Consider the following 101,528-nt stretch of genomic DNA (forward strand, 5'->3'; position numbering starts at 1 on the left):
GTTTTGCCTACAAAATATACAGTCAATTCACTTTACAGTATATTCTGTGAAGCGCTAAGAGACGTCTCGAAGATGTGATGAGGCGCTATATCAAATCCATGGATTATTATAATAAAAATAATATCAAGTGTGCCTCCAGTGAAATGTACGTAAATGTCAGATTTTGCTTTGAAAAAACCAGCAAAAATTGATTGCTCTCACAACTTTCAGTCTACTCTGCATTACAATGATCACAATTCCAAAAGTTTTTGAACATTGCAGCTCAGCAGTGTTGAGAGGAATTGAAACCAAAAGATTGAAACTTCAGACCTCAAACCACTGCATTTGATATTTTGGTACTTTATTGTCATCCGGATGCTTTTCGCAAACGAGAGTCTTAAAATGAACAGTCCCTAGCAAAACTACATAAGAATGTAGAGTGGCCATGATAGAAAGGGACCACCCAGCATCTGTCCACCCTAATAATCCTTGCATTTGATGTAGCGCCTTATCACCTCTTCGAGAAGTTTCAAATTGCTTCACAGAATATACTGTAAAGTAAATTGACTGTACATTTTGTGGGCGAAGCTTGGCAGCCAATTGCGCACAACAGTGTCCCACAAACAGTGGTGGATTGAGTGACCAAATGATTATTTTTTTAAATTTATTTATCTATCCGAAGGGAGGATAAAATTGTTACCTTGAAAGTACTCCCACTCTCCCCTCCTCGCCCCAGTACTATAAAAATAGAGAATTGATTGCCCACTTATCAGTATCATGAGCAATTGTGTGGCTATATTATCAAAGAGAATTTTGATAATATAGCCACCCAATTGTGCTAAGAACCAAATTACAACTTAATATTTAACTTAGAGGAGTGGATAGATCTTAAGGATTGCACTTTTGTGCAACAGTAGAAGTCTGTTAAAGTCTGTGTCTACGTTTTTCAGTATTATGTTCTATCTGTCGTGGATCTTCTTGGCATTGTGGAGTCCTGGAGTGTAGTGGTTAGAGCATTCACCTCACAAGCAAGAGGATTATTGGGTTTGATTCCTGGGCGAGGTGAAACCTTAGGCAAGATTCCTTACTCTACACGGCTGTTTACCGAGCAGTAAGTAGGAACCAGTTTGTTAGTCGATTGGCAGATCGCTTTCTGGGGGGTAATAAATCCTCCCCCCCCCCTCCCCCAATAAAGTTTGGTCACTGAATTTACGACTGTTTGTGTGTAATTAGCTGCTGCATTTCGCCCACAAAATTGACAAAATCAATTAACAGTATATTCTGTGAAGTGCTTTGAGACATCTCAACAACATGACAAGGCGCTGTATCCAATGCAAGGATTATTATTATTATTAAGGTGCTTTGAGTTGGTCATCCTATGTCAAAAACACTATATAAGTGCAAGTTGTTACTCTTAAGTCTCTTTGAATGATAGCACACTCCTTAGAACATCCAACTCTTCTGTTGACGATTTCATTCTATATTCAGTAACATCTTCACTCCCTTAGAGCACGCAACCTTAATAATAATAATTTGGTCACTTAATCCATGAATGTTTGTGGGACAATGCTGTGTGCAATTGGCTGCCACATTTCGCCTACAATATATATCCTAAGATATATAAATCAATATATCAATTCACCTTGAGGGAGGGTGAAGAGAGGAAGAACTATAATACATTGCACGTTCTGTTGTTGCTGCAAAAAATAAAAAAATAAATAAAAGCTTCCATTGGAACTTACTAAGTGGGCATATTTACTATTAAAACTGCAAGAGCTGTAAACACACAGACTTAGTTTCACAAAATACACAAGTGTTTTGCGAAGCGTTTTGAAACGTCTCGAAAACGCACTATATCAAATGCAAGGATTATTATTGTTATTATTTCCCTTTAAAAACATCTCGATGGAGATCGTTACCAAATTGCAAGTCAGAGTCCAAAACCAAATATCTGCTCAACTCTTTCCATTCCTGCTTCTGAAACTGGGCAATGGACTATATTTTACTCTGGTTATTTGTCCTGCGCGGACGCCAGCTCTCTCCGAGATAGTTCTCCGCAAAAACACAAGAAACTGCCGTATACGTGGGGATAAGTACATGGGCCCCAGGAAAATTATGCTTCGATCTTTCAATGGGTTAATAGTGCAGCCAGGACCAGCGAGGGCCGCGGTGAGTGAAGGGTAGATTTTATGAATCTGTCTCGGGGCAAAGTCTGATGAGGACAGGATTTTATCAGCGTGCTTAGAGGTGCCGGGAACATACTATCTCACCTAGAGGTGCCTGGAACACACTATCTGACCTAACCGCAACCATGTGATTTACAAAGAATTTCAGTACTGTACATCAGGGATTACAGTAAAATAGGCATTAGTGAAAGGAAATTGGTGGCAGAATTTCTGATTTTGTCTGATGATGGCTGATTTTATTTTACTCTATGGTTATAGTGCACCTTGCGCATATTGTTTAAACTGAACACAGAATTCCCCTGAAATCAATTCAGAAGTCCCGTACCTCGATTCCCCACCTATAATAATATAACAACAATCCTTGCAATTGATATTTGTGGAGTCCTGTAGCTCAGTGGTTAGAGCACTTGACCCGCAAGCGAGAGACCCGGGTTCGATTCCCGGTAGGGTGAAACATTGGGCAAGTTTCCTTCCTCCACACGCCTCTGTTTACCTAGCAGTAAGTAGGAACCCGGTTGTTAGTCGATTGGCGGATCACTCTTTCTGGGGTAATAATTCCTGCAAAAACAAAATAATAATAAATTAGTCAGTCAATCCACGACTGTTTGTTGGGACACTACTGTGCGCAATTGGCTGCTCACAAAATATAAAGTCAATTCACTTTACAGTATATTCTGTGAAGCGCTTTGAGACGTCTAAACGATAAGATAAAGTGCTATATCGAATGCCAGGTTTATTAGTATTTAAACACCTGCAGTATAAGTAGTTGCAATCTGAAAATGCAGCCTAGGATTATTATTGTTATTATTATATAGCACTTTATCATGTCTTCACAGAGGGAGTGGACAGGTTTAGGATTAGCAGGTCCATAGGTAGGAAGGAGCAAGGTCGTGGAGGGCCATGAAGGCGAGAGATTAGCAAGAGTAGATCATTGTGGAGAACAGTCGGTTTACCTGACCTGAGCGAGTGTCCGCGAAGTACAAGAGTTGCCACCAATTTCCTTAAATCTTCAAATAAAATGTTTATTAAATTCATCTCTGTTTGCAGCACCACTTTCCAACTAACACTGTAAAGTTACACCTCTATATTACTGTACTTTCAAGTGAGAATTTTCGCGGCTTTTCACAATTGTACAGGTGCCCGACAAACTGAAAACAAAATCCATATCCCGCTCTTAAATTAAGCAATACATTACCCAGACATAAATTAATTAATTATCCATCTGGACTGGTCCAAGTCAAATGATTTCATCAAACCAGCAAGCAAGTTTAACCGCAATCTCAATGGTGATTGCAAACGTAGAATGTCCCTGAATTATGTTTGACCTGGTGAAGGGAATGGTGTGTGGCTTCTTCACACATCGTTCTGATGTACTCCTGCTACAGAGGGTAGGTAGCCTGGCGCTCTCTGTCACCCTTTCCTCAGTCCTTCCTGATGTGGTACATAATCCCCTGGAGCACTTCTTTAGAATTCGTCTCAGGATCCACAGGTTTCCCTGGTGTTAGATGCTCTGAAGGCTCTTCTCCATCCGCGTGGTGGTTTCAGGGTGGACTTGACCTTTTACTCTCAAATTGCGGAACAATCCCGACTTCCTCTTCCCTTCCAGGATTCCTGTCTCCTTGCCCTTCCCTCAAACTATCTTCTCCGAGCTGGGAAAGGTATCTCTGCAATAAGAGCACAATTCGCCGCTGTTAAGTATGAGCTAGGATTGAACACAAAGCAATACTCTCTCACAATACTGTTTACCTAGCAGTAAATAGGAACCCAGTTGTTAGTCGATTAGCGGATCACTTTTCCTGGGGTAATAATCCTTTCAAAAAAAAAAAAAAAAAAATGTGGTCACCCAATCCACGGCTGTTTGTGGGACACTGCTGTGCGTAATTGGCAACCGCGTTTCGCCCACAAAATACACAGTCACTGTACTTTACAGTGTATTCTGTGAAGCGCTTTGAGACATCTCAAAGACATGATAAGGCGCCATATCAAATGCAGGGATTATTATTATTATTAACTGTATCTCAACGAATATTTGGAAACTAAAATGGGAGTGGATCGATTGCCGAGAGTTGATTATTGTTTAATGGCTCAATTATTAAAATTAACACCCTAGTCATCACATAGATTTCACATATACTGTATACCTGAAGTGTTATTGTTAAATTCACAGTCCCTCTCAAATTACTATTCACTAATCTTGTCGGCGATGGCCTTGCATTACTTGCTCAATTTGTTACATCTGCCAGTAAAATAATCCTTTGGAATAAACTTGAGCCATGTTTGTTTAGTATTTGGTGCAAATTGAGATACAGATGGCCAGGTTTTTGCTTAGTGGGTAATCAACGACTAGAACAGGTCTCTAGGAAATATGGTAGAGGCCAGGACACTGGGATTTGATGCTGCGATTGGGTGGTGGGGGGAGAGTAGAGTGGGTGCTCTAGAAGAATGAGATCGGATGGGCTGAAGGGCCTTCTTCATCCAAGCCAACCTTGTGGTCTTGTGAGGACCCACACTTCTGACCCAGAGGCTGGAAGAGTTACCTCTCTGCCATGCTGATGAACTAAACAAAACTGAGTGCGCTAATATAGCCCTGGGGTTCCAAACAGCTGCCTCCTCTTTTGGAGTCAAGTGGATGCACTTCTAGATGTGCTGGATTGTCTTCATTAAGGCACCTTTAACACATCCAAATTTGACCAACATATGGTCAAACCCAGTGTTGTTTAGCATTCTCCTGGAGTCCAGCAACTGGAGGAGATGTTACAGTCAGCATTCCTCCCTCTCCTGCAGTCCTTTGCTCTCAGTGGACTTCAGCACTTCATCCGACCCATTGCTTATGTTAGCGTAAAGCCTTTGGGAGCTAACCAGCGAGATATTCAATACGACACACACACCAACTGGTTTAATACTTTGTCTACTGGACGGTTCCCAAATAAATGTCAGCTAGTTACCCATCTATGTGAAAATTGGAATTCTGTCAGCTATTTTCTATGGCCTGACCATAACTAACACATTCCCAATTTAATGAGGAAACCTATACCTCTTCAATCATTTCAAAGTGCTCTGCTGTTTCATTTAGAGTCTGGATGTATTAGCTCGCCAGGGATTTGCAGAGACTGGAACCAGTGCCTGCCGGAGTGCCAATTGCATTACGAAACGAGCTGAATATTCCAAACCCTCTGAAAACTTAGCTCGGTGTCTCAGACTCGAAGAACATTCAATGGCCTTGAATTTCTCTCGTGTCTCAAGTGTAAGACCACCTATGTTCACCTATTCAAGTGCTCTGGGACGCTACCCTACGTGAGGGGCGCTATATGAATGCAAGTTGTCGTTGTTGTTTTAATACCTCCCCAGTTATTCAGCATCTTGTCACATCACCAATAATAATAATCCTTGCGTTTGATACAGCGCCTTATCACGTCTTCGAGACGTCTCAAAGCGCTTCACAGAATATACTATAAAGTGAATTGAGTGTATATTTTGTGCACGAATAGTGGCAGCCTATTGCACACAGCAGCGTCTGTGCCGGTGGCCCATTCATAACGTTCCTTAACGGCCTCCCGCTGGACTGTAAACTCTCCTTGATTCTTTAAGTTGAGCATGGATGGATAATGAACGCTTTAGCACGTCATCATCACGATTATTATTATTTGATCATCAGTACCATCAGATCTGAATCAAGCTCTGGCCTCATCCAATGCCCACAGGTGAGCAATTCCAGGAAGGACCAATGGACAACCCTTCGAGGAGAGGCGAATGCTCTGACCACTAAGCTACAGGACTCCATATCTGGAAGGGAGCCAGACAGCTAAGTACTTGTGTTACCCAGTCATGCTCTCATTTGCTTTCCTTTGCTAAAACGGGTTGCAGTTACATGCGCGAGCATCTTCCCCTGTCAGCTAACGGTCTGAGATTACAAAACCTGCTTGCTGCTGATCTCATGGGTCCCTGATCAATAATAACCACTCCAGCCGACGGCTTTGCTGCTTGACATTTGAGCATCTGCTGAACATCTACAACTGAAACTCAAGCCGCTTTGACTCATGCCGCACTTTCGGGAGACGTGTGCCTGTTTTTAAAAATGCTTTCATGTCCAGTTACACCGGCAGGAATTAATAATCCAATAATTATCCTTGCATTTGATACGCTATCTTATCACATCTTCGGGAAGTCTCAAAGCGCTTCACGGAATATACCAAAAAACTGAATCGACTGTATCATTTGTGGGCAAAACGCGGCAACACAATTTGACAAACGGTGTTTTGAGAAACGTCTTTACAGACCGATCAAAAGATTCTGGTGTTTGTCTGAGTTAAATAGAAAGAAGGTGTGAAGTATCTCTCTCTCCACTGCGCGTTCAAATCTCGGAGACTAAACATGTACACAATATCCAATATAACAACAGCAAATTACATTTGTATAGCGCTTTCACGTCGGGTGGAGGTTCCAAGGTGCAGGCCGGTCAGGAATTTGGACCCGAACAGGGGCTTGGGATCGAGAGGGGTGGAGGGCAGGGAGGGAAGGGGTAGGAGGCTGGCCGAAGGCGTAGTCGGAGAGGAGTGTCTTGAGACAAGCCTTGAAGGAGGCAAGAGGGTGAGGCGACAAACAGTTGTGGATTAAGTGACTAAATTATTTTTTATTATTACCCGCGGAAAGCGATTTGCCAATCAGCTAACCTAGCAGTAAATTCCTACGAGGTAAACAGAGGCATGTGGAGTAAGGAAACTTGACAAAGGTTTGGCCCTGTTGGAAATCAAACCAGGGACCTCTTGCTAGCGAGGCGAGCTCGCTAACCACCACCCTAACAGACTCCATGGGACTTCAATAGAAAAGGACTTCATCCCTCATTTCCAACCTCCATAGTAACAGAACCAGCATTAGGCATTGATAAGCAAACCACTACCCACATGTGATTCAAGATAACCTTTTCTTTAGACTATGAATCAAGCACATGAATTCAACCTTGAGAACAACACAACTGGAATTCCACCCCCTCTGGCACATTGCCCATGTAAACTATCTGAGCCAAAATATACATAGCTATCTCATTCAGCATGAACATAGGAAACTAGAACAGGACTTTAGCTCATTGAGCCTATTTTACCAGTTAATATATCTTGGCAGATCTTTTAATTCCAATGCCCTACCCTTTAACCATACCACCTTAATACAACAACGAATTACATTTCTTTAGTGCCTTGCACATTGGGAGGATAGTTAGGGATTTGGACGCGGGCTGGGGGTTGGGATTAGGAGGGGTGGAGGGCAGGGAGGGTTGGAGTAAGAGTGTGGCCGAAGGTGCGGTCGAAGAGGAGGATCTTGAGACTTGCCTTGAAGGAGGCAAGGGAGGGAGTGAGGTGAAGGGACTGGGGGATGGAGTTCCAAAGGGTTTGAAGCAGAGAGGCTGAAGGCCCAACCCTATCACACAAATGTTTGGCTACCTCTCTTTTACATACAGTATCTCTGTTGATTCCACCTCTACAGCTTTCTGCAGAGCATTTGACAACTTCACAGCCCTCTGAGTGAAGAAATAGGTTCACGTTTCTAACTCTTGGTTCTGATTTTAAGTCTACCCCGCTTTGTAATGGATCCTCTAACAGAGGGAAGAGTTGTCACAATCCAATTTGTCAACTTTTTTCATTCTTTTAAACACCTCAATCAAGTAACCCAGTAACCTCCTTTAACCTCCTCCAAATAAGGTATGAGCAGCCCTCTGTAAAAACTGTCACCTCCTTGCTTTTACATTCCATTATATAATGGCTTACAATCAAAGAAATTATATCCCCCACTTTAAATCTTAGACACAAAACTGTCTGCTTCACTTGTAAGCGCTTCACTGGGTATTTGTCCCAAGAATTTATTTTCTTTGAAGCTTATTCTTTGAACTGCAGAACTGAAATGCCCCAAAGACTTTCCTTTGTACCATGTGTTGTTTCTTAGTTTCATTGGTGAAGATTTGATACTGCATAAAGCTGTCCATTAATCTTGTCCAATTTTCTCTGATGTAATCTGGTGTTGGTGGCAATCCAAGAGACTAATGGAAGGGTTATCACAGCACTGAGAAAAGCATTTCAAAGTGCATGGAATGAGACAGGAGCTTATAAACTATTATTGGAGAGGATTTCCCCACATTAAGGACTATTCACAATGTTGGAAGCAGTGAACTGGGATTTGTATTAATGCTTCTTTCATTATGTCCTGAGGAGGAATGTTCTGTCATGCTTGAAAACCTCTTAAACGTTCCCTGATGTCTTTGCAGAAACAGCCCCACAATGTCCAGTTTACAGGAAAACGGTTTGAAGATAAGCAACTTGCATTTACAACAACAACAAAATTATATTTGCAAAGGGCCTTTCACTTGAATTTATCTAGCACCCTTCACAAAAGGTTAGTGTCCTGGAGCACTTGAAAATGGTGGAGTCTGATGCCGAGCCAGGGGGAGAGGGAGGAGGGAGGTGACCGTAAACACAATCAAAAGGAAAGGTCTTCAAGTGGGATTTGAAGGCGGAGGGATTGAGGGAGAGAGTTCCAGAGCTTTGGGGCGTAGTGGTCAAAGGCAGGGTCACCGATGGTGGAGCAGAGGGGACGAGGAGACTGGAGCCAGCCGAGCAGAGGCAGCAGGGAGTTGGGTGTAAGCAGGTTGTAGAGGTAGGGAGGTGCAAGGGCATGAAGGGATTTGAAAACGAGTGAGAGGATCCTCTCTATTGAGAAAAATATTCTCTATTTTCGCTATTAAGAAAATAGAGAGAGAACGTCTGAGGATTGCAAGGAGCTCACTCACCTGTAGATTCTTATAGTGTATGGTACTTCTGCAATGGCTGGTCTTTGCTGCCTCCTCAGTGATGTAAAAGATGCCACAAAGCTTGCAATAGAATCCTGTTCTCGGCTCCACAAATTCTACACCTGAAAAGTGAGAGGAGTTGGGAATAAAATTATGTGATAGTAATCCTTGCATTTGTTATAGCGCCTCATCACGTCTTCGAATATACTGTAAAGTGAATCGACTGTATAGTTGGTGAGCAAATTGCGGCAGCCAATTGCGTACAGCAGTGTCCCACAAATAGTCGTGGATTGAGTGACCAAAATTTCTTTTCCCCTCTGTTGCCAAAATTCTGACACATATACTTTCCCTGCATACCTGAGTGCTGCCTTCTCAACTCTCCCTATCTCAGATAAGTCACTGTAAAGCTCCCCGGGACATTACTCTGTGTGAAAGCGGTTTATATGTACCCAAGTTGTTGTTGTTGTTGTTGTTGAGTAAAAGGAACTTGGACGATGATCACAGAAAAAATTGTGCGTCAAAATGTTAACGCAGGAAAATTCAGTGCAAGTCTCTGGCAGTATCAAACTGAAGGAAGGGAATGGCCTGGTCGATAAGGTTTGAGTAGGTCAGAAAGATAGGATGGGGAAAGGGTGGGCAATGGGGGAAAAAAAAGGTATCTCAATACATTTCCTCCAGGGAACCTCAATACAGTCGGAAGGAATTTCACAGTAAGAAATAGAGAATCCAATTAAAAATCTTGTATTCTGGAGACCATGTTGTGTAAACGTTTAAAGACTATTAGGAACCCTTTACATCATAACACTGCTGAGCAAAGACTAAGATAAATACCACTTCAGTAAGACTTATAAAACTGTGCGTTCTAATGTTACACTCAGATATTTTTACGACTCTATAAAACCCTTTCTCTAAAACATGTGCTTCACTCTATAAAGATGTCACTTTTTATGATATGTTTTTAATCAAGCTCCAAAATGGTTTTATGGAGAGGGTGCTTGCTTAGCCACAGGTTTCTCCAGCACTGCAGTAAGTTGCGGGTAACTGTAAATAACTCAAGAAGTGTATTTTGATCTGAGCACGATTGTAATAAAAGATTGAACGTTAAATGTGATGGAGAGGGTGAGGTGTTGTGACATAACTTACCAAGAGGGATACTAAGGTTACAGAAGACGTTATCTTGTTCTCGTGGCAATGGGGATTGCTGTGGTTGAGAGACTTGTTCATTATTTCCAGGGAGCTCGAGTATAGGTTGACTTGAATTTTCTGGGGGTTAGCACAAAACGGAACTAAGACATTTTTACCAATTTCTGCTTAACCGCAAATAATCCTTGCATGTTGTTACTAAAACACTAAACAGCAAAACATACAGGGATTCCATCACTACGGAAACAACATTTATTTTTAACTTGTGAGTAGATTTTTGTGGTAGTTATGTACCTTAAGTCGGCTTCAGGGAGCACGTTCAACATTCATCAAATATTCAGGCATCGTTGTCGCATTTTAGTATAGACGGGTAAAAATCATCCTGGCGTGATGATGTTTCAGTGAAACATTAATATCATATAAATAGTTAAATGTTTGGGAAAACAGGAATATGATGTTTTCCCAAATGTATTATTATTTCTTGGCACCTCCCTACCTCTCCGTCCCGCTTACACCCATGCAACCTATTCCCCTTTGTTCAGCCGGCTCGGGCTTTCTACACATCCCTCGATCCCTCCGCTCCACCATCGCCAGCTACGCTTTCAGCCACTGTGTCCCAACCCTCTAGAATACCCTGTCTCAATCCCTCCGCCTTGCTCCGTCTTTTGCCCATCTTCAGATCCCTTCTGAAGACTTTCCTCTTTGACCGTATCTACTGTCACCTCCCCTTTCTCCCCAGATTTCTGCCAAACTACACCAATGGTGGGCTGGCCTTCAATCACTCTGCCCCCACCCTCTGGAACTGCATCCCGCTGTCCCTCCACCTCGCCCCCTCCCTTGCCTCCTTCAAGGCCCGTCTCAAGACCTTCCTCTTCGACCATGCCTTCGATCACCCTCCTTCCCCCCTGCCCTCCACTCTCCCCGACCTTGGGTCTGAAACACTGATTGTCCAGCACCTTGGGACATCCTCCTGACATGAAAAGCACTATACAAATATAATTTTGTTGTTGTTAAGTGCTACAAGACACTACCACGAGTGAAGGGCTCTATATAAATGTAAGTTTTTCTTCTTCCCTTGACATGCTAGGGCGGCCTGATAGACATTAGACAACAAGGCATGTGCAGAGTCAGTTTGTTTGTGACTGAACCATTTCTGGTTAATTAGGAACATAGGTACAGGAGGAGATCATTCAGCCCATCAAGCCAGCTCTGCCAGTTTATTGGATCAATAAACTTTTTTCAATCCCATTTTGCTGCATTTTCTCCATTTCTCTTAATACCCTTATTTCCCAAGTTTCTATCTGACCCTCATTTAATACCTTCATTGAAATATCCTTGGCCCATTGGGTCAAATCTTCTCTATCCTAAGAAAGTTCAATCATGAGTTCACACAGCTGACAGTAAGACCTACCGAGATCAGTACAGCATAATTTCACTAACATTTTGAACAACCATTCTCTAAATTAGGAGCATTGAATTTAACATACACTAAAAACGTTCAATGTCCAATATCACGTAGCAGCTTTCGAGGAGTTAGCGAATTCGAAATGAAGAATTTTGCTTTAATATAATAATAATCCTTGCATTTGATATAGTGCCTTATCATGTCTTTGAGATATCTCAAAGCGGTTCACAGAATATACCGTAAAGTGAATTGACGGTGTATTTTGTGGGCAAAACGCAGCAGCCAATTGTCATGGATTGAGTGAACAAATCATTATTACATTTATTTTAGGGAATTAGGGACTAACAGTCAGGTTCCTACTCACTGCTAGGTAAACATAGGCGTGTGGAGTAAGAACACTTGCCTAGCATTTTGCCCTGCCTGGGAATGAAACCCAGGTTGTTTCCCTTGCGAGGCGAGTGCTCCAACCAATACCCTACAGGACTCCTGCTTTGATTTTAGTAACAGATTGATAGATGCATGAAAGTGTCGTGTACCTTTACTCAGTGCTTCTGGTGGCACTTTGTGGAGCTCATCTTTGTGGAGCTCAACCACGTCTTGGCTAGTTCCATCCATTGCTTGGTCAGTTCCCTGTATTTCGGGCACTTCCACTGAACTGTGTTCCGGTTCATGTAGTCTGAGTGCAGTGTCACAATCCTCGTTGTGCTTGCACTGGCTCTCTGCTGTCTCTAAATGTCCACTGGATTCACCATCACTCAACCCTTTGTCAATCTCAGGATGTACCTGTTGTTCGGCCTCAGTACTCAGAGTCTGTGCATGTATCCTAATAGAATCAGACGTGACTTGGGAGTAACTCACAGACTCCATGCTAATCCGGTCACTGCCTATAGTTGGAGTTGGACTCATTGGCCTGGAACCATCCGATGAAACCCTACAGTGATCTTCACTGTTTTTTTCCCAATCAGAGACCATGTCCTTTGTCACCAAGGCTTCAGGGCTCATCTGCATCCTTCTGTCGTTGGGTTCAACACAGTCACTCTCCTTGATCTCCAATTTCTCAGCCTCTACTTCCATCGAGTGCTCTTCCTCTCCCCCCACCTCGTCTACTGTTACGAACTCTTCCATCCTGCATTGATACCATCCTTCTCCCTCCGCCTCACTTCCACTTTCCCACGTGGGACTCTATGTCGGAAGAAGATATCATTCAAAAAAATAAGATGTCCTTTGATATCATTATTGTACAATTATAACTATAAACAGATCTCTGTTGGTCAGTTCCAATTAGGAAACTGCCCAGTGTGTTGTTATTTACAGCAAGATTTGTTTTTATGATAGAGGGATAAGATTTGCTCTTTTGCAAATTGAATAGATATACAGGGTCCTGGACAGTGTGCTATAATAATATTAATAATAATAATCCTTGCATTTGATATAGCACTTATTACATCCTTGAGACATTTCAAAGCACTTCACAGAATGTATTGTAAAGTGAATTAACTGTATATTTTGTGGGCGAAACTCAGCAGCTAATTGCGCACAGCAGTGTCCCACAAACAGTCGTGGATTGAGTGACCAAATTATTATTATTATTTTTGATTTGCTTATTTGAACGAAGGGATCGTGAAAGGCGCTGTACAAATGTAATTTTGTTGTTGTTATTACACCCAGAAAATGATCTGCCAATCGACTAACAAGAGGGTTCCTACTTACTGCAAAGTGAACAGAGGCGTGTGGAGTAAAGAAACTTGCCCTGCCCCAGGAAATAGTTTGATTCATTTGACTTATTGGATGGTATCAGAGTGTCCTGGAATCATCGTTCCAGTAAGCATTTAATCACTTACTTGCTGGTTTGTGTTTTGCTCCAATATTAGTTCATGTGATCCTCTTTGGCTGAGAGGCGATGAGAAGGACTCTTTGCTACAGCACCTGTTCCCAGCCTCCTCCTCCGCCTGCAAGTACAGTGGCTTTGTTCAATAAAAATAAAATAAATAAAATACACAGCAAAACAGTGCTTTGCTTGAAAATACAAACAGTCACAAAAAACAGCATCACAAGTACGGTTCAGATAAAGAAAGGCCGTTTCAGCCCAACTGATCTCATCCTTCCAGAACACCTACCCTATCGTTTTCCTACCACAGCATCGAGGTGTGTTTTTTTTTTAAATGAGTCCAGTGTCTTCCTGGTAACCTCGTCCCTCCCAAATTCAACAGTCGGACACAATGTGAATGGTGCTATATAAATGCAATTATATAACAACAATAACAACAACTTGCATTTATATAGCGCCCTCCATGGAGGGTAGCGTCTCAGAGCGCTTAACAGTGGCGGAGCCTGACTCTGAGCTGGGTGGGGGGGGATGGTCATAAGCACAGTTGAAGAGGAAAGTTTTCAGGTGAGACTTGAAAGAGGGTGAGAGAGGGGAGGGATTGAGGAACAGTGTTCCAGAGTTTCGGGGCGTAGTGGCTGAAAGCGCGACCTCCGATGGTGGGGCAGAGGGTGAGAGGGACGAGCAGGAGGCCGGCGCCAGTCAACCGGAGTCGCAGACTGGTGGATTGGGGAGTGAGGAGGTCGGAGAGGGAGGGAGGTGCCAGAGAGTCAAGGGATTTGAACATGAGTGTGAGGATCTTGAAGTCAATCCATGAGGTGATGGGGAGCCAGTGGAGCCTGGCCAGATGGTGAGACGTGGGTACGGAGTTTGGTCCAGGTAAGTATGAGATTATAATATATGATCCTTGTATTTGATACAGCGCCTTATCATGTCTTCGAGATGTTTCAAAGCACTTCACAGAATAAACTGTAAAGTGAATTGACTGTATATTTTGTGGGCGAAACGCAGCAGCCAATTGCGTACAGCAGCGTCCCACAAACAGTCGTGGATGAAGTGACAAAATAGTTATTATTATTATTTGGAGGGATTATTATCCCCAGAAATACGATCCGTCAATCGATTAACAACCGGGTTCCTATTTACTGCTAAGTTAACAGAGGCGTGTGGAGTAAGAAAACTTGGCCAACGTTTTGCCCTGCCTGGGAATCGAAACCAGGTCCCCTGGCTTGCGAGGCGAGTGCTCTAACCACTATGCTACAGGACTCCACAGGAATTAGTTGTTGCTGTTGTAGTTGTTGCAATAACCCATTTCAGTCGTTAATTAACCTCTGAGTAAAGAGATACTTACAGGTGCCTGTGCTGTAATTGCCCTTTGCAAACTCTAAACCAATGCCTTGGTGCATCAGAAAGCAGTCGTTTCAATAGCAGAGAATAATTATAGAAGTAAAAATTGGTCTCAGCGCTTAGAACCTTTACATTAATGTAGGAAATGGTGAATAAAGGACCGAACCCTCAAAGGGCTTCTAACACCAGAAGGAAATTTGCTGTTGAGTATTTCGCCGCACCAAACCAACATGCAGTTTGGAACAACAATCCTCATTGTTGCAAGTCAAACAATTTCACAAGAACATGAGAAAATATTGAGAAAGAAAAGACTGTTAATTACTCGTAGCTGTCACAGTGCAGGAGGCCACAGAACCTTAGTTCAACCTTAAATACAGGCTTCCTCAAATCATTAGTTCCTTAAATCGGTCACCCCCCCGCCCCACCCCCCCCCTCTTCCCCTCCCTTCTCCGCCCCCCCTGACCCCAGCTCCGGTCTGAAATGCTATACACTGTCCAGCGCCTTGGGACGTCCTCCCGACGTGAAAGGCGCTATACAAATGTAATCTTGTTGTTGTTGTTGCTGTTCCTTGCCCTGGGAAACCTTAGGCCGTCGGTCTATCGCTCTTCCAACAGAGCTGTTGTGAACAATCCCATTCATTCCACAGGATCCCGTTCAGTTTTGCCCCACTTTCAGATCCTCTTTATATTAACAGGCTCTTAAAACTGTCCTGACCTTGAAGGAGGAACAGCAGCAGATCAATCTACCGCTCCATTCTGCAGAGCTCAACACGGTAATTGCATTCCACACATGACTCTCACATTGCCCCGAGCTTTGTTCAGAGGGCACACCGCACTTCAATGCCACACACAGCTCGATTTAACCCCTTCAGAGATTCGCATCGTCCGACAAAAATGACATTTTTAATACATAATAATAATCCTTGCATTTGATATAGCGCCTAATCACATCGTCGAGAGGTCTCAAAGCTGAATCGACTGTTTTATTTTATGGACGAAACACGGCAGCCAATTGCGCACAGCAATGACCCACTGTGAACAGAGGTGTGTGGAGGAAGGAAACTTGCCTATGGTTAAAAAAATATTCCCTTTAAGAGATTTCACACGATCACAGGCAACAGCGTTAACATCCTAGGGGTTGCCAGAGCTGGGTTTGGTCACCTGAAAAAGACAAGGAATTGCAAACGGACATGAAGAATGTCTTTCTTACCTCACTGCCGGACATTCCCCCTTCACCTTTGAATTGTCTGTGTCTGTCGCATGCTCTCCCTTCGTCCTTTTCAATGCTTCTACGCAGTCTGTTTGCGTGAACTGGGGATCTATGGCTATCGTGTTCACTCCTGTTCTCAGTTTGATCCTGGCTCGTTGAAGTTCCCCTGTTGCCTGATCGCAGCGGAAACTCACTCTCTTTCCCTTTGGACCTCGGCGAATGCTGGCTCCTCGTTGATTTAAGCTTGTGTTCCTTCCTGTAATCCTCTTCATTCCGGGTCTTGTACTTGGCTTGAAATGGAACTGGACTGGACTTGACATGTTTATCCTTCTGCCTGTGGGCTGCGTCCCCTCTATCCTCCAGTGACTTCGGACTCAATCTTGCACTGGATTTCGAATGCTGTTTCCTGTCATGTCCCCACTTGTCAGTTCTGTCTCTGCTCTCCTCTCCGTAACTCCTTGATATCGAGTCCTCCTTTTCCTCCTCCCTCCTACCAGTGTGAGCGAGATATTCCCATGACCCTCTTTGTTCCGTCCCGTTGTTGCGCTCCCCTCTGCTGGTTGCCTTGGGGCTCTGATTAGTCCGGCGGGGGCTGATCGAGGAACGCTGGGAGGAACTGCAGGAAGCGAAACTTGGGCTGTGGGATTCCATCCAAGGGCTTGATGAACGGGCGAGGGGGCTGCGGGATCTGGTCCGTTCTTCTGGAAATCTGTAGCAGGGAATGAGTGTGAGAGACGATGCAATTTGAAACGAGCATCCACAAAATCATTCGCCATCATATTGACCCAGGTTCCCTTTGAATTCTACCCAAACTGATGTAATAAATACAGCGTCCTTTCTTTATCGTCTGCATTTTTAGCGCTCTGAGACACTGCAATATAGGGTACAATATAGAACCAAGAGGAATCACATAGCATAGTGGTTAGGTCGCTTGCCTTGCAAGCGAAAGGACCCTGGTTCGATTCCCGGGCAGGGAGAGACCTTAGTCAACTTCTCACTCCACTGCCTCTGTTTATCCAGCATTAAGTAGGAACCCATCTGTTAGTTGATTGGCGGATCTCTTTCCTGGGGCATTAATCCCTCAAAAAAGAATCCTTCACGTGTTTGTGGGACACTGCTGTTCAGTCAATATTCAGTCAATCCACTTTACAATATATTCTGTGAAGCACTATTGAGATGTCTCAACGATGTGATAAGGTGCTGTATCAAAGCAAAGATTAATACTATTATAAGTTATTGTTGTTTTTAACAGAGTTAAGGGTGAAATGAGTTTGTTTCCAGTGCCTTGGGACGTCCTCCCGACGTGAAATGTGCTGTACAAATGTAATTTTGTTGTTATTGTTGTCTCAAGTCAGTTCCTCCTGCTATAATTTCTCCCGAGGTTGAATTAATTCAGTTGCTTCTCTCAAGGGGGGTGATCATTATTTGAGGCCAACACTCTTGAAATTTGGTTGCAAAGAGGTGTCAGATTGTCTCAGTAGGTAGGCCTCTCGCCTCTGGGTCATGAAGGTTTAGCATGACATTATTTGAACACAGAAGAGATTTTCCCTCGGTGCCATTGCCCAATATTATTCCAGAAAACAATTGGTCATTCGTTTAGGAACATAGGATTTGCTAGACAAGAAAAAACCAAGGTCCATCGAGTCCGCCCTCTACCATCCCGGTAGTTGAATGCCACAATAATGGAGATGTTGATAGCAATTAATTCTGTATGGATTAGTCTGTATGGTTTAGACCAGCCACTTCATGCGTGTTTATGAGTACACACATTATTAGTCGACAAATACTCAATGTAGGTCAAAGCTGCAGCAAATTTGCACACAGAACACTTTACAGAAATTCCTTTCCAAGTGCTTTTTGTCGTTATAGGTATGGTATGAAGCACAAGGCCTGTTATTATTTAGAGACTTTTGAATGCACTGTGAACGTGTCTACTTTTTTTGGAAGTGATTAATCTACAAAAGTGAGTCAAGAATATTCTGAGCAACATAAAGAGATGAATCTAATGGTTAAAAAAAAGGCACTGCAAATGCAACACACGATTAAAATCCAAGGAAGAGACAATGCTGAGAAGCTCCTGGCCTTGGATAAGCTTTGCCAGAATTAAGAGCAGAGAAACCCAGTCATGTGAAAACCAACAAAACAAGCACACCAGTAGCTGCAGCTTGAATGTGATCACAGTCCAGAGCATGTGTGAAATGTGTCTAATTGAAAAGCAGAATGGAGTTCCCTATAACTCAACGTCATGTGCTTGAAGGAGCTCAGTCATCCCATTCATTGTTGAGCATTTACGTTAGGAAATGGCGCAAATTAGGACAATTCCAGAAGATGAGGAGAGGCAGTCAACGTCTCTGCAACCCCTTCCAACCTTCATCAACGTCGAGGTATCTCAATGACGAGGAGTCCTGTAGCGTAATCTTTAGAGCGCTCGCCTTGCAAGCGAGAGGAGCTGGGTTCAATGCCCAGGCAGGGTGGAAACTTTGGGCAAGTTTCCTTACTTCACATGCCTCTATTTACTGAGCAGTAAGTAGGACCGGTTGTTAGGCGGTTCTTAAGCAATGTTTTGCCCTGCCCAGGAATCTAACCCAAGTTCTCACGTTTGTGAGGCTAGTCCCCTAACCACTAAGCTGTAGGAATCATCGTAAATTCCATTGTAACCTTAGCCACACTTGGCTGCAAGCAAACAACCGGACTCATTAACAGTGTGCCACAATTAAAGTGATTTTGAATTACGTCTCTGCTCAGGTATTGTTCAATGGAAGCGTTTTACCTGTCCAAGTCTTTGTATACTTCCCTCTCCCTTTGCGAATTAATGTCGTTGATGATTGATTCGACATTCTTTCCCGGTTTCTAAGAAATAATTAAAGGATACAGATTGAAAATGGCGATGTTATGGCAAACGATATTTGCAATTCATGGTGAAAACATTAAATCCTGTTTTATAAATGCAAATATTATTATATTATGTGCTGTCACTTCTATTCCTGCCTTCCTTTTAGCTCATCAAAAACACTGTCTCTTCTCCGCCACCTTGTGGCACATAAAGCACACTTTTTGTCATCCAAGTTGAGGTTTGCCTTCAATGCATGAGATATCCTTCTGATTCTAGTCTGCTGCTCCTGTCTCCTCTCCTCGGTCTCTCTATCAGTGGCCGAGCACCCTGGCTCCCAGAACTCCTCTGCTTACCTTCAGCCTCTCTGCCCCAACCCTTTGGAACTCCATCCCACGGTCCCCTTCGCCTCGCTCCCTCCCTCCCTTGCCTCCTTCAAGGCCCATCTCAAGACCCTCCTCTTCGACCGTGTGCCTTTGGACACCCTCCGACCCCTACCCTCCCCGACATGAAAGGCGCTGTGTAAATATAATTTGTTGTTGTTGTTTCACTTTCTCTTTCAAGACCCTCCCAAGAACATTGTATTGACCAAGCACGTTTGGTCAACATCCCAAATTCTTCCCTCTCACCTGCAACGGTGCTCCCTGTCATGATTTCTTGAGCGCTTTGAGACGTTCATTCTAGATGAAATGGTTGTGTAAGTGCCAGTTGTTCTGATTGTCAGCTGGTAGTTTTGCCTATTGCCAATGCGAGGCACAAGCTCTAGATTGTGGCAAAGTGTTTGACATGGTGTCCACCGGTCTCGGTAGGAAGAGGAGAATCATAGAGTCCTACATCACAGAAGGAAGCCATTCGGTCCATCGTTCGTACCTGTGACAGCTTTTTGTGCCTGTGCCGGCTCTAGCCATCCATCCAAGTACGCTCCCCCACCCTCCACCCCAACCCCGCTCTTTCCCCATAGCCTTGCACTTTTTTTTTCTTTCCAACTCTATATGCAATTCCCTTTTGAAAGTTGTTATCAAATCTGCTTCCACCACCCTTTCAGGAAGAGCAATCCAGATCATAACAACTCACTTCATTAAATTATGTTCCCTCATCTCCCCTCTGGTTCTTTCACCAGTTATTTTGAAATCGGTTTGCATGGGGAATGGGCGTGCAGTGGTGGAGAATTAGAGATTTTCCTCCGGATGGAGCTTCAAAAACACCTTCTGTCTAAACTAATTCTATAATGCTATTAGCAAGATTCTCAAAATCTATAGCCAGGCTGTCCCAAACCCCCCACCTCACTGACCTCAGATTCATTTGAGCTTTTTAGCATTTCCTTCTCTCTTTCTCTCTCTCTCTTCTGTGCCTCTCCCCTCTCACTGAAAACTATATTCATAATTACAAAAGTCTGTATTAAATGCCCCCTTAATCTTCTCATCTCTGTCAAAAACAGCAGCAACTTGTCAAATCTCCGTTTGAATATTGTATATAAACCCTCAGATGTTTTCAGTGGTAGGCACTACATTTTTGCTCTCGCTCTTTGTGGCAATTGAACGTCGTTCTGGTCAACAATCTCCCAGTAAACAAACAGAAAAAGGCCCATTGGGCTTCCTTACCTTTAACTTCAGCTCCTTGTACTGCTTGGACATTCGGACAAGTAGCTGTTGCTCGCTGAAGACCGGGGGCTTCTGCTGGTAGAACTGCACCATTGCTTGTGCTGCCTCAGGGTAAGCCATCTCCAAGAAGGCCTGTGACAGAGACAACTGGATCAGCTTCAGATTCGGCTCCCCCTGTGCCATCACCAGTGGCCGAGCCTTCAACCCGTACTTACCCCCACACCCCCAACTCTTTGGAACTCTTCCGTGTGATTCAGCCCGTCTCAGTTGGCAGCGCTCTCACCTCTGAGTCAGATGGTGTGGGTTTAAGCCTATGTCAGGACTTGAAACCCATACAATCTAAGCTGATGTTACAATGCGGGGCTGGACGCATGAACGGAGAATGTGGATGTTAAAGATCCCACGGTACGGTTCAAAAAGGGATCTTTCTCTGCCTGCTTTCAAACCCTCTGAAAAGCTTCTTTCACCACTCCTTCAGTCAACACCCACATACTCCCCCCACACCTCCTTTCCCCTCTGCTCTGTGATCCCCATCGTCTTTGTGAAGTTCTTCGTAGAAGGTGCCAACACGTGAGTGGAACATGATAATAACAACAACAAATGACATTTACACAGAGCCTTTCACGTCGGGAGGATGTCCCAAGGTGCTGGACAGTCAGGGATTTGGACCCGAGTTGGGGGTTGAGATCAGGGGGATGGACAGGGAGGATAGGAAGGTGCCCGAAGGCATGGTCGAAGAGGAGGGTCTTCTAATATATAAGGCTCTACATCAAATGCAAGGATTATTATTATTATTATTATTATTAAGTTGTTGCTGTTGTTTGCACACCTGACTTGTGGCCCTCATGAGGATGTAGTTGGTGACTTTGCCGAAGGGAAGGCCCAGATTGATGACGTCACTCTCGGTACAGCTTCCTTCAGGGATGTTGCAGATGTGAACAACCCGACTGGGACCAGATTTCCTCTGTGGAAACTGAGCAAACAAAGGAATAACTGTAGAGGAAAGTGGGACTTCTTCATATGTCTTGTGGAGTCCTGTAGCGTAGTGGTTAGCGCACTCGCCTCGCAAGCGAATCCCGGGCAGCAGGGCGAAACGTTAGGCAAATTTCTTTACTCCACCCTCCTTTGTTTACCGAGCAGTTAGCAGGAACCCGGCTGTTAGTCGATTGGCAGATCGCTTTCCGGGGGTAATAATCCCTCCCTAAAAAAAATTAATAATAATTTGTTCACTCAATCCAAGACTGTTTGCGGGACACAGCTGTGTGCAATTGGCTGCCGCGTTTTGCCCACAAAATAGCCAGTCAATTCACTTCACAATATATTGTGCAAACGTCTCAACGACGTGATAAGGCACCATATCAAATGCAAGTATTATTATTATTATTATCTGCACTGGTGAAAATATCTGAGAGGTCATTGTACCCCACCTACAGGTGGAAATTCCCATGTAGAAAGCCATCACCATGCTTACAAGTATCCAAACCAGACTGAGCCATGTTCCATGTATGTATGCAACCTACGCATGGAAATTTCCCAGTGTCTGGAATAAAATGCACACCCTCTCCCTGGAGGGACACACTCTGCTTACCTAACTCTGGAGAGTATTAGGTGTAGGTTGGCGAGAGCCATGGCTTAGAGACCCCAGAGTATGCATTGGGGTAACAGCTGGATTCTAACCAGCTAAAACCACATAGTTTGCCATTGACATCACTGTCTGGCAAGCTTTCCCGCTGCTTGTCTAGCGAGGACCACCCTAGCCATCAGGGCTTTGGCTTGAAGGGTTAATAGGAGTCAAATGGGAAGAATCTCTGCCCCCAGTGGCTTGTCTGCCCTTCCAGCCAGTCAGCCAATGAGCTAGACTGTACTTCCCCCTATTCCAACAACAACAACAAAATTACATTTGTAAAGCGCCTTTCACAGTAGGAGGATGTCCCAAGGCACTGAACAGTCAGGGATCAGGACCCCAGCCTTGGGGGGGAGGGTTGAGATGAGGGAGGGCAGAGGGTGTAGGAGGGCGGCAAGAGAGGGAGCGAGGCAAAGGAATTGTGGGATAAAGTTCCAAAGAGTGGGGGCGGAGAGGCTGAAAGCCTGGCCGCCGATGGAAGGGCGGGTCGGGCGGGAGACCTGGAGCAGGCAGGAGGCTGCTGAATGGAAGGAGAGGACAGGTTGATAGGGGATCAGCAAGTCAGCAGGAGGGAGCAAGGCTGTGGAGGGCCTTGAAATTGATGATGAGGATTTTGAATTCTATCCTCTGAGGGATGGGGAGCCAGTGGAGTCGGGCGAGGGTGGGGTAATGGGGTCATGGAGCCTGGTGCGGGAGAGGACACGAGCTGCAGCGTTCTGGATGATCTGCAGCTTATGAAGGGAAGAGGTGGGGAGGTTGACAAGGAGGGATTTTCCGTAGTCGAGCCTTGAGGTGACAAATGCATGTATGAGGGTTTCGGCGGCCTGAGGAGTGAGGCAATGGCGGAGTCGGACAACGTTGCGGAGGCAGGGGAAGGCAGAGTGGGTCATGGCATGGATGGTGTGAGCAGCACGGAAACCCGATTGGAGGGGCTCATGAAGGGAGTGGTAGAAAAGGAATGAGTGAAGCTGGGAAACAACGACGTTTTCAAGGACCTTTGAGAGAAAAGAGAAATTGGCGATGGGCCGCTAATTAGAAGGCAGGGGTGGGTCCAGGGAAGGTTTTTTCAGGACGGGGGTGATTGTAGCTGTTTTTAGGGGGTTGGGAACAGCGCCAGATGAAAGGGAAAGATTGATAGTGTCAGAGAGTAGAGGGGTGAGGAGGTGGAGCTGGGAGGTAAGGAGAGTTTGAATCTTTCGAACTCTCTCCTCTGATTCCTCCGCCTTACCCCCTCCTTTTGCCTCTTTTAGATCACAACTGAAGACCTTCCTCTTTGACCGTGCTTACGATCACCTCCTCCCTCCCCCTGACTCGGTGTCAGGCTCCGCCACTTTTAAACGCTCCTAGACGCTGCCCTGAGTGAGGGGCGCTCTATGTTATTGTAGCAAATTTACCGAGGCCATTACTGTACTGAATTTCGTCCACAAAACACACACATTGCCACCACTCGACCGCACATCCTGCGAAGCATTTTGATGACATAATAAGGCGCTATGTCATATGCAAGTGTTAATTATAGGATTATTATTACTCAGAGAACCCCCTTTTTTGGGTGAAACATACTTGCCACCTATTTATTACTCTATCGATCAGGCTTGCACTACTCCAGGACGTTCATTGCTGCAACATTAGATATCATCAGATCTCTCTGATGCTACAACAGTGTATGCTGATCCATTTCTTTCTTGCTCAGAAAGAAAGTCTCAGCAACATGAGGACAGCTTAGCTTCAGCAAGGCTGGCTTGCTTGGACATGGCAGGGTGCCACCAAGCACGGCCTGTGGCAATAGCTCGGCCAAGTGAGTGGTAAGGACGCACATAGCAAATGGTGAGTTTCCAGCAGCAACAACAACAGCTTGCATTTATATAGCTCGCACCACCCACCCAGGCATCGTCCCACTCCAATCAAGTGGAGTGGAGTGGTGAGGGAGAGAGAAGGCATGGGGGAGTGAGGCATCCATTGCCCATCAAATAACACAGTCATTACAACTTTACAGTAAATCTTGTGAAGCGCTTTGAGAAAGGCAAGTGTTGTAAAAGGCACTGTATCAATAATAATAATAATCCTTGCATTTGATAGAGCGCCTTAACACGTTGTCGAAACATCTCAAAGCGCTTCACAGGATACACCGTAAAGTAAAGTGACTGTATATTTTGTGGGGAAAACAGAGCAGAGTCCCAAAACAGTCATGGATTGAAGTGACCAATTTATTTATTTGTTTATCTAAAGGGATTATCACTCATGGAAAATCATCAATCCGCCAATCGACTTACGGCTGGGATCCTACTTATTGCTGGGTAAACAGAGGCGTGTGGAGAAAGGAAACTTGCCTGAGGTTTCATCCCTTTTAAAAATTGAAAGGATTTATTCCTCATCCTCGCCAAGCTTAGACTGTGAGAAAGCCTTGTCTGCAAATAAATTCTCAATAAGGAGTCAGCATTCTTTAAAAAAAATTCCAAGCGCTAAATAAGAACTTAATGCAGCCTCAGCAAACGCAATGAGCAACTTCACTGCAAAAATCCAGCTAAAGAACATATGTTGGAAATCCCAGTGGGTTTAATCTGTCCACTTGTCAACTAGCTGGCATGAAACAAGGGGGCCTCTTGTGTAACAATGTTTACACAAGTCGACATTCTCGCTCGCACGCAGGGTAATAGATGACATCTGTGCTCTTTGAGAGAGTATTTTCTTTTTAGCACATTTGAAACTTTGACCGCCATGGAAAATCACAAAGTGCCCGAAGTGGAAGGACGAGTAACAATAATAGCTGTTGGATTTGATGCAGCGCCTTATCACGTTCTTCGAGACGTCTCAAAATGATTCACAGTGTGTACTGTAAAATGAATTGACGGTATATTTTGTTGGCGAATCGCGGAAGCCAATTGCGCACCGCAGCGTCCCACAAACACTCGTGGGTTGAGTGATCAAATTATTATTTTTTTTAAAAAATGTTTTGGAAGGGATTATTATTCCCTGAAAAGCGATCCGCTAATCGACTAACAATCGTGCTCCTACTTACTGCTCGGTAAACAGAGGCATACGGAGTAAGGAAACCTCCCTAACGTTTCGACCTGCCCGGGAATGGAACCCAGGTCCTCTCGCTTGCGAGGCAAGTGCTATAACCACTACACTACAGGGCTCCATCTTTTATGTAATGTGTGCTGGAGAGGTCACAAGTCTTTGGTTTCAATTCCCACCTTGGAGGAAAACATCATCATTTTTGGAAACAAGGTACATGTCGTCTTTCAGCCAGTAATCATTCAGTCAGTCAGTCAGTCAGTCAATCAATCGGTCTCCCAGAAACCTGAGCTCTTTGCTGACTAACTTTCCATTTACCAGACATCAGACCTCACCTCTCTGTTTCCCCTCATCTCCCCATTGGTTCAATTGAATGGCACATACCAAATTGTTCAGTTGCACGAGGCCAAGTGAAGACAGATCCAATACATTTACTTGAATCAGTCCTTAAAGAGCACTCGTTGGTCTTCCACATTATGTATGATGGAGTGGGTGGGAGGGTGAGTGAGTGGGTGGGTGGATAGATAGAATGGAAGGAACAGACGGTTCCCAAGCCCTGAGCAGTAACACGAGAGGGTGTTGTGCTGACTTTAGAGTTGTTTCACAGTCTGTGTGGCAGCTGCTCGCAGCTTTACATCCATTGATGGTGTTTGCAGAACTGGAGGGAAGAGTGTCACACTCCAGCGGCTGCTGAGGCCTGTAGTAAAATCTGATCTACAGACACATGCAGAAAAAAAAACATTTCCACAGAAGACTGAGCCAACGCTCGCCCGTGCTATTTGCGATGGTGTCAAAGACAATTCTGTCTGTCGGTCAATATGTGAAGCTCTCATTTTATTTGTGAGCGCTGGGCCCACAATAGCGCTGAGAAATGTCTCTCTTAAATCCTAAGAGTGACAGCGGTTCCAGTATTTACATGCTTCGTGGCCTGGCTAACTTTATGTTTTTTTTGAGTTATCAGCAGATGTTTTGTGACACAGAAACACGAGGCTAAAGTTCTTCAGATGTGCAGAATAGTTGTGTTACTGCTATGCTGATGTGTTTTACTAAAATAAACCCTTAAAAGCTATCTACGAAGTTTTATACCATATGTTCTTTTTAACTGCACGTTGACCAATCCTTGCATTTGATATTGCGCCTTATCACATCTTCGAGACGTCTCAAAGCGCTTCATAGAATATACTATAAAGTGAATCGACTGTAGATTTTCTGGTGAAATACGGCAGCCAATTGCGTTCGGAAGCATCCCACAAGCAGCCGTAGATTGAGTGACCAAATTTATTTGGTAAGTGGGGTTCCTACTTACTGCAAGGTAAACAGAGGCATGTGCGGTAAGGAAACCAGGATTTCCTCATTAAAGAATCCTGTTAAAAGTAGATTGCATCTGAACACAGTTGGCAAAATGGACACCCCGTAACTGGGGAGCTTCTCTCACTGTGAAGACCTGTAGCTTAGTGGTTAGAGCACTTGCCTCGCAAGCAAGCGGACTGGGGTTCGATTCCTGGCAGGGTGAAACGTTGGGCAAGTTTCCTTTTTAAAAACAATTTGGTCGCTCATTGCACAATTGTTTGCGGGACGCTGCTGTGCACAATTGGCTGCCGCGTTTCGCCCACAAAATATACAGTCACTCCACTTTGCAGTATATTCTGGGAAGCGCTTTGACATGATAAAGCGCAATATCAAATGCAAAGATTATTATTATTATCAGATAATTAATGATTTTAGGACTTGGGAAAGCACCGTGTGAAGGAGATCAACTCTCGTTTTTCAGGGGTTAGAGTTAAAGGGACCTTTTCTGTAGTCGATCAGATAAAATATCTTCAACGTTTCGGAGTGAACTGAAGGCCGTCCTCAGCTGGCGTATAAGCACTGAACGAATTTGCAGTCATTAGGGGTTTTTTTTAAAACAAAAAAACAACGCTTTCTGTTTGATTCTGTGGAATGATAAAGCGCTATATCAAATGCGCTCTGTGCAATTGGCTGTCGCGTTTCACCCTCAAAATATATGCAGTCAATTCACTTTACAGTATATTCTGTGAAGCGCTTTGAGACGTCTAGAAGACGTGATAAGGCACTGTATCAAATGCAAGGTTTATTGTTATTGTTGTCCTGAACAACTTTCCTCCAGATAAATCACAGTTCACAGAGTAATTGCAGCGACTGTGTGTTTGGTGGACAAACAAACACCACAGCCAATTTGGCCACAGCCACGGTTATCCCACAAACAACTAAAATAATAATAATAATCCTTGCATTTGATATAGCGCTTTTCATGTCGGGAGGACGTCCCAAAGCGCTTCACAGAATACACTGTAAAGTGAATTGACTGTATATTTGTGGGCAAACGCAGCAGCCAATTGCGCACAGCAATGTCCCACAAACAGTCGTAGATTGAAAATGACCAATTTATTATTGTTTTGTTTTTGGAGGGATTATTATTAGGTGTGTGGAGTAAGGAAACTTGCCCAAGGTTTCGCCCTCTGCCTGGAATTGAACTCAGGTCTCTCGCTTGCAAAGCGAGTGCTCTAACCACTGAGCCACAGGACTATGAAGTGAACGGACAGTTTTATGTGGAGGGTGGTTGGTCAGGACACCAGGAGAGAGAGAGAGAGACTCCCTTTTCTTTTCAATTCATCCCACGGGATCTTTAATGCCCACCTAAACAGACAGACATTTTAACATCCCTTGCGAAGGGCTGTATCCATTCCAGATGCAGGGAAATTCCCACGTATAGATGTCACACATTTTTGGGTGATCAGTCTGGATTTGGATACCTTAAAGCACAGCAATGAGTTTCTGCATGTATCAGGCTGACCAAGAACACGTCGATCCAAAGGTCAAGGCTTTGGAATGTATTTACTGTAATGCACTTTGAGATGATGTTTTGATGTAATGAGGTGCGATAAAAAATCCAGGTTCTTTCTCTCCCACTTTCAGGAAACTTAAGGCATAGCTGGCGGGAGCAACGTGGAACAGCTTAGCTTTTCTGCCCTTGGAAAAGCGAGTGTGAAAAAGTACGGTACTTAAGTTCACTGCCAAAGCGTTGTAAAAACATGAGCACCATACTCAAACTATTACAGGATCCAAGGGAGTCATATCTCTATCGAACATGATCAAGTTATAAATAGCATATCTCTCTCTGTAGTTGTTTAACGCCATGCCATAAAAAGATACAGCTGATCATAAAAACGGCTTGGAAACACCGACTCACTCTTTGCAATGGATAACAGCTCATGTGATATTTTGACCTAAACAGCATGGCGATGCATTTCTAACGTCGTAAAGCTCCTTTCTTTCATTAAAAAAGGGGGGGAAAAATAAAGCATTGAAACCTGTAGACATTTGCAGCACAGAACGAGGCAAGTCAGCTCATTGTGCCTGTGCTGTGTTGTCTCTCTGAAAGTGCTGTCTATTTAGTACACTTGCCTTTACCCCATACTCTTTTATCTTTCAGATATTTATCTGACTCCTTCTTAAACGTGAATATGTATTCTGCCTCAATCATTGTTCTGGGTGAGGGAATTCTGATATGAAAGGCGCTACAAGTTCTTCTTGTTGTTCCAACCTCTGAACCTCTCTCTTTGCTCTTTTGACAATTACGTAACTCAATGCCCTCTACATTTGAGGCTGCTAAGGAACTGTTGAGAAAGTGGATCTTATTTGCAAACCAATGGGCACTGTGTGTTTACACACTCAATGTTGAAGCGGGAGGACCTGGGTTTGATTCCCAGACAGGGCGAAACGTTGGGCAAGTCTCCTTATTACACACGCCTTTGTTTACCAAGTAGGAACCCGGTTGTTAGTCGATTGGTGGATGGCTTTTCCGGGTGTAATAATCCCTTCAAAACAATAAATACATTTTTAAAAATAATAATAATTTGGTCACTTCAATCCACGACTGTTTGTGGGACACTGCTGTGCGCTATTGGCTGCCGTGTTTCGCCCACAAAATATACATAAATTCACTTTACAGTCTATTCTGTGAAGCGCTTTGAGATGTCTAGAAGACATGATAAGGCGCTATATCAAATGTAAGGATTATTATTATTATTATTAAGCGCTTGAGATCTCTTGGCCTCCTGTTTCCGTCCTTAACAGGACAATAATGAGTTTCGTTCTTCTTTCTGTCACGGGAATCATTTCCTTTGAGAAAAGTGTAAATATATATTCCATCTCTAAATAAATATACATTTTGTTTTTTTTAAAAAAATACAAATTTACATTTCTAAAGCGCCTTTCACATTGGGAGGACATCCCAGGATAGGATGTCCCCTCTAAGATGCTGTAAGAGCCTCTTTGGTTGGCCAACAAAATAATCATTGAAAAAACAAAACAACATAGATTTATGCCGGGCACAAATCAAAGGGTAGTCAATCAAGAAAAAATTATTTTGTTGGCTAATCAAAGAGGTTGGGCACCACTTGTTGTTGAGGAAAGGAAGGATTTGGAGCTGGGGAAAGGGTGACTCGCGGTCATGCAATAAGGTCACTGTCTCGTGATCCACACCTACCTTTAACCCAGAGGGTACTGAGGAGAAGCTGGTACCCGATTGGAGGAATGTCCTTGTAGACGGACAAGTCGGGTGAGATTGAACGATGTCTGATGGAAGATCTGAAAGATACGAACACCCTATAGTGAGATGACATGAGGGAAGCTTTCTTCAAAGCATCAGTATTGCATATAATAATATTCCTTGCATTTGATACAGTGCCTTATCACGTCTTCTAGACGTCTCAAAGCGCTTTACAGGATATACCGTAAAGTGAGTTGACTGTATATTTTGTGGGTGAAACGCGACAGCCAATGGCACACAGCAGCGTCCCACAAACAGTCAAGGATTGAGTGACCACATTTCTTTTAAAAGAGATTATTACCGCTGGCAAGCGATCCGCCAATCGACTAACAATCAGGTTCCTGCTTACTGCTAGGTAAACAGAGGCGTGTGGACTAAGGAAACTTGCCCAACATTTCGCCCCTCCCAGGAATCAAACCCAGGTCCTCTCGCTTGTGAGGAGAGTGCTCTATCCACGAAACTACAGCTCTCATTCATGTTCAACACTGAGTGAGAACAGCAAAGTGTAGAGTTAGTTCTAACCACTAAGCTACGGGAGTTGCTTAGTGGTGGGGTGGAGTGAGTTTTTGGGGAGTGGGAGGTCACAGAGATAGATGGCTTGCCTTTAATATCAATTTTCTTCATATAAAACACCAAAATATTCAGTAAAAACAGCAACAACTTGCATTTATATAGCGCCTTTCACACGGGGTAGCGTCCCGGAGTGGTTGACGGTGGCGGAGTCTAACCCTGAGCCAGTAGGAGATGGAGGGGGGAGGTGACCGTAAGCACGATCAAAAAGGAAGGTGGTTAGACGTGATTTGAAGGTGGGGGAGGAAGGGGGCAAGACGGAGGGATTGAGGGAGAGAGTTCTAAAGTTTCAGGGAGTAGTAGCTGAAGGCGTGGCCACAGATGATGGAGAAGAGGGTACCCGGGACAAACAGGAACAGAACACGAGGTTTACATTTAACTCTGACCGGGGAACGCACTTCAAAGAAGGTATTGAGTGACAATCGTTACCTGAACCTGTGCTGAGTCCACCAGAGTTGACGCTCCCATTTGCCGGCCTTGGAAAGCTGGATGATCCAATGTCTGAACTAGGATGAAAATCACAACGCACAGCTAAAGGTTATGTGAAGTCCTGCGGAGAACGTCGAGTCTACACTCACCCGTATAACCCCTTTGGCTGGCTCCAGCCTTCTGTTTGTCCCTCGTCCCATCCGCTCCGCCGTTGGTGGCCATGCCTTCAGCCACTATACCCCCAAACTCCGGAACTCTCTCCCTCAATCCCTCCGCCTTGCCCCCTCCCTCCCTCCCCACTTCGAAGTCCCACCTAAAGACTTCCCTTTTTGATTGTGCTTACAGTCACCTTCCCCTTCCCTCTCCCCCTGGTCAGACTCTGCTATTGTTAAGTGCTACCCCACATGAAGAAATGCAAGTTGTTGTTGTTTGGATAAACCCAACCAAATCCTCTCGGGGTTCCTAGTGTGCGCGGTGGGGAAATGATCTGTTGCTTTATATAGGTAGCTTTATAAGTGCTTTGAGACATCTGAGCAGCATATTAAGAACCTATATCAGATGCAAGGTTTATTATTATTATTATTATCATAACTTGTGGTGGCGGGAAGCAAGGCAAGTGGACAAATTCCACTGTTTTCAAGGGGATGAAAATATTAATGTTTTATCTGTTAAACTATTGTTGGTGGGTGGGGGGTGGGACAACAGCAACAACTTGCATTTGTATAGTACCCTTCGCATGTGGTAGCATCTCGGAGCGCTTAACTGTGGCAGAGCTTGATGCCGAACCAGGGAAAGGGAAGGTGACTGTAGGTACGATCGAAGAGGAAAGTCTTCAGGTGTAATGTGTAAAGAGGGGACAAGGCAGAAGGGTTGAGACAGGGAGATCCAGAGGTTCAGTGCCTAATGGTTTGAAGGCATGGTTGCCAATGGTAGAGCTGTGGGGTTGGGGGAATAGTCTAATCTCGCAGGTCCCCATCTTGGGAGTTTGCGATCTCAGCAGGGTGACCGGCAGAGAGGATGTGAGCAAAGAGGCAGAAAAGTAAAATCAGAAAGAAGGTAAAACCAAGGTGATATTTGCTTAAATAAAGCTCAAAGCTCAATAGCTCACCCTCTTGGCTGCAGATGTGTGGAAAGTAATCTGCCAATCAACTAACAACCGGGTTCTTACTTACTGCGAGGTAAACAGAGGCGCCTGAAGTAAGGAAACTTGCCTAGGGTTTCGCCTGCCCAGCAATTGAACCCAGGTCCTCTCGCTTGTGAGGTAAGCTCTCTAACCAAAATGCAACAGGACACCACAGAAAAATAATAACAAACGGGGAAGAATATGTTTATAATGTATAAATATTCAGAAAATAGCAAATGATGTGACTCACTTTTCGGAGAAGAGCAGGCAGTTTTGGATGTGATGCTTTCCATTCACATGCTGGTCCCAGTCCTGCGGAGGAGACGTATAATTATAATAATTAATCATTTATAATTATAATAATCTGCAGAAGCATTATTTCATTGAGCGAGTAGTAAATGTATGGAACGTGCAGGGAGATGGTGGAAGCAGAATTTGTCGATTCTCTCAAAAGCAAATTAGATTTCTCTTAGGAAATAATATCTTGGGATACACTATATAGTTTGGAACATGACATGTGCGTGTGACTGCCAGGATGGTGGAAGGCAAACTGATGGACCTTGGGCTTCTTTAGTCTCGCGATTTTTATGTTCTAAATAATCCTCACATTTGATACAGCGCCACTTACACTGGGAGGACATCTCAAAGCGCTTCAGAAGATATACTATATATATACCATCATAAGGAGGCATATACTGTAATATAGATGTAGTTGTCAGCACTCTCGCCTCCATGTCAGAAAGTTGTGGGTCCAAGCCCCCTGATGGGATTTGAACTCACATTGTCCAGGCTGATTCTCCAGTACAGTGCTGGGGGAGTGTTGCATTGTCAGAGATGCCGTCCTTCAGATGCAATCTTACACCAAGGTCCTGCCTGCCTGTTCAGGTGGACATTAAAGATGCTGTGGCACCATTCAGAAAGAGTCATTCACAATCTGTCAATGGCAAACAGTCTGTCATTCACTTCATGGCTGTTTGCGAGATGTTGCTGTGCACAAATTGCCTGCTTCATTCAACTACAAATGCAGAGTCGTGGCATTTTATAGTAAATCCTCTGAAGAGCTTTGAGGCCACCCTCCTGATGCGAAAAGCGCTGTATCAAATGAAAGGATTATTATTTAACATACCTGACCCAGATCTCTGTTTGTCTTGTGAGTCATTTCTCATTCCTCTCACTTGGCCCCTTAATGCACTGGCCAAAACAGTGTTGTACCTTATGCTTTATCATCTCTGGAGGCCTCACAGTTATCCATCTTGTAACAGGGACTTCTCCCCTCTTCCCCCCACCCTCCCCCACCCCCTCTCTTGTGAAATGCATCCTGGAGTCGTTCGGCCTCCTTTATTTTATTCAATTACAGGAAAAAAAAGTATTGGGATTCAATAGCTTGTTGAGATAATAATAATCCTTGCATTTGGTATAGCGCTTTTCACGTTTTCTAGACGTCTCAAAGCGCTTCACAGAATATACTGTAAAGTGAATTTGCTGTATATTTGTCGGCAAATTCAGGGAGAATAAAAAAAGTCAATGGGATTTCACATTACACTATTAATCCCTCGACACTTTAAGGACCTCCTCATTAAAAAAATCCTATCTTTTTGCGTAATCCAGAGTAGTTGAGCACTTGAAGTATCCTTCATTACTTTAGGCAGTGTCAGTGATTTTGATAGGAAGCCAAATGAGGTAATCCTGGGATCTTTCCACCCTCCTGCTCAACTATTTCTCTCCTACTTGGGCAGGCACTGGCCTACTCCATGTCCCCCTCCCTGCTCGCACCACCATCGACTGTTGGACCTTCAGCCTCTCTGCCCCCACCCTCTGGAACTCCATGGCAGAGCCCCTCCACCTCACGCCCTCCCTTATCTCCATCAAGACACATCTCAAGACCTTCCTCTTTGACTGTGCCTTCTTAGTCTCCAAGTCACTCTTCCGCAGTTCTTACAAACGACTCGCTCTCAAGTTAAGTTAAAATGGAGTTGCAGGCTAAGACCAGGTGGAATTTGAGGCGCTTTCTCCTCTGACTACCCAGCACAGAAACCATTGAGTCACAACGGTCCTTTAATTCATTCAACTAAACCTGCTTCTGTCGATCCCTATGTCCTCCAATACAGCTCCCAACCGGTTGAGGATTGGGTTTGGTTTTTGAGGGGTTTGATCAATGCAGCATAGACTGCTGGTGTTGGCATTGTGTTGCTAAGGCAATTGAACATCAGAATTGGCCTTTGCTTAGCAACCAGTGGCAATAAGAGCCTTCGTGTTTCAATCTTTCGGCAGTCGGGCCTTCAGCCTCTCTGCCCACATCCTTTGGAACTGCATCCCACAGTCCCTTCGCCTCGCTCCGTCGCTCCCTCCCTCCCTCGCTTCCTTCAAGGCCCATCTCAAGACCCTCCTATTTGACCGTGTGCCTTCGGCCACCCTCCCCTTACCCCTGCCTTCCCCGCCCTCCATCCCCCCGCCCCCCCCGATCCAAACCCCCAGCTCAGGTCCAAATCCCTGGGATGTCCTGCTGATGTGAAAGGCTAAATGTAAACGTAAACTGCTGTTGTTGTGTTTGGATCACTTCACCGATGTCCAGCCTGAATATCCATATGTAGGTGGGATACATGGAATTTTCAGTTTGGTTTTGGATACTCTTAAGCTGGGTTCCCGCGTAGGTGAGCCAGACACCCGGCCGACTCGAACAAAGGTGGCCTGGAAACAGCAGTACCCACCCACCTTCAGGTTAAAGACCTTCTTGTCGCATATGGAGCAGATGTGGGGCAGCTGTGATGGAACGATGCCGTGGAAGTCATTATGCTCATGAGGCTGGAGCTGTCTTTCCGGCACGAGGTGGGAGTGATTGTCACTCTGGCCGTACGGGGGGCCCGGAAAATTCCGGAACCTGTTGAAGAGCGAACCACCCCTGAGGTTGAGTTTGGCTTCGCCCGTGGGCTCCTCGGGATTGTACAGGTCGTTGGCGGTAGGCAGGGGGCGGCTTTTTGCCGGCCAACAGTTGTCGGAGCGAGCTGGGTACTCGTGCCCCCCGCTGGGCTGGGCAAAGGGGGCAGAGTTGTGCCACTGCTCGGGCGCCCACACTCCCTGTCCTCCTGAATCCATCAGCCGAAGGACCTCGGGGTTCTGAGGGAAGGTCCCGGTGTTCCTGTCTCCCGGGAAACCAGGACCTGGCATCCTACATCCTGGCTGCTGCCCTCCCGTCGTGGTTGGAGGAACCTGGAAATCCGGCTGGAACCCAGGGTGTGGTGATGGGTGCACAAAGTGCTGGCCTTTGCCCGGGATGCCCACCGCCCCGTACTGGTGGAAACCCTGATTGTGCCGCGCCTCGTCGGCCGGCCGGTACTCCCGGTCGCTGGTCTTGCTGGAGAAATCCCCGGGCTGGGTGGCTGGCTGACCTGGAGCCAGGCCAACGTAGGGGTTCAGTCCAATGGAAGCCGGGTTCGGCACTTGCAGATTCATGCCTCCTCCTAACATGGGAGGCAAACCGGGAGCCTGAGCAGAAAACTGGAGTCCGCCGGGCCCTATGGCCTTGCCAGGAATTCCTACTGTCATCTGAGCCCCGCCAGGCTGCCCGTGAGTAGGGCTGAGCATCGAGGAGGTCCTTAAAGTGTTGAAGAGAGGCTGGGACATGGCAACTTTGGAGAGGACGTGATTCAGGACGCTGGCAGCTGCTGTGTTGTTGTGGACGGCCGACTGAGCCAACTTGAGCCGGTGGAGGGTGAGCTGAGCGTGAAGCTGAGCGAGTTGCACGCTGGCGGGAGATGGAAGGAGAGGGTTCAGAGGGCTTCTGCTCAATTGGGCGCTGAGAGCAAAAGGATTCTTGTTCCGGAGCTTGGCCACACTGCAACACAAAACGGCACATCATTAGCAAAGATTAAGCAAGGCCAACTGAACTCCAGACAGCAGCAGTGGCTGAACTATCCTCAAGCTTTCCAAGTGGCACTGTCACTGTCACATGGATGGCTAAGTTTAAGCATGTCACGTAAATCACAATATTACCTAATTCTCCCGTGACGGAAAAAGATTGTGTAACCATCAGAATCAAGACGGTATAAATATTCAGCTATCACAACACACACACTCACACAGAGAGAATGGAAGATAGGCTTAATGGATCAGTAGTAAAGTAATTTTCTAGCTGGTGTCTCAGTATAAAGTATATCTTAAGTCAGTAGGAACCCGGTTATTAGTCGATTGGCAGATCACTTTCTGGCAGTCGGTAATAATCCCTCCAAAACAAAACAAAATTTGGTCACTCAATTCACGACTGTTTGTGGAGGGTTTTGAACATGTCTCGACCACTCTTCCTGCCAACTTGTTCCAGTCATTAATTACCATCTACAATGTCTGTCCTGAAATTGCCCATTGTAATTCTAAACCCACGTTCTCTTGTTCTACTGTTCTTAGTACGTTCCTAAAGTATTGTTCTGGGTTTACTTTTTCAATCCCATTTAAAATGTTATCCTTCTCTATGAGGTGTCACCTTTTAAGACTGAAGAGCCCCTGTAGTTCACTACTACAGTGAGCAAGTCGTACACTTATGGAACATGCTCCCTTGGAACTCGGTGGAAGCAGAAAATGTTCTTTGTTTCTAGAAAAATTAGATAGATTTCTGCTAGAAAATAATATTGCAGAGATGCAGTATATAATTTGGGGACACGACATGTCAAGCGACTGCCAGGATGGTGTAAGACGAACTAGATGGACCTTGGCCTTCTTTCGTTCAGCAGATTCTTATGTTCTAATAGCTCATTCCTCTGACACTGGGAATCATCCACGTTGCTCTCCTCTGCATTGCCTCTAGGGCCTGTACAGCCCCCTTGTGTTTCAGAACTACATGCAGTAATCCAGGTGTGATCTGACTAGAGCACTGTATAGTTTGATGGTGATGATTCACCAATTCTCTACCCTAGAAGGCTGTGGATGCTCAGTCTTTGAACATATTCTAAAGGTAGAGGGATTAAGGGATATGGAGATAGGGCAGGTAAATGGAATTAGATTAGATCAGCCACGATCTTATTAAATGGCGGGGCAGGCTCAAGGGGCCGAATGGCCTACTCCTACTCTTATGGTCTTATGGTCTTACTCCTAAATGTCTTATGGTCTGAGACCTATGAATTGTTTGCCTATTCCCTTACCTCAGAATCTACAGTGGTTGCTGGCATTGAAAACAACAAATTGCACTTATATAGTGCCCCTAGAGCAAAGTAGCATCCCAGACTGCTTAAATGCAAATTGAACTTGATGCATTTCACAGATGATTTGGCAAATATATTAATATCAGATACATCAATGATTTCAAGGCACTCCAAAAAAAGTTTGAGTTAAGAACAAAGACTTTTGCACAGCTGTATATACTGTGTAATATACAGTCAGTGGCCCCTTCACCACTACACATCACATCACCTGTTTATTTCTGGTCTTGGTTGGATTAACACAATACCCTTCTCTCTGTCAAGCAATAATATATGGCAATCTGGTGTGCTTTCCCATTCAAGTAGGGCAAGGTCACATCATCACTTCACTGTGGGGGTCAAATGGATTGAATAGTCATCAGTAAAGTATGAGAATGGAGCTACAGGACTAGTCTGTACCAAGTCAGCATATTTCAGCCAGGGCAGTGGTTAGGAACAAAGGTCATTCAGCCTGTCCCACTATTTTGTTAGTTCATAATCAGATCCTTTAATCCCATTTCTCCACCTTTTTGTCCGTATCCATTGAAAGCCTTAATTCCCAAGCATCTATCAAGCTCCCTTTAAAACATACAATTCGATTTTTCTGAGACCTTCCAGTTTAGTGCTTTGCACATTCTCCTAGTCCTTCACTTAAAGAGCCATTATTGTATCACGTGCAATAAATATAATACAACACAAATTTACATTTATATATTTATTTTGCCCACAAAATAAACAGTCAATCCACTTTACAATATATATCCTGTGAAGCGCTTTGAGGTGTTTCAATGACTTTATAAGGTGCAAGGATGCAAGAATTATTATTATTATTTTTTATATAGCTCCTTTCATGTGACAGGAAATCCCAAAGTGCTTAAATTTAATTGCACTTCAGCTGGCCAATGTGCTCACTTACTCTACTACCCTGTCCATCAGGATTGCCAAAATGGAGAGAATATTGCTGATTATTAATCTAGGAGTGATCCAGAATGACACTATACCTTTCATGAATTGTGTTTTTTCTCCCACCCTTTCCCTGATGACACTGACAAATGCTGAAGTAACCTCATGCAAGTGGCTATTTTCATAACATGTCCTCAGATGGTCAAAGCCACACGGCCACGGTGAACTCATACCCAAGCCAAGTTCTGCTCTCAGCCCGAAAATTCACTGAGAAGCTCTGGGTAAAATCTGTCTCAGGTGAACTGAACTCAATTGACATAATCTCTCCACTGATGCCCTGGTTGAAATCAGTATGAGAAGAAAAGAGAGATAAGAGAGAGTGGGAGCAGCCTCTATTCTGTCCCACTATCATAGAAACTATTTTCTCTGGTGGGGAATCCAGAACAAGGGGGCATCATCTTAACATTAGAGCTAGGAGTCAAATTTAGGAGGCAGTTTTTCACCCAAAGGGTAGTGGAAATCTGGAACTCTCTCCCCCAAACTCTCTCCCTCACATGTTTAAGACTGAGGTGGATAGATGTTTGTTAGATCAGGATATAAAGGGATATGGGGCAAGGGCGGGTAATTGGAATTGAGGTACAGACCAGCCATGAACTTATAGAATGGCAGAACAGGCTCGAGGGGCTGAAATGCCTACTGCTGTTTCTACGTCTCTAAATGAGGCAGCAGAAACAATTCTAAAACCTGCCGTGGTTTAATATAGTCTCTGGTTGGCTGAGCAGTTTTTTGAATAAAGCACTGCAAAGGCAGAATGGAATTCCCTGTGTTCACTGGAATCGGGATGTCAAACTAACCTTCTGTTCATTCTAATAGGCGTTGCTCATTGAGCTAACCTTCTTAGAGGGGTCTGCTTCTTAGGTTATGCAATAAGCTAATGGGCAGTGTAACTAAGAGCCGAATTTGGATTTTTTTTTCATTGTCCTCCTCGTGACCTGTGCTGGGGTTTGGTTCCAAACGGCTGATAATACAATGATAATAATCCTCGCATTTGATATAGTGTCTTATTACGTCGTTCAGACGTGTCACAGATTATACTGGATTGACCGTACTTTGTGGGCGAAACGAGGCAGCCAATTACACACAGCAGTGTCCCACATACAATCGCGGATTGAGTGACCACATTTTTTTTCAGGGGTTACTTCTCCAAGAAAGTGATCCGCCAATCTACTAACAACCAAGTTCCTACTTATTGCTAGGTAAACAAAGGCCCGTGGAGTAAGGAAACTTGCCAAAGGTTTCACCCTGTCCAGGAATCGAACTCGGATGCCCTCGCTTGCGAGGTGAGAGTTTGGTCCGGGTCAGTATGCGGGCAGCAGAGTTCTGAACGAGCTGGGTCTTTTGAATAGTGGAGCTGGGGAGACCGGCGAGGAGTGTGTTTGAGTAATCCAGGCAGGAGGTGACAAATGCATGGGACTGCTTCAACTGTCCCCCTAGGGAGATGGTTGAAACAGGAAGTGTTTCTTTCAAACACAGATTAGATCGTTTTTTTTTCAGGAAATAACATTATGGGGTATAGTACATAGGGAGCTTGGGACATATGTGCTTGCGACCGCCAGGAAGGTGGAAGGTGAACTAGATGGACTTTGGTCTTTGTCTAGAATTTCTTGTGTTAAACTCATGCACGAGGGTTTCAGCAGCATTCGGGGGTAAGGTACGTTCGGAGACGGGCAATGTGGCAGAGGTAGAAGAGGCAGTCCTGGTCAGGGACCGGATGTAGGGGAGGAAGGACAGCTGGGGGTCGAGCCAGACGCCTGGGTTGCGCGCTGGTTCGGTGAGTGTGAGAGAGAACCCAGAGAGGTTGAGGAGTCGAAGGAAAACTTCCTTCTTCCTTCGAACCAAGTCCAAGTTTTGGTTGCCGTGAGTGAGGCAGCCAACTCGCTTCAGTGGCCGATGTTATTTTAAACACCTAGAGCCTTTGATTCAGTTGGACTATTCACACTTTGTAACCATAACACATCGATTTCCCTGCAGGTCACCACAGGTGGCGATGTCAATCATTGCCCGACTCACTGATCGCTAATGAGGCCAATGGCTCTGCAGTCACGGACGCTGGGATCACAGAGGTCATTCTGCAGTTATGCCTCAGCTGTCTGTGCGCTGGATTCCCAGGGTGCATGATCCAAGCCTCAAGCCTCTACATTTACCCCAATCCAAGTGTATAAATAGGGTTTGGTGCACTGGAAGCTCCAGAGCACTTATTGCTGATATCTCCTTGTTATGCGATCGTGTGAGACGAACAAATGCCACAGACATAACAGGATTCTTTCCAATACTGGAGTGTTTTGGAGTGTCCCTCGTGCAACGGTGGCCTCTGCTTTGCCCCTCTTTCCCCATCTTCAGGTCATGCCTGAAGACCTTCCTCTTCGACCGTGCCTATAGCAAGGTCCTACAAACAGCTGCGAAAAGAGTGACTGATTTTATTTAGGGGAATGTTGGCCCGGCCACTTGGAGAGAGAAACTCCCTTCTATTTTTGAATTATCCTGTGGGATATTTAACATTAACCTGAACAGGCAGACGGGACCTTGGTTTGACGACTCATCTGAAGGACGACACGTCCGACAATGCACCCCCACCTCTCAGTACTGCATTGGAGTGTTGGAGTGCCATCTTAGACTCTGTGAGTTCAAATCCTGACGTGGGATTTGAATCCATCCACAACCTTGTGACTCAAAGGTGAGAGTGCTACCACTGAGCCAAGCTCACACACAAATTGAACACACAAATTAATACACAAAATGTAAATTGAAGAGTAGCTGTACAGAAATAATCTGATAAACGATGGCCAACATGTCTTCACACAGGGGTAGATCTTGCCTGACCAATCTCATGGACACAGAATATACTGTCAAGTGAATTAACTGTATATTTCGTGGGCAGCCAATTGCAGACAGCAGTGTCCCACAAGCACGGATTGAACGACCACATTTTTTCAAGGGATTGTTACACCCAGAAAGCTATTCGCCAATCGACTAACAATCGGGTTCCTACTTACAGCTAGGTGGGTATGCTAACCAATACGCTACAGGTCTCCACAAATATCCAGGATATAAATATAGATATCCAGGACTTTTCCGATACTTTGCCAGGTGTTTTAATGGTGATATTGTACTTAAACTTAAAATCCCTTTACTCAGTTTTACTTGAGTTGCAGTGTGAACGTATTCATATCTGTCCTTATGGTTTCTCGCTCATTTTATTTTCTGGAAAGCAACTTTCTTCCATCCGTGCTTTGGAGCTGTGCCTCCGTTTTTATTTAGAGACATTGGACACATCAGTCTTCTCAAGGTTCATTCAAGAGTGCTCCAGAGCTGAATCTCATCCTTAACAAAGTGCTGACATATAGGAAGGACAGACACCTGTCAACTATGCCCAACACTGCCAGCGAGCCAACACTCTCATAAGGCAAGGAGATTTAGGGCCTTCAGGTGCAAATTGCGTGAGACATTTTAATCCCGTGGAAGTTTAGACAGGAGACGTGAACTTTAGTATTTCCAGAAATATGTCAAGTCAACTGTGTCTGCAGCTGCCTTGGATGGATTTTCCGTTTGCTCTTGCTCACCAGCCCACATTCACATACATACGAACACACACACACACATCCATGCACACATACCCGTGTGCACACCACCCATACTCGCGTACGCACACGCAAACATACACACACACACATACGCGCGGGCACACACAGACACACACAAACCCATACTCACATCCACAAGCAAACCATCTCTTTGGGATCGTCAGACACGTTAAGATCTAGCATTTGCTGGTAGCTACCAAATCCAGGCCGGGCTGACGTTCCAGCACAGTACTGGGGGTGTGGGGGAGGGTGGGGGTACTGTTACATTGTCTGAGGTGCCGTCCTTCAGATGAGACGATAAACTGAGGCCCCTTATCTGCCAGTTCCTCAGAGGAATGTTAAAGATCCCGTGCTATCACTCAAAAAGAGAAAGGAGTTTCTCTCAGTGTCCTGGCCAACAATCCTCCAGATAAAATTGACCATTCACCTCATTACTCTATGTCATTCTATAAGCAATTCTGCTTATCACAGGGATGGTTTCCATCCAAGGTCAAGGACTGTCAGCCGTAAGATCCCGGGATGCTGAGCAAAATGCAGACAAAACACAAGAGCGAGCGGCTTTGAGCAATGGAAATTCTGGGTCAGTCATGAAGCTGGCAAGCGTCAAACCCAAAGTGCCCGTGTCAAGTTACTGATTGCGCGAAACAATGCGGGTATGCGCTGAGCAACAGGAAACCTCAACCAAGGTAGCTTCTGGTCACAGACAAATTGCCTCTTGAAGTTAACATGTTCGTGTGGACTACGCCACATATTGTCAGCTGTCTCTAATGAGAAGCTGCCCATTTATTCCGTCCTTTCACTATCCCAAGGGCAACGTTACCTCGGGATAATTATCACACGTTACAAGATTCCGCATACTTCAAATCCCCCTTCCCCCACCCCCCCCGGAAGCATAAAATAGTCGATAAGGGATCAGTTTCTGGGGTAATAATCCATCCAAAAAATATATATGTGGTCACTTAATACACAACTGTTTGTGGGACACTGCTGCGCGCAATTGGCAGCTGCATTTCACCCACAAAATACACAGTCAATTCACTTTACAATATATTCTGTGAAACGCTTTGAGACGTCTCAACAACATGATAATTCTATATATGCAAGGATTATTATTATTATTGTTAACAACAGAGGAGACATTCATTTAACGTCTCATCTGAAGGACAGTACCTCCAACAACACAGCACACCCCAAGTACTAGGTCAGCCTAGTCAGCCCAGAGTATGTGGGTTCAAGGATGTTATATTAAAAGCTATATTAGTGAAGCAAACAGATTGCCTTTCATTAACACTTGGGATTCTTAGCCCTGAGTTGGTGGCTCACCACGGGAAGGAACAGTACTAGCAAGTGGGCAGGTGTGAAGATAAAGCTGATATTTAATGGAATGAGGATTAAGAGTGAAGATGTTCTGGGGAAGATGGGGGGAATTTAATTATTATTAATAATAGTATTTCTTGCTTTTGATATAGCGCCTTAATCATGTTGTTGAGACGTCTCAAAGCACTTCACAGGATATATTGTAAAGTGAATTGACTGTGTACTTTGTGGGTGAAAAGCTGCAGGCAATTGGGCACAACAGTCTTCCACAAACAGTCATTGATTGAGTTTTTTTTTATTGATACTTGTTTTTGAGGAAGGCTTATTACCCTCGGAAAGTGATCCGCCAATCAACGGACAATCAGATTCCCTCTGGAGTAAGGAAACTTGCCAAAGGTTTCGCCCTGACCGAGAACCAAACTCGGATCCTCTTGTTTGCAAGGCGAGTGCTCTAACCACTATGCTATAGGACTCCAAATGCAGGGTCTCTCCAGCTCCCACACTCCAGCGCTATAATACAGAAACTGTGGAGCTCTTTCTTTGAATTTCCTATTTACAATGAAGCAGTGAACAGCATCTAACATCACAAAAGGACATCAATGACTTTGTATCGCGAGCAGAGCAGCCCCAACACTTTGGGATTTTGCCCACAAAACACAGTCAATTCACTTTACAATATATACTGTGAAGCACTTTGAGACGTGATGAGGCGCTATATCAAATGCAATTATTATTGCCCTTCAGCTGACATGTTAAACCGAGGTTCTGTCTGTGCCTGTTTAGGTGGATGTTAAAGATTCCATGGCACTATTTGAAAACAGAAGGGAATTTCTCCAGGTGTCCTGGCCAACAATCCCCTAAATAAAATTGGCCATTCGCCTCTTGGGTTGTTTGTGGGACACTGATGTGTGCAAATTGGCTGTCACATTCACCCACAAAACACACAGCCACTCCACTTTACACTAAATCCTGTGAAGCGCTTTGAGATGTCCTCTTGATGTGAAAGGTGCTGTATCAAAGGTAAGGATTATCATTATTATTATTATTGCTCTTTCGAGGTGTCAAAACTTCTCAATGGGCTGCACAGGTTATTTACAAGTTTAGTGACTGTTTCCGTTGCTCAGTCCAGTGGGCCTGGTGTATTCACAGGCTGAAGAGAAGGCATTGTGGGCAACATGAGAGAATGACAGATTGGCAGCACAACGTTTCAACGGTGGATTAGTTTTGCAAAAGTATCTCCCGATGACTCACTTAGATCAACTTGGGCGTTGACTGCTTTTGGATCACTATGAAATAGAGATAGGAACAAACTTCTCAAAGAATGCTCAACCACTAACGTTCACTATCAAGCCATCTCCGAGCCATTCAGGTTTCCTGGAGTCTCCGCACAATAAAAGCCGGATATTGCAGCCTGAGAGAGGGTCATCCTAGGACCACACTGTAGCTCTTGCCAGGCTCCTTGTCTGCCTGTCCAGGTGGACACTAAGTGCTATTTGAGAAGAGAAGGGAGTTTCTCTCTCCTTGTGTCCTGGCCAACAATTTTCCAGATAAAATTGATCACTCACTCTGTGGCTGTTTGTGGAGGCATTCCTTACTCTGTGCAAATTGGCTGCTGCGTTCGTCAACAAAATGCACACAGTCACCGCGCTTTACAATAATTTCTCTGAAGCACTCTTGCCCATGTGAAAGGCGCTGTATCGAATCCAACTCTTATTATTTATTAGTACCATCTGCCGATGTTACGGTCTGGAGCACGCTGGCTGGTGGACGCAGATTCAATAACAACTTTCAAAATGGGAATTGGATATAGACTTGAAAAGGAAAAATGCGCAGGCCTATGGGGAAAGATCGGGGAAAGATCGGGGAAGTGGGACTTTTAGGTGGCTCTTTCGAAGAGCCGGCACAGGCACAATGGGCTGAATGGCCTCCTTCTGCGCTGTAACATTATGATTTTGGGATTATTTATAACCTGTTTGTGGGAACACTGCTGTGCGCAATTGGCCTCCATGTTTCGCCCGTAAAATACACAGTCACTACGCTTCACAATATATTCTGTAGAGCACTTCGAGACGTCTCAAAGGCCTGATCAAAAGCAAGGATTATTATAATTAGGATATTATTCTCCTTCATCATACTTCCCAATATGGTGACCTGAGCTCTGGTTTCGGGGGAGAAAATTTGCCAATAGTCTGACTCGATGTTTCATGCCAGTGCGCCAGAGACAATACGAACAGCACTCGCTCAATCACTCTCCACATTCACTGGCGCCTGTCAGCACACACGGACAAAAACACAGCAGTCTCTTCCAGACCCACAAGGTTTGAATTATAAAGATTTTTCGCACGCCAAGTCAATTTGCAACCGCCACTTTAAGCGCCATTTAAACCGTAGAAATCTGCGACACTGTGGGACCCACTGTTTGAGCAGCGGAGCTCCCTGTTCCTGTTCCAGCTATCTATCCTAACCAATCCCAAATCCCTGCTCTTTTTCTTTCGCTGATTCGCACTGACGGACTGACACAAAGACTGCGGGGGACACTTACAAAGATAATCAACCTTAAATTCAATACCCTTAGCATTTGCTGTTGGTTCCTGTGTCCTTTAGGCAAGCGAAATACCGTATTGGATCATTATAATAATAATATTCCTTGCATTTGATATAGCTCCTTATGTTTTCGAGATGTCTCAAAGCGCTTTACAGAATATACTGTAAAGTGAATTGAATGTATGTTCTGTTGGAGAAATTATATGGTGCAGCCCTTGTTTAATGCGTGAAGGAGGTCTCGCGTTCTTTCCCTTAAAGGGACTTTCTGCACAAAAAGAAACAAGACCTGCAACTTGCGCGACTTGCGAGTGTGTCTGTGAGTGTTTGTAAATAAGCGTGTGTGCGTGCGAGTGTGTAGGAGAAAGATCAGAATCCCGAGAGCTTTGCAATGCTGCAAACGACACGAGGATGCATTGCAACATGATTCGCAACAGCCTATCGTGTGTTTACGAGCAAAAAAAAAGTACACTGGGGTTTTAAAAAAAATCACAGTGGCCAAATGCTTTATAAAATCCCCGAAGATTTCCATAAAAGGTAGTCAAAGCCACTTCTGGAATCGATCGATTTCCAACGTAATCCAAACCTTGTTTTGTCAGCAAATAATCATAATAATAATCCTTGCATTTGAAAAAGCACTTTTCACATCATCTAGACGTCTCAAATCCTAACGGGTTAGATTCTACTAATCCCTCGTTTTAGGATAATGTCAAACCTCACGCCTTCTGAAGACTGAGTCTGTGAGAGATCCTGTTCCAAACTGTAACAGAACCTTATCAAAGACCCTCGAACTCTTAATAGTGAACGGTGCCTGCCACATGATTTATATAGCTTGCTTACAACAACAACTCGCATTTATATAGCGCACTTCACACGGGGCAAGGGAATCCGCAAATATCTTACAACATCTGGGCGTCTGAAACAACCTCAGGCACAGAGACAACAGAGAAAAAACACAGGCGCAATGGTAATCGCTAATGTCAGTGGGGGTGGTGGGGAGGGTAGGGATGTAAGGGAGGTGGGGATGAGAGAACAAATCTCACTCACGGAAGAGAGGTTAGCGTGCAAATTAACATTTTCTTTCAAAAAAATAGCAATTTTTTAAAAATCCCACGTTTAAAAGAAACCGCGATGGTTCAGAAAATGTCTGGTTAATCACAGCCCGGAGTGCATTTCCCTGAAGCGCATTCTCTCACCGGGCATCCAAGAAGTCCACATGAGTATCTGGATTCCACCTCGCAGCCCGCGGTTAAAGGAAGCTTTGCCGAGTTAGATCCATCGCAGAAATTCCTATCCGCTACCCTGTGCTGTACAGATCCATTGAAACATTCCCCCCCATTATTAGGACCGGGTTTAGTCCAATCATCGTAAATAACTGGCGGTTCACAAGATGTTCTCAACAAGGTTTTGCGTTCGTAAAGTGCAAAAGGCTTTCAGGGATTGGTGATTTGCGAGAAGGATGAGATGTCTGTGAACATGGTCACATGCTCGGAAGAATTTGAGGCAATACTTGGAAGCATTACACAGCCTGTGCCTTGTCAGCAAGTGACAGTCTGTCTTCCACCACCTGCTCATAGCAGTCCCGTGGCCTCTCCAGGTCCGCGCTGCTGCCAGACATACACACACACACTCAACACAGACACACACACACACCAACACACACTCACCAACACATGCACACTCTCAACACAGACACACCAACAAACACACACACACACCGACACAGACATACACACACCAACACACACTCACCAACACATGCACACTCTCAACACAGACACACCAACAAACACACACACACACCGACACAGACATACACACACCAACACACACTCAACAGACACACACCAACACAGACACATACACACACACCAACGCAAACCAACACACTAACACACACACACACCCCAACACTCACACACATACAAACACACACACCCGCGCGCACGCACACACATTGGACCCATTCAAGAAACACACACACACACACACGAATTACACGGTGAATAAAAAGTCTCATTTTTCAGCTACCATGTTATCTAAAAAAATCATAATTTCGTTAAGATTTAATAGCCGTTGTAATGGTATCAGGACATTTTGGGCACCCTGTATCTGTACACAGTGCATGGGTTGGATATTGGTTTTGTTTAAAGAGTATATGGGGGAGGGACAGGTCAATGTGTTAATTATAACAAGCTCGCTCTCACTCATTTCAATTCACACCACACAAGATCACAAGCGAGGTTTGCCTGAAGAAGGCCATTCGACCCATTTGATCTCATCTCTCCATTTACCCACCCACCCAACCATCACAGCATCGAGCTGCTTCATACACGAGTCCAGAGTCTCGGCCTCAACCACTCTTCCTGGCAACCTTCTCCAGCCGTTGATTGGAACATGTTGCCAGGAAGGGTGGTTGAGGCCAGGGCACTCGACCCCTGGTAACCTTGAATCTGTGCTGTCACGTTTTACTGCCTTTGCCGTATCTGAAAGTAAAGCGTTAGATGCTGACTGACACATCCCAACGCGTTTCACCCACAAAATACTCAGTCACTCCACTTTACAGTATACTCTGTGAAACGCTTTGAGACGTCTCGAAGACGTGCTCAGGCGCTATATCAAATGCAAGGATTATTATTACTGTGATGGCAATTTTCACCACCAAATTTCTAAAGATTACTAGCAAGCGGTGGTTGAGGCTAGGATGTTGGACTCATTCAAGAAGCAGCTTGACGCCATGTGGTAGAACCATAAAAATGTACAGGTCAGAAGAAGACCATTAAGCTCACAGTGTATGTGGTAGCTCTTCAAAAAGCAATCCTTTCTGTTCCATTTACCTGACCCTTCCCTTCCCACCCCCAATTCTCTGTCATTTATTCCATTTGGTATATTTATCCACTTCTCTTTTGGAAGCTCAGATGGATTCTGCCTCAACCAGTGAGTTCCATGCAGAACTTACCTCGAGTTGACTGAGCGCAATGGAACGGAGTCCGTAATGGGTCAGAGTTTAGGTGAAAAGAGTGGACTTGAAGGGCCAGGTAGATTTTCCTTCTGGCAAACTGATTGAAACCATTGCCCAGCAATAAACCCTCAACTCCACCTCAACGAGAGGGAATCACAATAACACTGGACTGTGTAACAGGTGGGTTGAAGGTTCCTGTGCTCTGGGTTGCTATCCTGGTCAGGGGTGCTGCTGTATAAACACAATGTGTTGTTGGGTTTGTGTCAGATTCACCGTGTGGACATCTGGCCAGGCAGAAAGTGGAGAGAGCTTGCAGCCACAGCCCCAGGAACCTTTGTCGTCAGTATCTTAAGTGAGAGAATTACTACGTTGAGCGTAAACATTTCACTTAAGCAGATTTACTGCTGTCCATCTGTTAACAGCCATTAGCACACAGAAGGCAGAGTCTTGGATCGCGGTCTTACTTCATTAAGTCTATGAAGCTGTTAGAGAACAGCAGTGGTGGTGGCTTATTACCACAAAATATGCAGTCAATTCACTTTACGGTATATTCTGTGATGCACTTTGAGACGGCTCAACGATGTGATAAGGCGCTATATCAAATGCAAGGATTATTATTATTATTATTATAGTTGTGTTTAATACAGTGCCTTTTATGTCAGGAAGAGCGACTTACGAGATTTACTGTGAAGTGTGGTGACTGTGCATTTTGTTGGCAAACGCAACAGGGCGTTCAACGCCTCCACAAACAGCCATGGAGTCAGTGACCAATTGTAAACCTGGGGAATTGTCAGCCGGGACACCCGGTGAGAGAAAATCCCTTCTCTTTTCGAATAATTTTTATTATCAGATCAATCCCATCGATCCAGACAAAGAGCCCACATCACATTCCTGCTGCGTTTCTCTGTTTAGAAAGTAAGAACCCGGTTGTTAGTCAATTGGCAGATCGCATCTCAGTGGTAATAATTCCCCCCCAAATAACAATGATAATTTGGTCACTCAATCCACGACTGTTTGTGGGACACTGCTGTGCACAATTGGCTGCCATGTTTCGCCCACAAAACATAGTTACTCCACTTTACAATATGTTCTGTGAAGAGGTTTGAGACGTCTCGACGTTGTGATAAGGCGCTATATTAAACATAAGGATTATTATTATATAATTTGAGATGTATCAAAGCGCTATCACGGAATATACTGTAAAGTGAATTGACTGTAAATTTTGTGGGCGAAACGCAGCAGCCAATTGGGCACAGCAACGTCCCACAAATAGTCGTGGATTAAGTGACCAAATTATTATTATTATTTTCGGGGGCGCGGAGGGCTTCTGACCACCTGGAAAAGTGATCCACCATTCGTCTAACAACCGGGTTCCTGCTTCCTCCTAGGTGAACAGAGGCGTGTGGAGCAAGGAAACTTGCCCAACATTTTGCCCTGCCCGGGAATCGAACCCGGGTCCTCTCGCAAGGCAAGATCCAGTGTTGATTTAGCCAACATCTCAATGCAGTGCTAACTGAAACATATAAATGCTTGTGATACCTGGTGCAGATCTATGGGACTCTGTTGTATGCTGCACACACACACACACACACACCTTACTCTCAGCTCACACCCGGTGGTCAGTTTGAACAATACCCTTCAGCCTGAAGAGTTGGGTTGGGAATTTGGTAAGTCTTGACAAAGGGTATAAGACGAAGCCTCCAGACAACCGGGGCACAAGCAACAAAGTGCTCCTCAGCCCAGTCCTTCAGAGAAGACAAGGGAGCAATCTCAAAACCCAGGCGTTGCCACCCACCGCAAGACTCAAGCTCAAACTCCAGCCTGACACACCAGCGCGCTACTATAACAATATAATAATCCTTGCATTTGATATAACGCTTTTTCACGTCTTCTAGATGTCTCAAAGCGCCGCACAGAATATCCTGTAAAGTGAATTGACTGTATATTTTGTGGGCAAAACGCGGCAGCCAATTGCGCACAGCAGCGTCCCCACAAACAGTCGTGGATTGAAGTGACCAAATTATTATTTTCTTTTCTTGAAGGATTATTATCAGGCAGAAGGCGGTTTCTCCCAGGGTCTTGGCCTGCAATTCTTCAAATTAAATGGCCTTTTGCCTATTAAAACAGTCACCACACTTGATGGGAAATTAATGAAAGCAAAATGGAAAAAGAAGACAACAAATGTCAACGTTGGTATACAGCCAAATAAATGAATCTTTGACCACAACAACAACTTCAATTTATATAGTGCCTTTCAGTCAGAAGGACCGTTCCAAGGCACTGGATTTATGATTGGGATAAATTAATGAAAACATAGACATAATCATAATAATAATAATTATTATTATCATTAGTATTATTGATTATTATTATTAGTGGAGACCTGAGAGTTAGTGGTTAGCGTAGTTGCCTCGCAAACGAGAGGACCTGGGTTCGATTCCCAGTCAGGGCGAAACATTGGGCAAGTTTCCTTACTCCACACGTCTCTGTTTATCCAGCAGTCAGTAGGAACCCGGTTGTTAGTCGATTGGCGGATCGCTTTCCCGGGGGTAATAACCCCTTCCTAAAAAAAAACACAGAGCGACTACACCTCACACTAAATCCAGCGAAGCACTTTGAGACAGATCGACGAAGGAGCAATATCAAAATTAAACACTGGTAGTGGTATTGTATTACAATCTGAACATCACTCGCATTCTGCCGAGAATAATAATAATAAACAATATAATAATAATAACCACGAGGGGGCGACTCCGTAGCTTAAATCTGTCAGAAACTGACAAACACTGCACCGCAGGAAGAGGGCAACAATCTGTAAGTCTGAGATCCTAAACTCAGAATGAACTTGGATTTACATTGGGTTACATTAACTGGTGACGACAACCACCGGCACTTATACGGTGCTTTCAGTTTTCATTCGTTACGGAATTCGTGGCGTTCAAGCGCTCCCGGGACTCTACCCCACGCGAAGAGTGCGGTGCAAATGCAAGTTGTTGTTGCTGTTGTTGGCTTAGCGGTTACACCGCTCGCCTCGGAGGCGAGAGGATCCGGGTTCGATTCAGGGCGAAACCAAGGCACGTATCATTACTCCACACGCCTCTGGTTTTGCCAACGAGAACAACTTGCACTTATATAGCGCCCTCCACGCAGGGTGGGCGTCTCAGAGCGTTTAACAGTGGCGGAGCCTGACTCCGAGCTGGTTGGGAGGGGGGAGGTGGCTGTAAGCACTGTCGAACAGGAAAGTCTTCAGGCGGGACTTAAAAGAGGGGAGAGAGAGAGAAAGAGAGAGAGAGGGCAAGACGGAGGGATTGAGGGAGAGAGTTCCAGAGTTTCGGGGCTCAGTGGCTGAAAGCGCGACCTCCGATGGTGGGGCGGAGCGTGCGAGGGACAAGCAGGAGGCGGAGCAGCAAGTAGGAACCCGGTTGTTAGTCGATTTACGGATCGCTTTTCCGGGGGTAATAATGCCTCCCCCCAAAAAAATTGGGTCACTCGATCCACAACTGTTTGCGGGACACTGCTACGCGCAACTGGCTGCTATTTTCCACCCACCGAATCATACAGTCACTCCACTTGACAGTATATTCTGCGAAGCGCTTTGAGACGTCTCAACGACGTGATGAGGCGCTGTATCAAATGCAAGGATTATTATTGTTATTTTGAGAGAGAGAGTTCCAGAGAATTGAAGGGGGGGATCAGTCAGTCTTTCCCTCTTCCCACAAGTTACAGGCCTGAAAAGGCACAGTCACTTCACACGTTATATCGGGGAAGCACTTTAAGACATCCTCCTGACATGAATACCAATTTGCAAGGGTTTCTCTTGTTATCGGGTTAGACATTACAGCTCTAGTGCCCTCTCCTGTAATACAATGGCGCTACACAACAACAGTCCAGTTTTACTGCAGCGTCCCATCGAAAGACTGAACAAAACAAATCACGGGAACCCTAATCCGAACAACAATAAAGCAATAGTGGTGTGAAAGGGCAAAATGCAATGGGTGAAATACTCCAAGCTTGTGAACAAATGGTAATATCAAACGAATTCTGAAAATGTGAAGTCCAGAGGGAGAAAGTGATGGAAATCCACAACCGGCCTTAACGAAAAAGAAGGAATTTAGGCGGGATTAGAAAGTGGGGAGGGCGGGGGCAAGGCGGAGAGATTGGGGGAGAGAGTTCCAGAGTTTCGGGGCGTAGTGGCTCAAGGCACGCCCCCCCCCCCCCCCCTGACTTTGGAGCAGAAGGAGCGAGGGGCTCACAGGAGGCCGGAGCCAGGTTGGAGAGTTAGACCATCGGGAATATTGTTGACCAGAACATTGGGAGAAACATCCTTCAAGTAGTATCATGGGATGTTTGACATCCACTTCAACATGTAGACAGGATCTGCATGAGTACCACTTGTTGCCAAAGCAACCAACCATCAGTACCACTCATTGCCATAGCAACACAACAAATATAATAGACATAAAATCCTCAAATGACTATTAATATTGTTCGAATAGCTCTGCAGGTAATACGAGGCACGTGGAAACATTTATTTTAATTGGTTAACCACGCTTTTGTTTTCAGGACTTGGACCCCAGAACTCTTAACACCGCACTACACCTCCATTGCAAACCTTAGAATCACAACAACTAAGAGTGTGTCAGCCTGGCTCAGTTGGTAGGACTCTCGTCTCTGAGTTAGAACATCCTAGGTTCAAGGCCCCACGTCGGGACACATAATATTCTATGCTGACCCTCCAATGCTGTGTTGGGCTGTGTTGCATTGCCGCAGGTGCCATGGCACTATCGGAAAAGAGGAGGCAGCAGTTGATAATAATAACAATAATAATCCTTGCATTTGATATGGGGCCTCATCACGTCACTGAGACGTCTGAAAGCGCTTCACGGGATATACTTTAAAGTGGATTCACTGTGTACTTTGCGGGTGAAACGCAACAGCCAGTTTGCACGCAGCAGTGTCCCGCAAACAGCCGTGGAGTGAGTGACCAATTTTATTTGGGGGGGGGGGGGGAGTGTTGGCCAGGATTCCAGGAGAATCCAGGAGAACTGCCTTCTCTTTTCAAGTACTGCCGTGGGAACTCAGTTTAAAGACTCATCCGAAGGACGGCACCTCCGATGATGCAACACACCTCCCCCAGCGCTGACGATGTGATTCCAAGTCCTGATGTGGGGCTTGAACCCGCAACCTTCTGACTCAGATACAAGCCACACAGTTCTACTTGATACCTTTCTTATCAGGAGGCCCTCTCAAAGCACTTCACAGGATTTACTTTAGAGTGTAGTGACTGTAATTTGGAACCAGATTTATTTTACGTAGCTGCAGCAAACCAAATGACTGAGGTCTCCCAGCTGCTGTATAAGATGGGGTGGTAATCGGAGGGGTGGGGGGGGGGTGGTGGCAGAGCGTGTGTGATGGTCTCTCCCTCAGCCCACACCTCTTTGAAGGCATCAATCAGGTGAGGTGACCGGCTCTGAGCCACTCACCATATTCGGTGGCGTGTGTTTAAGGTTGTCAATAAACCAGTTCAGGCCATTTGTCAGCCTGTCAGTGGGAGCAACAGCTGAGGTTTAAAGGAACAAAAGTCAATCCATCAAAGTCAAGAAAAAATGTGCCTCACACCTCCCCCTCTCCGTTCTCCGTTTGCATTGGGTAAGGATAATGTGGCTCAGTGGGTAGCGCTCTCGCCTCCGAGTCAGGAGCTTGTGGGTTCAAGCCCCCGCCTCCCCCCCTGCCCCAAGTCAAATCTTTGAACTACAGTGGATCATCGCCTTGTTGGAGGTTCTGTCCTTCGGCTGAGACTTTAAACCAAGATCCTGTCTGCCTGTTCTGTGGATATTAAAGGGGTAATAATCCCTTCCTTCCAAAGAAAATTGGTCACTCAATCCATCACTGTTTGTGAGACACTGCAGTGCGTAATCGGCTGCCCGCAAAATACACAGTCCAATTTATTATTATTATTATTATTGCTTGAAAAGCGTTTCTCTCTACGTCCTGGTCAACAATCTCCCAAATAGAGATATGCTGTTTGTGGGACATTACTGCACACAAATTAGCTATTCCCTTTGCCTGCAAAATATACTGCCAGACAGAGATATCAATGGCAAGCTTCGAGGCTTCAGCTGGTCAGACTCCAGCAGTTACCTCTACATTCTGGGGTCTCCAAGCCTTGGCTCTTGCCAACCTGCACCCGATACTCTCCAGAATTAGGTAAGCAGGATGTGTCCCTCCAGGGAGAGAGAGCGCGCGAGAGAGAGAGAGAGAGAGAGAGAGAGAGGGTATTCTATTCCAGGCACAGGGACATTCTATTCCACGTGTAGGTGACATACATATGGGGAATTCTCAGTCTGGTTTGGGTACTCTTAAAAGAAATGAGCTACGAGGCACAAATAGACAAGCTGGGGCTTTTCAGTCTTTTTCAAAAGCAAATTAAGAGAGTTTACTTTAAGGAAATAATATCTCGGAGCACAGGATACAGTTTGGGACCTGACATGTGCATGCAATTGCCAGGAAGGTGAACTGGTTGGACCTTTGACTTCTTTCGTCCATCAATTCTTATGTCTCGGAGGGGACCTTTTAGAGGTGTACACATTCTTAAATGGGATTCAAAAAAGTAAATCCAAAACAAAGTGCATCGAGACAGAAGAACAAGAGACAATTTCTGGACAGACACTAAGAAATACTTCTTTACCCAGAGAGTAATTAACAACTGGAACAAGTTACCCAGAAGTTATTTTTTTAGGAAAACAAGGACGGCAACTCCGCTAATGCAGAGCTCACCCCCCCAAAATTGTATTGGGGCAACAGCCTAGACTAGAGTTCAAAGTCCTGACGTGGTCTTGATCCCACGATCTTCTGTTGAGAGCGTTACGAAATGGAGCCAGACTTTATCACAAGAGGAAACTAAATATTAGTGTAATAGTCAGCATGTGCAGATCAGAGATAAGATCAAGGCAACACGGTGCTCATTTGCTGGATAAACAGTGTCATGTTCTGCTACAACAGACATTTGAGTTGTTTCCCTGCAGAGCGAGCAAAGTGTAAATGCAATGTCTCCATTGCAGAGATACGGATCGCCACAAGTATTGTCGCCCTCTCTTGTGTTTATTATTATTATATTTATAAGGATTATAATTGTTATGATATTATTGCAGAGTCCTGTAGTGTAGTGGTTAGCATGCTCACTGCGCAAGTGAGAGGACCTGGGATTGATTTCCCGGGAGGGAAGAAACCTTAGGCAAGTTTCCTTACTCCACACTCAAGCCTCTGTTTATCTCGCAATATAACCCCCGGAAACCAATCCACCAATCGATCAACAACTGGGTTCCAACTTACTGCTAGGCAAACAGAGGCGTGTGGAGCAAGGAAACTTGATAAGATTTTGTTCGCCCTGCCCAGAAATCGAACCCAGGTCCTCTCGATTGCGAGGCGAGTGCTTTAACCACTACACTACGGGATTGCATGGTATAGGGTGGTGGGCAAAGTACAGCTACAATCAGCATCCATGCCCCCAGGCCAGGGAAGGTGCTAACCATTTTGCATTCCCTGTGATTGCTCCTACGTGTTGTGCTACCCACTTGGAAATTGTATGGTGGTCAAGGACAAGGTCAGGGTCAGTTGGGACACCATGGCACTCGAATAGTCTGCGACACCCGCTACCTGGAGTCATGTAGCGTATTGGTTAGAGCTCTCACTGCGCAAGCGAGGGACCTGAGTTTGATTCCTTGGCTCTTGTGAGCTGAGATTGCTAACCACGACACTACGGGACGCCACAAATGCCTGATTGGGCAAAGGGCCCCAAATTAAAATGCCACCTGGTCCGTATCCGTCAGGTCTTCACTTCTTAGTCTTAACTTGCACTAAGCCGGGTTGAATGCGGAAACTTAGCTTCTAGAACCGAAAAGAGTTCTTCCAGAATTCCCCCACGATCTCGGATTCTAGAAGATGAAACGGTCCGGCAGGCTGAGAACGGGTGGAATTTGCGGGCCGTAAACTCTTTAATTGCATAAACCGTCTGTCGCGCTAGACAGTTAGCTGTGTGCAGATTACTCGTCAGCTGTTCAGGTCTATGTTTCATTGGGGTGGGGGGGGGGGAGAGGGAGAGGGAATCAGCCATGTTTTCACTGCATGTGCTCATGACTATTATTGGAACTTCCCAGGACTGGGTATCAGGCCACGTGCGACGCACATCGGGAACACTCAATTAAGGGTTACGTCACCTTTATCTCTGGCAACTTCGCTTCATTCCCAGCCACAGAGAGGTCTCTGCACTGCTATCTGATGTCTGATTAGATCGAATGAATTGGCAATGTCCTTGAATCGACCTAAAGAAGGTTTTCTCATTCAACTCAATGGTAACACGATCCCCCTCTACAGGTGTTATTGGTGCTTAACGTCCATTATAGCGGCGTGAAAGAGACTCCAGCAACGGCTTTCCAATTGTCACTAAATTTATTGATCTTGGCAGGAGTTCACGGGGCTGGTTCAAGGCTTTTACAAGCGCTCCTGCTGCTCAGGTTGCTATCGGGGAAAATCACTCCCTTTCGTTTCCTCCCCGAGAGTAGATAACGTTTCACCCACAATATATACAGTTAATTCATTTTACAGTATATTTTTTGTGAAGTGCTTTGGGACTCCTCTCCCACCTTATTGATATTAAAAACATTTTTAAAAAAGTGTATGATTGGGTCACTGAATCCACGGCTGTTTGTGAGACACTGCTGTACTTCTGCCGTGTTTCACCCACAAAATAGTCAATTCGCTTTACAGTACATTCTGTGAAGCGCTTTGAGACGTCTCGAAGATGTGATAAAGCGGTATATCAAGTGCAAGGATTATTATTATATTATTATTAATTAAAGATCACGTGGCACTATTCGGAAAGAGTAGGGCATTTCTCCCGGTGTCCTGGCCAGCAATCCACGACACCCAAATGACGGCACCTCTGACAATACAACGTCCCCAGGACCTTCAGTTAAGTGTTAGCCTAGCCTGTGAGCTCCAATTCCCAACGTAGGGCATGAACTCAGAACCTTCTGAATAAGAGAAGAGGCTCCTATCAACTGAGACGGACTTGAGATGAGATGGTGCGTTGTAATTACCAGACTGTGGTTCAATTGTGGATTCTTTTCAGGTGATGTCGTTGCACTGGGAATACAGATGCAGTAAATTCCACTTACATAGCAGCTTTCTCAAAGAAAAACAATTCTGAGGACATTACAGAGATGTTGAGGATGACCAAGGGGATAGGGAGAGGGTGCAATTCCAAAGTGATGACCGAAGGCAGAGTCAAAGAGGTCGTTTTTAAGAGGGCTTTGGAGGCAGGGAGAGAGGCATAAAGTGAAAGGCTTTTGGGGGAAAGAGGTTCAGCGGAGAAATAATGGCAAAAGACTCAGCAGTAGACTGGAATTGGAAGAGAGAAGGTCATGATGGGTGGGGCGGGTGGGTGGGGGGGTAAGAGAATCGGAGAACGCAGGACTGCGAAAGGCAAGGAGGGCCAAGATCGCGAGGCAACCTCACGCAAGGAATAATGTCTCCGCCTTGTCAACCCGATCTCCGTCAAGCGGGATGGAGTGTCCTAATGGGTTTATTTATCTGCGATTACTACTGGTGTCCGATAACCGCGAGGCATAATGTATTGGCGGCAGGAAGTTAAAACGAACTGGAGCCAAAGTGACACGCAAGAATCCGTATGCAGTTACCACCATAAACATGTAAAACTGCAACAGCCACTTTGAGCCACAGTATTGCAGAGCTCTCCGTTCGCCTGCAGCTTCCTGGTGGATCAGAGAGGGGAACGGTGGTGGGGTTGGTTGGGGTGGGGGGTGGGGGCTTGGACTTTTACCCACTTTCGCACCTCGGTTAGTTTAGACACCGTCCCACACTCTCGCTCCGGAGGTCAAATCGACGAAGGGAGGGCAAGGAAAAACTATTCAGAATGGGAATAATTATTTCTTTTTTTACTTAAAGAATACTTGTGGCTTTGTAAATCTAGCAGGTAGTAAATCTCAGCTTGGTCGTAAATTTCAGCCTTGCCATCCCAGCCCGGGCTGAGTTCAACGGTTGATATGTCTGTGACTAATGCTTCTGGAGGCAATCCGATATTTTTTGGGCTAGTCTGTTCACTCCATCTTTCTCTCTGTAAAGCATCGGGTCGGAAACTGGTAACTTTTTAGAATAACTTTAGGGTAAAAATAATAAAATAATAATAATAATAATCCTTGCATTTGAAACGCCGCCTTTTCGCGGCTCAAAGCGTTTCACAGGCCTCGCGGTCAAGGGGTGCGACTGCGAATTCTGCGGGCGAAAGGTGGCAGTCAATTTGCACACAGCAAAGCAACGTCCCACAAACAGCCAGGCGCGAGTGATAAATAATAATAATCCTTGCATTTGATATAGCGCCTTATCGCGTCGTTGCGACGTCTCAAAGTGCTTCACAGACTATACTGTAAAGTGGAGTGACTGTGTATATGTGGGCGAAACCCGGCAGAAAATTGTGTGCAGCAGTGAGCCACAAACATGTCATGGATCGAGTGAACGTTTGCCTACGCAGTACACTTGACAGCACAAGCCATCTCCTGCGCAGAGCTTTGAGGTGTGATAGGAACCATATCAAATGCGAGATTACTGTGGTTTATCTTGTTGGTATTGGAGTGAGGTCTGTGCGAGGGGAGGAGGGGAGTTGGGGCATTCGGATGGGTTCCTGGGTCAGCATCCAGCACCTGCCCACGTGCGACTGACTGCAACTGCAGCAGATTTCCATCTGTCAACAGCCAACCCATGCTGTGGTTGTCAGTCACAGGGCATCACGGTGCTGACAGCTCACGCTAGGCTGCCCAGGGCTTCCCGCTGCTGCCACGCACACGGCATAATGCTGAGCTTTTCATAGCCAAAAGCCAGTGGGATTGAAACCTGGACAACTGGACAAGTTCTTCGACCGCTTGGTTTTGTATTCACAGATCGGTGCACTCTCGATGAACCCCGTCCGTGGTGCATTTGGCCGTGGATCCAATGTGGCAGGACAGTATTTTAACAAGACAGTCTTGCGCGTGTCGCTGTAATCTTATGCTGAACAAATCGCAACAATAACAATCCCCCTTGCGTTTGATATTTCCCTGTCCTGTAGATATTTGGCTTCCCGTTTGATATTTCCCTTCCCGGCAGAGCAAAACCTTAGGCACAGTTGCCTTACTCCACACACCTCTGTTTATCCAGCAGCAAGTAGGAACCCGGTGTTTAGTTCGATTGGCAGCTTGTTTTCCGTGGTGTTAATAATCCCTTAAAAAAAATAATAATAATAATAATTTGGTCACTCGAGCGAAGGCACTGGATGGTGGATCGGGGAGTGAGGAGCTAACAGATTGATGTTAAGTCTGCCAAGCGGTGGATTATGAATTAAGTCCTTTTACCACTCCTCTGTCAAACAGTTCCACGTCCGAAAGCCTGAGCTGACACACAACCCTGAGCGCTAATAAAATGAGGTTTGCTTAATAACGCGTTGCATCAATTGAATCCGGAAGGGCAGTGTTGATTCTGGGGTGCAGCCAAAACATTCCGAAGGGCTTGAATTTTTAACCCCCCGCCCCCGACACGCTTTCACCAGGCAATTTTACGTTACGTGATGCACTGCGATTATGTCGTCAGCTATGCTAGCCTGTAACTTCATCTCTTCAAACCCCGAGCAGTTATTCCCAACACAGCAGTCTCGCAGGCACCACACACTGGGAGAATTCGGTCAAGCCGGGTGTCTGACACATGCGTGAACCCATCACCGTGCTTAAGAGTCTCCAAACCAAGCCGAGAATTCCATCCATCCCACCTACTTGTCCCAAGGCGCTGGACAGTCAGCGATTGACACGGGATAGAGAAATTCCCTTCTCTTTTGGAATAATTTGTATGTTCTTTAACATCCACCTGAACAGGCTTAGAGGATCTCAGCCAAAGCACAGCACCTCCACCATGACAGTGCTCCCCCAGTACTGACCTCAACGTACCCAAAGTGGGCTTTCAGCCCACAGACCCAGAGCGAGTGGTAAACGTATGGAACAGGTTCCCGAGGGAGGCAGAGGGTGGAAGCAGAAAGTGTTGATTCTTTCAAGAACAAATGAGAGAGGTTTTTGTTAGGAAATAATACTTGGGGATACGGTATACAGTTTGGAACATGACATGTGCTTGCAACTGCCGTGATGGTGGAAGGTGAACCGAAATGGACCTTGGCCTCCTTTTGTCTACCAACTGAGCCAAGATGATTTCTGAGCTCTCTATTGCATTGCTACAGACATGACGGAGAACAGAAGCCACATTCTAAACTACATACCAAGGGAACAGTTGGCTTGGACCATCCACCTGCCAATCACTCTTCCCCGGGTCGGATACCAGCGTCGCCAACACGCACCCTGTGCCAAACCAACACGCTTCACACACACACACAACACACACACACTCACCAACACACACACACACACGCACACTCGCTTGCAGCTCGCAGAGCAGTTTGGTGGAAATTCTTGAGCAAAATCAACAATCCCTCAAATAAACTCGCAGATATCGGCGTAAAGGATAGTTTACGAGAAAGCGGGCCGGGGTGGGAGGGCGAAATGTTGAGGGACAGGACAGTCATTCACATGTTTGTTACCCCCCCCCCCCCCCCCCCCACCACCCCCTCACCGAACTCAAATTCACAAACGCACTCCTCGCTGGTCTCCCCACTCCCCAGCTCCACCGTCCACGAATCCGTTCCCGTTCCTCGTTTAAGGAAAGACTTAATATAGTCCGGCAGGTTGTTGATTGTAAATAGTAACTTGCACGGCGCTAAACTGCAGAGCAAGAGGATATAGAAAGAGAAAAGGCCATTTGATCCATCCAGAGACTGTGCAGCAATTTTTCCCTGCCCCTAAAAGTCATGAGCAAAATTCCAGCGGGCCATCTAACCTTACGTTCTGTATTACACATCCCATTCCTGTTGCCTTCCTCAGCATGACATTTTTATGGTTCCAGAAGCTCAACATGTCCCTCATACCACATGATATCTCTATTTGTATTTATCCTCATCACCTTCAGTTTAGTTCCCGACCAGAATTTGGGATAATGTTTGCAACATTTCAGAACTTTGGCTGACATTAACTATTTTCCCCACTCGGCGGCAAATCAACAACATCAACTTGCATTTGCATTGCCTCCCCGTCTGCCTGTTCGGTTGGATGTTAAAGATCCCGCGGAACTATTTGAAAAGAGATGGAAGTTTTTCTCTCTCCCGGTCTCCTGGCCAATAAAACCCCAAAATAAACGTGTGAAAGATTCCTTCTAAGATCAAGTCTTGGTTGTGGCATGTCCAATGTTAGACTCGCGAGCCCCATCTCTGGCTGCTGTTGACACCATTTCAATCAGTTTGTAAAACATTTCAGCTTCCCTCACTAGTGCCCACACCCCTCCAACCCACCCAACCCACGGCATCTCCAAAAAAATAATTCTCTGAGCCGCTGGAATCCGACCTAATTTTTAAAGGGACATAATTGATCCCGAAGTTAAGCCACCATTCCAAATATGACGGAGGCCCACTGCCCGCCGAGATTTCCACTTTGCACACAGGAACAGCAGCCGACGAGGGAGGGAAAAGATCAGTGACTCAAACATTGCCATCATAGTCTACATATAAACAACTGCTCAGCACAGGATCGTACTCGAGGGAAGCAAGACAGCCAATGATTGAATTGTATTTCATCCCCCCATCAACTCAGCACAGGGCTGTAATCAGATACAAAACACAGGAGCTGCAGCCTGAGCCTGCGGGAAATAAAGCAACATCAGTCATCCTCCCAGTGAGAATGCATGGTAATGCTTATAATAATGATAATAACAATACTATTCCTTGCTTTTGATATAGCGCCTTATCATGTCTTCCAGACGTCTCAAAGTGCTTAACAGAATACACTGTGAACTGACTGTATATTTCATGGGCGAAACGAGGCAACCAATTCCTCATAATAGCGGCCCACAAACGGTTGTGGATTGAGTGACCAAATTATTATTTATTTTATTTTTGAAGGGATTATTACCTCCGGAAAAGTGATCCACTAATCAACTAACAACCAGGTTCCTACTTACTGTTAGATAAACAGAGGAGTGTGGAGTAAGGAAACTTGCCTAACATTTTGCCCTGCCTGGGAATCGAACCCAGGTCCTTTTGCTTGCGAGACCAGTGCTCCAATCAATATTGCTAAAGGATTCCACTAGTGAAGCTTCACTTGCCCGAGTGAAGACTTCTGACCTACGATGGCCTTGTGGACGCATTTAAACCGACCCCCAACGTTTCACTACCAATTCCTACTGGCAATGTGAAACACAACAATCGTCCCTTTGTAGAGAAGCAAAAAAAATCTATGTCTAATAATCCTTGCATTTGGTACAGCGTCTTTCACGTCAGGAGGACATCCATAGGACTGATTTTCAAGTGGAGTGACTGTGTATTTGTGGGCGAATGCAGCAGCCGATTTACTCAGAGTAACGTCCCACAAGCAGCCACGAAACAAATGACCAATTTTATTTGGGGGATTGTTGGCCATGGCCCTGGGAGAAACTCACATCTCTATTCGAATAGAGCCATGGGATCTTTAGAGTCCACCTGAACAGACAGACAGACAGGACCTCGGTTTAACGTCTCATCCAAAGGACGACACCTCCAACAATGCAACACCCCCCCCACCCCCATCCCGCACTGCACTGGAGTGTCAGCTTAGACTACGTAATCCCAAATCCCGATGTGGGGCTTGAACCCACAACCTTCTGACTCAGAAGGTGAGAGAGCCGCCCACTGAGCCAGGCTGAGTGTCTGAAATAACTTTCAAATCATTGTTAAGTCATCATTTTGGTATTGGATTTTGTATTTGTCAGTAAAGTTAGTCTGGCCACATGGACCTCCTTGCCCCCTCACCCTCCCTGCCCCCTCCCTGCCCCCTCACCCTCCCTGCCCCCTCCCTACCCCCTCACCCTCCCTGCCCCCTCCCTGCCCCCTCACCCTCCCTGCCCCCTCCCTGCCCCCTCACCCTTCCTGCCCCCTCTCTGCCCGCTCTTCCTGCACACTAGAAGGGTAGAGAATATAGGCTCAGAATAACAGCAGCCTGTATGCAGATGTTTCATTCGAATGATAGAATAGTTTGAAGGATTTAAAATGACATGTATTGTGTTCAGCGCACTATCTCATCTTGGATGGGAAGTGAATGATGAGGTGCTAAACCGGAGTGCTGGAGGGCTTAGTCGTGTTTACATGGACAGTGGATGGATTAGCATTTGCAGAAAGGGAATAGGGTCATTAATCTTCTATTTAAACGAGTGGCAAGTCACTGCTAGGGATCTCAGTGGGGTAAGGTTATTTGCTGATCTCTAACAGCTAAAATAATAGTCACTCACTTCATGGCTGTATGTGGGACTTCGCTCTGCAGAAATTGGCTGCCATCATTCGCCTACAAAATACACTAAAATCCCGTGAAGCGCTTTGAGACATCCTCCCGACATGACAGGTGCCATATCAAACGCAAGGATTATTATTATTTACGTTCGTAGTACAGTCCTGTAGCTCAGTGGTTAGAGCACTCGCCTCGCAAGCGAGAGGGACCCGGGTTCGATTCCAGGGCGAAATGTTGGGTAAGATTCGTTACTCCACACACCTCTGTTTACCGAGCAATGAGTAGGAACCCGCTTCTTAGTTAATTGGCGGATCGTTTTACCGGGGATTATAATCCCTTCAAAAAAAATAATAATTTGGTCACTCAATCCACGTCTGTTTGTGGGACGCTGCCGTGCGCAATTGGCTGCCGCATTTCGCCCACAAAATTTACAGTCAATTCGCTTCACTGGATATTCTGTGAAGCGCTTTGAGACGTCTCGACGACGTGATCAGGCGCTATATTAAATGCAAAGATGAATTAATAAAATGACAGAGGTCATCACTGCCCTAAGAGCATTTGCTCCAATCTTTGCTGTTTGTTGCGTAGACAAAAGAGATGGGTTGGGGTTGGGGGTTGGGGGTGGTGGGGGGGGGTGGAGAAATGGGGTAAAGTGTCTCTGTGCTCTGTCTATTTATGTGGCGTGGAACTCAAACTGTATTTGAGTCGCTTACTTAAACTTCCAGCTTCTGGTTTGTGAGTATCGGGTGGTGAGACTCAGAGAATGGCGAAACGACAACACCAATCAATCACCAGCCAAGCAAAAAATAAACTCAAGTCAACTAACAACCGGGTTCCTACTTACTGCTAGTTAAACAGAGGTGTGTGGACTAAGGAAACTTGCCTAAAGTTTTGCCTCGCCCGGGAATCGAACCCGGGTCCTCTCGCTTGCAAGGCGAGCGTGCCAACCACTACACTGCAGGACTCCTCCGTGTGGGTTTCCACAAGGTGTCAGATGCCAGTTTCACCAAACACAAGGGGTGTGATCTACTTACGGGACAGAAAACCTGTGGGTCCAAATGAAGGTTGACCTCTGGTAATTGAAAAAAATCCCCATTTGAATCCTTTAGCTTCTTGTTGCATCTGAAACATAACCTTAAACGCTTCGGGCTGTCCACCGTCCAAACACTGAATAACTTCAGCGAATGAGTAGTGAACGTATGGAACAGGTTCTCTGGGGAGACAGACGGTGGAAGCAGAACGGGTTGATTCTTCCAAGAACAAATTCGATAGATTTCTGTGAGCAAATAATATCTCGGGATACAATAAATAGTTTGGGGCACGACATGTGCAAGCGACCACCAGGATGGACCTTGGTCTTCTTTTGTCTAGCAATTCCTTCGAAGGAACCACACAGCTGACATTATGGATCACACACCAGTGCATCTACCCAGCAACACTAATTCCCTTTGGCATCACATTGCCACGTTGACCTGGAGACCAGAGGATAGAATTCCCCCCTCCGCCGACCATTAGCACACGATCGTGAGCAGCGCGAGCCAGTGTGAACATACAGTACGTGCATTCGCAGAGATGTTTGCGGCTTTAAGCTACAAGGTTCCATTAAGTGTGAGTTTTCTCGGAACGTGATTCTGCCGTAAATCAGAGATTCTCGCTGGGTCTAGTTTTGGCAGTGTCTTAGGCTGATGACAAATGGGATGGATCTGCTGTTAGATATACCCATCTCTTTAGAATCTGCAATATGATGATGCTTGTTCTTCAGTCTTTAAAAGGGCAAGGATCAGATTAATGGTATCAGATCTCCCATTTAATGGCTTCTGTCCCTTTAGAAACTTCATGACAAAGCGCTGGTTTAGAATCGTCTAAGCTCTGCCCTTGATGAACGATAGTCACAAAGATGTTTGATCGACTTCACACTTCTGTTCTAAGTCTAAACTTTGTTGTAAGAGTTGGAGACCAGAGAGTGGAGTTGAACAGAGAGAGAGAGAGAGAGGCTGTTGTATATGTGTGTGTGTATGTGTGTTAGTGTGTCTAAAAAGTGACCGGTAGACATTTGGCAACAGTGAGCAATTGCAAATCAGATCGGGAAGAGACAGAGGGAGAAGGAGGTTGTGGATCATAAAAGAGCAAAGTCGAAGTGTTTTATGACTGTCATCTGAACCGGACTATGAGATTACTGCCTTCTAATCACCCGCAAGTATCAGTTACTCTTACAGTTAGAAGTTGGTATTTGAGGGACACTTTTATTACTTTTTAGACATTTTTTTTAAAAATACTGACACTGACTATCTAACGTGGGACATTCATTGCTCACGCCCGCTGGAAAGGTGACAAGCTTACTGAAGGATTAACAAACCTGGGAGATCAAGTAGTTACCAGCAGTTGTTTATGCCAGCCCTCGGGGTCGGGAGTTGTGATTTCACTACACGTACGAAGAAGGAACCTGATTTTATTTATTATAACTTCTTGCTCTAGATATTTACAGCTCTCGCCACCGGTTACTGAGGTGTAGTGACTGCTTTTGTGAGCAAACGGCATTTGCTCCCAGCAAATAATATTGTTATTATTATTATTATCCATTGTGAGCGTTTCGCCCATAAAATATACAGTCAATTCACTTTACGGTATATCCTGTGAAGCGCTTTGAGACGTCTCGAAGACGTGATAAGACACTGTATCAAATTAAAGGATTATTATTATTATTATTATTATCGGGACAATCTATGGCCAGGACATCAGGAGAAATTCCTTTCTCTTTTCCAATGGTGTCATGGGATCTTGGACTGGGCTTTGGGCGGGTTGGTCTAATGCTTCATCAGCACAAAGGCACCTCTGAAAAAATGCAGTGCTTCCCCCCATCACAGCACTGGAATCTGGACAAGGAGCTCAGCTTCAGACATGCGAACTTAAACCCACAATCTTCTGACACAGAAGCAAGAGCGCTAACAAACAAACCCGGGCCGGCACACATGACAGAAGGAGATAATAGCTCACAAAAAAATTTTTCTTTAGGCACAAGCCTTTTGTGGTCCGTGTATAATAAACACAGACACTCCCTTTAATATCATTAAACACCGCCATCAGCTCATCCTTCAGCCTCTTGTGCCACTGTACATTTCCAGTTCGAGCACTTAACTCGATCCCATTTGATGTAGCGCATTATCACGCCTTGAAGACGTCTGAAAGCGCTTCACTGGGCGGGTTGGTCTGATGCTTCATCTGCACAAAGGCACTGTAAAGTGGATTGACTCGTGTATTTTGTGGGCGAAACGTGGTAGTCAATTGCGCACAACAGTGTCCCACAGACTGTCGTCTTTTTATTTAATTTTGTGCCTTCTAGAGTGCATAGAAACAAGAAGAAGCCATCAGCCCTATCAGGATCTCTCTCACTCATCTCAGCTCTAAAGAGGAAAAGCTCCAATGCATCCAATCTTTTTATGAATAGCTGTATCCCCTCATCCCTGGAACATCCTCTGTAAATCTACACTGTACTCTCTCCAATATCTTTTCATGATATATGACAACCAGATCTGAACACTGCATGATAAATGTGTTCTATTCTATAAATTTAACACGACTTTCTGCCTTTTAAGTACAATATTGTGCTGGACATAAAAGCGAAGGGCTCCATTTGCATTCCTCACGGCCTTCAGTAGTCATTAATTTAACAGTGATTAATGGGGAGTCGGTAGGAATGTGACACTGGTTGTCAAAGCTCCTCACTTTCGCAAAGTCTGCTGTAACGCAATAGCGAGTTCAACTCTCGGTGGGGAACATTTAATCTTTCCCGTCTCTTGTATTGTACCCGAGGATTGATTCCGAGCGCGATCCAATCACTCAGGACAAGCCTGCTCGGAGTTCAGACATCCGAGTCCCGCGGTCACTCGCTTATTTGTTTTGCGACAATGAATAAAAGGAGACGTTGATCTCTGCTGCGTGGTTTCGAGCTGAACGGAAAACACCGTAGAGTATCTCTCTGCGGTTGCCAACGGCCAGACAAACAGCACTGGTCTCCCAAGACGTGAGACATATCCCATTTAACGCGCACACACAAATACACACACGTACACACACACAAAACGCTGCGAGAGATGACCAGTAAAAATATGTGCGTCACAATCCGTCATCATTCCCTTCCTCAAATCACATGCTTTTCCAACTCCTGACCCGAACATACAGGCGCTTTTGAATGCTGGTCACACACTCCCCTCTCCCCGCACCCTCCCCCGCCCACCCGCCCGCAAAAAAAAAAAATCGGGTCGAACGTCACGAGCGTTGAATGCGTGAATCATTGCTAATATTAGTTTTCAAGGTTACTCTCCATCTGTATGTCTGTTCAAGGTGGCTGCAACTGCGATACAATATTGGCTGTGATAATGTAACGCCTTTATTATTCACAGTGCGACTTGCAAGACCCCTGTGAGCACTGGCTGGGCAAGTACCAGCTTGGCTCAGCTGGTAGCGGGTCAGAAACATTGAACTCAAGCCCCACGTCAGCTCTGGGTATCACCTTTCGGGTGACAAGTTCAACCGAGGCCCCCAACATCTGCCTGTTCTTCAGGTGGCATTAAATGTTCCCACGACACGCGCTTGCGAATGAGAAGGGAGTTACTCCCGAGTGCCAGGCAACTCGCACTTATATAGCGCCCTCCACGCAGAGTAGCGTCTCAGAATGCTTAACAGTGGCGGAACCTGACTCCGAACCGGGAGGGGGGGGGAGGGTTTGGGGTGGGGGGAGGTTTTGGGGGGGTGGGCGGGAGGTGGCCGTAAGCACGGTTGAAGAGGAAGGTTTTCAGGCAGGATTTGAAAAAGGGGAGAGAGGGGGCAAGGCGGAGGGATTGAGGGAGAGTGTTCCAGAGTTTCGGGGCGTAGTGGCTGAAGGGTGGAGAGTGCGAGGGACGAGCAGGAGGCCGGCGCCAGTGGAGCAGAGGAACCGGGTGGTGGATTGGGGAGTGAGGAGGTCGGAGAGGTCGGGAAGTGTCAGGGAGTGAAGGGATTTGAACACGAGTGTGAGGATCTTGAAGTCGATCCGAGCGGTGATGGGGAGCCAGTGCAGCCTGAGCCGGAGCTGGTGAGATGTGGATGCGGAGTTTGATCCGGCAGAGTTCTGAATGAGTGGATCTTTTGAATAGTGGAGCTGGGGAGACCGGCGAGGAGTGTGTTTGGTAATTTGACTCATTCACGTCATGGATCATTTGTAGAACTTCTCAAGGCCTTTTAAGCGCTCCGAGACGCTACCCCAGCAGTGTCCCACAAACAGTCGTGGATTGAGCGACTAAATTATTATTATTGTGTTTCTTTTGGAGGGATTATTACCCCCGGAAAACAACCTGGTTCCTACTTACTGCTACATAAACAGAGCCGGGTGCGTGGAGTAAGGAAACTTGCCTAAGGTTTCTCCCGGCCCGGGAATCGAACCCGGGTCCTCTCGCTTGCGAGGCGAGACCTCTAACCGCTAGGCTACAGGACTCCACATGAGTTGCCGTTTGCCCAACAAGAACAGTCTGAAGCACGTAGATGCATTGGGTTTGTGTTTTTGAGGCAACAGATTCCCAGGCGGTGCCAGTCATACTGGACGTGACACGAGTTGCTGAACAAAAATCATTTACCACATTTCTATTTGCGGACTGCAGTCATTCATTCCGTGCACAAACAGCATGAGAGAGCGCCAGGCGCAAGACATTTTAACACTCATTTACGAGCAGAAAGTCCAAGCGAGGTTACCAGAGGCTGGCTTGTGTCAGGCTGTTAAACCACTGATAAACTGTCCATTAGGATTCAGCACAGTCACCCATTGGCAAGCACACGCAACTCTCTCCAGATATCTGCACTCGTCTCTTCCGATAAGCAGGTATTTCTGGTAAGGTATTTGAAGCTGAAAACCACTCAAACATTTTTTAACGTTATCTCGAAGATAACTCACAGACTCACATTACCCCCCACCCATCCACTTCTACCCTGGGTCAGTCTGGCTCAGTTGGTAGCACTCGCCTCGGAATAAGAAGTTTGTGAGTTCAAGTCCTCATGTCAGGCTTGGAACTCATATAACCTAAGCTGACGCTCCAGTGCAGCGCTGGGGGGAGTTGGGGTGGGGGGTGGGGGGGGGTTTACATTGATGGAGGTGCTGTCCTTCCAATAAAAGGTTAAATCTGCCACTTCAGGTGGAGGTTGAAGATCCCACGGGTACGAATCGGAAAGAGAAGGGAGTTTCTCTCGGTGACGAGAGAGAGGGAGATTTATGATGTGGGCTTAGAAGTGAGGGAATACATTTGATCTTAATACTATAATAATAACAATCCATACGGACCCATGTAGCGGTACAACACAAGCACAATTCCCATAATCATTGGAGTAACTCAGATTGTTAAGACAATTCAACAACAATGCTGGTTCAGAAATGGTTCAACAAGATACCCGGTGTACAAAACGTCCACTTCTTGCAGAAAGTAGTTATTTTGGGATAAGTTCAAACATAATCAGAAAAGTAACATCCATTAAAGTGTATGTAACAAGGCAGTGTTACTGCTCTGGCTGACCCATCACTGAAAACCACTTAGAAACTACCTCCAAGGAGAGATCTAAACTGCAATAACATATTAAATCTTCATCAAGTCGTTGAGACGTCTCAAAGGGCTTCACAGAATATACTGCAAAGTGAATTGACTGTGTATTTTGTGGGTGAAATGCAGCAGCCAATTACCCCTGGAAATGCGATCCACTAATCGACTAACAACCGGGTCCCTACTTACTGCTAAGTAAACAGAAACGTGTGGAGTAAGGAAACTTGCCCAACATTTCGCCCTACCAGGGAATCAAACCCAGGTCCTCTCGCTTGCGAGGCGAGTACTCTAACCGCCAGACTACAGGACTCCACTCCACTTATAATAACTCATCCTTTTTTTTGTCTTCATGAGAATCACATATGGATTTGAGTATGTAAATTCAATCTCTTTGAGCGCACCATTCATCACACTGATGGGGACTCAAAGTTTGCTACCGAGAAATCACATGGACTTTCAAACGTTTTTCAGCAGACTAAAGGTTAAATACAGCTCTCGACGTTCTTCTCAGTGTGCAACGAGCAAACAAGAATTTAACACTGAGCACATGCTGTGAGGTACATGGGATCAAGCTCGGTAGCAAGGCAGGAATGTGCAGGTACTTTGGCCAAACACATCACTGAGGCTTCTGCAGCCTTTCCTGTAGAGTGAAAGCCTCGAAGTGCTTTACAAAAAGGCGTAATGCAGTGGTTAGCGCCTTTGCCTCACAAAGTGAGAGAAACCGAGTTCAACACCCAGTCGGGGCAAAACCTTGGGCGAGTTTTGTTACTCCACACGCCTCTGTTTACCAAGCGGTAAGTAGGAACCTGGATGTTAGTCGATTGGTGGATCGCTTTCCGGGGGTAATAATCGGAAATTGGGTCACTCGATCCACGACCATGTGCGCAATTGGCTGCCGCGTTTCGCCCACAAAATATACAGTATAAACTGTGGAGCGCTTTGAGATGTCTCAATGATGTCTATATCAAACACAAGGATCATTATTATTGCTACTACTATCAACAGCTGGAAGAACAGTTAACAAAGAAGAGTGATAAGAGTCTGGGACCTTGGACTTCAGCTACGAAACGGGCCCCCTCCCACTCCCACCCACCACCTCCATCACCGCAATCAGCTCCACTGAACAGACACAATCCAAGTTTGGAAAGTTGGGAATCTATAAGTGTCCCGCTGAATGATTTTCGCAGCTCAAGTGTAAAAATATCACCCCCGTCCCACAATTACCCTCCCTGCTGAAATCCAAGTAGGAATGTTGATTTGCTGAGCCCAGCTTGACACATCTATTTCCTCGCTTGCTAAAAAACGTGTCTTGCTAATACGAAAGTGTGTCTGCCGTTGGAATCTGCTGGCTTCTGTAGACGGCTGGCAATTGCTCTCTTAAGAGGGATTGGACCTCAGCATGGAAACAACCGCGTATGACTTTAAGCGCTCCAGGACGCTAGCCCGCGTGAAGGGCGCTATATAAATCCAAGTCGTTGTTTACTGAAAGGATTGGCCTTAAACGAGATCAAAAAAAAATTAAACGGGAGTAAGAAAGGCTGAATGGCCTTCTGTAAGTTTTTATGGTTCTATTATGTTTCTATTGAATGCCACATGATCCTGCAAAATACACAGTCACTACACTTTACAGTATATCCTGTGAAGCCCTTTAACAAGTCATCCTGACGTGAAAGGCGCTACACCAAATATAAGGATTATTATTATTGTTAGTAATAGGTTATGGTTCTATCTGGGATGGGGGGAAAGAGAGTTTTGTTAGCTATCAGGTTCTCTTAATTGCTTTGAATTTGAAAGCAAACATGTGAAAGTTAGTGACACGATTGGAGTGGAGTCCTGGTGCATATTGGTAAGAGCACTCGCTCGCAAGCGAGAGGACCTGGGATCGATTCCCAGGCAGGGTGAAACGTTGGGCAAGTTTCCTTACTCCACACGCCTCTGTTCACCTGGCAGTAAATAGGAACCCAGTTGTTAGCCGATTGGCGGATTGCTTTTCCGGCGGTAATAATCCCTTCAAAAAAATAAAATAAATAATAATTATTTGGTCACTCAGTTTATGACTGCTTGTAGGTCACTGCTTTGCGAAATTAGCTGCCGTGTTTCGCCCACAAAATACAGTCAATTCACTTTACAGTATATCCTGTGAAGCGCTTTGAGATGTTGTATCTAATGGCAAGGATTATTGTTATTAGTAGTAGTAATATTACAACTGTGGAGCTTTCTACAACCACATTCCATTTTATGCCCACAAATATACGGTCAATTCACTTTACAGTCTATTTTGTGAAGCGCTTTGAGACGTCTGGAAGACGTGAAAAGCGCTATATCAAATGCAAGGATTATTATTTTATTATTATTATATCATTACAGTTTAATTCCTTTTCCTTCCCGCCCCACCCACCCACCCACCCACCCACCACCTTCTCTCAAGATAGTCACTCTGGTTCAGATTTCATGTCAAAACACAATCCTAACTGGACTTGCTGAACTCTCAGAAAATGCATCGTAAATTTTCAGCTTGTGCCTTTGCCTCCGGTCCGCTCTGCCCTTCCTGGCTCTGCGTAATTCCCTGCTACTGTGGGCATTCCTCAGTGACACTCCACCTCCCCCCCCATCATCCCTGCACCCACAACCTCCTGACTGTCCCAGTCAGCACTTCCACCTTGGATATGATTCAGACCCGAGAGAGAGAGAGAGAGAGAGAGAGAGAGAGAGAGAGAGAGAGAGAGAGAGACTTTTTGTTGAAGCAGATCCAAGGAAGCCCGTAAAAATGTGACACCGCTCAGAGATACCATGCGGCCTTTTTAAACGGGCTTTTTTTTTTATTTGTTTTTTTAAAAAATAATTGACCTGCGCTTCCAGAAACGAAAGCGTCTCACACTCTCACTCTCTCTCTCTCTCTCTCATGTAACACACACAGAACGGCTCGCTGACACACAACCAGGTCCCCAGTGAGTTACGATCAGCCTGTGAGGGAAGGGCTGATCTATAGCAGTCCCACATGCTGAGACCCACATATTCTAATTATAAACCCCCCGCTGCGTTTCAAAACTTGATGGATCGATTTTATAAAAAGTCCCGACTTGCGTTTTTAGTTTTAAACGTCATTTATTTTTCAACGTCCCGTTTCGCCCGCAGAACATGCACAGTCACTTACACTTGACGGTAACTACATCCTGCGAAGCGCTTTGAGACGTCTCAACGATGTGAGGTTCTAAGTCTAGGCTGACACGTTAGTGCAGTGTTGGAGGAGCATTGCGTTATCAGAGGTGCCGTCCTTCAGAGGACATGTTATACCGAGCTCCCATTTGCCTGTTCGCGTGAATGTTAAAGATCCCGACTATCGGAATGGAGAAGGGAGTTTCATCCCCCAGATAAAATTGGCCATTTGCACTTTATGGCTGTGGGCAAATTAGCGGTCGTGTTGACCTACAAAACCACTACAGGTTCCACTAAATCCTGTAGAGCGCTTTGAGACTTCCTCCTGTTGTGAAAAGCGCTGTAGCAAATACAAAGATTAATATTATTAATGACGATCTTTCTGCAAATCTGCGTGATCTTCAATTGCAAAGCAAAAGTTGGTCTTGTCTGCTATCAACAACAATAACAAATGACGTTTACACAGCGCCTTTCACGTAGGGAAGACATGTCCCAAGACGTTGGACAGTTAGGGATTTGGACCCGAGCTGGGGATTGGGATCAGGAGGGGTGGAACGCAAGGAGGGTAGGGGTGGGGGGGGGTGATTGAAGGTGCAGTCGAAGAGGAGGGTCTTGAGACCGGCTTTGAAGGAGGGAAGGGAGGGGGTGAGGCGAAGGGACTGTGGGATGGAGTTCCACGAGGCGTGGGCAGAGAGGTTGATGGCTCAACCACCGATGGTGGCTGATGTAGAGCAGGCCGGAGCCCGCTGAGCGGGGGGAGCAGACGGGTCTGTTTGGAGTTAGCGGGTTAATCCGTTAAAATGAAGTGGAATTTGGACGGGGGTGGAGAGCGGAGGGAGCTGGATTGGAAACGTATCCAATTGCTTCTGACCCCCTCCCCCTCACCATTCACCCTTCTCTCCTCTCTCCCTAACCATAACTGCATTGAGAGAGAGAAAAAAAGTTCCACTCCATTTCCTTCGAGAACAGTAAACTGCCAATGGAACATGATGCAAGTGAAACAAAAGCTATTTTGTCTAAGAAACTGAAAGACCATTTCATGCAGACTACGAAGCGTGTGCGGGCTGAACAGCCGTCAGAGTAATGTTCCCATCCAGCCACCCTCAGAGAGAGAGAGAGATAGAGAGAGAGAGAGAGAGAGAGCACGAGAGAGAGAACGTGAGAGAGAGCGAGGGAGAGACGGAGAAGAACACGCAACCTAATTGTATCTAAGTTAAAAAAACATATATTTTTTAAAAACTCTTTTAAGGAATTAGGATAATTGTGCACTAAAATTGTGATTTGATTAATTTATTATTGGTAATAATAAGAACAGTAATAATCCTTACGCTTGATACAGCGTCTTATCACGACGTCGAGACGTCTCAAAGCGCTTCACGGGATGCCCTGGAAAGTGGAGTGACTGTGTATTTTGTGTGCATAACGCGGCACAGCAATGCCCAACAAACAAGCCATGGAGCGAGCGACCAATTTTTATTTGGGGGGGGTTGTCGGCCAAACTCCTTTCTCTCTTTGAAGAGTGACACGGAAACTTTAACGTCCACCTGAACAGGCAGGACAGCAACTCGTCCAGAGGACGCACTTCATGTAATTCAATTTAATTCGAATTCACTTAAATGCTCGGATCAATTTCACTTTGAATTAAACTAAAATTGTACAGCTCTTTTAAATGAATCCAGAGAGTTTGAGCCACCGTGTTAAAAATTAATACGTATCCATGACGTGACAAATCAAAGCAGGTTGCATTCAGTCCCTTTTGGAAGTTGCAGATTTCCGATTCGATAGTAAACTTTTGCTCATGAACCTCCAGACCCCGAGCTTTGCCAATGTCCAGCTGTCCCAATAAATTCCACAGAATCTAACAGAAACGCGTTGTTTTTTTTTGGTTTAAAAAAAAAACCCTAATGACTGCAAATTCGTTCAGTGCTTATACGCCAGCTGAGGACGGCCTTCAGTTCACTCCGAAACATTGAAGATATTTTATCTGATCGAAAAAGTCCCTTTAACTCTAACCCCTGAGAAACGAGAGTTGATCTCCTTCACACGGTGCTTTCCCAAGTCCTAAAATCATTAATTATCTGATAATAATAATAATCTTTGCATTTGATAGAGCGCTTTATCATGTCAAAGCGCTTCCCAGAATATACTGCAAAGTGCAGTGACTGTATATTTTGTGGGCTAAACGAGACAGCCTATTGTGCACAGCAGTGTCCCAAAAACAGTTGTGGATTGAATGACACTATTTTTTTTCCTTTGGAGGGATTATTACCACTGGAAAGCGATCCACTAATCGATTAACAACCATGTTCCTACTTACTGCTGGGTGAACAGAGGCACGTGATGTAAGGAAACTTGCCTAAGGTTTCGCCCTGCCGGGAATCGAACCCTGGTCTTCTGGCATATATTAAAAAAAAAGGATTTCTTTGGTTCACAGCGCATAAGATTTCATTGCAAAAATGCCAACCCCAAAATTAACACTTCAAACGGTTTTGTTAAGCACTGATCTACAACATATATCATAATACATCCCTCAGTTCCCATCACCTGAGAGATTTTACCAGTGTCCCTTATAACAGCTATTCTGCACTAAAGTCACGATCAAAGAGGTTTGCTGCACAGTGTATTTCGATAGTTCGAGGATAGTGGAAATCTGGAACTCTCTCTCTCTCCCCCAAAGGGCTGTGGATGCTGGATCCATTCACATTTTCAAGACTGAAGTAGACAGATATTTGTTAGGTCAGGGATATCAAAGGATACGGGGCAAAGGTGGGTAATTAGAGTTGAGGTATGGATCTTATAGAATGGCGGAACAGTCTCAAGGGGCTGAATGGCTGTTCCTATCATATAAATTCTTGCAATAATTTCGATGGCTTTTTTTTTTAAATGTTCACATAATTTATACTTTGTACAGATTTGGACGGGGCGGGAGAAGAAGTTTAAAATAGGATCAAACCAAAGACGGCAGATTATTCAGTGCGCTGTCTGTTAAGACCATTGCAAAGTGCTCTCGTGTATAAATATTTTTTAAAAATGCATGCAACACGGCTTAAAATAGGTAACTCTGTGATATTCATGCCTGAACTATATTCATTGAGGTTCAAAACGTGAACATTTTTTTTAAATTTCAAATCATTCCGTTTAAAAGGAAACCATTTACTTATGTTACAATCTGGCTTTCAAATGATTTTCCTGGAAGAAAAATCTCTCAGGGCTAATTGTTTTCACTACACATCTTTCTGAAAAGCAATTTGCTTATTTTCAACGGTCAGGAATATACTTGGTATATTTAACATGAAACGCATGACTGTTAACATCCTTACTGAATAGAATTTATCTATTTTTACATTGGAGCGAAGGAATGGGGTAGACATACAAACACACACATATATGATATATATATATATTTATCTTCACTATTTGGTTCACTGCCAATGAACCCAATATATATATATATAACAAACATATTATATATACATTATTGTTCCAATTTTAAATCAAGAAGAATTTATTTTATATAACCAAGAATTTATATGTGTAGCACATTTATTCATACGCTTCTGTTAGTCGCAAACAAGTTTTTTGGGTGCAAAGAACTCGATTTCGTTATAATTTCAATTTTCCTGGGGTGTTGTTGGCCATTACAGTAGTGTCACGAGATCTGTAACACCCATCAGCTTTGGGTTTAATGCCTCACCTTCAACAATGCAGCCGCCCCTACTCCCAGACACTGTTTTGGAGTCATAACACCTAGAGAGTGAGGGGTTCAACTTCCGACATAGGTGCCTTGAACTCATAACCTTCTAACCCAAAGGTGAGTCAATTGTCGTTGAGCTACTGTCAATTGAGCCAGGCTGATACCTTGTACGTACTCACAAATAACACAGGTACCATGTGGCGCACATTCAGACATCACGTATGAACACTCCGATTTAAGTCAAACACTAGTTGTCAATCTGACTACCTTTATACAACCTTTCTAGGTGTGGAAAGGAAATAGAGAGGACGAGCCTTGCTCCAGAAAAATACAGTGCTGCACTAAATATATCTCGATGAACAAAACTGTTGTGAGAGAGTTCAGCTCCGACCAGCATTGATCTGTGTGGCCCGGAACTGAAACAGTTTGATATTCTTGCGTCTGATACAGCGCCTGATCACACCGTTGAGACTTCTCGAAGCGCTTCACAGAATATACTGCAAACTGAATCGACTGTGTATTTTGTGGGCGAAACGCGGCAGCCAATTGCGCACAGAGATATCCCACAAACAGACGTGGATTGAGCGACCGCATATGTTTTTTTGAAGGGATTATCACCCCCGGAAAGCGATCCGGCAGTCGACTAGTTGTTTAACATTAAAGCGGTTTCAACAATAACACAAAACTCACTCCTAAACTACAGTCACTTACTCACACTCTCAAGATGAAACAAAACAAAACATTTTTCTCCCTCTTGCAGTGTAATTTGTATAGACTGGAGCCCAGTGTGCGGATCCAACTCCAAGCCAAACCACTCAAATCAATATTATTTCAATGTAAACAGCGTAAGTTTCCATTTTTTTAAAAACAAATCAAAATCCACTATTTATTTCACATCCTAACACATCCTTGCTTTAATTTGTTTTAACTGCTGGGTTTCTTTGAAGTTTGCAAATGATGAGAAATACCTTTCTGCAATTAAAAAATATATAAAATCAGAATATTGTGTAATGTGTATATATTTACATATAATAATAATCCTTACATTTGATATAGCGCCTTATCACATTGATGAGACATCTCAAAGCACTTCACAGAATATATTGCAAAGTGAATTGATTGTGTATTTGTGGCCATATCTAAATATATAATATACGGTATAAATATATATATATATATAATACGGGAGTGGGATGGTTAAATAGTTAAAATAAAATGTTTTTTGGGGAACACTTTAAAAATCAGTGAGAATTGCAGTAATCTATAAAATACATTCAATTAAATCATCCAACAATCAGGATCAGACAAGATAGGAATTGGAAGTTTTAAGCAACACAAAATGTACTTTTAAATAAAAGTATCATTTAACAAACCATTGGGCAGGAAAACATGGGACATTTGTGCTATAGATCAGCAATCGATCTGCAATCGATGTCGTTTGACTCACTTTTTAATGTGGCCATTGAGCTTGTTTTGGAGTACAGTAAACTTCACATGAGTCATATCATTTGGAACCATATATTTAATACGACTTATGCAAAATATGAGTGATGTGAAACTTATTAGTAATAGGAAATATAAACAGGAACTGGGCAGATGTACAACTTAGGCGATCATACGATTCACACAGATCAGACTTATGTGAGTTTTACTATATTTTGGTCAAAAGCAACTCTATGATTCTCCAACAGAAGGTTCAACTTACGGCATCTTTAAACATTGCTTCCCTACAGACACACACACAACCACATCCCACAATCTTTACTGCAAGAGCTCATTTTGTAGGCAACTTACATTGTATTAAAATGTGTATTAAAATTAAACAATTTCTATTTGTCTTGTTAAAGCTCCCTTTTCTCTCTCTCTCTCACTCTCTCTCATACACACAATTAAATCGGAACAAGGGCTAATGTGGAGTCCTGTAGCTCAGCGGTTGGAGGACTCGCCTCGCAAGCGAGAGGACCTGGGTTTGATTCCTGGGCAGGACGAAAGGTTGGGCAAGTTTCCTTACTCCACACGCCTGTTTACCCAGCAGTAAGTAGGGACCAGGTTCTTAGTCGCTTGGCGGATCACTTTTCCTGAGGTAATCATTCCTTAGCAACAAACAAATGAACTAAACAATAATAATTTGGTCACTGAATCCACGACTGTTTGTGGGACACTGCTCTGCTCAATGGGCTGCCACGTTTCGCCCACAAAATGCACAGCCAATTCACTTTGCCGTCTATTCTGTGAGGCGCTTTGAAACGTCTCGAAGACATGATAAGGCGCTATATCAGATGCCGGGTGTATTATTATTTTAGTATCGTTTTATTATTGTTATTACAACAAGCGAAAGGCGGCTATCTGGCCCGTCACGTCTGTGCTGCTGCTCACCACTTTTCTCAATCCCTTTACTAAAACTAATCCAACACTCTCCAGCTCTCTCTCTCTCTCTCTCCCCCAAATTCCTTAAGCTTTTTACTGCTCGGGTGTTTGTCTGGTTCCGTTTTGAACGGTTCTATTGATCCGGTCTCGGTAGCCGCTTGTGGCAATAATAATAATTTTTGCATTTGATATAGCGTCTTATCACGTCGTTGAGACATCTCAAAGCACTTCAAAGGATATACTTTGATTGACTGTATATTTTACGGATTTCAAAGCCTTTGATTGAAGAAATCCCTTCTAATCTCTCCCCTTAATGGTTCTGCTACCACAATCCCGAGACTCTCATCACGGATTCCACCCCCCACCCCAGCCCAGTTTTTTTTAATATTACAAAGAATCCAGTTCGCTGTTAGTAGACAATTGGAAAAATTGCTAGGAAATATTTTTACATCCTAGAGGAACCAACGTAGCTGAATAAATATTCTCCAAACGCCAGCTCAACTCAATGCCCACAAATCTATTTATAAAAATTGATTTCATCGTATGAATTTATTTATATTATAAAAACAAATGTTTGTGGGACGTTGCAATTGCTGTAAGCAATTGGCAGCCGCGATTTGCCCACAAAACACAATTCACTTCACTTCATAAAGTCAATTCGCTTTACAGTGCATCATTTGAGAGGTTTTGAGACATCTCAACCACATGATAAGGCACTTTATCGAATTCAAGGATTACTATTGTTATGTAACAGGTACAAATATCATTCCAATTCTGACTTGGAATCCACAAAATATACAGTCAACCAATCCACTTTACAATATATCCGGTGAAGTGTTTGAGACGGTCTTAATAGCTTGACATGGGTTCAGCTCTCTCTGTAAATCCTTTCAGTGACAGAAAGGCAAAGGCCAAATCCTGGAAGTCAACCGTTGATTGCTGTGAAAGCTTATTCAATAGGTAGCATTAAATTGCCTAAAATGCAACTACGTGCTGAGGGTGGGAGAGAGGAGGGAGGGAGGGAGGGAAAGGGGGAATGCGAGATATTAATGGAATTGGTTTAGAGATTTTATCCTGTGCGTTAAAGTTTGGCTGAGTTTGGAATTTCTGGAAAATAGACACTATTGGCTTGGTAAGGTTTCTGCCACAACATATACAGTCCATTCACTTTACAGTGTAATATAATAATAATAATCCTTGCATTTGATATGGAGCCTTATCACGTCTTCGAGACGTCTCAAAGTGCTTCACAGAATATACTGTAAAGTGAATTGAACGTATATTTGTGTTTCCTGTGAAGCGCTTTGAGACATGATAAGGCGCTATATCAAATGCAAGGATTATTATTATTATTCACTTTAGAAAATCCACATGAAAGCCAGACAGTTCGAACCTCTCTCCTGGTGTTGATTGCAAAGCAGAACATTAATACATCTCCCCATTCGTCTCTCTAGGCTCCTTACCAATGAAAGGTTAGTGAGGAAGGGAGGGAAAAAAAACCTTTAATATTGGATTCTGGTAACGCGCGCGTTGAAATTGTTTCTCTCTCTCCCACTCTCCTTCTCTCCGCTCCCTCCCCCCACCCCGCCCGCCCACCCCGACTCCCTGCTCTCCCCTCGCTCTCCGGCCCCCATCGGCGGCTGGACATCGTACAAAAAAAAAATCCTCTTTGACAAAAGGGCTCTCGTCTCGAATCCCTCCCCCACCCGGGTAAGTCTGAAAACCTACAGCTGCACAAACCCGACCGACTCGTAAAAGAAGAAAAGAAACGAAAGGAAAAGATCAGCAAGTGTTTTCTCCGATATGTTCTCTAATATCACCAAACCCTGCGGAGTGGGGGTTAAAACTGCGCGTCCGTTAAAACTAAGGTTAAAAGAAAATATATATATATAAATATATATCTCTATTATCGCGATCATTCGGTCTCCAACCAACCCTGACAGGAACATAACTCATTCGCTCAAAATACTGACCCAGCCCTGCCCAGCCTAGCACCAGGGAGCTGACACAAACTGCCCTTATACCACATTCTGTCCTGACCCCGTTTGATCCGACTGCATTGAGTACATCACCACATTGTCTCCCGATACATTTGTTTTGAACAAAAGCACACATTAAAAACGTTAGCCGTTTCTCTCTCTCTCTCGCTCGGTCCCGTTTACCTCTGGACGACGTGAGGTTGAGGAGGGGCGACGTTGGAAGCCATGTCATTGTCCGAGACGTTGGAAGCCATGTCTCCTTCTCTGTCGATGGCCCCTTTGCCCGGTCGCTTCTCAAAGCCACAGTCGCTGCTCTGTTTCTTCATGCCCGGTGCTTAACCTTTTGTGTGTTTTTTTTAAAAAAAGTGACGCACACAGTCCAGTCCCACAGTCGATCACCAAGAACGCTCCCTCCCTCCCCTCCCTCCCTCCCTCCCTCCCTCACCACCCCCACAACCTTCCCCCACTCCCGCCCTCTGCACTGTTCTCAGCTTTAAGGGATTGAAAGTACGTGACTCAAGAGCGCAAAGGTCCCAAGTTCAACTTCTACCCCCCAAAATGTGCCAAAACTTCCCTCTGACCAGCTTGACTGGCTGACCCTCTGAAAGACGGCTTCAAAGGAGCCCTCACTAGGACCTGGAGACTGATTCCGATAGAGAGAGCTGCTGGACGCCACATAAAAGTGCCTGAGCCGAGTTCTGGCAGATAGGCTGAGCTGGTGCTCAGGGCTGCACTCAGCAGTGACTGTCCCAGGGCCACATACACACAGTCACAGACGCACAGACGCACACACGCACCCCCACACACACACACACACAGGCTATAGCTGATGCGTCTGGAATGCTATTAGTCACCCAGTAGGTGTGGGATCAGTTTGAGTTGAGAGCAGCTGTTCTGCTGATACCTCACACAGCAGCTGGATCACATTCCTGGCCGGTGTCATGGCTTTCCTGACCAGCGCAGGAACAGGTCGCCTGTCTTCCTCGATTGCTCATCCTCCCCAAGTACACACCGACACATACACACACACACCGACATATACACACACACGCACACTGACATATACACACACACACACCGACATATACACACACACCGACATATATACACACACACACCGACATATACACACACATATACACACCGACATATACACACACACACACCAACATACACATATACACATCAAATAAATTCACACACAACCTCCCCCGAACAAATACATACACATACATACAAACCAACATATGTACACACACACACCAACAAATATACACACACATACACACACACAACATACACACTTCCCAACAAATGCACACACATCACAGAGTGCACACACCAACATTTTATTATTATAACAAGCACACTCACACCTACATATACACACACACATGCACCCAAACAAATGCACACGCACATCCCAACACGCACACACACACACACCAACAGAAACCAATGCATATCTGTCCCAACATATAACATACATACATATCCCAACACACACCGACACTCTCACTCTTCCATGTGCACACTCATTTATTCTCACATATATGCTCTCACACAAACATTTTTACTCTCACATACACATTCGCTCTCACACGCATAAACAGAATGAAAATTGCTGATTAAAAGTAAGTTGGCTTTCACGGGGTTTAACTGTAGTGGTATGGATTAGCAGCTAAATCAAATGATCTATTGATCTAGTGTTTATTGAAAGAGACAATAATGACAAGCAATGCTGCTGAATGTTAATTAAGAGCTTTGCCTTATTTGCTTTCTGCTCAAGTGATTCTGATTAATAATAATCCTTGCATCTGTTGTTCAACATTTAAACCTCTTAAAAGCAAATCATGGTAATCAGCTATCAAGTGAAGTGACTGTGGATTTGTAGGCAAACACGACAGCCCTTTTATGCAGAGCAGGGTCCTGCAAACAACCAGCCATTTAACAATTTATTAATAATAACAATTATAATTATGCTTGCATTATCATGTTGTTGAGACCTCTCAAAGCGTTTCATAGAACATGTCGTAAAGTGTGTATTGACTGTATATTTTTGTGGCAAAAGGAGGCAACCAATTGCGCACAGTAATGTCCCACAGACAGCCGTGGATTGAGTGACAACACGGTTCTTCTGGAGGGATTATTACCGGCGGAAAAGCGATCCGCCAATTGACTAACAACGGGTGCCTAGTTACTGCTAGATAAAGAGGCTTGTGGAGTAAGGTTTCGCCCTGCTCGGGAATCCAACCTGGGTCCTCTCTCTTGTGAGGCGAGTGCTCTATCTAACCACTACGCTACAGGACAGAAACCGTTTTATATTATTTACCACCGAGCAGTTGCATATGGATAATACTTACATGGTTCTTGCAGGATTAGAACAATAGTGTCCTCTACAGGGTGTAACCCATGGTTGCTCCCAGGTCTACCTACCTACAGCTGGATTGAAACCTTCTCTAGCATTGCCCGACCATCGCTTTTAGGGGTTTAAATGAACAGGCGAATGGTAATAGTCGCGCATTGATTAATTATGATGAAAAAATCTATTGAAAGGAGGAGGAAGATGGCTCGTTCCTCGTCTCACGGAAGGAGGTAATAAATAAACCAAGGTAATAAATAAGTAAAGGAATAAATAAATAAATAAATAATAAAATAAATAAATGATGATGATGATGATAATAATTTGGTCACTCAATCTCCACGACCGTTTGTCGGACGCTGCAGTGCGCAGTTGGCTGCCGCGTTTCGCCCACAAAATACACAGTCGGTTCACCTTCCGGCGTATTCGGCGAAGCGCTTTGTGACGTCTCGAAGACGTGATAAGGCGCTGCATCAAATGCAAAGTTTATTATATATTTTTATAATAAGTTTATTATTACAAGATAAAAACACTTACTTCTACTTTATCCAAGTTCATGGTGGTGGGGGGGGGGGGGGGGGGGGGGAGTGGGAGCGAGAGGTGGTGGAGAGGGTGAAAGGAATTAATTTCAGATAGAGAAGAAACGGGGAGATACTAATAATAATAATCGTTGCATTTGATACAGCACCTTATCACGCCTTCGAGACGTCTCAAAACTCTTCACAGAATATACTGTAAAGTAAATTGTATGTTTTGTGGGCGAAATGTTGTCAAGTGTTCCTTCCTCGAGACTCTTTTCTGAACACTAGCTGAGGCATTAATGTCCTAGTAAATTTTCGTTACCTTCTGTGCCCGGGACAAACTAATTGAGCACATGGCAGAGATCAAAGTCGAGACCTTTCTGGCCTCTAAGCCCGACAAGGCAGACACTAATCCACTGAGCCAATTGGGACCAAGGCATTTCCGCAACAGTTGGAAAAATAATAATAATCCTTGCATTTGCTATAGAACCTTATCAGGTCATTGAGATGCCTGAAAGCGCTTCACAGAATATACTGTGGAGAGAATTGACTAGGACTTTTTTGGGTGAAGAGGTTATTACCCCCAGAAAAGGGATCCGCCAATCGACTAACAACCGAGTTCCAACTTACTGCTGGGTAAACAGAGGCGTGTGGAGTAAGGAAACTGCCCGGGAATTGAACCCGGGTCCTCTCGCTTGCGAGGCGAACGCTCTAACCACTGAGCTCCTTAATAATGGGTATTGGCGCGTGCTGGAGCTTTTGGTAAAATCTGGGTAAAATATTTTACAAACCAGGGGCGTAAACCAACTCCGCTGCCTTTACTGGGTTTAGTCCCCAAATGACTTCCGTCGTGCTTTCAGGTTCAAAAGGAACAGAGGCACAGTGAGCGAGTGGGTTGAGTTTCAAAGGGCAATGGTTGGTGAGCTCTGCGGTGCGAGAGTGGGGGGGTGGGGGGGAAAAATCACTGTAATTTGTCCAGCTGACCTTCAGGAAATCCAGCAAAAAAATGATTAGGTTTCAAGAGGCTTAAATCTTCAGGCATTTCATTTTCCGGCTACCAACCAACCCCAATTAAGCCCCAGCAGCTGCAGCTAAAACGTCTGCAAACAGTTCACTTTATTACTTACAAAACAAGTAACTTTTTGTTTAGGTGGGTGGCGATTATTCCACTCTACCATCCCAGCCCCCTCACCCCCCCCCCCCAACCCTCTCACCACCCACCCCCACCCACCCACACACCCACCCGCCCGCCCGCAAACACATAACAAAAGGCCTGCAGTGTGATCCGCTGTGAATAAACCTCGCGAACAAACATTTGGTCCACATTTTGAAACAATTCGAGTTTTGCTCCATTTTAGTGAAAGTGAAAAGAAAAACAAATTCAATCGATAAATGATAATTCATTGCACTGAAAAGTGAACGACCAATTTATCCGGAGGATAGCCGGTCAAGACGCCTACTAACCCTCCTTAAATGGCACCTAAACAGGCAGATGGGACGTCGGTTTGAACATCCCACCCAACATTGCAACGCTCCTCCAGCAACTACACTGGAGTTTCAACTTGGACTGTAAGTCTCAGTCTTCAGACATGGAGCTCGAACCTACGAGATTCTCACCCAGAGGCAAAAGTACTACTAACTGAGCTAAGGTGACACCCGTTATATTTTTAGTAGGAGTCCTGTAGCTCAGTGGTTAGAGCACTCACCTCGCAAGCAAAAGGATTCCCGGGCGGAACGAGACCGTAGGCAAGTTTCCTGACTCCACAAGCCTCTGTTTACTTAGCAGTAAATAGGAACCTGGTTGTTAGTCGATTGGTGGATCCTTTTCTGGGAGTAAAAATCCCTTCAAAAAAATGTAATTAATTAATAATAATTTAGTCTTTCAATCCTCGACTGTTTGTACGTGACTGGCTGCCGCGTTTCGCCCACAAAATACAGTCAATTCGCTTTACAGTACATTGTGTGAAGCGCTTTAAGACGTCTCAATGACGTGATGAGGCGCTATATAAAATGCAAGAATTTATTATTATTATTATTTTGGGTGTGTGCAACTTTGTGAGAAAGACTGCACAAATCTATTCATAATACCGAGGTATAAATCCAGAGGTGCTAACCTTGGGGAGACGTTAAGCTGAGGCCATTCGGGAGACGTTAAGCTGAGGCCATTAAAAAAAATCCCACAACTTTATCTGAAAAGAAGAAGGAAGTTTCTCCCAGTGTTTTGACCCAACAATACACCAGATAAACTGATCATTCACTCTGTGGCTGTTTTCTGCGCAAATTGGCTGCTGCATTTTGCCTACAAAACACACAGTCGTCATTCCAGACAGCAATCAGCTGTGAGTTGCTTTGACACAGTTTGACGTAATTGGCTCGGTATCAAATGCAAGGGATGTTAACGTTAATATGCAAATGGCTACGGTGTTCGACGACAGATAAAAGTCACTGCACTTGATGGCGATTATTTAGTGACACGTGGCAATTAGTTTCAGCCTGGCTCATTAATTACTGCCACACAACAAATAGTGTGTCAGCCTGGCTCAGTTGGTAACACTCTTGTCTCTGAGTCAGAAGTTTGTGGGCTCAAGCGCCATGTCGGGACTTAGAACACGTATTGTCCATACTGATACTCCTCGTGATGTGCTGTATTTTTCGGATGCGACATTAAACCCAGGTGGACGTTAAAGATCTCACGGCGCTACTTGAAAGAGAAGGGAATTTCTCCCTCCCGGTGTCCTGGCCAACAATCCCCCAAATAAAATCGATCACTCACTTCATGGCTGTTTGTGGGACATTGCTGTGCACAAGTTGGCTGCCGTGTTTGCCCACAAATCACACAGTCACTGCACTTCACAGTAAATCATGTTTAGCACTTTGGGACGTCCTCCCAACATGAAAGGCGTATACCAAATGTAAGGATGATTGTTAGTATTATTGAAGCTTGTTGAAACGTTTCAATGTGATAAGGCACTGTATCAAGAACACATGTTCTTTCTCGTGCGCCCAGCTTAATCCTTTATTCGCCCTGCCTTAAGGGAACTGCTATGGTCGGATTCTCATTGAGAGCTGGCAGAGGGTGCGTGTGTGTGTGCGCGTCTCTGTGCCCTTTTTGTTTTCACTAAGAACGAATTAGCACTTTGAAAGCAATGAAAACAACAAGCCATTATCCAGAGAATGTAACACCCAGAACTTAAGCTGTCCTGCCGGAATCATAAAATTTTACAGCACAGAAGGAAACCATTTGGCACATTAGAAGAATAATAATAATCCTTGCATTTGATATAGCCCCTTATCACGCTTCTCAAAGCGCTCCACAGAATATACCATAAAGTGGATTGACTGTATATTTTGTGGGCGAAGCGCGGCAGCCGATTGCACACAGCAGCGTCCCACAAACGGTCGTGGATTGAGTAACCAAATTATTTATTTATTTATTTACACTGTGGACCTATCCCGCTGCCCTTTTTTCTTCCTTCAGATATTGGTCTAACGTCCTTTCAGAAAAGCTTCCCCCTAGACTGACCCCAAAACCACTTCCGTGACGGATTGAGAGGAGTGTTTTAGAGTTGCGCGCTCATCTTTTCACACCACAAAATTGATTTTTCTGAGGAGCTTAACCCTGGACGCTATGGAAGGGAACTCAAAACTAATACATCACATCCCTTGTCTCTTGGACACTCGTTCCAGAAATGTCAGGAATTTTGCAATTGTCTGGTGAATGCGGAGATTGAGGTGGAAGCAGTTCTCTTCCAGTGTCCTGGCCAACAATCTCACAGAAGCAAAATTGGTCGTTCGCTTCTTGGCTGACCTGTTCACCTGCAAAATACACAGTCACTGCACTTGGCAGAAACTTTGTGAAGCGCTTTGAGAGTCTCATAGTGTCCTTTAGGCATTATGATGCTTGCCAGACAGTGATATCAATAGCAAGCAATGTGCTTTTAGAGGGTTAGACTCCGGCAGTTACGCACAGAACTCCGCAAATGATAGTAAACCCGAAGTTACAAATGCACATGAAACAAGCGTGGCTTTACACGCGCGCTCTCTCTTTTTTTTTTCCAAGCTGCGTTTCATTCTCGAAACCTCGCTCCCCAAAATGATTAACCAATGAACCGCAACGTCAAAGCGTAATTGATCTCTTATTACAGTTTCGAAACACAGCTCGCCAATTAATACGGCAGTAAGTGACACGTGGCCCCAGAGGGCCGTTAGTTAAAATATTTGAGGCTGATTGTAACATGCAGCTGGGATTACAGACCATCACCCTGCCTGGGCTAATTGCCTTCATGCCTAACGGACCGGGCAACAATTTACATCTGGACAATTCCAAGGTTCAAGCTTGACGCCGGGACTTTGAACTCATGTGGTCTAGGTCTAGACACTACAATACAGTGCTGGGGGGGGGGGGGGGGGTGCGTCCTCCATTATCCGAGGAGAACCGTCCTTTGAAAGAAGCATTTGTGTGCGACTCCCAGGATATCATTGATTTTTCGTATAGTAATGTGATAATCCCTTCAAAAATAAATAAATTGCTGCTGCGTTTCACCCACAAAGTGTCCAGTCAGTCCACTTTGCAGGATATTCTGTGCAGCCAACACTGGGCTCAAGCAAAGCACAAGGTCAAATCTGACGTTACCGTCACTTGCACAGCATGGGCTAAATCGATGCTCTGAGTACCAGACACAGTCATTTGTTCCTCGGAGTGCAATTTAAGCTCAATAAAACTTGCACCGTACGTTAATTCCTTTCAGCCATCGGTTATTTGCTCAGTAACCGAAGCCGCTTATAAACTTACCCTCATCATTTTTTACCATTCGCCTACAAAAACATTGTCCTGTTCTTGAGTGCGGAATAAATCTGAATGCTTATTTTTAGTGGCAGTCGTCTGCCAATGGGTTACGCAATTCTCTGTGACCTTCACTCCTTCGTTTCGACGACGTGATAAGGCGCTGCATCAGATACGAGGATTATTATTATTAATAAATTATTATAACAATAATATAGCGCCGTTTCACGTCGTTGAGACGTCTCAAAGCGCTTCGCAGAATATACTGTAAAGTGAATTGACTGTATTTTATGGGCGAAACACAGCAGCCAATTGCGCACAGCAGCGTCCCACAAAATAATAATATGATTATTATTGTTATTAACCATTGGTCACTTTGCTAACAGCAAGCTCATTTGCTGGTGCTGGTGCTGCCCCAGGGAGCTAATTTAGACGTATTCTGCTGTCTGAACATAGCGGAGGTGTGGAGGTCACAGAGAATTACATCACTCAATCATCCAACAACTGCCACTAAAAATAAGTATTCACATTTATTCTGCACTCAAGAAACCAAGACTTCACATCCTAGTTCTGAAAGTCAAGTTGAAACGACTTGCCGTTAGGGGAAATACTTTTTGACGAGAGCAGCAGGAAGTTCAGACACATATGTTCGCACTAGTTTGTTGTTGATCTGGTGCAGACCTCCCACTCAATAAACCCCAGGGGCTCCTCCGCACATGTGCTATTATCGGTTAAAGGCAGTTAAGGGCATTGCTCTGTTCGACAGATCAAGGATGGTTCCCAAAGTTTGATTATTTACAAAGGTAGCTTCATGCTGAGATGAGAGGACGGTGACAGGGCGGGTGTTGTGGGTGGAAGGGTGAGATCAGAAGGGTAGGCGGGCTTCCTTCATCTTGTGTTCGACCACAAAACACACCGCCAATCCACTTTACAGCATTAAAACAAAATGCGAAACACTGCGGATGCTGGAAATCTGAAACAAAAGCAGAAGTGGCCGGGAACACTCAGCATCTACGGAGAAAGGAAAGTGAGTCAACGTTTCTGGTTCCACGACTCTTCCTCGGAAGGGTCGTTCTGACGGAAGGGTCTTGGAAACCATACGTTGACTCACTGTCCTCTCGCCACGGATGCTGCCTGACCTGCCGAGTGTTGCCAGCGACTTCTGTTTTTGTTCCACTTCACAGTATATTCTGTGAGACATCTCAACAACGTGATAAGGCGCTATATCAAATACGAGGATTTATTATTATTATTAGTATTATTATGGATTTATTTTCTCCAGATTACAGGGCCGAGAGGAATACACCGCCCCCAAACACACACTAGAAAAAGAGAGGGAGAAATCCTAACATAGTGGCTGGCTGCCTTATCTTTGTTCCTCTGCACATTCGTAATCCCAGCCAGGCTGCAGCGGCTACACGTTCGGTTGTGAATGGAACCAAAATTTGGATTAGATATTTGAGTTAATTGCTCATTCCTGCTGCCCACTTTGCCCAACAAGTCCCAAAAGCTGTGTGAGGATGTCAAGCTTTGAAGGAAAAAGAAAAAAGAACACACACACACACAGGAGATGTGTTAATATATTAATATATCATAATAATCATAATAATAGTAATTAATTCTTACATTTGATACAGGGAGGACATCTCACAGCGCTTCGCAGTACAAACTATAAAGCGTAGTGACTGTGCGTTTGAGGGAAAACGCCCACAAAGTTCTATTAATTTTATTAAATTAACTAAAGGTTTGAAGAACAATATATTCTGTGCTTTGAGACGTCTCAACGACATGATAAGGCGCTGGATCAAATGTAAGGAATATTATTATTATTATTATTGCCTGCACGGTGTATTACAGCCATACCTGACCCTGTCTTCATTCACAGACCATCCAAGACACATGGCCTGAATCCTACGATGGCCTTTACCCAACTTGGCTTAATCTCCTCTCCACTGATGACAAAGCAATAGAAGACCCATTTAAAGTTTTCGATCCTTTAGGCCGGGGGGAGTCAAACCTTTTGGCTGCTGAGGGCTGGACCCCCTATTTGGGAAAAGTTTGCAGGCCGCATAAGCAGTAGTTTTGCGTTTGCCTTCCAGAAACATAACAACAACAAAATGACATTTTGGGAGGACAACCCGAGGTGCGGGACAATCAGCTGGGGATCGGGTTCGGGGAGGGTGAAGGGCAGGGGTGGGGGAATGGAGGGTGACCGAAAGCACGGTTGATGAGGAGGGTTTTAAGTGAATATTTATGGGTTATGGAGGGAGCAGGTGGGCCAGACGAAATGGAAGGAGGGGGCGGATGAATTTGGCCCTCGGGCCACGAGTTGTAACATCCTGTTTTAGGGTTACTACAGCACTTCTAAGGTCAGTAGAATGAAATTCTCAGCTTCCTCCACTGTACGGGTCATCAACTTTAATGCAGGGAGCAAGCAGCTGCTTTATTTATGTCAATAAACTAAAACCTCAGGCATTCCTCCATTCGGGAGAGAGAGAGGCAGAGAGAGGGAGAGAGTCAGCACTAAGTGTCATTTGTTTCAAGAACAAATGAGATAGATTTCTGCTTGAAACTAATATCTCGGGGTAGATACAGTATATAATTTGGGACACGACATGTCAAGCGACTGCCAGGATGGTGGGAGGCGAACTAGATGGACCTCGGTTTTCTTTCATCTAGCAAATTCTTATGTTCTTATATTCTGATGTTCAGCACTGCTGGGAGGAACCTGCAGTAAACATTGCTGTAAATGGTGAAGCTGATATCTTCACTGCAAGTGTCAGGGAGGTATCCAGTTAATCCAACAGGGCTCCTGTTTTCCAATAACTATCAATAGCTTAACGCGGAGGAATATTTGGGAGCGACAGAAACGGGATCATTAGCAGACAAAGCAATTAACTTCAACTTAAATACAGAGGAGCCCTGATGAACAGGACTTGACGACTATAAACACATTTAGTTCCCCTTCAGAGCGAGAGCAAGACATCCATCAACTCTAATGAACACTCACACCTTCAGGCGTGAGATACATCAAGATGTGAACGACGGTTAGTGTTACTGGGCATTAATAATACATCACTTGTCATTACAGTGCTTTCCCAAGGAAAAAAAACACACACAACTATTTCCTTATAATCCTAGAAGCTTGTGACACCAAGGATCTCTCCACCCTTCGCTAGGTGTCAAATGTAACTCAAGTTTTGTCTCAGCTGTCAATGCAACTCACACTCATCTGGTAGTCACCAGCTGGTGGGGTTTTGTCTGTCAGCAGAGGGGCGTTGCAAATGCAAACTTTACAGAAATCTTATTCCATTCAGAGGATAATGGGAGAATTATCCATTAATTTGTGCCTTGAGAATTCTCCATTTCGGAGTTAGAACAGGAGGGAGTTTAGGAGGAACTCCTTCGTGCGTAGATTTCGGTGAGAATGTGGAACTCGCTGCTCGAAGCAGTGGTTGAACCAAATCTATTGCATTTAAGAGGAAGCATGATGCATATTTGAGGGAGAAATGAATACAGGGGGATAGGAGAGGAGACTGGGAGTGATGGAGGCTTGCATGCAGGCTAGTTGAGCCAACTGTCTTATGCTGTAAGAGTCTGTGTAATTCTATGAATGAAGAGAGGGGATATGGAGTTGAATTATCTAACAGTTTCAAGCATTCCCAATCAATTGTTTCTGTTGATGTCAGTAAAACAGTGCAACGCCACCAGCCAAATCGACTTCAGCCCAAACCCCCCCCCCCCACCCCCGTGGTTTTATAATAATAAATAACAATCCTTGCCTTTGACATAGCGCCTTAACACGTCTTCGAAACGTCTCAAAACGCTTCACAGGCTATACCGTAAAGTGAATCGATTGTATATTTTGTGGGCGAAACGTGGCAGCCAATTGTGCACAGCAGCGTCCCACAAACAGACGTGGATTGAGTGACCACATTTTTTTGAAATTTTTTTTTGAAGGGATTATTATCCCTGGAAAGGCAATGCGCTAACCGAATAACAACCGAGTTCCTACTTCCTGCTGGGTAAACAGAGGCGCGTGCGTGGAGTAAGGAAACCTGTCTAACTTTTTGGCCTGATCGCCTGGGAATCGATCCCGGGTTTTACTCAGAAACAAAAAGATTCAAACAAAAGCATGTTAACCATCGGGCAATAGTGTTCGAAGATTCTTCATATCCGTGGTAACCAAGGGAGTTATTCAATGAGGAATATGTTCAGTTTTTTTTTACATAATCAGGTTTTACCATAGTAACACACGCACAGGAGACATCTATAGCCTGTGAGTCTATGCCATTAATTATACTGAAACTCTATAATTCCATCTCTGTCCCTCTCGCGAACAACTCAATCAACACTATGACCTTGTAAGTCAATTCTCCTCTTGTTTCTGCTTTCCTATGATCTTATCTCATTAGACATAGTCTTAAGAGCAGGATATTAAGTGCATAACTTTAAAATTCCTAACAAACTTGGGACAATTCCTAAATTCAGTCTTAAGAGGCAAAACGTTTCTCCAGATTTCGTAAAAAGAAGCAACCTCCAAATTAAATCTGGTAACTGTTCAAGGTTACCTTAAATTTTAAATTCTGTGCTCAGAAAACTGAGACCCATTGTTTTAGGTTCCAGAGCTTTCAAGAGAGAGAGAGACAGACTCTGCAAGAAAGGACATTAAAGGATTCAGAGAAAAAGTGGCGGAAGGAGTTTAGGATAACAATAATCCTTACTGTTGGATACTAATTAATAAATAAGGACCAGTAAGTAGGACCAACGGAAGGGGATCAGAAGGGAGAAAAAGCAGGAAGCAGGAAGAACTGAGTCGAGGGTTTTTGTTGTGACTGTTTGATTTTGTAACTGGTGAACTGAAATAAAAGAGTGTTCCACACATTGTTTGTGAAGAACATAACACTTACACTGGATACAGCACCGTTCATGTCAGGCAGACGTCTCAAAGCACTTCACAGCACATCCTGCAAAGTGCAATTAATGACTGTAATTGTAAGCGAAACTCCTACAAACAAGGTCGTGGAAATCTGGAACTCTCTCCCCCAAAAGGCTGTGGAAAATAATAATATTCACAATAATCTTTGCATTTGATTATAGCGCCTTATCACGGTGTCTCAAAGTACTTCACAGAATATACTTTAAAGTGAATTGACTGTATATTTTGTGGGCGAAACGCGGCAGCCAAATTCTCACAGGAGTGTCCCACACACAGTCGTGGATTCAGTGACAATTTATTATTATTTATTAAAAAAAAATTTTTTTAGAAGTGTTTATTAACCCAGGAAAAGTGATCCGCCAATCGACTGACAGCCGGGTTCCTACTTACTGCTGGGTAAACAGAGGGTGCGGAGTAAGGAAACTTGGCCAACGTTTCGCCCTGCCCGGGAGTTGAACCCGGGTCTCTCGCTTGCGAGGCGAGTGCTCCACTCACAGGACGTTGGATCCATTCACATTTTCAAGACTGAGGTAGATAGATATTTGTTAGGTCAGAGTATCAAGGGATATGGGGCAATAACTGGACCGAGGTGCGGATCAGCCATGATCTTATAGAATCGCGGAACAGGCTCGAGGGGCTGAATGGCCTACTCCTGTTCCTGGGTCGCGCTGATTCCAGTTTACCACCTTCCCCCACCCCCCTCCTCACATCAGCTTCGAGCCGTTCAAACGCACGGTCTTCAAAGTCCACGCTCCCAATGGCGAAGCTCTCTGCCCTTTTACTCAGCGCTGCACAAACATCGGCAGCTGCCGTAAACAGGGTTTGCTTCGTGGTCACCAAAGGCGAGCCCACCACTTCTGCTTTCCTACTCTATCCCTTATCATACAGCACTTAACCCAGCTGGAATTTTTAGCGTTTCCTCTGGCACACTCGAGGTACCTTCGATCAAAGGAATGCATTAAATTGCCTCCCTCCTAACCCCACCTCCCACCCGACCCCATCTGTTGCTTTGATTTTTAATCACCCGTCGCAATGTGTAGCAAAAATCAAGTTCATATTTGTCCACAAAAATAGCGCATTAGCAACACTTTTCGGGGAGACGTTGTTTGAGACAGCAGGATAAGAGCTCAAGGGCAATTTGACCTCCTGACTCGAAAGCTACCATATTAAATGCAAGGATTATTATTAATGATTCCTTCCAAAAAATCAATTGGTCACTCAATCCACGGCTGTTTGTGGGACACTGCTGTGCGCAACTGGCTGCCGCGATTTCCCCCACAAGTTATCCAGTCAATTGACTTTACAGAATATTCTGTGAAGCGCTTTGAGACGTGATAAGACATGATATAAAATGCAAGGATTATTATTATGTTGTTATCGGCGGGCCTTCGGCCTCTCTGCCCCCACCCTCAGGAACTCCATCCCACATTCCCTTCGCCTCGTTCCCTCCCTTGCCTCCTTCAAGGCACACCTCGAGACCTTCTTCTTCGACCGTGCCTCTTTCAGTCACCCTCCAAATGTAATTTGGTACTGGATTATAATTGTTAAGTATTTTGCAGCAGGAATCAGAAAGGAGAATGAGAGGGGCTGCGGATCGGGGAAGAAAAAAGGCCACATTTACATTTATTTACATTTTGTTATCTGAAGTAAAGTATATTTTTAAAAAAAAGCTGTGTAAAAACTGTCAGGCAGAAAACAAAGTATTTTCTTTTCCTTTCCCCAGTGTGAAAGGCATATCAATATAGGAACGCAATTAATAATAATGATAATAATAATCCTTGCATTTAATATAGAGCCTTATCACTTCGTTGAGACGTCTCAAAGCGCTTCACAGAATATACTGTAAAGTGAATTGACTGTGTATTTGTGGCCGAAATGCAGCAATCAATTGCGTTCAGCAGCGTCCCACTGACAGTCGTGCATTGAATGAGCAAACTTTTTTCATATGGGAAATGGGAGCGAGGGAACAGATTTGTAGACAAACAACTCCCATCTCAGCGCTTCTCAACGCTTCCGTAAAAGGAGCGAAAAGGAGGTTTTTTGTTTTCCACGGAGCAGAAATGTAAAGGTTTGAATTTTGCACCTGGGATATCCCGCCGGGACCAACTTGCTGACTTGTTCTGCCTTCGACTCGAAGGGTTAATGATTCCCGATTAGAAAAAAAATTGTGGCAAAAACAACAGGTGTTTGCGTCTCGATGGCTCGATAAGTACATCCTTTATATTCGCAGCTGGGCGTCTGTGCAACTTTCTTGCAAGGTACTTGCAATCTTTAGCTTGTTCTGTAACAGTTGGGGAGGTGGGGGGGGGAAGAAGAACTAAATTGAGATGTTTCCACCTTAATAATAATATTATTAATAATATTAATAATCCTTGCATTTGATTTTGCGCCTCATCACATCTTCGAGACGTCTCAAAGCTCTTCACAGAATAAACTGTAAAATGAATTGACTGGATATTTTGTGGGCGAAGCGCGGCAGCCAATTGAGCACAGCAGCGTCCCACAAACAGTCGTTTTCTTGATGTTTTTATTTATTTGTTAAGGGATTAATACCCCCGAAAAAGTGACCCGCCAATCAACTAACAACCGGGTTCCTACTTACTGCAAGGTAAACAGAGGCGCGTGGAGTAAAGAAATTTTTACTGCCCGGGAATCGAATTGCGAGGCGAGTGCTCTAACCACTACGCTACAGGACTCTGATTTAAGTTAAAGCATTAAATTGAGGCCAGATGTTCTGATTTTTGCGGGATTATAACAGGGTGCTAACTTGCTTTGATGCGAATGCCGTACAATGGAGATAAATCTCTTCTTTTTTTAAATCAGATAATAATAATAATCCTTATAATGCAGTAATAAAAAAAAAGATTAAAGATACCCACAGAAAGCAGGACAAAAGCTCAAGGGCAATTCGACCTCCTGTGAAGGGCAATTTCAGGACAGATACTAGGAAGAGGGCAATCAGCGACAGCAGGATTATTACCAAAAAGGGCGACTGGATTTTTGCTTTGTGAAAAAAAACTTTGCGAGACGCTATGATGAGAAGCCAGTACACTAGTTCAATCAGAGAAGACCACAGCATAGAAATGGGCCATTCAGCCCATCAAATCAGCGCCTGTGTTTTTGTTCGCATAAACCTTCAATAAATCGCGTAAATGATTTTTCAAGGGAATATTAGGGAGCGAGCGGAATAATTTCCATTGAATTTCCCCTTGAAAATAATCGACAGAACAACAGGTCATGTGTATAAAGGAAACATTTTCAGCTTCAAGGGAGATTCCCTCTCCCGGTGCCCTGATCAACAAATCCCCAAATAAAATCGATCACGCACGCTCCATGGCTGCTCGTGGGGCCTTGCTATGTGCAACTGGCTGCCATGTTTCACTCACAAAATACAGTCAACACCACTTTACACTATATCCTGTGAAGCACTTTGAGATATCTCGATGGCATGGTAAGGTGCCATATGAAAGCAAACATTACTATTATTATGATGATGATATAATCATTATATTAAGTGACTTAGATACACGGCTTTTAATGTGCGAAGCGATTATCAGCATAACAATGCATAAACAAGGAACGTAACTTTACAATTTGGGCCGCAAAATATACAGTCAGTTCCGTGAGGCGCTTTGAGACGTCTCGACCAGGTGATAAGGCGCTATATCAAACACAAGGATTATTATTATTATCATTATTATTTGCTTTTCTGAAATAGAAGTCGGGTTTCTTTTAAGAAAAAAAACAAAGGAGATTTACGACTGGTCCCAGATTCTGGACGTTTCATCTCAGGCGTAACCAAGTCACGTGCTATCGTTGAAAGTCAGATTCTGTCCGCGCGTGCTTTTGCTCAGTCAGTGCAAGCGGGGCTGGCTCTGGCTGCAGCATGGTGTCTGAATAGCGTTAAGTGTTTAGTGTTACAGCCGACACCTGTTGGATCACAAATTACCAAAAGACCGACCAAATCCTTGTGGAAGCACGTAGCGGGCTCCAAAACAAGGGGTGAACCTGAGGCACAGCATAAACAGATGTGAGAGTAGCGGCTAGGAATAGGTCTGTGCATTTCCCACTGGATGTCTGGCGGCATTCCGCAATCTTTGCACGAAAGGCAAGTTTCACAGAGTGACGTGCACAGAACAAAATGTGTCGTCTGTAAAATAGGGCTTTGCTGAAGGGTGGGCTCTGCGACCAACCGGCGCTTTGGACAGGGCAGTTTTCTGGAAAATAATCTCATGATACAGTATATAGTTTGGGATACGACATGTCAAGCGACCACCCACGATGCTGGAAGGCGAACTAGGTGGATCTCGGTCTTCATTCATCCAGCAAATGCTTTCCAGCGCCTTGGGACGTCCTCCCGACGTGAAAGGCGCTATACAAATGTAACCTTGCTGTTGTTGTTATGTTCTTATGCAATTCTTCAAGATTCAGAGCTCACAAAAGCTCAATTTATGGGAAATTCTCAAATTCAGTCTCAGTCAAAAGCTGGTGGGTTGGGATCTGCCTTAAAGTGGCTTCCAAATTATGACTGAATTTATTTTATAAATCCTGCACAATTCTTACACTTTAAGCCGTTACAACATTGGTGGCAAAACGTTTTGATCGGCCAAACAAATATATTTTTGTTGATTGAATATTTTTTAAATTTATTGCCACACAATAAATATCGCCACCCAGTAGCTACTGGAAATAAAATTTTGATTGAACACAGACCTACCTGGACTGGTACGAATGTTTGATGGGCCATATTTGACCCATGGCCCATGCGTTTGCCACCATTGCTCTACAGGGTCTTACAGGCTAAGGTTTCTGATATCTAAATTATAAGGTAACAATTAATCTTCCACAGGGTAAGAAGGTTCACAGCATAGGTTTAGATGAAGGACTTTAGGACCAGTTGATCTCATCCTCCTGGGATAACTGCCAGCCAATGAGTTGTTTAATGTTGGAGGTGTTTGGTGGTGATGAGGTACCTTAATTAAGCATTTCGTCCACAAAATAGTCTTGAAATAGCGCCTTATCACGTCATTGAGACATCGCAAAGCGCTTCACAGAATATACTGTAAAGGGTAGTGACTGTATATTTTGTGGGCAAAACGCAGCAGCCAATTTCACACGGCAGCGTCCCACAAACAGCCGTGGATTGAGTAACCAAATTATTATTTATTTATGGAAGGGATTATTACCCCTGGAAAAGCGATCTGCCAATTGGGGTCCTACTTACTGCTAGGCCTGCGGAGTAAGGAAACTTGCCTACGGTTTCGCCCCGCCCGGGAATCAAACCCAGGTCCTCTCACTTTTGAGCGCTCTAACCACTACACTGCAGGACTCCGCTCTACAGTAATCCCCCGCAAACAGGGTTAGCATTAGACAGAATGGACTTGAAGAAGATTCAGACACCCCTTGGCTTAGAATCAGCTTGAATAACTGCAATCAGCCAAGAAGCAGGTCGTTCCTCCCTCATGCGCAGCTAATAATAGGCACATGAGTCAAAGAGATAAAAATGGGGGTAGATTGGAGGGCATTTAAGTGTTCAAAACAAACCATAAAAATGGCTCGATTATAGAAGCTTGTGTGAAACAAATACGAAAATAACAGGATCTTTTGGCACACAAGGCCCTCTTTAAAATCACTGATACATCCAGAGCCGAGTGGCAAATCAGCCCATCCAACTCATCACACGGCAGCTATTAATACTCCGGTCTTACGCTGTCTGCTCTCATGCAAATGCCATCTATAGGCAATGCAGAGCTGTCAAAACATTACACTGCCCCCTGCAGTCAGAATACCCCATTGGGAAGGGGCTGAGTTTCTGCATAAAAATTAAGGGGCTGCTTAAAATCAATACATTTTTAACGCAATTGGCTGCTGCCCTTTGCCCACCGAGTGCACAGTCACTCCGCTTTACAATATACTTGTGAAGTGCTTTCAGACGTCTCAACGGCGTGATAAGACTCGATATCAAATGAAAGGATTATTATGATTATTATTTTGTTTTATAAATTGTAGTTGCTAAATGGAGTTACCAAGTCTCTTTGCTTATCGCGTGTGCGCTGCAGCTATTAATAATAGTCCCTATATTTGATGCAGCACCTATTAGCATTGAAACGCTTAAACCAAAGGCTTTGGAGTGAACTGCTGACAAGTGTAGAGAATCTGTATTTGTGGGCAAACTAGGCAGTCGATTTCAATACAGCAATGTCACACAAACAAACAGCGAATGATTTTATTTTGCTCAGCCGGGTGTCTGACACATGCGGAAACCCATCACCGCGCTTAAGAGTATCCAAACCAAGCTGAGATTTCCACCGGAGCATCAGTCTACTTCTATGAGCTTAAATTAAGCTCAACAGATAAAATCATCACTCACTCAAATTCAGAATCGAATGGTTTAAAAAAAAATACACCCATCCCACTCTTTGCAGGATAACCAGCAGAACGACTCCATGTTTCTTTGAAATAAACACCCCTCGACCATCCATCTGTATCACAAAGCAGGTGAAACCTAAATGAATGGCTCAATGAAAAAAATATATGTAACAATAACAAACATGTATTTAATAAACAATGCAGATCATGTACACCTCGTGTGAGGCACATGCACTCAATTCTTGTTGATAGACCCACAAAATCACCAGGCTTGATGTTCTGATGTTGGTAGTAAACTTAACTTGTAATAGTGCAATTCCCATTTCAAGTGCGCACAGGAAGGCTGGTAACTTTACCCATCTATGGGAGATGAAGCACTCTTGCTCTCCCTCAAGATTGTGTAAATGAAGCAAACACTGGATACCAAAGGGCGGAAACAAAAAGATTGCCTTTTGAAGGTGATGGTTGAGACACTGCAAATACCAAACAGTAAGCAAAGAGGATTTACACTCCAACCCCAGTCTGTGTAATCAGAATTCGATTCCTCCCGTCACAGCAAGGACAGGAGCTCAGATTAACTAATCTCAAACAAGAGTCATGAACAAAATCTTTGGCAAATTGTCAATGCATTAAATACACTGTGCCTTTGATATCAGGGTTTAGCCAAGGCTGGAATGGAATGCGCCTTTTCAAACACGACTAGCTCACTCCCAACAAATCACAATCACTAAACCTGATAGCGATTACCTGTGGAGTACTTTGAGACGTGTCACAAGGTCACACCAGATGACAATATATTGTAGAGTCTGTGTGGAGCAGGTAACTTTTCCTCCTTTGATCCAACCATTCCATAAAACCAACCCAACATTCTGTCCTCCCATTACAGGTGCTGTAATCTAAAGCAAAGATGATTATAATAATGCATCAATTCCTTTTGAACTCATTGCCAAGTTAAAAGGTGGGTTTGTCACAATCGATTTCTATGACTGCCGATGAGCTATTTAATTAACTTGAGCTACATGGAAAAACACACGAATCTTCCCATTCATCCATGCCTTCAACTTTTCCAGCTTAACAGGGCGGACAGACTATCCGTCCTTAACACTCTGTCAACGCTATTCAATAACTAATCCCTAGTAAAGTTGCAGAAGTGATGTGGGTTGATTTGCCCTCTAGGGAGGGAACCCCCATAATAAATTTTACTTATTTATCTAAAAATAAGTAAAATGGCGAC

General features: G+C 44.7%; 1 protein-coding gene across 1 annotated transcript; it reads right to left on the reverse strand.

The window, feature by feature from the left end:
- Nucleotides 1–3,166: 3,166 nt before the first annotated feature.
- On the reverse strand, nucleotides 3,167–81,736 carry rbm20 (RNA binding motif protein 20). The gene is made up of 14 exons (XM_007903613.2): nucleotides 81,504–81,736; nucleotides 34,350–35,469; nucleotides 31,888–31,949; nucleotides 30,515–30,591; nucleotides 29,453–29,553; nucleotides 21,130–21,273; nucleotides 20,301–20,432; nucleotides 18,640–18,719; nucleotides 15,870–16,578; nucleotides 13,330–13,437; nucleotides 12,025–12,670; nucleotides 10,084–10,203; nucleotides 8,941–9,062; nucleotides 3,167–3,829 (listed from the first exon to the last, which is right to left on the reverse strand). The coding sequence occupies exons 1-14, from the start codon at nucleotides 81,644–81,646 to the stop codon at nucleotides 3,707–3,709; spliced, it is 3,687 nt and encodes a 1,228-aa protein (XP_007901804.2). The 5' UTR covers nucleotides 81,647–81,736; the 3' UTR covers nucleotides 3,167–3,706.
- Between the last annotated feature and the right edge of the window lie 19,792 nt (nucleotides 81,737–101,528).

This window comes from Callorhinchus milii, unplaced genomic scaffold (assembly GCF_018977255.1).
Source record: "Callorhinchus milii isolate IMCB2004 unplaced genomic scaffold, IMCB_Cmil_1.0 Scaffold7, whole genome shotgun sequence".
Classification (NCBI taxonomy): Eukaryota; Metazoa; Chordata; class Chondrichthyes; order Chimaeriformes; family Callorhinchidae; genus Callorhinchus; species Callorhinchus milii.

Coding starts and splice junctions, on each gene's coding strand:
- rbm20 (XM_007903613.2), bottom strand. CDS start 81,646: ATGAAGAAACAGAGCAGCGACTGTGGCTTTGAGAAGCGACCGGGCAAA. Junction 29,554..30,514: donor TGGACTCAGCACAGGTTCAG/GTAACGATTGTC, acceptor CGTATCTTTCAG/ATCTTCCATCAGACATCGTT. Junction 13,438..15,869: donor GGGGAATGTCCGGCAGTGAG/GTAAGAAAGACA, acceptor CTGTACTTGCAG/GCGGAGGAGGAGGCTGGGAA.